Genomic DNA, 144,179 nt, shown 5'->3' on the forward strand with positions numbered 1-144,179 from the left:
GACTTTGCTGTACCCTTCTTTACCAGAGAGTTTCCCAAGGGTCCTGCAAAACAAGACCATACATTAATATCCACATATGAGAAGATCTGAAATAGATCCAAAACATCACATCCAGAGCACATCCCCCTAGTAGCCAGAATGATGCCAAGACCCCTGCTGAAGAAGACATGTACAGTCATTTAATTTATATTTAATTAGTAGCTTTAAGAGGACCATCTCCGACTTTCGGTGCTTTACTTTGCAAGCACGACATACTTTCACTGAACTGCCTTTGCACAAAGGTTTTGAGTAGGTTAAAAAAAGAAAGCTGGAATTCAGAATTGACATCATATGACACCATAATGCCACTCTCCCCAACAAGGCTTGTGCCTTTACATTCACTGATATCACTGTCACAGGAGTCACAGGTTTCTACAACTGTGTTCGAGAAAAGTACAGTTCCAGGGTGTATTATTTTCCTCCAACTCTTCCAGCATCTCTTCACCTCCACAACCTTGTCCTTACCTACTCATGGTCAAGTCCAGCTCCTCAACATAATCTTGTTTGGCTTCTCTAGTCTCCTAGTTTCAGTCCTCTTCCAGAAATCTATGTCTCTGCTTAAAATACTGGCCAGCCCTAATTGCCCCATCTCTGAACCCAAACATTTACAGTTAACTTCGTTTTACCTTCTACAGTTAAGTCAGGAACCTTCTTCATTCATGTTGGAAAGACTACTGCAAATAAAGGCAAAACTCCTTCTTCTACGTTCTGATGTCCAACCCCAACCAGCCGAAGGACACAAGTAAAAACACTGGGTTCCCTGTGTATGAATGGGCAATTATTGCATGCTCACCTGTTCTACAGGAATGGTGTGGATGTAGCCCAGTCTCATGCAACAGAAGATCACAGCTGAATACAGGCAGAGAAGACACATTCTTCAGAGATTTCAGCTGCTCAACACATACACATGGCTTTTCTAAGAGTTTATGAAGCAGTTGAATTTCATCAGTTTTTCCTGAAAGCAGCAAAAAAAGTTATCCATCACCTCTACACTTCCCTATGTCAAATTTCAAATGCGTAAATACAGGGGTGATTAGAACCTCTCAACAAAATGGCTGTGCTTTTTATTTTTATTTTTTTTTCATTATATATATACTTTTCCCCAGCTTTGCTTTTGAAAATGGCAAAGTAATTTTGGGTTAAACTTTCTAAAATATCCATCCTGAGGGAGACTTTTACATGAAAAATTTCTGATGAAATGGTTACAGTTTTGGCAAGATAGAGGAGGTCTATTAAAATATCAAGTCCAATCTCCAGAGACCAAGTCATGTTACTTACTAAAATGTTTAGAAATCCAAAGTATGACACATAAATGGTTGTACAAAGCTTAGTGTTCAATGGACCACAAAAATATAAAATATGTCAAACAAAGGACAAAGTAGGAGACATTTCAAAGAGGGTGTTTAAAGAAATTGTTTATTAATTCAATATACTTTAAATCAGTATAGTGAACCCACATAAGCAAAGCTGTTTCATTGAAAAACTGTTCTATACAGGAAATTAGCACAAAATGAGATGGTAAGGCACAGGATTTCTAATGTCTATTACAGAGGAAAAAATACACGCTGTAAAGACATCAGATCGGAATTTTGCTTTTCTTATTGCTAATAAAGTACGCTGTAAATTAAAATAGTCACAGAAGTAAATTTCCAATTCAGTATCTACTTTTCTCAAGTAGGTATATTCCACCTCTTAGGCAGTATCTTAAACTTTTTCATTAGATTTTGACACTGCACTCAAAACCTGAGAAAAGTGTACATAGCTACCTGCTCCAAGTAATTGGTCTCACTACTCATTTTCAAAGCAATAGCTACAACGCTTATCAGATATTTTAGAAGACAAACCTATGGATTGTTAAGGTTTCTTAGCCACTCTCAAGAGAAATGTACACAGTTAAAAAAGTAAGAAAAGTTTGTTTGGAACTGAAAAATTAACAAACTGTGAAATCCAGCAGCATACAGCTGAATGCTTTTCCAAAGCAGGGCTGTCTTGGCCGCTTAACACAGTGCTTGCCATTGCACGCATTCTGAGCATGCTGCCTCCCCACACAGCAACACTTTGCTTAATTCATCTAGTCCTGTTAAAGCAGTGACAGGAGAAAGGAATCCATAGAGGACACACAAGGCTACACCTATGGGCCAGTCAAGAAACACCAGCACAATGAGTCAAAATATTCCTCGCAGTTGCAGTCTGCCATCTGAAACCCAAAGACATGGAAAAGAAGGGTTAACTTTGACTGCAAGTGTGACTCGAACTATATGGATAAAACTCTCTTCTGTTTGTAAATCTCATTTTAGGGGGAGGAAGACATTTTCAGCAAAGAAAAATCTGTTTCCTATGTTTAACAAATGTCTAATGTAACAATTATCAAGTCACATATGCCTCCTGGGAAACTTTCTATGGAGGGAAGGAAAATATCAGATTTGCTTTAATGAGCAGTTTTCTAGAGACAAATTACTAGGATGCAAAGTTTTAACAGAGCTTTACAGAGATAAGTTGCAATGTTCCTTCAACACTTGAGAAAATATGGCTATAGATGAAGAACACAATTTTAATGTTTGGAATATAATATGTTTGGAATGCAATGTGTTAAGAAAACCCCAAGTTGCAGACTATGTCTGGACCACAAAGCTGCAGAACTACTTGGGTTGTCAACAGGCAACCTAAGAAGGAGACCTTCCATTGTGCATTCTCTGGCTTAATGAGAAACAGGTTGCACGCAACTAGTACCAGGTTAATTGAGTTTACATATCTGCTGGTCTTCTCATTATCACATACCCTCTGTGCTGAGCTTTGAGACCAAGAGCTTTATTTAACAGATCCATCAAGCCTATTATCCACCAAGACTATTAACAGTTACCTCCCCAATGACTGAGATGTGTTGTGGGCTGTCAGAGCATTTTATTTCTGCCTTGTTCATTCTTTCAGCAGTCTGGAAAACTGCAGATATGATTATATGTATGAAAATGCTACATAATCCAAACCACAATCTGGCATTTTCTACTAGTCATATAAAATATCCAGCAGCTAAATAAACCAAAAAATAAACTGATCATACCCAAAGCACTTGAACATTTCCCAGTGTTTCCTTTTTAATAATTCATAACTGAGATTTCATGGTAAAATTACTAACTGCTCAGGAAATTATTTTAAAATTTAAAAGTAAACATTTACTATGTGCGGTATTACTCAGCCTAATGAGCAATCACTGTGGGTGGCATGCTATTATTGAATTAAACAGATTTCTTTAATTCAGATGCTAATAAAATAGATGAACAACATGGTAGCTGGCACTTATTTGAATTTAGGAAAGGGTAAACAACATAACAAAAAATAACAGGAACTTTGGATCTGTGGGCAGCCTAAACAGTCCCATTTCTTTAGCCAATCTCATTTAAAATATGACACTAATATATGTGCACATCATGTTTTGATTAGTGAAAACTTTTGGAGGAGAGACCTGGCATATCGATATTGAGTCTCCCCCTTCCTTCCATGACAGGGACAGAGAAATAAGTAAGGCTAAAAAAGTTTTGCAGTGATCTTACAGAAAACTCCACTGTGCCCTGTGGAAAAGAGTCCGTTTTGGAACAGAAGTACAATAGAAAGAGCAAAGAACCAAAGGGGGAAGAAAACAAGTCCCAAAATCCCTATGGGAAGGTTTCTGTTTGTATCAGTTACCACTTCAGATATTCCTCAGGTCCTCCGATTCCCTTCATTTTGTCTTTTCCATTTTTGTTAGATATCAAGAACACTCTAATATTTCCAAGGAATTTTCAGTGTGTATTTCTGTTACCATGTTTGCTATTTTTTTAAAGAAAGTTTACAATTGCTGTTGTATAGGCAGCTTTTTATAATTAAACTACATTTATGCTTCAGAAAACTCTGGTAAAATCCACTTAGACTGTATTTAATCACATCAGAATGAAATGCTGTAAGATATTCTAAGTAACTTCCTTGTTACCTAGATATCTCAAAGAAAGTCTTAGCCACAAAATAATTTGACCGTTTAGTTTAACAAAACATAGCCAGTGTAAATACATGGTGATCTGAATTATGCCAAAATTAAGTCTGAATTTGTCTGTGTTTTTTTTCACAGTGTATATGAAAAGGTGTAGGGGTTTTTTTCATACATTTTTTTCAGCACTGAAGTTGCTAAACAAATATTATGGTTGAAAATTTAAGTATATGGATGCCATGATATTCACAGTCATAACGCTGCTGGCAAGCCTGACAGCTTGACAGATGAAATTTTCAACACCCAGTCAACTTAAACAGAAGAACTAATTTAAATAAAGAAACCACATAGGACTAGCAAAACATTTGTACCATATCTTTAGTCTCGTCTTTGCTGTGCAAGCTCTTGAAATTCAGTTGCAGATGGTTATTTTTTTCTTCCATTAGAAAATAAACAGGCTAATCTTCACTCTGAATATGTACTCACTGAAATAATACTGCAAATTAGTGCTCAATTTCTGATTGCCTTTCATAAACAAACTAGTTAAATAGCTAATTAAAACTGTCTTCAAACACCTCAGTTGCCAATATATTCAAGAAGTCCTAAATCTGGCTTCAAGCTAAAACAAGACAAGAAAGTATAGTCTTTGTTGTTCTACTGAATGACTTCCCTGTTTCAAAAGGATTTTACTAGGGTATCTGAAATGTTGGTGGCCCACAAAATTTAACGGAAGCACTATAAATACATTCAAGTATTTTCTCAGAGTTGCCAAAAAGATTGTTCTGGATAATTGTTCCTTATTTCCTAGATTGCTGATTTGAAAAGGATGCAGCAAGACTCACTGTTTTGTTGTGTGGGTTTTTTTTTTTTTGTGTGTGTGTGTGTGTGGTTTTGTTGTTTGGTTTTTGTTGGTTTTGGTTTCTTTTTTTCCCATCTGTTGATATCTATACAGCCTACAGCTATATCTGGAAAAGAAACAAACAACAACAAAAACCCAACCAAAAAACCACCAAACACACACAAACCACAACCTCTGTGACTACAACAGTATGTAAACATCAAAATCTGAAAATCTGCACATAACTCCTGCCAAAGGGTTGCGTGGCTCATGAGAGACCTTGACGTATGTGGCCTAAATTCTGAGTCAGGCAGCAGCAAATTAGGTTACTGGCAGTTTTACAATTTAGGCCAATTACCCTAATACAAATTTTGAGTTATGAGGACATTAATTTTTTTCATGTTACATCCTTCACAGGCATACTATATCCAGTCCAAAATGTAAGCAAATTCCCCTCAACTGTGTAAGCAGTGCGACCATGTCCAAATTGCAAAAGGCTGCAGCAGAAAGCAGCAAAACTCAGACAGCTAACAGTTACCAAGTCAGGGGAAAAGGGTCCTGCTACCAGCAAACTGAGACAGTGAACCCATGTCAGAAGGCGGAGGGTAGGGGAAGGTTCCCACCCAGGCTTTTCTGCTTGACGTGAGGAAGAACATTTATTCTGCAGGCATGAGAAGAATAATGAACACCAGACAGTCCCCTGCCTTTTCAAAGGAGACAGGCAGCCTAAGGTGGAGACAGGTGCCAACTGGGAAAATATTTGATCAAAGCAGATTAAATAAAGGCTAAGGACATCCATGACAAGTGAATCCAACAGCAACCAGTGATTCCAAGATTCTTGTCATGGTTTTTAGCTTTGGGTCCCTTCAACACTCTCACAGACTCACTGTTATCTGCTAAGTCTTTTCAAATGCTGCTACTCTGAAGTCAGCATTTGAGAAATTCCAAGCCCAGATATCACTTACAAATGCTCTAAGTGGGCTGTTGGTTACCTAAACTTTCTTGCTTGAATTATTTGGGATAACGTGAAAGAAAGTGTGGAGAGCAAGCTCAGTGAGGCAAATAGTGACTTCATTCTCAGATGGGTAATTTCCAGCCTCCAGAACAGAAATCCTGACACACAGCAATCATCTTTATATCTGCTAATGGCCAATCTGCCTGCACACAGATACTGCTTTATTACTAGTTTGTCTCCTTACCACGTGTTCCATTGGAAGGTTTTAATTCTCTTCCCAAAGATATGAACTCCCACAGTGAACAGTTATTCCAAGAAGCAGGAGTTTCTTGACAGGTTACAGTCAAAGTCAGTGTCCTGAAGTTACTGTGAAGGTTCTCTCTTCAAAAAGTGGAGCGCTTCAGGGAAACAAAGTAGAATTTTAGTGTAAGAAGCACCACACAAAAGACCAAGATCCATTAGACACGTGGTGAAAGCGTGACGCAAAAATATGCTAGTGCCTTTTTTCTCTTTTTGCAATTCTATTAAAGATCAAATAAGATAAAGAGTGGAGTCCACGAAAAAAATGAGTTACTCAGAAACATTTCTCAGCTTTGAGTAAAACTAGCAGGTGCCCAAAACATGGTCAGTCTGAACAAAGAAAGCTTTTCCCACATCTTGTACCAGGACAGGAAAGCAGGGCACTGAGGACAATTTTAATAGCTTGTACTACATGAAGGTCATAGTGAATCATTCATTTCTGTTTCTAGGTCAGTCAGTTTTCAAAACTGGAACTCAAGTGGTACCGCAGGAAGGTTTCAACATCCAAACATATTAGAGTTTCAAGTTCTCATTTTGTGTGAAATTCCAAATTTTAAAACTTCCTTTCAGTGCTAATTGGACCAAATAATCAGATTTTGTAAACACTGAAATGTTGTTGTGTTTTTCTGGAATTTTGAATACTGTCTTTTACTTTCTATCACTTGTTTTGACTTTCTGACAATACACAGTTCATGTAAGGGAAAAGTGCACTATTAAAGCCAAGTGCTTGAATTGCTTTTGTTTGGTACATATTTAAAAACAAAGGAAGTGCAGCATTTAGCTAAACTAATGTTGTGGGAAAAGTATTGATTTGGAAAATTTATTATCAACTGCAAATAAAGACTTCAGCTTCCGTAAAGATTTTTATCAGTCAAAGGATACCCTTCTGATAAGCAAAACTCTCATCTCTTGAATAGCTGTTTAAAAAAATGAACAAAATTGAGGCATTATTTATAGCTAGATGTTATACATACACACACACACAAGTATTAATATATGTGTATATAAACAACAACTGATACAAACATAAGACTAAGATGAAACTTGGGCACAACAATGTGTAAAACATAAGTAAGGGAATGCAGACTTGAAGTTTCTTGAAGAATATTTCCAACAGGCAAAATGAACAAGACACAGCAGTTTGGTAATAATAAAAGTTATGCATATTCAACTTTAGCCATTATTAGGTTTTAATTTAGAGCCATACAGAGGCAACATTTAGATATACATGAGTTCTATTCAAGCTTAGGTCATATTTACATACATTGGAACACGGCAATTATTTGTTTAATTCTGCTCAAGTTTCCAGAGGTGGTCAGTGACAGACAGCAAGAGAATTCTTCTGCAATTGGGCTGCCTTTTTTCATTTCCTGTTAGTCTTGCTTCAGTGCTCCTGCGTGTGTCCCCAGCACAAGAGGATTACTGGTATGGCGCTTCCTCCCCTCTCTGACTCAGCATGCAAAAACATGTGGTCTGTCCTATTTTAGAAAACATGGTATTGCCCGACAGGACATGACTGCTACTGCCAAAAATCACTCTAAAAAAATAGAGCAAGTCTGTACTGCTGTGGATTAAGGTCAGAAACAGAATCTTCATGCCACTGTACTGAGCTTCTCCCTATCCACTTCTCCCTGTTCCCCTGAATGACTTCCTTTACAGTAGTTGAGATATGTTATGTCCCTAATGACTGTCCCACCTAAAAATAAGTGCTCTTAACACACAAGAGATGTCAGGGTAGCACAGCAGGATGCTGAAGCGTCTCTAGATGCATAGCAGGGCTTCTCTTATGCTGGGGTGCAGCAATTTAGGAATTCACACTTGATAAATGGAATAAAGGCGGCTTCTTTTTATCTCTTGCAAATGGTGCCGGAATTGATATATTCCTGACCCTTATTTGGGTCTGTAGTTTATTCTTTTATGCTGTTCTCTGGAATCATAAAATGCTAATGTTTCATTGAATGAACACGTGTAGTTGTATATGCTTTTTCACTGACATTTATAGATGAGCTATGTAATTTACAGCAGCTGGCTCAGCTATTTGCTTGGGTCTACATTTTCTTAAAAGCCTCATACAGAAACACACTCTGTTTACTCTGATACTGTTTCTCAAGCAGAAAGATAATGCCTGTAAAGTTTCTTACCTATAGCAGGAATAACTTTTCTTCACCTTTATATTGTTTTCCAGATATAACAGTACAGCAAAAGGTTTCTCTGCACTACACTTAAGGGATGCTAGTACTTGATTCAAAAATCCAGGTCCTTGCTTTTTTTTTCAAGGTGAGTGATAGAAGCCAAATGAAACATACTGTTTTTCTTAATAGAAACATATGACATTATCACTGATATGGGCTAGATTAAGCTGACTAAAGCCATGCCAGAGCAAGGCCCAGAGAAATAATCTATCCTTGCTACCTACCACAAGAGTGGGGAAAGATCACTTTCTCATTACAGTACTTGCATTTATTTAGTCTGCTGAAATATTACTATCTACAAACTGAGAGGGAGCGGTATTGCAGGTATTGTTTCTCCCTCTTTTCTTGCATCCTCTTCACTGCAGTAATTTTGGAGATGCCTGTGTTGGCAAGGGGGGATTTTATTTTGGAAGTTTGAATACTATCCTAGGAATCTCCCAAAAGTTAGGAAAATACATGGACTTACTGAGGATGCTTAGCTGTGTCTTTTAAGAAAGGTCTTTTCCAATTTGCGATGGAAATAGCATTCTTTTAAAATGTGTTTATCAGTGCTATAGTGCATAAACATTACATAGTTATTGGGCTTTTTTCGACAAGTAGCCAAGCAACCAATCCTCTGAGAAAAGGAGCTGTAAGAGAACTACACTTGAGAAACCACTGAGCAAAGGAAGCACTAAAGGGCATAAAAACAGGCTCCAAAACTGCCCACAAAACATTCATTTTCTATTGATTGTTTCTACTGCGAGGATGACCATGTTTGGCAAAGGAAAGGACACTGCCATATGTCTTAATGGCACTCACAGCTTCTTGACTGCTGTGGTTGTGATTCATTTGTTGGCCAGGATGTTTGCTTTTGTCTGCTTGTTCTACAAGTTTTCAAGTGTTACCTAATTCTCGTTTCAATGCAATTGTATGTCATGTTTATCCAGTATGTCATCAACATCGCCTCTAGGTCTTCTTTTAAAAAAGAGTTCTGTGATTTCAGAGAATAAAACTGGTCTCTTTTGTCCTGTCAGCAAGGCCATTCTGTCAGGAAAACTTCTCGTCATAAGAATACTTTTCTTCAGGATTCATATCCTTTTCTGTCCCAGAAAACTGCAGAGTTCCATGGCAAGAGGGAGGAGAAAGGGCCAGACGTTTGTTTCCCTTTTGAAGGAAGTTAGAATCCATCTTATCCAACACGTAGAGCAGCATCTGGTACCCACTGTTACAGCAAACGCAAGGCAGACTAGGAAAAAGGAACAGTTCTATCTTTAGGAGCTTATGGACATATTCATTATTGTAAGCCATTTATTGAGACCTCCAGCTTGTCTCTTCCCCTTAGCAAACATTGTCCTGAACTTTTTAGACCTAACATATCCAGAGTCTTGGCCACATTGTCAAGCCATTCCAAAGTCCCATACATACCAAAGCAAAAGCAAGCCATGCTCTGAGAGCATCACTAGGGCGTTTTCTCTGATCAGACCTAAACCTGCACTTACTGCATTATTTCAGTCACAGATGGAAAGGGGTCTGTATTTATATAGTTCTAACTCAGCTATGTATGGATGACAGAACCCTAAGTAAATTGCTCTTTCCCTGTGTTTTTCTGGCTACTACAGAAATGAACAGTACATTGAGTTACAGTATCAATTTTACATGAGCACAATATTAGAGTCCAAGGGTGGAGCTGCTTCTAAACTAGTCTCTATTTAAATAAATGCAGAAAGTAGTGTCCAAGATGTTTTACAGGCTTGGTGTAACAGAGCAAAATTAAGCAATTCATGGAAGCATTGCCTTAATAAATATGAAGAAAACCCACTAATAGTTCTTTAGTTTCACTCAAAAAGTCCTTAGTAATTGTGGGGTTTTTTTCTTGTTATTGGTGGAGGGGGGGTGTGTTTGGTTGCATTTTTATATAATACAGCTTTGGAACAATAAAGTGATATGTATATGTCTCTTTTTAAAAATTTCAGTACATTTAGTTTAACAACTGGATCTTGCTGTTCACTAGAATAAAGGGGATGCTAAATCCCAAGTAAATATCGTCATTGGAAAACAAACAATGTAGATCAAAATGACAGTTTTAAGACTGCTTCATTTTTCCTACTTACTCTTGCTTGTAAGAAATTGTAAGTAGAACATAAAACCTACATTAGTGTAAGAGATAAAGTTCATTCTTCACCAAAAATAAAAAACAGAACTGAAAAGCTTTTGGGGAAAAAAAAAGCTTCAAACCCCTAACTTTGCACTCCAAATCAAAGCCTCAAAAACTTTCTCACCACTGCTACAAGAAAAACATGATTTTCCAGACTTCTGAAAATACATTCTCCTAACACTATCATGTCCCTGAAAACAATAGAGTTCAAGTTTCTGCACCTTTGCCAGAAACAACCCTCACTACAACTCCACTCACCATTTTAGGGCAATACCGAAGTCTCAGACAACTCTGCACTTGGCTGTTGTTCCACAAGGACTGAGCCACAAGTGACCACACGCACCTGGGGCCCACAAACAACCCAGCATCACATGGGCAGGTGTGGTCACACACCAACAGCAAGACTTAATCTCAAACTGTGCACAACTCCTAAAGGTCTTCACAGCCCCTTTCAGCTTTGGGTGCTTGCTGATAGGCATTCTGTCCTAATTATTGATAGAATTTCTGCCAGTTAAATTATCTGTTTTGGAATAAAAGCTCCAGAATCCTTTTCCAATTCCTAAAGTACCATAAATGATTGTCAGACTCAAATATTTATAGAAGACAGGCTGGAAAACAAAGATTACAACCCTGAGCTAGCTGCTTGTGGCCTGAAGACCCTGTATTATTTGACCCTGCATGAACATGTGAACGCTGCTGCATGAAGCTTATCACCCAAACATTCAACACTGTGATATATGTTCTCCCAAGGCAGACAATTTAGTAATAAGTATACTCCCTTGTAATCAAAACAAGCAATGAGAGAACACACACTTTGCTCAAATTATTGGTTTTCTTGTTTTAGAAAACTTCACTTCAGCAAATGAAAAATGTAAGAGAACACTGTGTACCCATAGCAAGTATTAGGATTTGTTACTCCTGAGCTCCCCTCCAACTGATGGGGGGCTGGGGAGAATGATTTCAGGGGGAGGGGTAGATGAGATCTCAGCACAGACTCTCGAGTATGCAATAGATATGTTTCATGGAGCTTGGCTTATTTTACACCATTTTTTTTCTCGTACTACAAAAATATTACAAAAAATAAAGAACTTCAATGCTATTAATAAAAGCTTTAAAGTTAATTATTCTCTAGTCAAATTAGTGAGGAAATCCTTTTGGCAGCTTCACAACTGCAACGCTTGAAAACCAAGTATTTTCCCTTTGACAGCAATAAAAGGTGTTCCTATGGTTATGGCTTTGTTTAAGAATCTACTTGGAAATACTTAAGCCTCATTGAGAACCATGAATAATTTGCCAAGTTGGCAGGTACTCTTAAAGAACCAGGGAAAAACCTTTCTCTGATCACTTTATGAAAGATGCACACTTGGAAGTTACCCTAGAAAACTACTCAGACATTACATCTTTAATATCAATATTGTATGTTTTGCAAATCCTGCATTCAAGGAATTAGTTTCATTTTTCTTCCTCATGTGTCTTTGTCCCGGGCAATTACTGTGTCTTTTTAAAGGAAAAGAAATTTACTTCAAAGACTAATTTAAAAAACAGTGCTGCTGAAAAGCTGCATCTCCTTCTGTAAATAACCATCAACTAAAAACAGGAGCAGAAGTCAACAAGAAATTGCTACAAGTACCTGGACCTTGTGAAAATCTGCAAACCTGCTAATAGCTCAGTTCAATAAAGCTTTAAAACATTTCCACGTCCCATGGTAATCCACATCTCTCAGACATACAATTAAATATCTTACTGAACTTGAGCCTATGTCTAAAATACCATCTCAGTGTATAAGAGCACAGCTCTGCTTAAGGAATTCTCCATTGCAAAATGGAACTATGAAGGGTGTCTGACCAATATTGAATGTAGTTATTCAGTGACGTTTAATGGATAACTCTGTGCCGGAATTAAAGGTCAAATATTCAAAAGTGGTATAAAAAGCATCTTTACTCAACAACTTATGAAAAGGAAATTATGTATCATTTGAAGCCATTAAACAAATTACGTTACTGATACTGACAAGAACTCAGTAAAATGTTTGCCAAACATTTTGCTTGTCCACAAAGCATCCAGTGAAAAATACATGAAACAGGTCACATTACACAAGCAACCATTTTCAAAAGTCAATGTAAAAATAGCAATTATATTTCTAATTGCTTTCTTCCCTATTTTCCAAAGCATGTAGATGTAAAACATCATATGGGTCACTTCTCAGTCTCATTCTCAGGTTCACTGTCTCCACTATCACTGTCTCTTCCAGGGTGTTCTGGCATCGTTCGATGTTCATCTGCGTCGCCCACTTTCAATTCTCCTTCCTTTACAATTTCTTCCCCTGCCTTATTTTCTTCTTCTTGTTCTGCATCTTCCTGCATGCCTTGCACTTCACCTTCTACTTCAGTCTCTTGAGTTTGAGTAGTTTCTGGTTCTTCAATCATGGCAGGTGGGGGCAGTAAACGCTAGATGATTAAAAAAGAAAGGATTTTCAGTTTTCACAATGAATATATCTATTTGGGCATCTATTCCTATTTTAGCTTCGATTGTTTTATTTAGGATTTTGCAAAAGATAACGAGTTAACAAAGACTTAAAATTTAGAAGACCTAATAATATCTAGGGACATAACTACTATATAAAAAATTAGGGATGATCTTGGCTCAGATGATGGTCTTATTAAACACATTTTTTTGCCTGGAGAGGGTGTGAAAAACTTCCAATCCAAGGAGTTCAAACACATTTCATTATCCCAAACAGAGAGACAAGTAATAGGGCTATGGTAGATCCCTACTTGGAGCAACCAGCACATTCCTACTGAAATCTCAACTATTACCATTTCAAACCTCTAGATATGTTTAAGCTGCTTTTTGAGGCCTTTAACGGGCATGTCTTTAGCAATTAATTCCAGTAATTTCTCCTTGAAACGTCTTATAAAATACTGTGTGAATGTTATCTATACAAGTTTTACCCATGGCTGCAAATATAGAACAACGCAAGTTCCAGTAACAGTTAAAGCAATGCTCAGCTATTTTTCACATAAGGCTTCTGGAAAGGTAATTTAGTATATTAAAAATGTTCTGCTCACAACCAAAAAGGTAGTTTGCAGAACATTATAAGCATCAGCAGTAGCCATATTACAGACTTTGGAAAAAAATACCAAGAATACAGTGAGCTGAAGAGTATGGATGAATGCTACATAACTCCAGGCTGTGCAGAAACACTCACACTACTTGCAGCCTGACATTATTTAATGACATGATGGGTATTTCCTTGGATTATTGTGAAATGAAAGCTCGATAAACCTTCCATGGATGACTGTTTAGTTTTGTTTTGCTTAAAGGCAACTTGCTTCACATGATAAATTAAGTATTTAATTGTAGTGAAGTCTTATCTTCAATTAGATGACACTAATATCACGAATTTCTGACAAGCATAGGCAAATCTATGAAGCAATTATGATTACCAGAAGAGATATGAAAAGCATTTCTAATAGACTTCGAAGTTATCCTACTGCGTTCTATAAACCATCTGTTCACAGAAAAAGCGTATTTCAAAACCAGAGATCCTTTAATTATAAAAATATATTCTTGATGCATGAGACATTCAGACATCTGTGATTTAGTTAGATGCATGTTGCGCTTTGTGACTACTACTGTTTAGACTAGTGTAAAAGAAAAGGCAAACTACCATGTTGTACTACATAGGGTAAAAGAAATTTAATGTCTACTTTTTCATTTGCAGTTCACTTTTCGGCTTTTCCTGCAAGGACAATGTGATTCTCTGCCATAGTAGGAAAACAGCAGTTTTGTAACTAATGGATAAGATTAGGATCCTAAAAAGAATACCTGGTATTAGCAGAAGGATCAGGACCATATTTGATTAAGGTGTGAAGCAAACCCATCTTTCGGTAAAATTTAGATGCTATCACTGGCTTTTCAGGACATGTATTAATTTCTCAGTTTCCACATGGCTATTCACTTCCATCTGAATGTTACTAACCGCACAGCCCACTGAGACTTCATCACATACAATCTGCATCATTGAGATCTCTTACTAAATTAGATAAACTGGCTCCAAAACATGACTTGTTGTGTGCTTGTAGGAATGGCTTTCTAACAAAACAGGAGATTTTAGTAGTGTCACTCCTCCTTCCCTATCCCCTTTTCTCTACAGTAGAAAGATAATTAGAACACTTCCTCCAAAACAGTGAGAAAGTATCCTGTCCTCCTGGCAAAGACTTTTTATGGGTGGCAACATGTGTCAAATTTGGTTGAAATGATGCCCCTCAGAAAAAGAAAAAAAAAATTTCCAAGATTCACTGGATAAGAATTGCTGAGAAAAATTTTCTATCTGAAAGTCTGACATTCAGTTAAAGGAGAAGTTTTGGGTTCTGATCTCTACTGATTACACTGTTCCATATTAGATGAAACAGTTAGTGACAGAAGGAAGGAAGAGGAGGTGACAGAGAAACATCCTTGCATTAAAAAACAAAACCTGTATCTCACAGACAAGTACCTTGGACTAATCTGTCTAAGGATACAAAGCTATGCTCACACACTCTTCCCACAGCTAATACAGAGTGAGTAGCATCCTTTTACATAATTTTTTCCCACTTGTGGAAATGCTTCAGAAGAGCAAAAACCAGCAGGGAAACTGAGTAAAGGCAGCTTTCTGCTCAGTATACTACCTAAACTACCTTAAAGCTCTGGCTCACATACATAAGAAGTCAAGATGTTTCTGTTGGGTTCTGAATTCTGCTTAAGGAATTAAACCCTGACAAAATTAGGTACAGAAGTGAGAAAGCATCTACAACTGCTTCCATCCCCATGTTATTCTGCTTGGTGCTGAACTAGTGCTGAAGAAAATTGCTCCAGAATAAAAATGCTACAGCTGCTAACCAGCCTGGATAACGCAGTGAGCTAACATGGTTAAAATGGTTCCAGGACATGATCTGTTCTTTCTACATACTGCAGGCTTGCCATGAAAACCTCTGTTACAAAACATACAAAACATTAGACCACCATGCAGTGGTGCTATAATACCACTTGCTGCACTGCACCTGAAGCATAACACACAAGTTTACTTCAATACTGCACAGACTAGTTCTTTAGTATTAATGATGAATTCTAGGGTCCAGGCAGAGCCATGTCTAGAACTCAGCACCAATTACTGCTGGTTTTGGGGCCTTAAATTGGGGCTCAAATTACTAAAAGATCAGCTCTTGCTACTGCAAGATTTTAAAGACCTCAATATTCTCACTTCCGGTCATAAAAACTTCCTGAATTTTACACATGACAGCAACAGTCTCAAAACTCAACAGCATCACGTGTCGCTTATTAAAAGTTTCATTTTAAACGTACACCTTCCAAAAATCAGAAGGTCCTTACCTGTTGATAGTGGCGTGTGCTCTGTATCATGTGCATATACATATTATACACAAAGTTAGCCATTTGAGGCATGTTCTTAATAACATGTATTTGGTGAGATGGTCTTTCTCCATTCTAAGAGAGGGGAAAAAAAGCAGACATGCAGCAAACAAAGCAAAGCAACCATTACTTAACTATATTAGAAAACAAAAACACCAAGAAATTAAGTAATGCTTTTTAAAGAAAAAAAAAAAACAGCTGAATTATTTAGCAAGATAGAAAGTGTAGGTCTTACACTTTGGGGAACTGGATTTATCACGATATGGCAACCCAATGATGACATTTCAAATGGAAAGGCTGGGTTCTGATGCTTATTCCATAAAGTATGTTTTGGGCTTGAGTCATTTAACATACTCAAGTCACAAATAGTTTACAGTCAGATTAGGACTTAGCCTGCTTGTCCACCGAAGTCCAGCTTCTTCTTGCTCTCACCCACTGACCACACACTTTGCATTCTTTGTTGCACAGTGGACTTGACAGTTTCAACTGAAGGGCTCCCTTCCAAACTTGTCAACAGCACTTAAGGCCAGGGAAAGATATGTAACTGAATTTTGGGTTCACATAGGCACCCCTTCTCAAAGCTCCAGGAAGCAAAGATGATATGCTCCTCCATTTTTTAATTTAGCATCCTGCTGTGCGTATCCTGTGCTTAGATGCTTAATACAAATCTTTCCCTAAAGATCTAGTGCAGGATTACAAATTACGTGTTTGTACATATGAATCTAGCTCAGCAAGAAAACTTTTTTGTGATTCTGGATCCCTCCTCCGCCTCCCCCCTTTTTTTTTTATTTAATTAGTTATCTTGAATTACTCAGTCAAGTGCAATTTTACCTCTTTTAATGAGAAGCTATTAGCTTTGTGTGGCTTTTTTTGGAAAAAATAACATTATTTTGTTTCATTACAGGACGAATATGTAACATACTAAAAACTTACCTATTTAACACAAAAGAAAAATACTGAATCACTTACACTGGTAGAAATTAGGAAAAAGCAGGCACGACACAGTTACACTGATAACCAAGTTTTGTGGGAAAGTCAGTTAAAAACAGCTACGTGCACATAATGATAAAATGCAACTCTAGGGACATGATTATCCAAGAGTCACTGGTTTAGCAGAGAAGACAGTCCCAGCTCTTACAGCCCACCCAAAAAAAGTGGGCGAACACACACTCCCCCTTACAGGTAACAAAATTCAGAGCAGCTGTTCCTACCTGTCTTGTTGTTGGGAAACATTCTGTGGGAACGATCTGGAGGTGAAGTGGTCGAGCTGTGAGCTGGCTGAAAGCTGGAGTTAGCTCAAAACAGTTCTGAAACAGCGATACCCGTGCAAAGATATAAAGCCCGAGCCTGGCTCTTGACATTGCAACAACTAATCGTCGGACATCCCTTTAGAAAAAAAAATAAAACCAATCATGTTCTCTTTCACAGATGACACAGTTACAATAAAAATAACTAGAAGTACACAGAAGTCTGAATTATAGGAAATATAAAATCACCTGTTAAAATACTATTTTGTCTTTAGTTCTTTTTCCCCTTATACACTGTTTCAATAACTACCAAAACCACTATATATAAGAGGGTTCACTGTACCAATAACAATATGAAAAATTACCCTTTACTATTTTCCTAGTCTTAACAGGTAAAGATTTACATTGAGAACAAGTCACAATAGCACTTATATATCCCTGAATGAGTAAACACGAGTTTGATAACTCTTCTAATTACTGTTGATTAGACAAAGCTTCCTCCACCTCACCACAAAACTGAAATGCAAACATTTTAATCTACACATCATAATGCAATTTATGTAGCAATTAAACACTTCTGATACAAAACAAACTAAAAACTGACTTATAGGAAAGAATCTATGAGAAAATTTAAGCCACATTTGTTCAACAAGCATTATATTCCTGTCATTCTACTAGGGTGAAAACAAGTTCAACCTATCTGCAGTAATATAAACTAATTATAGCATAAGACCCATTATTAAAGGATAAAGTGGTTGTGAAGAAGGTACCAGACAGTCATAAAAGGAGTTGTTTGAACTTCATTCAATATATAGCATCACACTTCATTTCTACTACATATTGAAATAATTGAACACTTTTGTATGAAGTACTATAAATATCTTTCAGATACAGAAAACATGTAGTTTAATGACATTACAAGAGAATCTTCTTACATACCTAAGGTGGCCAACAGCTTTGGTACGCACTAGTGAAAGGAGAATATAATCATTTTGTTGACCTTGGAATCTGTCCACAGTTGTTACCTATAGAATCAAAGACCAAGAAAAAACCTCCATAGGTTAATCTTTGTCATTTCAATTAAACCGGGACACCAAAACTTTAACATCATTTTCATATTGAAATCACGGTAAACGTGAAGAGTAAGGAGAATGCTTTAACTCTGTTATAGTTAGTCTCTAACCAAAAAATCATCAGCCTGTTCTTTTTGGGACATGTTGGGAGGAGCTTTTATCTGACTGCTGTTTCTTTCACATTTTCATTCAATTCAGACAGCTAACAGTGGGGTGCTAAGACCAAAAGACTGTAGAAAGATACCAGTTTTATAATACGAGCTTTAACCATGTTTTTCATGTTTCATCACATTCACCATCATACATTTTATCAAATAATTTCTACTCTGGGTGGATCTTCCTAAAGGTGTGGGCTTTTGGTGGTGGTGGTTTTGTTTGTTTGTTGTATTTTTTTTTTAAATTTGTTTGGGTTTTTTGGTGTTTTGCTTTGGAGGACAAAATAAATGACAAAGAGTTATTCTGTCCCTTGTAGTCTGTAAGCCATTCCAACTTCACAAACTTCACTCCGTATGTCAAATTACAAGCAGGCAGGAATGAGGGTACTACTCTATGAAATTCTATAGAATGTAGGCTAATATATGCGCAGTTAACCAGGGAGTACTTGCACAGAAAGTGGTGAATTTATTGGGCCACCAAGATGATCAGAGAGCTGGAACACCTCTCCTGCGAGCACAGGCTGAGAGAGTTGGGGTTGTTCAGCCTAGAGAGAGAAGGTTCCAGGGAGACCTTATTGCAGCATTTCAGTACTTAAAAAGAGCCCATGAGAAGGATGCAGACAGACTTTTTAGAAGGGTGTGTTACAATAGGACAAGCGGTAATGGCTTTAAACTAAAGGAGGAGAGATTCAGGTTAGACATGAGGAAGAAATTTTTTTACAATGAGGGTGGTAAACACTGGCACAGGTTGCTCAGAGAGGTGGTTGATGACGCATTCCTGGAAACATTCAAGGCCAGGCTGGATGGGGCTCTGAGCAACTTGATCTGGTTGAAGATGTCCCTGCTCATTGCAGGGGGGATGGACTAGATGACCCTTGAAGGTCCCTTCCAACCCCAACTGTTCTATGATTGTAAATCAGTGTGTTCTATAATATGTCAATTTAAAAATAAACAAACCAGAACCACTCCAATGACTGATATATCTTCAAAGTCACCTTATTTGGCCGCCCAATGAGTGGATTATTTCCACACCGCTGATTAATGACATCGCGGATCAGGTGTTTCTGTCCGTTGTACGTTGTCAGGATACTTATCTTGTCTGCGGGATAACCAAGCAGGCACATGTACATGAAGAGTGCCACAACATACTCAGCTTCACCAAGATTCTTAAGTTTAAACAGGGAGAAGAAAAAAAAAAAAAAAAAAGGGGGGGGGTTACTCAACTTGTAAGGTTGGAAAGAATAAAACCTCTGACATTATCATGTCTTTAGACAAAAATCTCAGCACTGAGAGAAATGTCTCTAGATCTGATGTTTCTCTGCTCATTTGATAAAAGCCTTTTTGAAAGAATACAAGAACCACAAGCAGGTTTCATAACTTTGTTCTGATTCCTCTTCAGAGAACTGCTGAAAATATCTACAGCAAAATTGCTGTTAGTCATCAGCTGACACTTTCCAATATTTCTTCAGAAGCTCCCAGTTTTATCCCAACAAGTTTAAATTCTAAATATTTAATAGTCCTTTGATACAATAATTAAACGTTAAAACACTTAAATTATATTTATGGACTACTAAATATTCACGTATTTGCATCTCAATGCATTTATATGCTTATAGCTGTCTGCCTTAAAGTAACTGCCACTGTAACTGCATTATTACAGAACACAACCAATACAATATTTCATTTTTTTTCCTTCTTAAATGTCAGATGCTGAAAAAATCTGTTACGTAAAACTGTGGAATTATTATATGTTAAAAAGTATTAGAAGTTTATAATCTACAGATAGTCGTATTCTAATACAAGGGTTTAAAAAACACTTAGTGTCAATATAACATGGCTTCAAATAAGCATGCAAAAGAAGTTGCAATGATGCACTGTCCAGTAAGCTGAAAGTAAGAACCAGTTCAACTACAATAACTAAACTCCTTTCAGCTAATTTGGAGACAGACATCTGGATTACCAGATCCAGTTATTTCTGCAGACCATACCTATTCAATTTCAAATGACCAGCTGTAATTTTGTAACTTTTTTTTCCTGTCTGTCCCAAAGCATCACTCTTTTGGCTATAGGAAGTTTTGTCCTATTTCCAGACTGAAGTTATTTGTAGCCTATTTAAATCCCTTTCCTGTCAACAAAAATTATCTTTCAGGTTAAAAAGTTGCTCTCAATTGCTGACATTAATTCCTGTTTTAATTATACTGGGAATCTTATCCCCGCTTGGCACATGTTTGACTAGGCTGGACATACCAGCCTCATTTATTTTTTTCATTAAGTGGGGTCTGCATTACTTGGAAAATGCAGTTGCCAGGCATATCAAACACTAGTGGGTGTAAAGCTATTCTACAAATTTTAATCCCCTTTAAGTCTGCAAAGAAATGCCCAAATTCACAAAGAGAAATAATACATGGTGGCAATGCCATCAACATACTCCATTAATATCTCTCAATACTCAAGATCGTGAAAAAAGACCCAACCATATTAAGTATTAGAAGAATTTGTTCATGAAAGCATTGTTGTAATGGTAAAGGTGTTCTGTGACTTTGTGTGAGTGTTCGCGCTCTTCTGTGGCCCAGGAGTGGTCTGAAGCAGTGCTTAGATTCTCAATTACTAGAATCCCATTTTTAAGGCACTAATTTCAGCTGTTCCTGTTCCATAGGACAACTTTTTAGTACTTGTACACTACAGTGTTACAGTTTAAGAAACAAAAGAAACCCTCCCCTCCAAACAACTCTGTCCTCAATTTAGAGATGAGATAAATTGGATTATGATTCACCATTACTTTCTTCACAGCACACTAGTTTGTATTAAAAAAAAAGGCAAGAGGAACCCAAGCAAAACCTATGAATATGTTTCATACCTTTAAAAAAACAGATTAACATAGCTCTCAAGGATATTCACATGAGAAAAAGGGCCATGAATACTATAATCTTAAAGTATATTATTTGCTTCCCTTAATATTATAGCTGCTTCCCCAATCCCCTGGCTCCTGCCCCCGAACAGGGAGGAGAACTGCAAGGAAAAGGAGAAACTTGTAGATTAACACAGTCCAATAAAATAACACTAATATGCTGCTACTACTAATAAAACGTATAACACGGAAATGGAATACACAATAAAAGATACTCAACGCAATTTCTCATGAACTCTGTCCACACCAAGCGGTGAGTCCCAGGAAGCAGCACCTGGTCCCCAACAGCCGATCCAGAGAGAGAAGGGAGGAAAAGCCAGAGAGGCACAGAGGCCTCTGCAAACAGCAGGATGGCAAAAGGTCAAACCAAAGAAACTCCCAAACAGAACTTCACTGAAATGGAGCAGAACCAGAACAGGTCACCATCCGCGTCCATCCCAGCTCTGTCCCTAGCCGGAAGATCCCAACTCTCCTTAAATATACATGATGCTAATGGCATGGAGTACTCTTATTGATCAATTCCAATGTCAATCAAGCTCTGCCCCATCTATGCCCCCCTTCCTGGCTGCCTCATCCCCGTGAGCAGAGCGCTCAGAACATTCTTGCCTCCCAGACAACAGCAATTAAAAGCTTTAACTCTGTACCAGGGTGCTACCTTCCTCTTCTCAAACTAAATCCAAACAATGACTGTGCTAGCTATGAAAAAGAAAGGTTTCTCACTGCACGAAGAAAAATCAACTCATTTTCAGTCAAATCAGCACAAGTCATTAACTTGCACACAGCTCCAGCTTATAAATTTTCTGAAACCCAAGCTGGTGATTTAGGCACCAGAGTTTATCACTGTTCTTAAAACAAGAAAAATAAAAGGACTGAAAATATAAGCATCTCACTACAATTGCAAAAGGTTTTCCTATACTTAAGAGAAATAGATGGTGGCTGTTGCTGATAGTCGAGAAATTTCAAGGCCAAGGGTTTTTTGGCATTTTAATTCAGCCTTAAGGTCTCTCTGCCTCATCTCTATTTCTTGCAGTACTGTTTCAGTCTTTTATGAATGGGCTTTTTAGTGTTCTTACATATGGATCAAATCAATACAGCGACTCTTCAAACTCAAATAAGTGCCACAGAGCAAAATTTGATCCTTCATGTACAAGGAAAATGCTACTGTCTTCTTGACTATCATAGTTGTACAGCTGAATTACAATGAACTTAAATTTGCCATAGGCCAAAACAACATTTCATAATCAATTACATGCCAAATCTCACCCCTCCCATAGTATTGTGAAAGCACAAATATAAAGCAAAGACATTCACTTTAAGCAAAAGCACCATATGATCTGTTACCACTTCCAACATTTAAAACTCATTAAAAGGAAAAAAAAAACATGCATACACAACTCGATTATACAAGAACAAGCATTAAACGTGTTTACTGCATTTTAATAGTCTGTCCTCACTGCAGATTTAATAAGCCATCTCCAGATTAAATAAAGTATACACGTAAAATTTTTCTTACCTGGTAGAAATAAGGATTGGGCTCAGACTCTCCCACACCATTGAAGTCTTCCACATTTATAAGCTGGAAGTCATACAAAAACCCAGCATTGGCTGTTCTGAACTCTGGCAGAAGCTGCACGTGAGGTAGGTTACCCAGATTCTTGTACCGCCAGTTGTAGAGGTTACATAAACTGTCCAAAACCACACAAACCCAAAATGGTTAAAGTGGATTCTTGAACTCAAAGTAGTTCAGATGCACATAACCCCTCACTTTCAAGATTAATACTTCTGTAGGTTTTCAATGAAAAAAAGTTGGCTGCATAGTCTGTACATATATGAACAAACATACTTGTACAAGCTATCCAGCAATATGCAGCATCATCCAGCAATACAATTCAGTTGTTTTTTCTGTGGTTCTCTTCCACAGAATTCTTCAGATTTCACTACAGTGCAGCACACACAGCCCTAAGCCTGTTCTACTTCATCAGCTTTACACTGAAGGATACAAATTTTGCAAAGAAATCTAGTACAAACTTTTATGGATAATAAAACATAAGGAATATTGATGCTTCTTTACAAAAAGGAGTAGGGGAAAATGGATATTCGGCATTATCCATTGCGAAGCTTCTCGGCGCAAAAATAAATTTATTTTCTTATTTTGTGTATTGCCACGTATTCACGTGGGACTTGAAGGGAAGCAATTAAAATCTACCCAATTCTGAACCATCAATGGTATATATTGGGATAGACATATAATCCACATGAATGCACAACAATATCCAGACCAGATAAAATAGCAGATAGTTCAAGGGGAAACTACCCATGATCAGAAAAGACAAAGTGTAGGAAGGCATGGAAAAAATCTTTTATCAAGAAATTGCTCACAAAATGAAGGAATTCTTCTGCTCTCTTATTTCTAAGAATTTTGCTGAGAAGGCAAAATAAACTTCATTTATCATCATACTCAGATATAATTTGCATTTTTAAAATCATACTCTTGTTCATATGACTAGAAAAAAAAATATTCTACCATCCCAAACATTTCCTACATTAAAAAAAATAATGTTCTACTTCATATTGTTCACTCCATTTTATGCCTAAAAAAATTAGGATTTAAAACTAAAGGGTAGGAAGATTTTATATGGAGTAAATCTCTCTTGTTTTTATTTTTCCTTCTTAGTGTGATACCACAAATAAGCACTTTACACAATAAATGAATTTAACATCTTAGTTAGCACAGCAAAATAACATACATGGATTAAAAAAAAGTTATCTTTCAATATAAAAAAAGGCTTTATGCTCTTGTGTGAACAACCTGCTAGTCTCCAATCAAAGCTGAAGCTCTGATGAAATACTACAAGAAAAACACCCTTTGCAGAGTCTAGTATATTCAACACTATGTAAATCAAATATTTATTTAGTCTTGAATATAAGAAATACATTAGTTTAGAAAAGGAAGTTTCTGCAAAAACGTCTTGGCTGCAAAAAACCCAAACACTTAATATTTACAGGAATTTGAACAGTCTTATTTTTCATTAAATTTCTCATGCAATAGCAAAGAACTACTAAAAAAAAAAAAAAAAAAAAAAAGAAAAATATATCTGATTGCATTTCAGCAAAATAAAATCTGCCCTCCTAGTCTAAGCCGAAACAAACAGAACAAAGCAGCTAAATTACAGTTTTGCAAACTCCGGTTCTAACAATATAAACAAAGTTTCCAAAATTATATGTGCACTTTTCCCATTTTTAACCTGGTATTTTCTTACAAGCTAGACATGCCGTTTTCTCTGTCTCACCTTGCTCTTGCTCTTCCTTGTGCATCCAAATCAACGGTTGGCACTCCAATACGAACAAACCGTGTAAAAAGAGACTGTTCCATGTTGGAGTACTTTTGAAAAGCCATGTTCTTAATAACTGGTGGCAACTGATGATGGTCACCAATCATAATCCACCGTTTCAATCGACTGAATCCATCCTGTGGGTTCTAGAATTAAATAATTACAACTCTTACAATATAATCAAGGCACTCAATTACAACACATCATTAGTCAAATTGACTGTCTTAGTCTAAGTCCTGAATTTCAGCTTTTGTTCTTAACTACCCTGCACTGCAGTCATTTTAAAGACTAACAGCTTCTTTCCAATCTATCAGCAGAAAAAAGGAGTGGTATTTTAAATAAAGTATTGTTTATTGTAAAGCCACAAGTACGTTTGTTTTTTAAAATCAGTAGGGAAACATCAGGATAAATATCATATCACGTTGTTATAAAGGCCAGAAGTAACATATTAGTGGAGGACAAAAGGAAGTACCACAATTATAGAGGTTGTAGTAGTAAAAAGCCTGGTTTCTACACAGTACCATTACACTAGAACAGTCTTTTAAACCTTATCTTTTGGATTCTGAGACAGTGAATATGAACTGCCTGAAGCATCTGAAACAGTTTTAGTGCACACATGCTTGAGGCACAAACCAAACCTGCCTTTCAAGTGTCTCTGTAGTTCGTGCGTATGTCTCTGGAATTCCCGCATGGCCTCTTCCATGACCAGGATGTGCCTCTAATTAATCCTCACCCTGGCCCTTGGACTGAATCCTCTTCAGTATGTTTGGTTTATCTCTTTCCAGTTCCTCACCATCCTTTGTGAGCCTCTGTTACACACTGACAGAGCTCATGAAGGAATATTGTAACACAGGGACAAAAAAGAACAGATATGCAGGTAACATCATTCAGGAATTAGAATCCTGAAGACTTCCACCTGCCAGCTTTGCAATTCAGACTCTCATTTCTGACACACTCCTGTGATATTTCCTTTTCCCCATAGGAGCATTATTCAAGACAGAGATAAAGTAATTTTTTTTGATACTTGAAGGAGAAGAGCTTTGAAGCCCTTCTCTGATCAAGAGAGCAGGGAAGGAAAACTGAACTATGGACTGTCCAGCTCATCAAGCCTGAAGATGTCTTAGTAATAAAGTAAGACTACAGAAACTATTTTCAATGGCATGGAAAAAGATGTTATTTTTTTTTCCCCTTCCCAAAAGGCTACGGCTTTGGAGGAGATCAAGCATTCTATATAATCATTTTGGTCTTATCAGCAATTTCAGTCTTGGACAAAGAGCCCTCCAAAGAACTCTTTTTAAAAAAAATCTTAATCAGAACTGCAAATGCAAGAAATTAAGTACTACTACTCTATAAGCCTAGTTCTTTAGGTTTCACTAAAAAAACCTCTCAATTTTCAACGATTATTTGGATGGTTCTTGTAAATAAGGTCATGGAATATCCCCAGAATATGGCTGTACGGTGAAATGGTCTGCTCTAACTGCACAACTATTCAGCTTCTGCATTGCTCACATACACTTACTTCCCCTTACCAGCCTGGTGCATCTGGTTATTCAATGCTTATTCAAACATTTGGAAAATGCTGTAAGATGCTTATTTCACTATAATAACTTCATAAACAATGAAAACCATGGTAAAAGCCAGGCAGGATTTCTTCATAACACAGCACTGCAGTACAATGTTGTGTTATGATTTGTGAGAAGCCTCACCATAGAAGTTTGCTCTTCAGACACCCCAAACAAGATGGAGAAAGATGCGCTCCTATGTTCAGAGTTCAGGCAGTATTTGAGGTTTAGAGGGTGAATTAGTTGCTTACCTGCTCAGAATTATCAAAAGGCCTCAGTCTTTAACGCATCTAGAAGGTGTTAAAGAACTTTTGAGGAAAGGCTGAGGGAGCTGGGTCTCTTTAGTTTGGAGAAGAGGAGACTGAGGGGTGACCTTATTAATGTTTACAAATATATAAAGGGTGAGTGTCACAAGGATGGAGCCAGGCTCTTCTCGGTGACAACCAACGGTAGGACAAGGGGCAATGGGTTCAAACTGGAACACAAGAGGTTCCACTTAAGTATGAGAAGAAACTTCTTCACAGTGAGGGTGCCAGAACACTGGAACAGGCTGCCCAGAGGGGTTGTGGAGTCTCCTACTCTGGAGACATTCAAAACCTGCCTGGACACATTCCTGTGTATCCTCATCTAAGTGTTCCTGCTCTGACAGCAGGATTGGACTAGATGATCTTTTGAGGTCCCTTCCAATTCCTAACATTCTGTGACTCTGTGAACTACTTTAATGTCCCTAAAGCTTAATCTACAGAGTTAAACAGCACTTGAGAGCAGGACTTGGGATTTAATATAAATATGGTTAACTTGGACATGCACATTCTTTTGTGCACTAGGCCCATACTGAATCACTTTCCTGTAATTGTATTCTAATCTTCCTTTTTAAAGAGCAAAGTGAAAAATTATGAGCTGCAATTACAAACACATCAAATGTTTCACAGAGTTTCTATCACGCCTTTTTCAATTGAGGCTAATTTTCTTTTAGAAGAAAAATGCAAAAGCTTGGATGTGGTTTTCTAGAAGACTTATTGTTTTTCAATGAAAATATCTGATCTAGGCAACTTTCTGAAAGGAAATTTAATTTTAGAATGTTAGCAAATGCAGACTGTATTTTTCAGAAAGCCACTAGAGTAAGAATCAAATCAACAGTACAGACTGTCTTTAGTTTTACTGACTTCCCACACATCAGCTTCTGATTTGCAACTGAAGAGTTCATACAGAGCTCCTGAAGGAGCCCATACTTCACTTCCAGAGGTGCGGTTTTATCTCTTGATAATCTGAGACTACAGAGATAACAGTGACAGACATGCCAGAAGCACTTTTTACTTATATCTGAAATCCTCTAGCTCTTAAAAGAATAAAGTGATGCCTCTCAAGCTCAGGTGGCTAAAAGCAACCACAGATAATCTTCACTGGAAGCACAAAAAAAAATTCAAGACAGTCTGAACATGTTATTGCATAATATTAAAAAAAAAACAAAAACAAAACCAAAAAACAACCAACTAATGTAGAACAATGTCAAAGTTCTTAGTGTCCACATAAATGGCAAGTATCAGTTCTAGGTTACTTTCTACACAAAGTATTTTCCTTTCAATATTCTATAACATTCAAGAACACAGATTTTCATTTATCGCTTTTTATAATACGTTTTATAATTTAGGTCTAACCTGCAACAGGAGAGGTATAAAGGTTTCTATCTCCAGAATCTGAGCAGACTCTTCCATTAAGATGTTGTCATACTGAGAAAGAAAAAGTAAAGAGATGTTCATCAACCAAGGAATACAAATTAATGCTGTTACTCAGCCTACCAAAAGAGAGCATCACTCATTCCATTTTTGATGGGCAGGACACTTACAAGAAGATTTTACCTTATAGGCAAAATATCAGTATTATTGAAAATCAATGTCAGGGGGGTGAAATCCTGCTACATCAATGGCAGACCTATCTGTGCCAAGCGGGGCTTACATCTAGAAGGAATCCATAACTACATGATGTGCTTCCCTTATGCCATAAGCCATCTGCAACAGAAAAGCTTTCTGCAGTGTAGCAAACTAATTTGGTACCTTTGAAGTGAAGCAGAAAAGGAGCACTTTTGTGATAAAAACCAGTGCATTATCAGAGAAAAATAATACTGAAAGAATCATTGGTGGTGGGCTTTTGTTTTGTTTTGGTCTGATAAAATCTGTACCAAATTAATACTTATGGCTAACACTGCAGAATGAAAACAGAATTGCATCACAGTTCTCTTTCCTCATATTGTTCATTTTTTAGGAAACAAAGTTATAAAGGCCATTTTATTTTCCCCAATTCTGCCTTTACTTTATTACTCAATCATATCACTGCAGTTTATCTGATACTGCAAAACTAACTTTTCTTTTATAGATATGCACTATTAAGCATTTTTGTATATATTAAAAAGTGATCTCATCTTTTACTTACAGAAGTTAAATTTTTCTTTAATAAAATTACAAATTGAAACATACTGTTCAAAAAAAAAGTCAGCTCCATCTATTCGCCTAGATTTAGGACAGATAAAAAGGTTTATACAAGGAGAGGCGGACAAACCCAAAAAACAATTAGTGTAGTAACAGTCGTATAATTATTACTTTGAAACCTAATTCAACCAGGTCATGTCGTTTCAAAGCAGCATGAGTACAAGTCATGGCAATGATTTTTGCTTCTTTCACCAACAAGTATTTGGACCTATCCAGGCCACTGCGGAGAAGTTCAAATGCTCTGAATTCCTACGGAGAAGAAAATCACATATTGAAATTCAGAATACAAAAAAAAAAAATATAATGCTTATAAAATATAACTCAAACTATCTGGCCAACTTCTTAGTATTATTAGGCAAGAAAGTTGAGGTATCTACTGTTAACAATCCCATCTGAATTTTTTTTTTTTTTTTTTTTTACGCTAAACCTTGAAACAACGTTATTTCAAAAAACAATTATAAACACATCAAATAATTCTGCAACCTGTGTTCACTGTGTTCATATATAAATTTGCAGACAATTATTCAATTGATTCTGAGGAACCCTCTCAGAATCCTCCCAAATTTTGTTTTAGTATATTTTCTTGTTTCCTACTTTAATGTATCATAACCTCACATTGAATTCAGTATCAGGAAGACCAACACAGTTAATATGACCAAGTGATACACAGATCACATTTACCCTAACTTTTAAAAGCCTCTCAAGCAATTCTAGGAAAAATACAAGATAATCTGTTTAAGTTACTTCTAGGTTATCTGATTAAACACAAATCACTGTAAATAAAAAGATCCTGTGAGGATCAGAGGAGCAGTGACAGGCACACCAACCCCAGTGACCTAATCAGTGAAAATGGAACATGCAGAATGACTCCTCACTAAGATCAAAATAAAACAGATTAGACCCTTGTCCCTGTTGTGAAACGTGCCTCTGTTACTCTAAGGTAGAAATTCTCACCCAAATGCCTTGCAAGCTGATGAAGCTGCCTCAAAGTGTATATACTGCTTTTAGGATGTAGGGCAAAAGAGAATTTTGGAACTGTGAAGACAAATCCACTTACCTTTAATAGTTACATGTCTTACCTCAAGCTGAGTAAATATTTTCTTAATATGTCTGAAACACCCTTCAGCAATTTCCATATCTTCTTCATAGGATTTGCCTTTAAAAACTGGTTGAGGAGCATTTGCAAAATATTGGTGAAAAGGAAAGAAACTGGAGACATCTGTAACATCTGGCAATTTTCCACCTTTAACCTTCACTTTGCTGATATACTCCTCCCAACGAGACATTACCTATGGTAAACACAAGTGTCATACTTAATGTGTTTATATCAAAGTCCTTGGCAAGGTGTAGTCTTGCATGTACAGTATTTAAAAAAAGATTCTAAATTATCACAAAAGCAAGGTATAACAAATTAGCATTTGACTTTGTATCAGGATGACATTTTTGAAGCTGTGGTGGGTTGACCTTGGCTGGCCACCAGACTCCTACCCAGCATCTCTCACTTTCTTCCTCAACAGGACAGGGGGAGAAAAAAAGATGGAAAAGCTTCTGGTCTGAGATCACTTAGCAAGTACCATCACAGAAAAAACAGAACTGACTTGGCAAAAATTGAATTCATTTACTGCAGATTAAAAATAGAGTACAATGGTGAGAAACAAAGGGAAAAAAAACAAAACACCACCTTCCTTCTCAAACTCCTCCCTACTTCCTAGGTTCAATTTCACTCCTACATTCCCAACTCTTCTACCTCCTCCCCAACCTGCGCAGTGCAGAAGGAACAGGACTTGTCATCCGCATTCATCCCACCACATCTCTGCCACCCCTTCCTCCTCACACTTCTCCCCTGCTCCAGTATGGGCTTTCCACAGGCTGCAGCTTCCTTCAGGGCCACATCCACCTGCTCTGGCATGGGGTCCTCGATGGACTGCAGTGTGGACATCTGGTCTAACATGGTTCTCAGTGGTCTGCAGGGGATAACCTGCTTCACCATGGTCATCTCCACGAGCTATGGCTGAATCTCTGCTTCGGTGCCTGGCACACCTCCTGACCCTCCTCCTTCTGACCTTGGTTGTTTCCTACATTCCCCTCTCTGCCCCCAGATGCTGCACAGTGTTTTCTCAAAGATGTTTTCACAGATGTGCCACCAGTGTCACTGATGGGCTCAGCTTTGGTCAGTGCTGGGTCTGCTGGAGCTCGCTGTGTCCAGCACGGGGCAGCCCCTGGCCTCCTCTCAGAGGTCACCCCTGCAGCCCCCTGCTACCTAAAGCTCGCCACATAAACCCAATACAGAAGCAAATCACTTTATCATTTCCACTTATAGTACTTTGGTTTAAATTCAAAGTGGGATTCCTTTAGGACGAAACTGATCCAGAAGATGAGCTCTAGCAGTGCTCCTAGCACTCCCCAACACCTGTTTTCCATTTAATGTTTAGGCTTACACTACAGCCAGCCTGGAGTTAACTTCTGTAAAAACATACATAATATGCATGTTTGGTCCTAAGTACCACTCCACAAGTCTGCTTAAGCCACACTAATCACCGATGTAGACCACGTCACTGATAAATACATGGAAGGGAAATGAGGGATACAGAATATACAGAAAATCACTGTTTTGTATACTATACATCCAATTTCACAGTCATTTAACACCATAAAAGCTTTCTAGCAGGACCATCAAGTAGTTGCTCTAATGCTTGTCCAAAATGTAAAATAGCCCCCAGATCTTCCTATCTGAAGGATAGAATCTTTGCCAGCAGTCATGAAGGGCAGAAATGCTAGTCTTTCAATTGGCAAGTCATCAGGCAGGACTTAAAACAATAGCAGCACAAGTAATGTTACAAATATAGCTTTAGTGGTTATTGTATTTTGAACCACCAGAGAAAATATGGGGTTTTTAGACTCTATTCTGAAAAATTCACTCCAATTTTCACAAAGTGTTTCATAACATATTGAGGTCATACAGTCTCTGTAGTAGTATTTCAGTCCTTACTTGGTACAAGAAGAAGTGGCCAGCTGTTTCACAAGTGTAAGAAACATCGCCTGGGACTCCAAGGCTCTCCTGTAGTCGCCCAACTTCTCGTAGAAGTTCAAGTCTTCGAGCCAGCACATAATTAACTCTTCCATATCTACAAAATGGATTAAATATAACATAATTTGTATTTAATTCGAAACTGTTTTACCTAAGTATCACAATGAGACGTCACAAAAAAACCCCAATACTCCTCCTAAAAACAATCCACAACTACCACCTGGTTCCAAACCCCAAGAATTTGCTACTTGCCAACTACTTCTATCAGGTGAACCCTAATAATTTTGAAAGCCATGCAAGAGCCACTACTGCAGAAAAAGATCCTTTTATCCTGTCACTTCAACAAGATCTTGATAAGTGTTAGTAAAACATTCCCATGATATACCTGTAAAGCAGAAAAGTACTACTTCCGATGGACTGTTTAGAAATCACGGTACACTGCATGTTACACAATCAGAAGCAAGTTATACGAGCCTATGGATCATCATAAATAGAATCTATATCCAAAGTTTCAGTATGATAAGGCTGACTTCCTTCAGCAATGTACAAAATGTCTTGAAATAAAGCTTAGCCCACCGTAACAGACAGGTCTGCATCCAAACACAGAAGGTCCTGTACTCACAGCTGCATGTTGAATAACTTTTATGACTAGTTTGTAACCTACTCCTTCCATTCTTCCTCCTCTTATACAATTCAAGCCCATTTTTTTCCTTTATGAATGCATTTCCTTATTCCATGCACTCTCCCCCCTCCCAGAAGCAGCACAAGAACAACAACAAAAATCAATGAATCACATTTTCTAAAAAAAGAAAACTAACTAAAGGTGGTATAAATGGGGGGAATTAAACAAGTGAGAGGAATGGGTCACCTTTGTTTAAAAGTGCATATGCAGTTAAAAGCTCAAATGTGAATAAAGGCTAACTTTTAAGTTCTTATTAAACTACTGTTCATAAAATATCCTTTCTGCACAGAAAAAAACCTGTCACAATCCCTGGTAATCACAATGGGTTCTATTGTTTTATTTAGAAGTGTGAGAGTAGTTAAAGCTGGAGATCTAAATTTACTAAGACACAACTGAATACGATATTGTTCACAACTGGAAAAAAACAAGATCCTCAGGAACTATAAAAATTAAGATCCTAGGAATACTAAATGTTTTTTTTTTCTTCTCCAACAAAACTAATCCATCATAAGTGACTGCAACCAGTGGTTTGTTTTTCTTCACACTTCCAATGTCCTCTTATTTCTCACAATTCAAATAAAGTGTCCTCTTTTATGTATTCATTCACTGCTACAAAGATTTTCTTAAGCTGTGATTTCCTTTGTGTTTAAGTGACAGTCCAAGTTAAATCTGCTCCTCTCCACCTTGTTCTTATATCTTATATTTGCAGAGGGAGCAAAAAAGGAATACTAATCTTGCAGTGTTGTGTCCTCTAAAGCAGACTGACATGGAAAAACCACACACTCAGAAGCAATCTAAAAAACAAACAAAAGGTATATGGGAGATAAACTTCTCATAGTGCAGCCCACCTTCAAATATATTCCTCAACCCTTATTCCCCATCCCAAACTGCCAAAACCCATAGAGTTGCAATAATGTCCCATAGGTCTAGACTTATCCTGGAAAAGAATAAAATAGAAAATGTAAAGTGTCTCAAATAAAACTCCTTTTAATGATGAGCACTACTGTTCAAGGAATATACTAAACCACTGATAATACTAAATAGACATCTGTCATGGTATCATTTCACTATAATTTTGGCAATCAAATTATTATAGAAATAATTTTTAAAAACCCACGAAGTATTACTTTTTCTAAATGAAGCTCAACTAGCATATGTGGGTAGCTTCTAGTGACTATATGTAATTTTTAACTACATCTTTTAAAGTCAAAGTATTGCTATAATAGTCCCGGACAGTTCAGTTATTTCCAGTGCATGACCCTTATGCCCCCGCTTATATTTACAAATGTGTATAATCCTACTGACGTCAATTGGACTAACACATAACAAACGTACCAATATTTACAAGAACATGTTCTTAAGTCTTTGTACTGATACAGAGTTGATAGCTTTCCTTACGCATGTATTCCTCATAATGTGTTATTTACCAATGAAATATGTAACTTTGTAGTTAAGCAATATTTTGAAGAATGAAAAGCAGTCAGTAGAAGTGGTATCACATTTGCACAAAAAATTTGTAACTGTAAAAACCTGCCTTTATGATTCCACTTTCTCTCATAAACCAGATCAATTCTATAACATGTATACGGGCTGAGACTATAATGAAATACTTTTATTCAAGCACTTGAGTTTCTGAACAAGCTATGATGTTTATGCAAGTGAGTTTATCATTAGCACCTCCCTTCTCACCTGCTGAAATCTTTCTCTGTCTCTAATTCCTCTTCTCCATGACCCAGACGCAGGAGGTGGCGCTCATCAATGTCTAGAGCCATGATTTTTTCAAACAGCTGGTTCAAGGCCTAAAGATTGACAAGAACAGAAGAAAAAGTAGTTTTTAGAAGTTCAGAGGCTCTTGCAGGCAAAACCTGAAGAATTACTGGTAGGCCAGCTAGGAAATTATGCTTGTTTCGGTATAAATGGAAGCCAAAGCAAACATTAAGTTCATACTGAAACTAGAGCTCTTAATCTTGACAATAGGTAAATTAGCCTACTAAAACTCTTGTATTTGCATACTTCATACAATAATTAAATCTGATTTTAAAATTTAAAAATTTGATTCTATCACTTAATTCAGTTGATAAAGCTGTCAGTTTATAAAACTGTCTCAAGAAGAACACTTTGCAAACACTGACTTTGTTAAATGACTTTAAACCATGGAACTTTTACTGTACATTAAAAGAATATGATCTGGTACTGACCAGCAGGTGCTCTGACTCTGTTCCCTAAGGATAAATACATTTTGCTGAACTAAACTTCAAGGTGAGCTAGATCTCTTGTCTTAAACTTTTCATTTCTCTAATAGCTTCATATCAACTGTTCTATTCAGCATATTTCAAAGGAGCAAGTTTGTAAGCACTGGACCATCAAGTTATGAAACGAAGAATAAACATGAGCAAGCTCCACTTGTACTTCAGGTCAGCTGGAAGACATGTAAACATGTTGAACTATAGTGTCAAGGCTTAGGGAACAATCCTTGCTGAGATATACTTTAGTTCTTGAAGTACAATTTCAAGTTCATGTTCTCATATAAGTCCTGTCTGGTAAGAAGAGTCTCCTACCTGCCTCAAATTATTTCCTTTCTTTACTCTGCAATGGAGATGCTCTCAGCCCTTTCTCTCAACCTCACTATCTGTTACTCTCCCACAACCCACCGTAGACTGGCCTATATTATTCCAGGTCATAACTCCTCACCAAAATGAAGCACCATCCATCATTTTTTGATCAACAGCGTAAGTGCCTGACCTTGCTTTGATGGAAAAAGATGAATGTTTTCAAAGTAGTATGTTCAGTAAAAATAGCTCGTAACTTAGATAGGGCAGACTAATTAGGGAGATCAGGAAACAGACAACGCTGGTTTTGAAATACATCCTTCCAAACCAGATGAAGATTTAGAGTAAGAATCTTTAAGACTTTTATCATTATTACTCTTATTTTATATATGCTTGAGAATTAGCAGATAGGCTCTATTTCTTATGAATGAGAAGCAATCATTCAGCTGAAGAGGCCCTCCCTTGGAAGCACAAAGCAATTAGTGTCAGTTAAAGCTAATTAGCAAAAATCTGATACACATGCAGTGAGCGTGCAACTGTAAGAACTGTGCAAATACTTTTTCAAAATACTTCCTAATTTCTACCCGCAACCAGTTAAACAGATTGAAAACTTCTGATAAATAGCTCAGAACTACAAACCTGAAATTCAAAAACTTAATTTCAGACTATGAAACTGGCAAAACTGCACACAAGCCACTCAAATTTTCAGTGTTAAGAGACAACTGCAGTCCCAAACCTGCTAACCACGAGACCTGCTGTTCTTTATTTTAATTACAGGAAAATTTCATACAGGACTGACACTTTACCTGATTAGAGTGGGTAACTATAAGAGTTCGTTGTTCTGGGAAATTATGATAAAGATTGGATATTATCTGGACTGCTACATCAGTTTTTCCAGTACCAGGTGGACCTACTACCTAAAAACAAACAAACAAACAAATTTAAAACAAACAAAAATCAACAAACAATTCGTCAGAATATTGCACAATACAGAAATATAGCCTCAGGACAAGCTAAACATAGGTGAAATGGTAAAAAAAAAATCAAAACACACAACTGAAAAATAATATAAAATAAGTAATAAAAACCAAAAAGATCCATTATTTTTATTTACTCAAAAATCTACAACTGATGCTATAGAAGTAACACTGACATTGTTTTTATAGGCTAAATTATACCAACAACATTCAAAAAATGAGACCTGAGACATTTTAAAGGTATCCAAGTATTATAAAGCACCTCAAAGTAATTTGTTCAGCATTAAGAAGCAAAGAATAGCAGGTTCCTTATGTATCTCCACAGAAAATTGCTACGAAATCACTTAAAGAATCTCATTGATCACTGCATTCAAAAGCAATTAAGATTGTATTGCTTAAAAATATTAGACAGAATTACATGACATGACAGGAAATAAAACACAGGCCTATATCATGCAATTGTTTTCTCAGTCTACCTTCTCTCCCTGCAAAAAGTGGGTGATGTAGTTAAAAAAAAAAAAAAAAAATCAGAAATACATGCTCAGAAACAAAAACACACTTGCAACTGAAGTTCATTAACAGTTCAACATTCATTAAACACATATATCGACATTTTAATTTCACAATCTTCTTACCCATTGACAACACCACTGATACAAAACAATACTCCTGTACACTGCTGTGGGTATTTGTAGGCAAACACTCTGATTGTGTAAAACCCAGCAGTTTAAGTCATTCCAAAAAAACCCTTCCAACATTGTTTAATAGTCAAATTCAAAGCATCTATCACTGTGGCATTTTCACAACATTCAAAAAAAGAACTTTAATTTCTAAATATATCTTAAAGTTGATATTCTATCAAAATGAAGAAAGTTCTGCTGCAGCCTACTACAAAATATACCATACTCAAAAACACTGCCAAGAACTCAGGTAACTTTTATGTACATTTACAATACTACTAATTTAAGCACACTTAGGCAGGGACAAAAGGCATCCAATTCTACTGAAATTTATTTTTTCCTTTGCCTTGCATCTTCTGTGTGCCAGCTAGAGAGTGTATAATGACTGGTAAAACACAAGGAGGAAGGAGAGGAGAAAGAGTACAGTACAAAACAGTACCAGTACAAAAACCTAAAAATTAATATTGTTGCCTATATAAACCAAGAAGAACTTAAAATTATCAGAAAAAAGTCAAATATTCCACTTAGTCATGCCCAGTACAGACTGTACTTCATTGAGAGACACGTAGTTGAAGTGTGAGAGCAGCAAACCTTGAAGAACTTTGCAGAAATTCACTGAGCAAAATTTATTTTCATAACAAATCTACAGCTTTGTATTGGTTTGTAACTTCTTAGTTCTGAAAGTTAGTAGGATATAAAGGGTTGCACATTACATTTCACAAGACAGCAGAAAAAAAGCTCCCTGAAGACAATTCAATGACTTCCTTTAATGGAGTTAGATCAAACTAAAAATGATGCAAGTAATTTAAAACAGTCAACAGTGACAGGCACGTCAACAGCTTTACAGTTTAAAATGAGCTATTCAGCCACTGAAAAAGTACATTCAGTTGTTGTGGAAAGTCTTCAGCCACTGAAACAAGACAGTTTCACAGAGATCAAACGTGTTTCTGTAGGATTTTTTGAAGATGGAAGGACGTTGAACTTTTGTATGTTAGTTTTTCATACTTAACTATTAATAGAAGTGACCTCAACAAGGCTACAGAAATGGGCATTACTGGTATTTCACTGAATAAATCCAGAATCAAATAAATAAGAGTATAAAATCCTTAAAAATATTCTTACCATAGTTAGTCCAGGTTGCATTCCTGCACGTATGGCTTCAATCTGAGTATGGGTAAACGGAACAGTATTGCTGTAACAAAGCAAAACAAGATCAGAGAATTGATAGATTTTGCCAACAGTTTTGATAAAAGCAATTGTTTTCACAAGTTTGCTTTAAATTAATTGGCTACATGTTTCTCCAGAACTACATGCCTGCAAACTTTTATATAAACTAAATCAACATTAAAACCGTCATCTTTATAGACATGACAATCTTGCAATTTCTAAACAAGACAGTATATCATGTTCACATGACAACAAAATCATCCCATCTAAAAGACTGTTTGTATTTAGTTATTCTTTTCTGAGAACGCTGTAAAATTATTCAGGTATGATCCTCCTAATATTCAAAGTCTTGACACAATACTAAAAGTATTTTTCATTGTTCTTCAAGGGAATTTTTTAATAGAAAGGGGATAATAAAATAGTTTGATTTAACTGTAAAACAAAACAGTCTCATACTCAATCCTCTTTTGGTAATGAAAGCAAAATGATATTTTGTTTATAATCAATGATACTATTTTTAAGTGTTTCTGAAAATGAACTGCTATGCATTTGTTACCATTTTAAATAAATTCTCAGCCATTTATTACCGTTTTGGCTGATTATATGGATATGGTCCCCTGTTCGGAATGACATGAGGCTCTACAATCAGAGTTTTAGCTTCTTCAGGTTTTTCTCCATTCTCATCCTCTTCTTTTCTTTTCTTTCCTTTACCTCCTTTTATTGGGAAAGTTATCCTGTAACACATAATTTAAGACTATACTTCAACACATTCACTATGGCACCAGACTGTCTTAAAAGTTTATACAGAAGGTTTTTTTTGTTACCATAAAGAGAAACTTCCACACAATATAGAAACAAGAATTGCAAGCAATGAAGTATTAATGACAATAAGGAAAAGGAGCAACAAATAAATTGACAAAGTTGATTTTAAGAAAGCATGTTTGACAAAAAGTATGTCGAAAGCGCTCTTTACATAGCTTGAAAAGCCAGAAGCAGTCCTGAAAGCCAGCTGGAAAAACACTGAAGGCAAAAAGCTCATAAATGAAAATGGAAGGGACAGGAGGAAAGTTATAATAAGAAAGCCACCGGCATTGTCTGTTCAGCAGCAATAACTTCATTTTATTCTAGAACTGATGCACTTTTTTTCTTCTACACAAGATATATCAACGTTCTGAACTGCTCCAACACATGAAGCCTTTTATCTTCCCATTTCAATTTTTGTATAGCCCTTTGTGTCATATGTTAGCATGCTTCTCTACTTCAATTCAGAAAGAAACCATGGTGAAGGAATTCCAATGGCTATTCAATTATCTTGAGACAACAATACAGACATCTTTAACAGCAATAATCTCTTAGCCTCTTTACATGGCAAATGCAGAAGTAGGAAGAGCAATAGATCTTCATAAAGAGGAATATCTGTATTTTAATCTATGAACTGAAAATGAACACTGGTTTATCAAGGGACTCTGTGCGTGGGATCTGGTCTTGATACCTTTGGACTATTTTTTTTATCATTATACAGTGTTAGTGCCTTCTCCACACATATTCTGCATTCAGTGTTTCAAAAAAAAAAAAAGAGCATGGCAGATTACTTCCCTGCTCTTCAAGATTCAATTTAGTCAGGCTCAGAGCTGACTGGTACAGAGGGTAAGTCTCCTCCTTTCCCAGTCAAACATATTCCCCTTCAAAAGGAAACATTTCAATTCTCATTAACTTGTAAGCGGAAAGAAACATCGTTTCTTCAGTACATCTAAATGAACTATTCTCCAGCACTATGCACCCTGAAACTCAGATGCCGAAGTCCAAGGAGGTTCATCAGGAGGGACAGAACTGTCAATTCTAAAAATGCTAGACAACAGCACCACTGAAAAAACACGTGTAAATCTCATTTAGTGGTCACAAAGGTAGGCATACTATTTCAGAAACAAGTTTCTAAAATAAAATAAGCAATATGGGATTTTAGACTTAATTCTTTATTTTGATTGCATGGTGCATTCAAAAGCTCAAATTTTAACTGATGTTGAAATTGCTGTTCTTAGCTTAATAAGACATATAAGGAAACTATGTAATTATTAATAAAAACCTTCAAACTGAACTTGAGGAGGCTAGATATTATAATACAGAAGTTAATACTACGTGTCTTGATTCTAACTCATACTGTTGCTTTCCCCTCTATTCAACAGGTTGATCTACAAGCAATGCTCTGATGCATTTTTGTACAGAATAGAACAGAAGCTGCTCCTGAGCCTAACTGTAGTACAGTCAAGTCCGTTGTATAACTACCTAAATCTTAATATGAACATATTAACATCTTTTCTTAAAAGAAAGAGCACATGCCTTCAACTACTGAACCCAACTCCACCTGACAACACAGATAAGCAAGAATACCAGACCAGGAATACTTGAAATTTTGAGGTCACCTGAAGGGGGGTATTTGCAGAAGTGGATTGTCAACAGTCACTTTAATATGGTATCCAGGAAAGCTAGCTTTTAAGTGATCAATGGACAGGAAAGTGTCATTAAAATCCAGAGTTGCAATCTGATTTGGCATTTTTGAATAATGTGCACTACTTGGGTCTCCATATCCAAGAATGATGTCATGCAGCCAGTCAGGAACCACACAATCTGTGTTCATCAAGTTCCTAATAGTCTCCAGAACAGCCTGCAAAATAAGAAAAAAAGGAAAAATATGATTGGAGAGATTGACTTTTTACCAAGAAAATGTGACATGCTCAAGACTAATCGAGACTCTTCTAAGATGTCAGTCCTTGTACAGGAAGGTCTGGAAAGGCAAATATCTTGTTGTGGGAAGAAGTGAACCTGCGTGAGATAATACAGCTGGCATTATCGAATATCACTGTGACACAAAGCATACTCTTAGCTCAGCTTCATTTTATAATAAAGAGGATGGCTCAAAGAAACTTACCTGACGCCTACAAACGACTCCAGAAACCTCCTCTCCCAATGCATGTAGTAAATTTCTTCTTGCTCTTGGTCTTATGAAGATTTTAGTATGTGACCTGTGGGACCACATAGGTCCAGCACTTAACTTCTAAAGCCTGAAGGTCCTGCAACTACTTCAGAGGCCCAAGATACACTGACGGACTAATCCCACATTAACTAATAATATTTATATTTATGTTGCAAATATAAAACAAGAGTTTCTGGCTTAAATGTATATTAAGCATAGCATAAGACATTTGTGCTAAAAAAAAGCACAAATAAATCTGAAAACATGACTTCTTCAGGTAGTGTTCCTAAATCAAGACGACAAATTTCTCAGAGGAAAGTTTAAGAAACATGTCCCTAACAACAAATGTGCTGTGTTTACATCACAAAAACTTTGCTTCAGCTTTTCAAAAGTAACATCTATATATGTAAATATAGAAAGATTTATTTCTTGTAAGAACTAACACTGCTGACTGATGTAGTGGTGCCACCTCCAGCAAATGTGCTGTATTTGCAATTTCACATCTGCTTAATTTACTAAGACTGAACAAGTGTTCTCTCCTACAAGCTCAGCTTAAAACTTCAAGCTGCCTTCTATCTGCTCAATACACTATCAACACTAACCACAGAAATAGCTTGTTTTCTTCTATCCAGCTCAAGTTTGAAAGGCTTACAGATGACATGTAATGTTTGTGTCTAAACTGGTAGTGATGTGATAAATCTGGAAATATCTTAGTTTGTATTGACAAAGGAATGTATGAGACTCAAGAAAAACCCAACATAGAATGGTTTTAATTTTGATTTGCCAGTAAATTAGCTGCCAAGTACACAATACAAATTTGAAAGCTACACACATCTAACAGCAATTCTGAGCAAACTTAAATATTCATGGCAGCAGTTTCCTTCTGACTACATGAAAGTGCATGCATATGCAAATAAAAAAAAAAAACCCTCGATAGTGTCAGTACATGGATGGGCTTTGGCAGAGAGAACTTGTGCTTATAATGTAAAATGAACCTGCCACAGACACACAACATTACCTATCAGTTCTGTTGGGGTTTTTTAACATAAAGTTATAAAGATCTCTCTGTGAAGTACCTCCAGTATACCAATCCACAGCTGGATTGCACCAGAATGGTCTGTGCAGACCACAAGCTACTGTTCCACACCAGAGGCATCATTCCAGATACAGAAAATAAAAAGTCAAAGTCTTCCTGCTGCACATTTTATCCATCAGTACAGAACTTGCTGCAGAATCCTTTAGAATGATATTCACTTCAATTATGCAACGCATGATTTTAAGGCACCAAAAGGCAGGCAGTTTTTGTTCATGTTGCATTTTCATAATGGGAAATCCAAGGAATATTAAAGATTCAAAGGTCTAAATGATCTAATGCAAAGAAACTGAGCATACATATAAGAAATATTTTCAGGCATACAAAATTACGCACCCTTATAGGAAAAAAGCCAACAGTATCTTGTGCTGCATTAGGAAGCTGCCAGAAGGTCAAAGGAGGTGCTCCTTCCTCTCTGCTCAGCACTGTTGAGGCTAAATCATAGAATCACAGAGTGGTTTCGGTTGGAATGGACCTTAAAGGTCATCTAGTCGTAACCCTCTGCAATGACCAGGAACATTTTCAACTAGATCAGGTTGCTCAGACTCCTGTCCAGCCTAGCCCTGAGTATTTACGTTGATGCAGCATCCACAACTTCCCTGGGCAAAGTCTTCCAGTGTTTCACCGCCCTCATAATAAAAAATTTCTTCCTTATATCTAGCCTCAATCTCCCCTCCTTTAGTTTAAAACCATTACCTCTTGTCCTAACCCTACAAGCCCTGCTAAAACATCTGTTCCCATTTTCCTTATGAGCCCCTTTAAGTACTGAGAGGCCACAATAAGTTCTCCCTGTAGCCTTCTCTTCTGCAGGCTGAACAACCCCAACTCAGCCTGTGAGCCTGCCCTCACAGAAGGGGTGTTCCAGCCTTCTGACCATTTTTGTGGCCTCCTCTGGACTCTCTCCAACAGATCCAGGTCTTTCCTGTACTGATGGCTGCAGAGCTGGATGGAGTACTGTGGGGCCTCACCAGAGCAGAGGGGCAGAATCTCCTCCCTCGACCTGCTGGCCATGCTGCTTTATATGCAGCCCAGGGTACAGTTGGCCTTCTGGGCTGCAAGAGCACACGGTAGGCTCATATCTAGCTTTTCATCTACCAGTACCCCCAAGTTCTTCTCTGCAGGGCTGTTCTCAATCCCTTCATCCCTCACCCTGTGTTGATACTGGGTGTTGCCCCTACCCAGGTGTAGGACCTTGTGCTTGGCCTTGTTGAACCTCCTGAGGTTCACATGGGCTCACTTCTCAATCTTGTCCAGATTTACTACTGGCAACACGGACCACTTGCTCAAAGTTAAGTTTATGTCAATTCACAATTCTAGAAACTCAAATATACTTTCAATTTTGCCTGAAAAACATTCCTCCTCTTGCTTTAACAGAGGGTAATGAAAGCTAAGTTATTGATAAGCCTCCTGAAAAACAACATTTGCTGGATTCATATGTAAAACTGAATTGAAATAGCGTGCATAATTTTAACCTTACTTATAGGCAACAAACAGTATTGTAATGCATTAGCAACAGGTTTATTTTGAACTCTAACCAAATTTCATGAAGGCTCACAGTGAATACCAAAGGAAGCAAAATGCCAAAGAATCATGCACTACAACTGTGTAAAAACTGTTAGGGCAGGAAAAAAACCAAAGCACCATTCAATCTACAGAGCTCCAGTTAGTGTACAATCTCTGTGAGAGCTACCAAAATCTCACCTGACACCCTCCAAAGCCTAATAAGACACTGATCCAGTGATGCTCCCAAAAACTAACAGGTTTCTCTGATTTTCACCTTTTGACTAGTGACTCCTCCTTATCCTACAGTCCACTATTACATCAACTAACAAAAATGTCCCACATACTCCCTTGACTCAAAAGGCCAAATACAAATAATCTGCAGGCTACCTGTTAAGAGACTGAAATTACAAAGTAATGTTTTATTATACACTCAAGTGAAGTAGGAGTGCTGTGATTTTCAGTTACTTCAACACTTATCTGCAGGGGGAAGTTACCATCAGCTGACAGGCTCAAAATTCCTGAAGTGATCCAATGCCACCTAAAAAGTCTAACTACACGCATCTAAAATGAACATCTCAGTACAGCTGACATATTCAGACAAACTCTTATTCTAAGAGTCAATGAGCAGTACCTTACCTTGAAATTGTTTTCTTTTGGTTTTCTTCTCATTATTATATTAAATGTCTCATAAACATCTTCTGCTCCATTTTGGATTGTATTGGTCATGTCTTGTTGATACTGGTTTGGGTCCAGAAATACTCTGTATGTTCTGCAGTCCCCTTTAAGTCGTGGTTTGGGTTCAGGTCCTGCCCACAATGAAACAATAATATTAGAATTTGAAGCAGGGCTAAAAGCAGATATTGTAAGTCAAGTAAGTGATCCATGTATGTTTCGGAAATGAAATTTAGACAAATTATTAAACTAATTTCTGCATGGCATTACAAACATTCTTATTTCATGTTTTCATCCAATTTCTAATAGAGATTTTCAATACAAGCTATTCTATTCCTAAAACCAAAATATACTGTATTTATGTAATTAAGGGAATTACATCAGATTTTACCAGAGGAAACTGGTTAACCTATCTTTGGACTACTTATGAAATTGGTTTCTTTTTTCAAGTAGATAATGAATTCAATGAGCATTACTTAAAAGAGAAGCAAGTCAATGACTAGGCTGTTAATTAAAAAAAAAAAAAGAAAAGAGGGGAAAAAAAGAAAAAAAAGAAAATAAGAAGTCTTTCAAACCTTCTTCAATAACACGTCCTTTCTCATCCAACATGCCCTGGATTTCACAGCCTCTGACATACACCAGACCAGTCTGCTCCACAAAAGGTCGTCGTCGGTCGAACTTGGTGCCGTAAGGTTGCGTGGGACGTACAGTAATCAAAAAGCAGACATCGTGTTTACGCAGACCTGATTCCAAAAAAGATCATTCAGTGATTTTATTGAATGCCATTTTCCTTTTCCACTACACAATATTGGAATACAATGGAACACATAAAAATTTCCTTTAAACAAAGCCCCACCTGTTTAGAGAATAATGTGTTCTGTTTCAAAATATGCCTTTAACTTAGAGGTTACAGAACCAAGGATATTGTCGTATTTGCCACTAATCTTGCACACCAATATCTGCTAGAACTTTAGACATGAAAAGGAGAAATTTTACTGCTTTTTTCATGACAAAGTTATATATTTCAAAACTATTATTCTCCCGATAATCTTACTCAGGTTACACAACCTAGATATTTCCAGTGTTATTTCAGAAGCATGTCATTCTCACTGCCTTCTTCTGGACCAACATTCAATTTTTAATTTTTTTTTTAACCACAATTTAAGTACAGTGCCTAGAACTGGGCATGAAATCCTAAACAAAGTTATTACTTCCAACCCATTAAAAAGTCGCTTAACTGAGTTACTTGTTTTCCGTGCTACATTCCAGTTTATAAATCCCAGTATGGCTTAGCTGAGTGTTTTTCCCTCAGCAGTAACATATTGTTGTAGAGTCACATTTGCTTTTGCGCGATGGTGACCTCAAAGTCTTTTCATTCTGCAGAGTTCCTGCCTAACAAGATATTTCCCTAACAGATGTGTGCAGTGACTTGTTCTTGCTTAAGTTTAGTATCCTAATATTCATCCCTATTTAATTACACCCTACTTTTAAAATACAATTTCTCCAACTCACTAGCATAATTTTGAACACTAATCCTTTTTCTCCAATATACCTACAGATTCTCAGGATCTAAGACACCTTCAAAATTTAGTAAACACATGCTGTAATTTTCATAGGAGAAAAATGATTTCTTATTACTCACCAGATATTACCCAACCTAAAGCTGTTTAATCAAGCCCTGTTATGCCAGGCAATATTCTTCACCTCAGTTTTACGTTAAAGCCTTACTGCTTTTGAAATCACAGAGGTTGTTCTAGAATTTAAAAAGCTAGGTGCACCACTATATAGCTACCTTCAGTATAGTGAAGTCTGCTGCCATCCTCCTAGCTTTTCTACTTCAATGGAAATCAACATTCCCAAACTTGTATCTGCTTATTTATCACGCAATCCAGCTTTAGCATTTGTGCTATGTGACCTGTAATCACACTATACAGCTCCAGCACATTTAACAGGTTTCTCTAACAAAAGAGAAGAGAGTGATATTTACTGATAATACAAGTACATGTACATGCTTCTATGCCACTTGCCAACATGGTCAACTAAAGTTCAGTTCCCCAAGCAAAGGTGTCACCTGTGGATACTTTTAAAAAACAGTATATAGTACAGTCAGCACTTCCTAACAACATTCAAATATACCGAAAACTACTAAAATGCACTGCTTTGAATTATATCAAAATGTGTTCTCTCCACTTGTATATGAGAGAGATAACACATTCCTCATTACTTTCCCAACGTGACATTATTAGCATGCATATTAATTTAAAATGCTAAGTTACTTTTCCACATTCCCAGGGAAAGGCAAAATTTTACAGTTACAAACTGAATGACATCAGTCTGAAATAGCAAACATTCTGTTCCCAAAGGATGTGTAAATACTTTAATAGTTTTCATCTTCATTTTAGGAAAGTATAAACTACCTAGACCTGAAATGTGAGTAACTGACTTTTAAACAGTGTATTAAGACTGGCAAATCTGCATCTTGGATTAAAAAAACCACACTCTTTCTTACAAATAAGATCACAGCAAAGTGTATTTTGATTAGCACCTATTTTGAGCACCTTATTTCAAAGAACACAAGTACCTTCCCATTCATCTTTGATGCTATCTCGGACATTCAAATTAACCGTAACATCTGCTCGTACTCGCATGGGCCAGTTTTCACCAATATTGGGCTTTGCCACCTCCACCACTGTGAAAGAGACAATGGGTTGTGCCATCCTTGCCCATCCACCAAAGACCACACCTCCATATTCCGATAACCTAAAAAAAACAACACAATCATCAAAAACCCCCAAACACCAAAGTTTTGTTAGTCATTATCTGATCAAAGATTCAGGTTTTTTTAAACTGTGAAACAATTTACCTCACAGCTAGCTCTAAGACAAAAGCAGAAGTCTAAATCTTAAATGCTACTGAACTAGATTCACATAATCTTGCATTTTAGAACTGAAGCATAACACAAATTGATTTATATTTCAAGAAACGAAGGCAGCTTACACTAGCATTGTTTTAAAAAATCCCCAAAAACTCATAGAGGAAAAAGGAAGATAACAAAAAGCAGCTACTGAGTATAAGAGATATCACACCAAATGATCCCCTGAAATCTAAAGAACATTAAAATGTGGTAGGTGGCAGGCTCAAGACTACTCAGTAACACCTCTCATAAATCAGAAGAGTGGGTGGTAAGTTTCCAGATTTTGTAATGTCAGCCAAGGCTCACTACTTTCAGAAATCTAACTCATCTGTCTTAACACCACAAAGGTTAGTTGGCAGCATCCAACATACTGTTTTAACACGTCTACAGGGATACATATCAAGACACCCTTAACTCATCCCACAGGATGGCAACTCCTTGTGGAAGAAGTCAGTACAAAACATAGTATCTATGCAAGAATTTAAAATACACTTGCTACTGTTTAAGTAGTATATACACAATATCAGTTATTCATTCTCAAATGCACTTTGATTGCAACGAAAGTTGAACTGACTGGTTTGCACCAGTTAATAAATATTACCATGGTTTCATCCTACTGACACTATCTTCAATGTCTTGTCTGATTTCATAGGTGGATTCTAAGCGGAAGAGGTTGAAGTTCCTCAGCAGGTAGTCATGAAGAGTCAGAAACTGTAGATTCAATTTGGGAAGTGCTAGACAGCCTAAGGGGGAAAAGTGGAAAGGAAGAGGTATTTGATGGATAAACAAAAAGAAGATTAATTAATATACTGGTTCTACAAATTCAAATACATACACGTTATTCTATAACTGCCACAGTTGTTATCCTGGGAGATTCTAAGAACTACTCCTTTTATAAATATATGCTATTAAAAAGCAGACTTTTTCAGTTTTTCTGTGAATGAGCCTCTACAAGATTAACGGAATTTTCACCCTTCCGGCAGTAACACAGTGAACTATTTAAAGACTGAATCCTTCCCTGTATTCAGACTACAACAAAACTCATTTTATAAAAATCAAATGCAGGGCAAAGTAATGGTACTTTGGGAATGCAACAATTAAGCTAGCATAACGTAATTATGAAAAAGGCTCATTAACTAATAAAAACCACTCATCCAACAATTCTCCAATTCCAATCCTTTATGTTTATTAGAACCCACCAAAACCATCAATGTAGAAAAAAGTTTTAAGCCAAGAAATCAAATTTTAATACATGACTTTCCTCAAAAGTTTTTTACTGATTATAGATTTTTTTTTTTAATTAGAACAAAAACATGGTAAGATTAGATATACTAAACAAGGGGTATTAAAACTCTTGGATGGGTCCTAAAGCTTGCATGGCTTTAGGATAGTCTGAGATGCAAATTTTCTAGAATAAACATTCTCTCATTTAACATTATCAGACTAATGTTCCAGTTTGAAACCCATGCTTAAGACCCTGGAAAGAATCAGGCTCTTGTAACTTGCAATATTATCCTTGAAACCATTTACTGGTATATGTACTACATACTGGCTTTCATATGCACCGAGATACAATGGCAGTGAAGAAAGGTGATAGAACACAGTAATTTCTATTCTGGAAAGCCTCATGGTGATAAAATACTTTAACACATTTCCCAACACCAAGTGACAAATTCTGTCTGTAAAGCTGGTTATATGCACAAAGGGCAGGGCCCGAAGCAACAGCTCTTTAAGGCTGTACAGCATGAGACAGATATTCTTCCTGCCTCATTTTTTAAATAAAATGGAAACAATTAGCCCAAGAAAGATGGGAGTAATTACTTTTTATTAAGTTTCATCAAAAAACAATTTAATTACTTTTAAGAACACAAAAAAACCCCCCACAAAAACGAAACTGTCTTGTTTGAAATCAGTGCTGGAGAATACCTGCAGATTAAAAGGAGAAAATGTAAACTGAAACCAAGAGAAGTAAAATAGAAAAATACTTCTTAACAGTCTGACAGCAACAGAAATGCTTCACAACAGTGCTATCAATACACGGATAATAATAGCAAAAGAGTTCGCCACAGAAGAAGGAAATGTTTCCACTAGCAACCACTGTTGCCACACCAACTTTCAGTAATTACATGTACACTTCTACCTTGAAATAAAAAAGATAATTAGTGTTAATTTTCTCCCATCACCACCTTTTTTTTTTTCATTTTTGAAAAGGCTTTCTTAAATATACTTCAGAGCAAAGCAGACAACAGCTTTTCTGCTGCATGTTTACAACCTGTTTCACCTCACAGTAACTACCTGTTCCACAGCTGATGGTACAGCACATCTGTTACCCAGATTATAAGCAAATAAATGTCTTTATGTAAACAAAGGCTTTTGGATTTTTCTTTAAATCCACTATAAATTTGCTAACAATTTCATCTCAGAGTTCCCGATTCACAACTTAAAAATACAAAGCTGACCTTATTCTAACATACTGTAATATGCCAAAGTACTGCATATAAGTTTCAAGGACAGAATGAACACAGACATCAAAGCTGCTTTTTTTGCAGCATTTACTGTCCTGCTCAGCATTTACTGAACTACTAATCATACCTTCTCCAGAATAATACTCAGTTGGTACAATATTTTCATCCCAAATAATTTTCTCTGTTGGATAAAGAGGCATCTGGTTGAGTTGCTGAATTTGAGATATTCGTCGCTCATGACGGGAAACCTAAACAAAAGACGCATTTTAAATTTCCGTAAGTCTAAAAGGAATAATAAAGCTATTTTTGAAATATACACATTAATCCATGTGACTTCCAGTGGTCACTCGCCATTTGCTCTGTTTTAGTACGTTTTGGGTTTGTTCTGTGTTTTTTAATTAAATACAACTAAATGCACACAGTGACAGCAGAAGATGAACAAATACATAGTTCAACTATTGGTTATAGAACTAAAGTCAAACAATCATTCAGCCACTCAGTAGGCCAAAAATAGCACAATAGAACTGAAAATATTTAGTCAAGGCTTAGCAGAGAACCAACTTCAAATAAAAGTTATTTTGCTTTCCATTAAACATATGGTCAATAGCCAACTAACCCTGCTCATTCAGCACCAGCCAATTTCCTCACTGGGAGGGGAGAAAAAAAAAATAAAAATATATATATATATATCAATCCAATACTGTGATATCTCATCAGAACAGGTATCTCCCCACCTCCCCAGGGCATCCATAAGCATTATATTATTACCATCTAAACCTTAGGAAATTATGTGACCTTTTTGTAACACAAAATACACCTATGAAAAAGACTTCAAAAATCAGCTATGCCATTCTAATATCAGATTAGAAGCCCACAGTACTACTGCTAAACCCTCAATATCCAAAAAACTACTATGTGCATCAAATGGTATTTCAGATGGGCTTGAGGAACTAAACAGGTATTGAATGTCTACACGTACTTTGGCAGACTTTTTGTTCTTAAAGGGGAAAACAAGTTACTACATAAAGAATATCAACTTTTCCAGAAGAACTCAAAACTACTTCTGAGACTCTGCTTATTGACCTTTACAATTACACAAAATACACACAGGGAAACTACATTTATAAATAAACATTTTCAAATACTTAATTTATATGGTTTTAAACCCCATCTTTGTATCCCGTTTCACCTATAACAATGCTGCGGTTCACAGGTGGTTCAGCAGAAGGTCTTAAATGGCTGCTTTACTACAGTGTAGTTGCTAGATTTAGCTGTATTTTGAGTTAGAAAAAATAAAATATTCATTCTGGTTTTACCAGCAGCTCCAGCAGAAAGTCCTTGTCGTAGGTGGAGTCCTCCCCAGCGGGCAGGGGCGGCAGCAGGCAGAGGTGCGATGCGACCTGGTGGAGGGTGTTTGAGCTGCATGGCAGGAGGTAAAATGGACACTTGAGTCACTTAACACTGAAACTTGAGAAAGCACCTACCATAGCTTTTTTTCTTTTCATTAGAGAAAAGGAAAATAAAGATATTTTTCTTTCACTGGAATTCTAGTACTTCACTATAAACTCTCCCTGTCTTCCTGTGTCAGCAGATGAAAATGCACCATGACAAGTCAGAAAGACCTGAGAGGGTGCATGACAAGTCAGAAAGAAAAAGTCTAGAAATTTGTTAAATTAAAACATACTAAGACAGAGAATTTCAATTTAATGTGAAATTTCATTCTGATAACTTACTTTAGGGGTCCAAATAACTTCACCAAGGAATCACGAGTATCTACTGCAGCTACATTTGAGAGTGCAAAGTCATATAACTCCGGAAAATGCGCAAATGCTGTTCTCTACAAAAGACCCAGGCCAGAAACTGAATTTAAGCATATTAATGAAACAATTTAATAACAATCTAAGTATTTATATAGAATCATAGCTTCACCTGATTCATTAAACATATCACCCCATGGACACTACCAGGATACAAATAAATAACAAGCAAAATCTCAGTTTTTCTTAGATGGCACTACCTATTTGTTAATTCTATGCTTCCAACACAGTATCTTTTTTATACACCCTCTTATCAGCATGTGTTCTGTCACTAAACTAAAACAGAGCAGATATGCAGCTTTGCAGACAACTAAGAAAAGCATGGAACAAGTTTAATTTAACCATGCTTCCTTGAATTTTGTTGTTAAAACTGATGGCAAAAATTCTGAAAAGTGTAACTATATGACAAATAATGTGAATTTTTATTTTGTCTCTTATGTGCATAAGATCACTATTGCTACTGTGTGTGTACTGATCTTGAAGAAATGATGCCACCTACTGCACAATCATGAGTTTCAACAGCACTTAATTTTTCCTTCTGAATAGATTTAATGGGAGCAGTTCATTTCAACTTGACAATATCAAATCAAAAGTGGTGGTGTTTTGCTAGAGCATATTATTTAGTTATAGTCACATACATAACACTGAAGTGTTAATGTCTTCAACATGGTATAGAAAGCCAAGTTAAAACTCCTACTGTAACTCAACAGGAAAATAAGGCGTTTTCTTTAACTTATGATGTGTCACAGTTTTTGGATCCTCCAAGCTCCCAGGTACACACCACAATGGTTATGCAAATCCACACCATTAGCAGAAGGCAGCAGAGAATGAAATCAAACATCGTGCCAAGTTATCAATTGTCTTCTGCCCCAACTCATACCTGCAGTGCAAGTTCCTGCTCCAGCAGGGGGATTGGACTAGATGATGTTTTGAGGTCCCTTGCAATCCCTAACATTCTGTGATTCTTTGGGAAATAACACTTATTCTAGATGCAAATTAGACTAAACCAGCAAAACCAAATCTTTTCTCTCCCATAAGCACTTCATCATCTGCATACCTGTAAAGAAGTAATTCTGTCATAGTGAATCGTTGTCATCTCATTCTCTGTCAAAGCATTTCCAGTCTGATCATTGATTTCAAAGCCAGTGTAGAATTTAAGCATATCTAAAAGCTGAGACATCATGCATACAAATTAGGGACATCTTACCACAAACAAAAACGTAATTTAAGAGAACAAGTCTGGACTATGTGCAAAAACAAGAGCTCCTCAAAATTCTTGAAGAAATGGACTAAGGAGTGATATCTAAATTTTATTCTTGGTTGATGCACAAAATAATTTTGTTTAGGTACCTCAAAGCCATAGAAATTACACCACCGCCCACAACCAATGTGGTTTCCTTTACCTACTAGGACTTGAAACTGAAACTAATTGCACTAAGGTGACCTAGCCAGAAGTTCACCAAGATACTAAACCCAACTTATGGCTTGCTCCTGCCCTCTCTGATACCAGCTCTGGAATTCATCCTACCTTTCAATGAGATTATTTAACTCAAAAGAAGAAAATTATTCAGATGTGCTTCTGCGTTTGTGTTTCATCAATACTGACCCTCACAGAAACTGAACAAATGCCTGAGATGGTGGACAGCAAGCAGCAGAAAAAGCAGCTGAGAGGCAGGAAAGGGGAGAGATATTCAGATCCTGCCATAAAAACCAACATACTGTCTATGAGTAAACTGAAGGACAGTAGTGAAAAACAGCTGTAGAACAGTCTGAGGTCAAAACAAAGCAAAGAAGAATGCACTGGCAAAAACTTCTGCTATACATGGGGTATGGCATGCCAGAAGCTGCACTGTTTTCCAGGTTGTACTTTTAAGAACTGTTAATAAACAGAGCCAGAAATGCAAGAGCAGTCACAGACAGAGGTCCAGGCAAGAAAGAACTACTGTCTGAAGGAATTAAATAAACATCAGAAACACTGATAAAAAACTTGTCTTAATAAACAAATATAAGACAAAACAATTGCAGTATTCAGAACTGCATCAGAATGAAAAAGTTATTTTCAATAAATTTGTATCTCACCTGGCAGAAGAGGTGACCCTCCTTCTCTCTTTTAGCAAGGCTGGACAGGTAACAGTGAACAACAAGATGGGAGTCATCCAACACTGTATTAAACCAGCGTCGGGTGGGAAGCAACGCCTGCAGTAAACAACCTCAGGTTAGCACAAGCAGTTCTTCAAAATGTAAGAAATCCCATTTTCTCCTAATTTTCCATTTCAAGATAGATTGCTGCACACTTATTTACATATCTAATATCTTAACAGAGGTTCTTATATTAAAGCAGCATGTATGTACGCCAAGACGCTGGGTTTATACAGGTAGGCTGCTGTGAACACAGCCTTTTACAGGACTGGGAGCACCATACAAACTTGCCATTAGTGAGACAGCATCCTGCCAGTAATAAAAGTAAATTAAATGAAGCATCTTTTCTGCTACTATGCATCTGTATAATGACTGTGTGATACAAAAGATATGTCAAGCTGCCACAACATTGTTTTAAATATTTGTTTTCTATACTCATTTCATTATTTTTAAATTTGTCTTAACACCGCAAACTTTGTTTCTTCTAAATATGGTATGGTACCTTCTATTCTTTGTAAGATACTAAAATTAGGTCTAGGAATTTTTAAGATCTTAATTAAAAACCCATAAAAGCTTTTCATAAACAAGACAGATCAATTCTTCTCAATATAAATGTCTTAAACTGCTACAGGTAGCAACTGTTCAACACCATACAGTAGTACACCTTAACAATTCAAGAGAAAAAGGAGTTACTCTCAATGGAATCTAGAGACTGAATTTAGAAAGCCATAAAGTATCAACATGGAGTCTAGAACTAAGACAAAAAAAAAAATCTGTAGTAGAAAATACTAATTGTCCTGCATAACAATTAGAAAAAACAAACTCAGAAAACTGTAAGAAATTTCCACATAGTGATTAGTTTCAAATTAACAAATCACCAAGTTTTGATTGCAGTCCATATACTGTAACATGAAACAAATATTCTGAAAAGGGCCATGACATAGGTAAAAAGAGCCCATTAACACAGTACATGCTACCAAAACTAAGAGAGTTGGATTTACAGCTTTCTCATTCACTTGTTTCAGTCATTTAAACAGGCTTCATAAACTGTCTGAATTCTAACCCTCCTGTAATACCTACCAAGAACCAGCATTAAATGTACTGCCTCTAATAACAGCCAGACTTAAGTTTAACTTCAAATACATATTTTCTCTTAAGAGAGTATATTATACCATAAAACAACAAGCTCTAATTTAAATAATTCATTGTATTGCAACTAAAAGTACAGGCTAATTAAGTGATTTAGCAGAGGACAGTTAGTCTGGACAAGTTCAAGGCAAAACCATTTTTTAACTTCTCTGTGCTTATTGTTTCAGAAAACTCTGTCTTCTTTCAGAATGTCTTCTAAATCTGAAGTTATTTAAATAAATTGTTACTCGTGAGAAATTGTAAAATAATGTCTTTTATTTATAATTCTGCTATTGTGAAAGTTAAGATAGTCTCATTTTCTCAACACCTGCTGAAAAATTTCACAAAATCTTGCTTGCCCTCCTATTATTTTGTAACAAAGCTACATCACCAGAACTGTTACTTCTAAATAATGAATTCTAGTCAAATAGAAATAGCATCCATTTCAGAACTACTGATGCTTTCTGGGATTATACCCTACAACAAAAAGGTACTTTAAGTGACTTGCACTGGGAAGAATACTTCTGGGTTATTCCCAGTAGACTAGAGCACCAAACATTTTCATTAATTGCCAGAATTATTACGACCACTCCAATTAACAAAGTCTTCTACACTAAGCAATTTAGGATCCTAGCTTTCTCTAACAGTTCATCTGGTTTATAAATATTACTAGTCATTTCCCAATGTGGCTGCACTGCTACAAACTCCTATTTACAGATGGAAAACCACTATCAAGCAACCATATGCGCAGTTGTGACATAACCACTTTATAATTGGAATAGACTGTAATAATGACTTCATGCATTTAAAACATAGAAAAGTAAACCTGGAAACAAGTTGAAACAATAACTTACCTCAAGATCTAGCATGAGTTCAATGAATCGCTCACAATAATGAACTTTATCCATAGAAATAGGACCTAGTTAGAAAAAAAAAATTGCAACTGATTCACACCACAACAGATTTGTACTTGAACTACTTTTTAAAAGTGTAATAAATGCTACTAATACACGAGTATTAGCTTTTAACAAGATGTGAAAGTTAACTAGCACGTTCTTCTATTTCTCTGAAACAATTCCATCCTTCATTGCAAAACAGAAATTTTTTTGATATAAGAAAGTGGTGGAACCAGAGTTTCAGGAGTGATTTTATCCACTCTGAAAGAAACATACAAAAATGCATGCTTCCACAAGACACCAATGGCCTGATAGGCTTCATAAAATCTTTCAACTCCAGGTACTCAAAAATACCTTTTTAAAAGCTACAATCCAGATGTGTGCAAAAGGCCTTGACAATATTCAAAGATAGTCAGCAGTGACTACCACAGAGCCTTTAGAATCATGACAGAACACAACACTACATCTGCTTTAATGAATATCTACTTCCTAAAGCCTCCAAAGAACTGTTAATGTATGTCTTCCTAAAACAGGTCTTGCATAATCAGGAAAACAGAGGAGATGGGTATTCTTTTTCAGAAGTCACAACATACAGATTTTCCCTTACAGTTCAGTTAAGAGGTGAAGTTTGCTAAGAGTTTAAGAGCAAAAGCAGAACTCTGGGAAGTGATTTCACCCAAATCATACTGCAGTTGAGAGCATAATAAGCCTTTTTTGTCAAACCATTCACCTTCTTGTACAAACACTTTTCCCTTCTAATTCAGGCAGGCATATAATTTTGCTTGTCACAATGATTTATAAATCAAGAGCAGTCAAATCTTGCAGAATTTCACTTCACTTAGGTTTCTGTTCTTACCATAAATCAATAGTACTGACAGAACAGAGCCTTATGATATGCATTTATACCACCTGTTTAACAAGGCGTCTAAGTACATACAAAACGCTTCAATGCTGCAAGAAGGCTGTAAGCACAATACCACTACTCAGAAGTACTTTTTTAAGTCAGTCCATACTGAATAGAAGAAGAGGTTTAAAGTGGCTTTCTGCTATTTCGTTTTTGAAGCATAAACAGATACAAATACTAATTTTGATATTAAACCCATTCAGACAGGCATGGATTTTACTAAAACCCCATCCAGATAAGGTCTCCAACCTCAGGTTGGCATCCTACAGAGTAGTTGTTTCAGCATCAGAAAATTGGAGGCAAATTAGCACATAACAAAGTAACATAAGAACCACAGTTACCTGAGGCAGGTATTGATTTTAGCACAGAAATGAATTTCTGAATGAGCTGTGAAAGAAATCTTCTCTCCTGATATGCTCTAAAATCAGACATATGACAAAAGCATTAATATTCCATACATGTAGACTAGAAGTAAATCGTATCTTTCACTAATACAAAGTTAGCTGCTTTAAAGTTTATATAATGGTAGCAGGTCACTTTGAAACACACCGGAAGTGTTTAGATGATAACTTTTCTCTCTGCACTCAGGCAGACAGATTAGCAGAGTCTACATTTTTAGGCACAGAACAGATTAGCAACCCATGCTTCTACTGGGTCAAAAAGGAGGAGTATGTCACCACCTACACCTTACCACACTGCAACACAAAAGTATTGGAACTTTTAACATCGGTGAAATACACAAATGTATTCAAATACTTGCATAAGCTCTTTGGTTAAGAACTAAACATTTGCTAAAGGTCATGAAAAGATATGAGTAATTACATGAATATTCTCTTATGGCTTTCATGCTATAGCTCTAAGACTTAGTGTCATAAATTCACCAATCAAATAAAATATTAATAGTTATATAACAGTGTTTCGCATAAAGACTACTGGAAAACAAAATATTTTCCAGGAGACCACGTACGAGCAATCCCTATTTGCCATCTTTACAGTTAAAAAACAAAACAAAACCAAAAAAACTCCACCATTTTTTAACGGAAACAATTTATTTTAGCTGAAACACAATGAATGCATTAAGGGCTTTGGACTTAGCAGGAAGAAAGGTTTCTGTAACTTACCGCATTCTTTTCTCCTCATCCATTTTCTCATCGTTCTTCTTAATTAGATTCCAGAATTTTCTTAGTTTTGGTGTCTTTTTCAGTTCTTGTTCCAGCCGTTTCTGAAATGTTAAAATGCTATTCAGTCACCAAGAATCCTTGTTTTCATGAGAAGTAGAAATACGATCCAGACTTACTAAAAAAAAAAAATATCTAACTGAAAAAAAATATAGCTGTCTCAGACTTATCTCAAGAAGTAACTCTGTAAATCAAGAATGTAACACTGCTAGAGAAAGACTGGCCATGGCCAGATGTCAGCTCCATTCCCCAGTCCCTGTGATCTCATGGCCTTATCTACAAATTTTAGATTGAAGAAGCTATAAGCAAAAACTAGTTTTATGAAAAATTACATCATTAATTAATATCTACAACTACATGGAAATTTGCAACAAACAATAAAGAAGATTTTATCAAGCACACAAAAACATAATTGCATAGCAATGCAAGCAGCTTTAAACGTTAGACTTCCGTAACAGTATTCCACAATAATTCACTTTACAGGACTTGCGTAATGCCTAGAAGCTTGCTTTGCCAGCTCCCAGCGTTATGCTTACAGGTTGTAGAGCCATCCACATTGGTAAGGAAATGAGCTGCTGCACCTGACCTCTGATCAGATCCACTTCCTGTTGGAAAGTTACAGACAGAAAATGTTTTTTTAGAACTCTTGTTTTTTGAAGTGCCAGTCTTACCAAATACATCAATGTACATCACCATCTGACAAAAAAATATATGTTGTTGTATTAAATTCACAGTTTTCCAACAGAAAACTGCACAATAGCCCTACCCAATAACACTTAAAACCATTGATGACTTTCACATTTTAGGTTGTTTTCATGGATTCTGTCAATTCTTAACACTTCAGCAATGGCCCCATCCATGTAAGTATTTTTAGCACAGAAGTTGATGAGAACTGATGGTCCTTCTTCAGTTATTTCTCATTCCTGAACCAAACTGTCTTACTGTGCTTTCTCTACTTGTTTTTACTCTGTTCTTTCTCTCCTGAAAGCCTTCGTTTATAAAGTTTCTCCCACTTCATCTACACTCTTTCCATTATCTGAAAGAACTAATTTTCTCTATAATTCAGTGTAACTCCAACTGTTGTTTCAAGTGTTCTCTCTCCAACTCTGCCTGCGACCTGGATCCACAAAGTCTTCTTTCTTTCCTAAACACTGAAAATCTTCCATTAAACTCTTAAATATGTCTTCATAAACAAACACTATTTTCAGCATGCTGAAAATTCATTCCTTACTTAAAACACTACTGTGATTACGCTATTCTACATTACACAAAGAAATGTGGCTTTGCTTTTACGAGCACTTTTTTACTGGCTTCCATATCACGTTATAAGAGAAATGCTCTGGCAAGCAGGATTCCATACAGTCACTATCATACTCTCCTACAAAATGAAGATCTGCTGTACCATGGCCACTACAGAAAAATACTAGTAATACCTCAACTGACTATACGCATAACGTTCATGATAATTACTGGCTCCCATAACCACTCCTAATTCCAAAATCAAAACATACACTTTATCAGTTGTTTTGCCTGTGAGACACGATTTTGTCCTTTACTTGTGCAGATCTTGACTGATACATCCTGTATGCAATATAAGTAAAGAAAAAGCCCAGTAGTAAGAGAGGTAAGAGTACTGTTTCACATAACAGAGAACTGTCAACTACTCTCCACACTTCCTAATTAGAATATGTAACTGTGTTTTTACTATAGACTGAGAATACAACTCCAATGCATTTTTAAAACTACCTCAAGAAGTGCAGATATTATCTAGACCTTGTTTCAAAAGTGAAAAAATTAGTGTCTTTCTCAATAGTTCATGGAAATAATTTTGCACAATTTCCCAGCCCAGCTAAAAAAAAAAGAGTACAGTGGTAAGCAATCTGCTCTTAAGTGGTAAAGCACTGTTTCAAGTATAAGTACATATCTAAGCACCATTTTAAATATAAGCCCAAACAGACGCCTTAAAATTGAGTAAGTGCCAATCCTCCAATTTCGAATCTCTTTTATTATCTTGTGTCAGAGAAAAGCAAACGTGATGAGACAGAAAAAGCAAGAGTCAAAGAAAGGGGTAAAAGCCCGCTGGTACCATCTGCTTCCTTAACTGGGAATTTTGCTTCATCTGTCTTGTAAGAAAGAAGAAATTGATCACATTAAACTTCTATTAACACAGAACAGCGTAAACAAACTGGAAGTATTACAGTTACTTTTAACATACCAAACTATTGAAGCAGTGATCGAGGAAAAGCAGCAGGACTGTCTGTTCATGCAGAGAGTATTCATTGTCATTTTCAACCAGTGATGCTTCCAGTATACATTTGAAAAAGAAGGGAAAGTGTTCTGGCTTTTTTTTGAATGTCTAGGAATAGAAGAGGAAGCTGATTTTGAATTAGGTTGATACAAATAATTTCAATCTTCATTCACATAACATAGTTTAAATTCTTTAAATCAATTTAAATCTATAAAAGGAAGGATTCATTTTTCTCTTTTTTATTTATTCTGACCAGGCAGCACCAAAAAACTACAGACTAATAATACCCTCCTGACCAGGGATCCTCATGTTATTGGAACGCTCATAGTGGGACTACTGCCTTCTACGTAGTCCAACACAGGTGATGCACAGGACAAACTGAACAATAAGCACAAGCACAGTCGATTGTGTTGCTGGAATGTTCAACTGCTGATTGCACAGAATTACTGTAAAATGACACAGGTTAGAAGAGAATTTGTAGATTTTGGCCAAAACTATGGCGGCTATTTAGTGATCTCCAAAAGTGAGCAGGTAAAATCCACCACAGATTAATTATAGTTGTGGAACTCCCATTGAGCTAAAACAGAGAAAGATAAATCAAATAACTGTGGAAATAAAACAGTTTCTTTACAAGGGCAGCCATGTACCACATAAGTTTAACTAAGCTGTTTGGAAAGTAACATGCACCTGTCATTTTACATCTGGTACATACACTAGAGCAAAGAAAGGCAGAAACATCATATTAGCAAACTATTAATCCTTTGTGCTTTGCACTACTATCAGAGTAAGTGTGCTTATGAAATAATTCTTGCATAGAATTTGTAACTAGGCTCATGTTGTTGAGATGGCTCCAAGAAGTGGACTGTTTGTAGAAACACTGAATAATGTCTAAATCTATTATTACAAAAAACAGTACACACAGAAGCAGAAATTATCTTAGTATAGAATTTCATGCAAGAAAGCTACAAAACCGTATTTAGGCTTGAAGCAACACACTACTAGATAATGTTAGATTTTGAGTGGTGCCTTCATATATTCAGAGATATAAAAATCCTTTTTTTTCTTTCAATACCAGAACTTCTCCACAAATGGCTGACTTTTGTCAAATGCCAAAAAAGCAAATGCTGGTGACGATGTAAAGGCATCACACAGCAAAACAAAAGGCACACAACCCAGAAGGAATCAGGTGATTTTTCATCCATCTATTGCTTTCTGCAACAAGAAGACACACTTTTTAAAACACCAAATGAGACATTCTGGCTGAGGTACCATTTACTTTTAACACTACAAGCTTTGCTACTTTCTGCCAGTATAAGAGAGTACAAAAAAAAAAGCTGCAAAGTCAATTCTAGCTGTAATTGAAATTGGTTACCTCCCACGCAGGGACATTCTCTCTGAACTTCTCATTCACCATACAGCAGATTGACATTAAATATGCCTTACTGGACACCTCTGGGGAATAATTAATCCATAGGTAATTTTCAAGGTACTGGCTGTGAAGAGACAAAGAATATTTCATTAGTTGCTGTCACCCACGTTATCTGTCACTCATTTGAAAGAGTAGTTATCCACAGGGTTTTTTTCCTCCTTCTCCTTAAAGCCATCTTTACAGTTTTTGAGTAGTTCCTTAAGTTACCTCTCATCTAGGTCACTGCAGCAAAACTTGTTAGACTCTAACTGCTACGAGAGACAGACAAGTTTCTTATCAGGAAGAAACATTCACTAGATGGCTTTCAAATACAACAAGTAGCCACAGCTCAATACAAAGTCAAAACATGAACTCATGTTAATTTTTCAAAATGAGAAAACGAAAAAAACCTTTACTTGTCTAAAGATTAAGAATGTCACATGCAGCATTTCCTAGCATAAGCAGCAAAGGACAACCACTGTTTAACAGTATTTGTATTAACACATACCCTTTCTTGTAAAAATTCAGCAATCATCCAGACATTTTATGCTTCTAGTCATATAAAGGCACTAAAAATATCATAGGGTGTTTCAAAAAGATGGACCAAATTTGAAATCACTATAGCTCTGCAACCATGAACAACCCATGAATGAAACTCTTAACCACTTGAAAGGGTGGGACATAGAGTTTCAAATGATTATTGCTAAATGCCTTATTAAACTGTTGGTAATTTTTTGTGTAATTGTCCCATGTTGCCATCATGAAATATACTGCTTTGAAATTGGGTCCATCTTTTAGAAGCACCCTGTACATTACAGTGCAACTAAAATAAAGCATTGAGTGATTAAATGTTTTCAAGAAGGTGAAAAAAAATTAAAAGACACTGGAAAATAGCAGCTTCTCAGCCATGAGCGTTTCTTCCTTATTAATATACCACATTTCTCAAAGAAGCAGCTCTTAAAATTAGAGATGAGAGGCTATTTGGACAAACAACTGTCTCCGTCCTTTAACTTCCTCTTGAAGCTATTCAGGATAGTCATTTCTGAGGAGGTAATCCCTAAATCCTTCATATTCAACAGCGCACTCGCACTTTGTGCTACTTTAACAACCGCCACCAGAAAGTCAAAACTCTTGTTTCTTCCTAAACAAGCTGTTCATCCATTCCTTCCTCTCAATGCCTGCTCTAACATTCCTTTGGCCCCCCATGACCCAGCCCAGTTTTACCTATTTAGTTTTTTCCACAGCTTATTTTTCTGATGTCTTACAGTAAGGTACATCAGTAGTTTCAGATAAGGCAAGTACCAGCAATGGTGGTGAAAAAAGGCAGTAAGAACTTATATGCAAGCAGGAGCAGGAGGCTCAGTAATGGTCAGACAGGGACTTCCACTTTCTGGGACCTCAGCCAGAATGAGTAGCTTCAGATGGAGCTGAGACAACTTCATAGGCATAAAAGAGATTAAATACATACTGCTTCCCAAAAGCTTGGATCTGCCAATGGGTGGGGGAAAAACTCCACAAAATTCACAGAACTCCATATTTCCATTTCACCCAGGAATTCAAATAAACTTCAACACGTTTTAGTAAAAATACTACTATGGCCCCAAGTGAGAACAAACATGGGAGTAAGAATGAAGGACAGGAAAATCTCACAAGCATGAAAACAGGAGAGTGTGACAGAGAAAATTTCTTACAGGACAAACGGCAGTAGATGGGGCTATAGACCAGAAAGTGACATTACAGGCCAGTAACATTAAGAATATTCACAGAAAAGATAAAAACCACTAACTCCATGGTCCTGTTAGCATAGAAATTCCAGAAGTCATGCTACCAGCATGTCATTTGTTAGTGTCAAACCCCAAGCCATAGTTTACATTTTCTCTTCTGCCTTCTCCAATAAAAAAGCAGGAAACAAAGGGAAGTTGGTCCTACTTTTCTACTTAGTGGTACTACATACATATTTCAGTCCTTTCAAACAAATAACGTCTCTCAATAAAAAAAATCTCATTCTATCTGCTCATAAGTTTTGAGAGATAAAACAGAACCAAACAGAACACTACATATTATGCTTCTGAATATGTAAATACTGCAAATATTTATTTTACATCATTTTAGACATGCTTCGTAAGTTCTTCCAGGAAAGTCTGACATAGCTGTATGAATCTTCTAAACAGATTTCCACTTCAAGTGAAGAAAACGTTAGTGATGCCTCTGCAGCACAATTCATTCTACCCTCACAGTAAGAGACTTAATTAAAAAATTTTCTCTGACTTCTGAGAGTTCTGATATAAAGCTTGACAACACATTCCAAATTACAGACCCAAGTGTTTCACCTGTTTCATTCATACTCTCCAGTGCTTCACTTACACAGGAAATTCAGGATCATAAAACAAAATACTCTGATACATTACTTAATGGTTTTGAAATGATTTCCTACAAAAATTACACATCTCCTCAATTTTCCTATGTAGCTAATTCAAGGCATTATTAAGTAGGAATAAATAATACTGTTAAATTCATTTACTGCCCTGCACTTTTTTTCTCACCTTTACAGGTTCCTACAACAAAATAACTTAAAATTTCACTCCAATTAGCTTACCTGAATTCAAGAAGCATTATTTTTCTAATAGCAAACCTAAAAATAAACAAATAAAAGAAATAATCAGTTAACACAGGAAAGAAAGCCACTCATGCACATTCTAGCTGTATGGAAAATTGCTGGTTCCTCCTTATTTTGTTACATAAAAAAAACTGTAGAAACATCTAGGAATTATCTATGCCCCTGCCCCGCCCCACCTCCATTTCCATGCACAAGCAACCACTTGAATGCAGAAGCAACTGCTGTTAACACGGTGGAAGCTAAAGTTCATGCAGGTTCAGTAAGCAATCAAACTCATATTAAAAATAAAATCCATCTAGACCTTTTAAATATGAACAGCTTCCAACAGCCTTGAAGACATAAACTGCTAGAAGCTGAGTGTCTTCTGGAAAACTATCACTATATGTTTAAGCAGTTCATAATGATATTACTTCTTAGTCAATGGAAATAAAAGCTTGCTCTGATCCCATCTGGCAATTCTTAAATTTCTTTCATAAAGGAATCATAATCAGATTTCTTTCCATAGATCAGACCTCCTCTGTGGAGCTTCAAATAGCTACAGTTACAACTCTTTTCTGTACAGACAGCTGTAGAACCCAGTTTATCTTAAACTGTCTCACCCTTCTAACATTACAATTCACTGAAGTGAGACTCACCCTTTATTTTCTTATAAACCTGGTAACACTAATAGGGAAAGAGCAAAAAGCCAGAGGCAGCATCCTCCTCAATTAATAATTTTTCTTTACATACCTTGGTGACAAAGGATGGGACCAGCCTTCTACAACCATTGCAACATAAACAACACAAAACACAACAGAATAGCAGATGACAAAACTAAACAATACTTATATCCAACTGTCACATTTAAGGATCATGAGCTCACTAACATTCTTTTTGCCACATTCAGACTTTGAAATAATATAACAACTAAATGACTCCTATACGCTTGAGTCATTTTCATCTGCTCTCAACATGTTAATGCATTTTAAAATATTCTATGAAACATGTGAAACCACTTCAATACAGATAATGCTGGAATGCTATAAGTGAAAGTAACTAGTGTACTTACTTTGACTTGACAATTTCTTTTGTATATACATCTTCAATAACCTATGGGAAAGAATATTTAAAAAAAAAATTGGTTAAGAATTTTATTTAATTCACAATATAATTAAAAATGCATTAAGATATCTTAGGCACTCAAAGTTACTCTGATTTAGTTATTCTCTCCTTACTGCAATTTGATCAAAAATGTTGTAACAATTATGTTTCAGCTCTGAAGAGCCCAAAAGCTTTACAGGCACATTCTCACAAAGAATGTTAATCAACTTAGGAGAAAGCACACAATGATAGAGAATTAATAGGACCTTCATTCAAGTTATTCTGAAGGAATAACCTGCACCTCACTGAGATATTTATATTAAAGTCAAACAGCTATGCAAACCTTTTTGTTGTTAAACCTGGGTTACTGTCGAATTTAAAGAACAGTCTTCAAGAGTCAAGTCTGCATCAACTCATCTGTTGCTACCGTTTCTTTTAACTGATATTTAACCAAATCCAGACACTTCTACCTAGATTTTCCCAACAGGTGTGAAAGTATCTGCACTATCTCCTGCAGCAGGCACACTTTGACATCACATGACACAGAGATGCAATTCAGCTGCTTATGTACATCCTAGTTATAACAATCACAGACAATTACTATCACAAATACTCCAAAGACAGTGAATAAACTGAGACTGGAAAGGAAGATTTTGCCAAATACCCACAAGGGAAAGAAACATAACATTTAAGAACCCCACACTACAGAAAACTGATACAAAACCAAACACATCAGGTCAAATTTTAAACATTCAAAACAGACACATCCATCAGAACAGCAGCAAAGATCTCTGCTCAAAAACATCTGAAGAAGCTCACAGGTCAGTAAAACCTGCATCTTTCACCCTTCGATTTCTAAAAGTAGCCCCTTCTCAAATATCTCTTAACATCAAAGAAGGTGCTCAAAAATCTTTACTCTCATAAGTTCATGGCCAAAGCAAACTAAACAAATAGCACACAAAAGAACTACAGTGCCACAGCACACCTGCATAACAGTGCCTACATTTATAACCTACAAATACATGACAATCAATTTACAATTGCGTTGTGTTAAGCAACTGTTGACCTTCCAAGAAGACTCCTATGCTCATATAAAGTAAGCAACACTGGAGGCTAATACATCAGGAAAGGGTTAATCCTCATCATTCTATACTTTAACACAGTTCCAGTAGAAGTATTTACCTTCGAATCAAAAGGCAATTTTTTCTTCACATGTGGAGCCCAGTATTTATTTGCTAACTGTATGGAGAGAAAACAAAACAAAAATTTTAAAAGTTAAATACATTTTCAGTTCTAGTGATAAAATAACTCTATAACACACCCCATCTCCAATCTGTATTTCACTAGTATCTTAATTTCAGTTTACGGTAACTACAAGTAACAAAATTATGTTTTCCAACAATGTTTTTCAACCATCTAAGGTTTTACGTCTAATCCTTTTCAAACAGAAATGCAATTCCCTGTAAAAATTTCAGACAGACTGACCACTACCTAATTAACTATTTTTTTTTTCTTAAGTTACTTCTCAAAAATATACCATGATATTTCAGGGACTGCAAACCCCAGACTGCAAATTATTATCTTCCCATTGAGGAATTTCACAAAGAACTAGAAGCTAGATGTAAAAGTCTAATATATTAAGGCTATTCACTGTAGCCATCCCTCCACCAAAACTCCTAAACTACGGTGGCAAGAACTTCCCAACAATCCGTATTCAACTAATTTCTAGCACAAAAAAACCAAACGCGTGTATAAAACCATTTAAAACGTTCTGCTACAAGAAACTGCCGTCAACTTGTGTATTACAACAAACCTGATTTATTTTGTAGCGCTGCTCATGTAAATCTCTCTACTATAGAACCACTGGGAACACAAACTCCTCCATGCAACACAGGCGTTACATCTCTCACGACAAAGCAAGACCTTTTCCCCAACACCCACGGACGGCAAAAACTACTTAAACACCGCGGGCCCATCGCGCCCGGCTCCAGCCGCGGGACAGGCCGCTCCGCCGCCAGCCTTACCTGGGTCACGTACTCCGCGTTGATCTGCGACACGGTGGGCGCCACCACCTTCTTCGGCGGGGCCGAGGACGCCGGCGCCGCCATGATGCCACCGTCACGAGCCGCCTGTCCCCGCCGGGCAGCGCCGCCGCTCCCCGCCCGGGCCGGGCCCAGCGCTCGGCGCTCGCAGCGGAGGCCGAGCGGAAGGAAGCTCCGTGCGGGGAGCAGCAGAGGGTAGAGCGCTTCCGGGGCGAGGCGCGACGGGGAGGCGGCTGCGCCACCTGGCGGCGGCGTCGCTGCCGCTCAGCCCGCCGGTGGGTCCGGGTGCCTTGGGGCGGGGTGAGCCGCGGCCGGCCGCTCCGCCCGGCCCCAGCAAGGGGCGCCTCGGAGGGGTGTCGAGGCGTATGTAAACCAACGTAGTGTGATAACGGAGGCAGGCAGGTAACACATCAGGCTGCTTTTACGCTCGCCCTTCCAATGGTCTGTATAATAAGAATAATAAATTGAAAATTAATACAACGTAAATAATAAAACGGAAGGAGTCAGCCCAAGTGCCGGCGCTGTCTGCCCGAGGCCGCCCCGTCGCCCGGCGGTGTGCGGGCAAACAGCCCCGGCCACCCGAGTCAGCGCTTCGGGAGCGGTTCAGAACGGTTCGTAATTAACTTATTCCATCTAGTAAACAGATTAATTAAGGAAGAAATTAACGGGCTCCCCCGAGAAGCTGCGGCGCTCTTTTCTGCGCTCATGACCCAGTACCTGCCACTTGAACACCCTCTGCGCTTCCAGGCAGGTACCGCTGAAGTCTGTTTGAATGTGACCTCCTTTGTTTTGATATCAAGGTGATCTCCGTTTCATTTCTTCAAGCAGAGGTTAAACTTAATATTCTTTTTGAAGTTGAATTAGAATGTACAATGGGAACTGAAAAAGCAATGACAGTACCTTGAGTAGGATCAGACGATGGCTGCATTCAAATAAATACGCCTACTGCATGGCTTTGCTTTAAAAAATCCAGAGAGGTTAAATTTTCTGGATGAAAACTAGTAAAATCAAAAAGTTACAGAAGTACAAGGAACAAATTCTGTAAATAACAAGGAATGAGCATTGTCTTGTCTAATAATGGAAACCTTCAGATAGATCTGTATTTGATTTGAAATATGCAAATGCAAAGCAGTTAAAATACACTTAAACCAATGTACCCCGTCTGACACTGTGATTAAAAATCAGCAAATTAAGATGCATCAATTTAAATTAATCAACCTAGAGTTTGCAGCTTCATGATTGACTCAGGCTATCGGAATCTATGCCAATATAACTACCCCTTTGGTGTCTGCCTTTTCTCCATCACTTGGTACAACTGCGGCCATTAATAGGTGTAGAAAATGCAGGTAAAATTTGCCTAAGTTCAGAGCTGGCTGTCTGAGCCATATTAGTATGTTGCTGCGCCTTAGCTGACAATACTGCTGACAGTGTCCTCCCCAACTTACCTTCTACAATTAGGTTGTTTCATATTTAACTACCTCAGAAATCAACATACATAGCTTACTTTTGTATGTATCAGAAAAAGTAGAAATGTAACAGCTCGTCAGTTTGGAAAAAAAAAAAAAGAAGAGGGTACTATCTGTAAGTAGACTGTGGGGATAAATGGCAGGAAGGGAAGGAACTATTGAAGCTACAAGTCAGTGATTAAAAAGGACAAAGCAATTTAAGTTCATTACCTGTAAATGCAGGCTGTAAATAGAAAAGTTTATAAAATTGTCTTTCAGATGGGAGTCAAAAGTTTGACATGTGTTTAAGATGAACCGCAGAACACTTAAGAGAAGCTATGATGATTTATTGGGATCAGAGGTGACAGTAACTGATGACCTTAGACTTCTAATCACATGCTCAAGTGTGATTAGAAGTGACATTTTTTTTTAATTATTATCATGCCAAAAAGCAGGCAGGCAAAAAGATTTTTGACTTAGTAAATTTTCTAGAACAGCCTTGCAAGGCTAACTTAAACATTCTGACCTCTGCTTTTGATAGATCGTTAGGTATGTGTCAAAACCCACAAAATTTCCATATGGTGTCAAAGCTATGAAAGCTCAAGGAGGTATACAGCTTTACCTAACTTTCAGCATTTGAGTGTCCCAATGAGGAGGTTAGTTGTCTTAAACCTCCCTACAGTCAATGTAGCAACAGAGGCCCTTCCAGAGGGCAAATTTGGACTAATTAAACTGCTCTGACTCATTTTCTGAAGGAGCTTTTGATATCAGAAACTAATATTAGATGCCTAAAGTTAGGCAATATGATTATATTCCTCAGTGGCAATGTCAAATAAAGTGATAATGATCTCCCTATAAATACTGCATTAAATATTTCTCTATAAGGGGTATTGTTTAGTTACGGAGTGCTATGACAGTAGGACTACAAATAAATAGCAAAAGTATAAATTAGGGCTTTGGCAAAACACAAAGCTTTCAAGCCTCAAGAGCAGCTGAACCTTTAAAGAGGAGTTGTGATGCGACCAGGCCAGATGACACCCAATGTTGTACCTATGTCCCCATCTATGAGTGTCACTCCAGCTCACAACTGTCTCTTAAGCATGGTCTTTTGAACACTATGCTCAGTTTCCCTGGAGTGGTGGCATGTCTGTCCCTTTGCACCCCAAACTGCTTTGTAGTCAGGGAAAAATAAAACCCTGCACCCTGTCATCCCCACAGCCTTCTGTGAAGTTCTCCATCTTTCTCTATTAATTGACTTAACACATCAAGAAAATAAAATATTCTTTCTCTTCAAAAATCTGTTAATTCATTCATGAAGACATGCATTATTTAGAAAGTCACACATTTGAGTAGGTGTGGTTTTCAAGACTATTATTCATTTCTAGGCTGCATACAGTCCTGGTCAATTTATATTCAATGCTGCTTTCTTGCTTAATTAGCTCTTCTCATTTTGGATGCTTGGCTTTCTATATTATTGTAGCCAGGAAAAATATGCTTTTCCCCTCTTCTTTGTAAACTACACAAGCCAAAGTCATCAATAAGCAGGCCATTGCTTTTATCTCAATGATACTCTCCCAAATACAATATTGGAGAGCCAGGAAGTACCTAGTGATAATCAGCAGGGGGTGATTTTATGTTCTGTCCTCTTTACCTTTTAGCTTATTTTAGGTTCTACCTAGAGTCACAGAATTGATTAATTTCTAGCAATGGAAACTCCAAATAATTAATGTATAAGGATTTATAATATTAATAATAAGGTTTGTTATTGTTTTAGGTTCTTCAGTGAGACATGACCAGCGCAACTAGATTCAGCAGCTACATATTCCTAACATAGAAGTTGTTTCACTTTTTATTGTTTCTCTTTCACACAAATAGAGAGATTTATGCTTTGAATCTTTTATCTTTCAGATTCTTAGACATAAATAAACCCTGCACTAAGAGGTGCAGACTCAGTATGGATACCATATTGTGTCTATGTAAACTCTGGTGGGACATCTTTATTCCAAAGCAGGTAACCAATACCAGCACTGTGCTCAGGCTCCAAATACCCATGCGGGTCATCAGGGTCCTTCAAAATTATGAACAGACATCAATCAGCTGACTCCTTCTCGTCCCAGCAAGCATTGTGTTAGGGACACATGATTCTGCACATGCCTCAGTGTCATCACCGTAGAGAAGCAGCAGCAACTTCTCCCGGATCTTTGATCTAGGACAACAGGATAGCCACTATCACAACTCTACTATCATCTGAACTCCTGGTCACTAGGGGAGCAGAGGTGGTTGAGGTTCCCCTAACATAAGACAAAGTTGAAGATATCAAAGCCTTCTTGCTAGGGTGGGGACTCTTCCCTCATAGCTGCAGGCAGGCACACTAACACAGCTCTGATGGAACAGAAGAGCAGCTCACTGATGGTATTGTCGAACTGCTCCACATTGTCCCACCCATGGGTTGTTTACCTGCTGGTCCACCAGTACAAGCTCAAGCCAGGCTTTAGCTCCAGTGCATGATCAAGGCTATTGAGTCTTTGGCCTGCATTACTCCTTGATAAGAAATGCAGAGGCCTCCTCTTCCTTCCATAATCATTGAATGTGGCTGTACTTTTGCCTACAATGGTAGTTTTCAACTCTTTCCTATGTATGTTGAATACCCTTAGTGTTTCTTGGACCTTGTGGTACGTAACTCAGAGGCCAAGGGAAGTCTGTGTAACTTTTTTCAAAAGCAAGCTGTGATTGTTCTGACAGTAATGTTCTTGTAGGCAAAAAGTCAAAAACACCCAAGTGTCCTAGAGGGAGGTTGCTGAATTGTGCTTTCCCCGTGTACAGCTTAAAAATATTGAGGTGGTCCAGGTGATTTTTAATACCACTATGCTTCTCAGGATGGAGTTCTAGATCTCTGGGGTGCATCTCACTGCTATATGGAAATTTGTTATCTGGTCTAACATAATTGCATTATACTAAATGCATAAGCTTAGCTTTGGGGAAATACCTAACTGCACACTGGATACCCTAATTTAGGGCAGATGAATCTCAGCCGCAGTGACATTAAGCCATATGTTGGGCAGGCTTTCTGTGAAGCAAGGCTGTAAAGCTTAGGAGACTGCTTCTCATTAAAATCAGATTTTATCTCTATCTAACACAAGGTTTTTTTCAGAGGCATACCTCTGAAAAGCTCTGAAACAGAAAGCTCCAAACATGAACTTGCACACAGAGCTTTTCTTCTAACCAAAGAAGGGAAGTGACTATGAATATACAGCATTTTGAAATATTACTTGCAAATTTATATGAAATAAGTTTTTTTGAAGGGGATGAATGGCATAGAAATGGAAAATATGTACATTATTCAAAGAAGACCAGAAACCTCCTGTGTCTGCTGCCAGTTGAAACAATAGAAGAAACATATTGATTTAACCTGTTTTCAGGTAAATAAAATTTGGAAAAGCTTCTCAAAAAAGATCATAGGAATCTTTCAGCATGTAAAAAGATTAGGCACAACAAAAGGGGTTATTCATTTGGTTATAGTTTATCCTTCACAGCCGTTATTGCTTACATAAACTAAACGTTCAGCCTGTTCATTGTAGTTTTAATTCAATCACAACACGTTGCTTTTACAGTTTTATTTATGTGCATTCTTTTAGTCTAAGAGTTTGTCAGTGTGTTCATCTCATTAAATATGGGTACTCAGTAAATATGTGCACTTCCACTCAGTAAATATGGGTACTTTCAAAAATGATGCCTCAGTTTAGTAACAGATGCTTCTTAAAATATTTAGAATTTTAAAGTGTAAAGAAGCCGTCAGTAGCATTCTGATTTGTGTATAAATATTTATTTAGCACACGTTCTGGCCAATGTACTGCCCTTGATTTTTGTGCAAATCTTACAGTAACTTCAATGGAAATTCTGAGCTCATGACTAGAGAAAAATATGGTTTATTCAGCAACACAGCTGCTTTTATATCCCAGAATAGCAAGCAGTGCCTCTAGTGAAGGAGGTGGGGAAATACGGGAGTTTATGTCATTCCTAGCTTTCCATTGCTGGGCACACATTTGGGTAACAGTTAAGAGTTCGAGCAGACTCTGGGCTGTTCTAATTCTCTTCGGAGGCTTTTAGCCAGGTTCCTACCAACTGGAGCAGAACTGTGGTATCAACATAAGAGACCAATAGCCAGTAAAGCTCTAGAAATATTTGCTAGAAATTCCATGAGAGACTGTTATGTGATAAAATTTCTATGGGGCAAAAAAAATTAATGTGAGATAAATCTGTGTGAAGGAGGAATATGAGGCCTTTGTCACTGAAATGAGATTCTAAGGCAAATAATTTCCTTTGTGGTAGTGCTAGTATTTTTTTTTTTTTTTTTTTATTTACAGAATCATTGTAAAAGCAAATTCTTGATCACATAACCTTTCTGACAATATACAAAAAAATCCAGACTGCAGACAAAACTGAAGCACACCTACTATGCAGCATAAATCTTCACCAGGAGCAAACAATTCTAAGATGCTGAGAGCTAGCTCCAGTCTCCTAAAGCTTTCATCCTGCCTTTCTTCATATTCTCTAAGCTTTTGGTAGACATTTCCATTAGCATGTCAGGATTTTACAAGAGGATAAAATAGCAATAAAACAAAATACTTATTGAAAACAGCAAAAATCACACTAGTGTAGTACCAAGAAAAATATTTATTAACTTTTAATAATTTCTTTTACTGAAAAAACCCTTTCTACTGTAATATTAACTAAAATATTATACAACAAATCATTTTAGCTTATTGGCAAATGGACATTTTTCCTGTGCTAATTGCACTAGCATCAGACACGCTATTGGATGCCTGAGGGAATTCTTAGGAAGCTATTCTCACTACCCAAGTACATGCTATTATTAAGACCCAGGGTATAAAATACAAGATAAAGTGCACTACAGGAAACAAGGTTGCCAAGGTTGCTCTCAAGGTAATGAAAAAATTGAAACACGTTTCAATTTTTAAAATTATCCTCAAATTGATTGAGACACTTGAGGTGTCTAGATGTCTTAGCAGATTCCTACTCAGTTTAGTAGGACTGCGTTGTCACCAACAGGAATCTTTCTACTCAGCTCTATTTTCAGGATCCTCTTAGAATTAAAACAAAGTAGAAATTGAGGAAATCATTTGACTTTCTGTCCCTCAGCAAGCTACGTTTGCAAGCATAGACTAACCATTAAAATTTATACTCTTTAAAAAATGCACAAAATAATGCAAATTTGCACCCCAGGAAGATAGTGTTTTGCTTGATGTCAATAGAAATTCAGCGTAAGGCATTAGCAGTACAAATGGGAGACAGCACATGTAGTTGGTTTCTTTATCTTAGGAATAGAATTCTACTTTTTTTAATATAGCAGTGGCCACATAATTCTCTGTATTCCCTTCCTTCACTGTGTCTGCAAGGCACACTCCAGTGAAACAGCCATAGGTGAAGCTGGATATCCACCATTTCCATATGCTCTTACTACCCTACATACCCAGACCACTTTCAGTGGAGAATGACAGGCCACAGTCTACATCATAGCTGGTCACCATCTCACATGCTCCTGCATTTGCATCTTCAGGCACTGTTTTGCAGGTCATGGCTGCACATGTGTAACAACCGACTCCATGGCTCTCCATAAGTGACATATGGGCTTTCATAGATCCATACAAATTGGGATCAGGGACACTAGAAAGATTCCAGTGAAGAGGAAATATTTCAGCCGTATGTCCCAGCTATGACAGGTGTATAGCAGAATCCAGCCACACGTCAGCATGGCTGGGGAGCTGATGGGAACTGGAATGGCAAAGCACACTAGTAAAACAGCATTCAGAGACTTGTGATAAGTTGGGGCAGACATGACACTTCCACGTTAGAATGGCAGTTTCTGAAGAAGAAAATTATCAGTTCTACTTGTGACTTTCTTGGTGATTTCTCCTTCACTTGCATGGACTTTGAAGATTCACGTTTTAACAGACACTAAAAAGATGCTGTTTAAAAGCTGCATGAGAGAACTTGTCATTATTTGAAGAAGCACAATTAATTTGCCCAACCTGGAGAAAATAAGGTGTATATGAGAGCATAGAAAAGTCACTTCTGTAATTTCAGTTTTCCTTATGATAACTGCCTCTCAGACACATCTCGTCCATAGCCATCAGACCATAAAACTAGGCTATTAAGTTAAAACTTGCACTTTAAAAATCCACAAAACCTTGTGCTAGGAATATGAACCGTGACCCCTTTAGTTACTTAGGAGATCTAGGCATTTTCAACATTATTACAAGGGGCCATTAGAAGGACTGAATCCATAGCCTTTATTGATTTAAGAGTCATCCATCCATACTTACCTAAGTGTTACTCGAGTGAGCTACTGTTGCGAGATTATGACTTATAGAGTTTTACAGCCAGGAAAACTGAACATTAGATCCAGCATCTCAGTTTGAAACCTAAGGTCTCACTAACTTCAATTAAGCTTTTGTGTCTGTCTCCCATTTACCTCACTAACTTTTCTTGTTGGCTCAGGGTGTAATAGTATGAGCATATCGGAGAGGTGAGAAACCAAACAAACACTCAGTAAGAGTCATAGAATCATTCTGGTTGGAAAAGAACCTCAGGATCATCGAGTCCAGCCATAACTTAACTCTGGCACTAAACTATATCCCCAAGAACCTCATCTATACACCTTTTAAACACCTCCAGGGATAGTGACTCCACCACTGTCCTGGGTAGCCTGTTCCTATGCCTGACAACCCTTTTCTGTGAAAAAAGTTTTCTTAATATCCAATCTGAACCTCACCTGGCACAACTTGAGACCATTTCCTCTCATCCTATCGCTTGTTACTTGGGAGAAGAGACCAACACTCTCCATGCTACAACCTCCTTTCAGGTAGTTGTAGAGAGCAGTAAGGTCTCCCCTCAGCCTCCTTTTCTCCCACCTCTCTGGGCAACCTGTGCCAGTATTTTACCAACCTCATTGTAAACAATCTCTTCCTCATGTCTAGCCTGAATCTCCCCTCTTTTAGTTTAAAACTATTACCTCTTGTCCTGTTATACGCTTCTAAAAAGTCTGTCTTGGTACAAGCCAGGAGGCTGTTGGCCTTTTTGGCCACCTGGGCACACTGCTGGCTCATGTTCAGGCGGCTCTCAATCAACACGCCCAGATCCCTCTCTGCCAGGCAGCTTTCCAGCCACTCTTCCCCAAGCCTTGTAACGCTGCCTGGGGTTGTTGTGACCCAAGTGCAGGACCTGGAAGCAGCTAATAATACAAAAGTGATAAAACAGTTTTTATGTGGTTTATCATGGCTTCTTTCCCTTTAGATTTTTTCCCTAGACATATATAGGAATACATATATTAATATGTATATTTTGCAAGTTTTGACTTTCTGCAAACATTGCAAGGATAGCACAGCAATAAACATTTTGAAGTTATCCATAGCTCCATTTCCTATATAGAAAATGGACAGTATAATTAGTTAGTACTGCAGTTCTAGTGAATTTTTTATTGCATATTTCCCTCTCTCTCTCTCAAAAAAAAAAAATCCCTTTTACCTTTTTCTGCTTGTTTTAAAATATTTGACCCTTCTTTTATTCCACACAGAACTACCTCAAAGCTGAATCCACAGTTTGATAATTTCCCCTTGGCGGAGCTCAATATTAACACAGGAGGACCCACTGTTTTCTTGTTCACAATATGCTTTGGTTCTGCATATAGTATTAAAAAATGTGCTACTTCAGTACTATGAAACTATTACTATTAGCCATCCACTCATTCTAACAAAACCACAGGCAATGTTTCTGCCACCAAAGATACTTTAAAGATCAATGGCTTGAACTTGCCTTGAAGCGTTACGGAAAATCACTAATATACTAATGAACAACACAACGTGTTATTGTTAACACTTGGAAAACCATTCTGGCTCAAATTCTCAAAGGTACTTGGAGAATTTTACTGTTAGCTTCAAAAGAGACAGGATTTCAACCTCACATTTTCCCCCCCCCGATTCTTAGATGCTGCTTTACCCCTTTCCCAACTAGTTTATGCTATAATCCCCCTAAAATCATGAATTTATACTGGCACAAAACTTTTCTTAAAGGGGGCAGAGAGCCAGATAAACAAAGTGGCCCTTACTGCCCTTCTGAAGTCCCGTGGAGCCCAGAGATTACATTAGTTTCCAAATTCCAAATATGTCTGTCCATCTCTGAAAAACAGCTTTCTCTATTACCTTCCTCTCATTTTACTCAAATTGATATTTTCAAAACATACCAAGTTTTGTGTTCTCTAAACATTACTCTCAAACATAGCATTTTTTAAAATGACTGTGACTCATTAAGAAAGATCTTATCTTTAACCATATTTCTATTTTATTGCTACAACAAAAAATATCCAAAACAAACCCTATTGTTCTAACATGAAAAGTTAGTTATTTTGATATGTAGAATTAAACTTTTCTGCACATTGAATGTTGTGTAGTTTCAAAACTGGCTTGCACATGAAGTATACAACAGAAGTACCATATAAATAAAATAGTTTATTACAAATATTTCAAAAGGGATCTACAATACACTTTCCATACATTTTATAAAATATTCTGTCTTTCAAAATGAAACAATTCACATAGGGAGAAAAAAAATCTCAATATATAACTATAGTCATTATTAACATATTGAATTATTCTGTCATACAAAGGTCATAATAACTATGGACTGTTTCTGAATATCTTTCCTAGTTTTATTCTCTCTGAAAATGGGAAAGAATAATGTGTGAAAATAGAAACTCCCTTCATTTACACCAAATACTGCAAAGCTCATGCCACAGCAAAACCTAGATAAACCACATAAAAAAAAAAAATCAAAACCATTTTACTTTAATAAATACATATCTATTTAAATAGTGAAAAGAACATGTGATATCTTACACATATGTTAATTCAGAAATATGATTTAAAACTTCAGGTTTCAAATATTCAAATGTTGCATAACAAAGGAAAATATCCTAAAGAGTAGTTTTTTTCAGAGGAAAAAAAACCCTGAAACTTAATTGTTGTTCATAATGAATAAAGCTCCACTGCACTTACACTTTTTGCCAGCCTCACAGGCACAAGGGTCAAAGCTCTCTACTTAGCAGAAAGTATAACTACAGATTCTATTAATACAAAATCAGAATTACTTAATTTGAGCTAAAAGTCATTTTCAGTGTCTTATATTTAATGAAGCAGGAGCATGACTTTCTAAAACTGCTCATCTGAGTTATTACCACATCTTAGAGAACGTTTCTTTTACTGGTGCAATATGTACACTAGAAAGAAAGGAGACCTGGAACAGATAGTAAGCACATTTGTAACGGTAATGATGATTTCTTGTTCTCTTTTCTTGTAGAAAAATAGTTCAGTATTCTATGAATTGGCCAAAAAAACCTCGAAAAGGCAAGGGATATAAAAAGAAGTGAAGATAATAAAGTGGCGAAATGGATTGATTATAAACCCTATTTTAGCATTTTCTACTTACATTAATATTTTATCATAAAAAGGAAAAAGACCTAATTCCTTATCCATAGATCTCCAAGAACATTTCAAAGCAGTTCAATTTTTTCTATTATCTGTTCTATAATGCCACATCAACATTTTTTCCTCAAACTTTTTCCCCTTTTTCTACTTCTTTTTTGTATCTTTTATCTAAAAATAACACTGATTTTTCTAGAAAAGTATGAAAAGGAGCAAGTGGCCTTTGTGTGCAACATATAGGGAACCAGAAGAAAGTAAAAGGACTGTTTTCTCTATATGCTGGAAATTACCTTTTTCTCTCTGCTTTTCTGATAATTATCATTAGACAGCCTAACGTAATAAAATACTATCTGGGAAAAGGTGTAACTTAAAATATCTGATTCCTGGAGTGCTGCAGATTGCTGCAACACTTTTAATACAATAAGAATGTGTATTTATAAATTAATTTAGGAAAAGAAATGGCAAGTAGCTTTTTTGCATTTTTTTTGTTTTAAATATCTCACATTTGTCACAAATTATATCAAGTAGATAGTTCTGAAGACAGTAATTAACTTTTCACCAGGTTATGCCATTAAAATAAAAATATAATCCCCTTCAGTCAATTGTTCAGTCTAACATATACCTTTTAATAATAATAATAATGCAGAAGTCTGAACATATAATTTCATACGTCATTATCTAGTTTTGATAAAAGCAAGAAATTCTCTGGTTGTTCCTCAGCGGAACTCAGCTTTAAGCTCTCTTTAAAGTGAATAAGGTGATGTCTTTTCAAATGTGGGGCCTGTCTGAATTTTTTACCACAAACTAAACATTCAAATGGCTTCTGTCCAGCATGCATTAAGTAATGTCTTTCAAGTTTAGAAGGTGATTTGAAAGTTTTAAAGCAGATACTACATTGATACAATTTGTTAACAACTTCACTTTTTTCACTACCTTCAGAAAAATCATGCCAATAGCTGTAACAGTTTTGCTCTGTTTCCAACAATTTACTACACAAATACGGCTGCGTGTTTCTACTGCTGGTGTCAGGAACGAAGTCCCCTGACTCAATTTCAACTTTGATTTCAGCTGCTTGGTTTGACTGAATCAGCTCAAATTCCTGAAAGCCAGATGCCTGTGAAGGTGTTTGAGAATAACCCACAGGCTGAGAAGACTTAAATTCAATGTGATCTCCCAGATGATTGAAAAGTTTGTTCAGGTTTTCAAATTCTACCTGGCAAACGGGGCTTTTATACAGTCTCTTTTCAGTATGGGTGAGCTGATGTCTTTTTAAGTGAGCTGACTGTCTAAATGTCTTCCCACAAACATTACAGCCAAAGGGCTTTTGTCCCGTGTGTATAAGATAATGTCTTTGAAGTTTGGATGAAGAGGGAAAGATTTTTTCACATCTGTCACATTTACACACTTTGTGTCTGTTATGTATATTTTTAGCAGAAGCTGAAAAAGCACAGTGAAGTACTTCTGGATTATCAAAGGAACCATCATCTGGTGAACCATAAAAAGCGTCATCTTTAGTATGCAGTGAATCACCGACATTTAACATGCTTTCACCAGTGAGCATACCTTTTAAATTAATTCCAAAGTCAAGAGGTTGTGGGTGCTCTTGCCAAGGTAATGGCACAGCAAACGTCCTTTTCATCCGATTACCAAGTGCCTTGTGCATGTCAAGCTTGCCATGGCAATCCTTGAAAGGTTTAGTGGAAGCATGCTGATCAGAACGCTGATCTCTAGCTGCAAGCAGGTCAGGGCTTTTAAAGTGACCTGATTTTATTTTTTTCCTGTCAGTCAGAGAAAAATCTGTTGCCTTTCTTCCGGTACGCTTCAGCCTCATCAGGATCTTATTTTTCATGCTGACTGTGCAGCTGCATGCTGTTGTACCATTACTTGAACTTTTGCCATCTCTTGGATAACATTTGTGCAAATTTAGGACCTGTTCTGTTTCAAAACACTGCTCACATGCTGGGCACTGAAAGGGTACAATATAAATTGAATGAACATCATGTGGGTCATTCTCCTGCAACTCAAAAGTGTCAGCATTCTCAAAATCATCCCTCCCTCCTTCCAACAGGTTCTGTGGTCTGGGATATTTAAGAGTCTTTGCTTTGTATAAAATATTGGGGAAAGCCTTATTTCTGGCATGGAGCTGTTTGTGCTTCATGAGTTTGCTCTGTATTTTAAACCCTTTCTGACAAAAGCAACACTGAAAAGGCCTTTCTTCTGTGTGTGTGAGCTGATGGATTTTCAAGTGTGTTGACTGTCTGAAAGATTTACCGCATGAAGAACACTTAAAAGGTTTCTGGCCGGTGTGAATCAGGAAGTGTCTTTCTAGCTTAGATCTTGATGGAAATGTCTTGTTACACGATTCACAAGCATGAGTTTTCTTTATCCTTCTGGCACCACGTAGATGATCTGCCTTCAGGCACCGATGCAACATCCACATCTCTTCAGTTGTAAAAGATTTCCAGCACATAGGACACCGAAATATGCCATAAGTGACCCTGTCTTGCTGAAAATTCATAGTGTTTTCTGCTTGCTTGGTATCACTCTGGTGATTTTCATTATGAAGCTGCTGATGCTTTAGCAAAGTTACTAAGTTTTTGAAGTTTCTGTGACAAACAATACACTTAAAAGGCAGATTATGTGTTAACTGATGCCTCTCCAGGTGGACTAGCTGCCTAAATGTTTTATGGCATACATGACATTCAAATGGCTTTTGACCAGTATGTATCAGATAATGCCTAGCTAATTTTGACGGAGTTTCAAACTGTTTATTGCAAATGTCACAAATATATGGCTTTTTCTTGGGTATCCTGTCAGCTTTTACACACTGCTGAACTTTTAACATTTTTAAAAAGTAATTACACCTCGCCTCCTGTTAGTTTCTTCAAATAGGAATTTCAAGTGAAATCATCAATTGCATTCTAATGTGGAAGGCTGTAGAGAAGCAGCAAATTTTCTTAGAAGATATATTCTTAAATCCCACAGGTCCCTAAAATAAGAAAGAGAGCATTATTTGGCTGATGGTAATACATATTTGCCCAAGTTTATCTCGTTTTCAACATGAGACCAAAATCATCTAGATTAGTATACTTCCAATTTAACTTAGCTTAAAATGCTTTCCTCATAACAATCACCCGTTATGTTACATGATATGGAAAAAAAAAACAGAATACTTTCCAGAAGAAACAAACAAGTTTAAGTCATCTGTGTTGTAATGCAGATATTGCTTAGTCTTGCATGTTACTGCCAAATAATATACAGTTCAGCTACATTATATTTAGGCTATATACAAATAAAGCATATTCTTAAAAAAAAAAAATCCACAAAAACTTACTCTAACACATTTCTCCCCTACAGCAGTAATTCTAATTCTCAGTTATAATGTGTATGAAGATGAGAGAAAGAGAGAAGAACTAGGGATTCTTTGACATCAGGAATAAAAATTAAAGGAACACAGTGTTAGTGAGAAGTAAAAATTCACAATACATTGAAACTAAGTATCGAGTTACTATTCACATTTCTGCATCTTATCAACTATATCCAGAAGAAACAGTAATATAATCATTTTTGATTTATCTCAAAATAGCAAACACCAGAACCAGTCACCAAGAGCAACATGTTAAACATAAACTACAACCAGAATGAGGACAACCCCCAAAACAAGGATGGACACAGGCTAAGTCCACTGTCTAACCACAGAGTTAGAATATCAGAGTTGTGATACCTACCCATGTGTATACTCTGAAGTCATCATAAATATAGAGGTTGTTATCTTAATTAATGTTAATGAATATTTTACTCTAAATCAAAGCCATGACATTGGTTTAATTTTCCTTAAATTTTCAAAAGAAAAAACACACTTGGGCAAGCAACTGTGTCACAGCTAAGGCATAATGACTTGCTAACAAAAAATGGTAACTTTGCAAACACCCAGGTGCATGAAAAGTTATTAAAATATTCACAGGAACAGCAAGAAAGGACCTCAAGCAACCACTTAGTCCAAGCCTTTCACTGTGAAGCCAACTCACATCTAGACAGCCTCTGAAGTGGTCTTAACAACTTCTGCTGAAGGAGGTTCCTTAACCTCAGCAGGGTTCCCACTCCAGTGCATCACCCTCTCATAAAGCTTCTCCTTGCACTCAACCAAGCCTTTCTTTACTACAAAGTTATTTTGACTGTCTTTTCCCCATAAACCTGGAAAATAACTGAAAAGTGTTCTCTGTCACAACTGTATGGACTCAAAGACTCATTTCTCTCCTTTTTTTTTTTTTTTAAACTAGGAAAATTCTGGGGTTTTTTTAAGTATTGCTTTTAGGCCCACTTTAAAACAAACAAACACACCAAACACAAAACCAACTGATTGGTCACTTTATTTGTCTCTGGACTAATTTAAATTAGTCACAGCCTTCCTAAAATGTAGCATCTAAAATAGATTAATTATTCATCCACAAGAGTAGTAAGAATAACAGAATAAGTCTACATGATTACCTATTTACCCTTACAAAAAAGGGATGGAGGGAGCAAACTTTAAAGCAACAGCATAACAGTTAGGACTTGTAATAACTCTGAGATAAACAATACATTTCTATTAACTATAATTTGTGGTATTGTGATACTATAACTCACAAGTTGTATATTCTTTCTACATACCAGCAAAATAAAAATTAACTTATTCAGTGTCTCTTCAAAGCCCTGTCTCTTCACAAACAGCTAATGTCCCTAATTTTTGAAAAATTCAGAAACATCTGAAAAGTCCATTCAAAGTCATTGCAAAGAATAAAAGCCTACCACAATTTAAAGCACAGTACAAAGAGATTGAAGACATATGCACAGAAGACTGAAAATATCTGGTGAATCAAGTTTTTTCTTAAGCCTAATGGTAAAAAGCCTGGTCATCTGGTAGGCTTGTTCCACTTCTAATAGATAAGTTTCTATACAATTATAGGACTTACTAAGTAACATTTGGATGTACACCTTAGACGCAGTTGTTAATATACTGATGAGTTACCTGATCTCACTGAAATAATTCAGGATAGGTCTTATCAACACCATGAAGCAGTTGAAAAAGTCCATTTTTCCTTTCCTATTCTCTTTTCCTGTAGAATTTTAACAGCTACACAGTTTCAGTCTCTTTTGAAGATGCAAGAAAACACAACACTCTTAGGAGATCCCATTTTCCTCCTAATTGTTGTCACATCATGTGAAGGCAGGGAGTTTAGAGAGATTAAGTGTGTGACACCAAATGCTTTCTAGTTTGTGCTACCATGAAGCTAGAGACAGGTGGGCTGAGAAAAGGAGAAAAGCTTCTCTGCTATGCTGGAAGTTTCTGTACAGCTCAAGGCAGCCTCCATTAGCAGGGAATGAAAACCTCCTGAGAAAGAACTGTGAAGACTGATGAATTCTAGTTAACATACTGTCATACAGATCTCATTTACACATCAGGAAAGTGCTCAAACAGTACAGTGACATGCAAAGAAAAAAAAATCCAAAGTAAGAGACAGCTGTGGCATATTACACAAGGGATTTTGTTTTTAGCTTATACATCTTTTAAAGATTTTGCCTGGTGAATGAGTAAAATGCTCTGTAATACAAGGTGCCAAAAGCACAGCAGAGCTTCTTGCTGTGGTCTTCTTGCCCTGTGAAAGACTAAAGGCTCAGATGAGGTAAACTTCGGGGACACAGGGCAACAAGAAAGGAGCCAAGATGGGCATTACCATGTGGCCCAAATATATTTTCAAATCCTATTTACTAAGGACAGGCTTCTCCACATCTATTTCAGGGTGCTCTGTGCCTTGTACATCTAAGGAATAAACATGCTGCTGCTAAAGATCAAAGAACAAAAGACAAGCTTGGAATATTGTCTCCTGCCAGCCTTGGAAGTACACAGGCTTGTCCTAATTTGAGTCAGAAAACGTACTTCCCTATGTGATAAGGATTTAGCTTGTGGCATATGTCCAATTTAATATAAAACTGACACTATCTTCATCTTGGCTGCAAGGTCATGCAGAAAAAGAGAGTCAAGAAGTAACACAGGCCATTGAAGATCACAGAGGACCCTCCTAGGTCTAGTATTATTTAATGACTAAGTAAATATTCTATTTATTAATATTACAGATGGAAGCAAGCTACAAGTGACAGTACAGAGTTCTGAATTCTAATCCAGTGTTTACTAATCAGAGGGGTTTAAAAAAAACCAAACACAAACAAAAAAGACAAACAAATTGAAAACACAAAACAGGAAGAGAACTTTAATAAGAAGAAATGCAAGATTTTTCTATTTAGGCAGGAATAATCAGCTGGAAGGGGAACAACTTACTAGGTTATAGTTATGCAGAGAAGACCCGGACTCTAAGTTGGATCAGAAGCTGAATATGCCAACAGCGAGCATGTCATCCATACCAGGATGCATAAACAGAAGTAAAGCTTTGATAGCACATAAACCTTCCATACTACTCACCACTGTCTAGAATTCAGCTGCAATACTCTTACCCAGTCTTGAATACTGCCCTTCAAATTGAGTCAAGTATATGAGCTAATTGGAATGAGTCCAGAGAAAAGGATCAAGAATGATCTGTGCTTAAATGCATAATATCCAGGAAAAGATTAAAGTAACTGGAAATGTTTAAGATAAAAGAGCAGAGACCTGATTAAAAAAAACAAAACAAACAAACAAAAAACCCAATAAACAAACAAACAAACAAAAAACAAAACAGAAGAAACACACCAAACCAAACCAAAGACGAGCTTTAAAGAAAACAAAAACAAGCTGTTCCCTAAGTCATTTATAGTTGTGACTAGAAATGGATTCAAATTATAGCAGAGAGGATTCAAGTACATTATTGTCCTTATAGTTGCAAAGTTTTTCTTAATCAGCATACAAATAAGTTGTGTGAGGAGATTGCTCTGCCTTCAACATTGGTCCAAGAAAGGCTGGACAAACATCTCTCAAGTTCCCACACCCATACAACTGCCCCCATACAAGATGAATATTCTGGCTTGTTTTCCTATGACTCATTAATATACTTCAAAACAAACTACTTAAGAATTGAAAATTCCATAAATCTCCAAATTTGCCTTAGGATTCCTTCGCGTTGTTGTTAGTATATGCTCAGAACCGTGAGATAAGCTAATGCTTAAAAAGTAATTATAATAAATGCGTGAAAAAATACAGCGTGCCTCTTGTAACATTAACTGCAACACAGACAAGTGAAAATGTAGCTGCTGATTTATGAAGCGCGCAGCCTGCAGCAGAGACGGGGCTCGGATCACTGTGCACGCCGGATTCACCAGCTCTCCCCTGGGAAGAGTTCACGTTGCCCCGATGCGGGGGACAAACGGCACCAGATATGTAACCTCCACCTGCAGTTACACAGAAATTAACGTCAAGCGTTATGGCTCCTCAAGGATAACACATCTAATTCTCCCTTATTTTCCACGTATTTTTCAGAAGATTTTTGAAGCAAAACCAAAAGCCACATAACGGCGAAGCGGAGCTGGTTTAAGAACCGAAGTTCTGCTGAAGGGGCCCAAGACCCTCAGGACTGACACACCTTCCCCCCAGCAGGACACACTTAAATCCCGGTAAAAACTTAATGACTGAGGCGGCTCTCAGAGAAGGCAGAGAACGGACAGGCACGCAGCTGAGGCCGCCGCTCGCGCAGCGGGACGCGGGCTCCCTGCTGCGGCCGCGCCGCCCCGGCCCGTGCCCGACCCCGCCGCGGCTCCCTCGGCGCGCAGCGTCCACTCGCCGGCCGGCGGGGCGAGCAGGGCACAGCCCGGCACCAGCACCAGCACTGCTCCCCGCGACAGCCACGGGCTCTGCCCCGACGCGCTGCTCTGGCGGCCTCAGCGCCGCGCCGGGCCCGTAACCGGCTCGAGGCCCCGGCGGAGCCCGCAGCGGTGCCGGCCGCGGAGAAGAGCGGCAAGCGGAGACCGGGGACGAAGAAAGCAGAGACCTGGAAAAACAGCGACCGCACCTCCACCTTCCTCATCCCTCCTGAGGTTGCTGCCGCTTAAACTCTTCCCTCCGGATGGCACCGGGACGCCGGGAAACCCGGGCCCAGAGCTTTCCGTTCCCCCCGCAATCCGGCCCCGCCTCCCGCCGCTCTGAGGGCAGCGCCGGGCTGCGGCCAGGCCGGCGTCGGGACTGAACCATCCGCGTTTGTTTCTGTCCGGCAGAAAATGTCCCCTGACTCTGATGACTTATTAGTCGCTGGTGACACGTTATTCTCTACAAATAAGACGCGTTTTCTGCTTCAGCGTCCTAAAAGCAAATAACCGATTCCCGTCGTTTGCGGGGTTTGCAACTGAAGCATGCTGGCGCAATCACCCGGCTGTGTGATAAATGCACCCAAAAGCCAAATGCAGCTGCCCAAAAGGCTGGGACATGTTGCCCGGAAGGACAGGGGGAAATAGACATTTCCCTGGCAAGTCTAAAAAGACCTTCGGTAAGGTGCTCACAAAAGCAACAGTTTCACAGTTTTGCCTCCTCTGCAGGAGAGAGGGATCAAACAATTGTGGGGGCTCATGGGCGTCCCTGCAGTCACCAGAGCCCCCTCAGTGAGCACGGTTTGGCTGAGGTTACCTCAGAGGAACAGCTGTCAAAGAGCTGAAAACATCCCCCAAAAGACAGAAACTGTTTACAGTTGAGTCCTGTGTACAGTTCTGGGGTCCCCAGAACAAGAAAGAGGTGGACCTGTGAGAGAAAGTCCAAAGGAGGCCATGAAGTGGTCAGAGGGCTGGAACGCTTCTCCTGTGAGGAAAGGCTGAGAGAGGTGGGGTTGTTCAGCCTGGAGAAGAGAAGGCCCCGGGGACACCTTAGTGTGGTCTTTCAATGCTTAAAAGGGGCTTATAAGAAAGACAGGGAGAGACACTTTACCAAGACCTACAGTGAGGTTCAACAAGGGGCAACAGTTTTAAACTGAAAGAGGGTGGACTTAGACTGGACATTAGGAAGAAATATTAATATTTTACGATGAGGTGGCAAAACACGAGAACAGATTGCCCAGAGAAGTTGTGGATGCCCCATCACTGGAAGTGTTCAAGGTCAGATTGGACTGGGCTTTGAGCAACCTGATGTAATGAAAGATTGAAAAGCCCCACAGCAGGGGCTTGGACTAGATGATCTTCAAAGCCCTCTGCCAGCCCAAACCACTCTATGATTCTCACTCATAAAAGAACACAGATGGCAAAGTGTAAGAGAATTGTAAGAGATTCACCATAAAAGCCTGTTCATAAAACACAAGGACATGGATGATGCTTGTTAGGTTAATAGCCCCATTGGGACAGAAAATCTTCAGTCACCAGAGTTTTGACTCAGCCACCTGCATGTACAGCTCAATATGGACTCTATAAGTCAAATCTTAAGCTCTTTATCAAAATTTTCACATAAAGACTGGCTGTAGTTTTGTTTAGTTTTAAGAAATCTGCCCTAGCCCAGGAATTACAGATGGCCAGTAGATGTTTTTTATGCTTTCCTCTCAAAAAAAAAAAAAAAAAAAAAAAAAAAGAAAAGAAAAAGAAAAAAGACAACAACCCACCAAAACTCATAAAAACCCATCTTTAAAAAGTCAGATAATTGATTAGGCCATCTTTGTGAGTGAATTTGCAACAGTGAAGACAAAAAAAGTCATTCTATTGTATTAAAGGTTTATTTTTTTAATACAGATGCATTTTCCTAAGATGTTTGCTTATTTTCTTTTGTTTGTTTATGCAGACTGGAATTAAACAAAAATAATTATTTGCATGTGGAGCATTGATTTGTTAGAAAAACAGGAGTACCAGCTCACTCATACTTTTCCTTCAGCTGTCTTTTTTCTAAGATTCCACTTCTGTGTGATGACTGAGGTTAAGATCTGACTCCTAGCAGGAGGAATAGAAGAGAGCAGAACAGAACAGGCAACAAATCAAAGATTTAAATCAGTGGAAGGCTGGACCCCTTGGTATAACAGGGAGAAATACCATAGAAACTGTCCTAGAGAGCAGCTGCATTGGAAAAGAACAGCTCATGTGTCTCCACTGGATTTCTCTGGTGTCCAACAGAAGAGGTGGCTGCAGTAATTTTTATTGTCTTTCTGCTTGGTGTGTTGAGCCTCCTCTCTCAGCCCTACTGGGATTTCAAGATGCAATCAGGTATGCTGAGTAAACTCCCAACAGCATGGCAGTTTCAAAACTGTTTGGGTAAGCTTGCTGGAAGTCAAGGAAGTAAGAAAGCTGACAACCAGGTGGCAGTGAGGAACTCAAGTAGCTTAGAAGGAGAAATTTCATCTTTCTTTTCCAACACATGCATGATCTAAATCCATCCTGCTCACAAAGTAGCGACAAAAGATCTGCCCATGATTTGTCTTGTGTCAATGACTGTAATGCAGAGATAAGCTTTCACCCAGGTTTCCTGTCTGGGATATGTTATTTGGTTTTGACCTTTTAAGTTAGCTGCAGATTGCTAACAGGCCCAGTAAGGATGTAGGTACCCAGTTGTCAGTTAGATTGTGCTGCAGACATCATCCTTGCCCAGTCTTATGCTCATCACTCATGGGGCAGAATTCTTAGCTGCAATGAAACATTGAGAAAGACAGAATCAGACTAATAACTCATGTGTCTCTTTTTGAAAAGGTTGAATTAACCTAGGAATCAGTAATCTTTCATTGATTTGCAGCTTACGGTCCCCACTGATTAAACAATAATAAAGCATAGAATTTAATAATCATAATTCTGTCTTTGGACAGAAGATATATGCAATCACCTCTCCCCCACTGTTGATGAATACAGATAGATACCCTGTTGCTATATTAAAAATAAAAACTTGTTTACTCACAGATTTTGCATACATTAATTTAACAGAAGTCAGCAGCATTTACAGGTCTAAGCCCCAGTATCTCTACAATACTATCTTTTAGATGCATTTTTTGACATTTAGAAGCAACTGCCTGTAGAACAATCTCTACCTCTTAGTTTAGCAGTGTTAGAAATCAAATCATCCCCAGTGATTCTAAATATCTGACCTAGTTTGCAACACACAAGCCAAACATTAACACTACGGAACAAAATTTATTTGCAGTTAAGCTTAAATGCTCAATGAAACAAATAGTGTTGATCATTACTTTAATAGCATACTACCATTTATTAACCTCATTGAAAGATAGCCAAGCCTTATTGCTAAGATGTGGACTAGGACAGTGTATAGCTGAAAGCTTGGAAACACTACAGGACCACTTGGCCTTCTAGATGTGAATTTCCCAGCTGTAAAAAGTGCATAATATTTGTGAAATACATCTCATAACACTATTTAGAAAATTAATTAAATGTTTAATAATTGCAGATCACCTGATTATGTATCTTTTTAAAGCACTTCTTTCATTTTGAAGTATATAAAATCTTAGCAGTCTATTATTCATGAAACCTCTGGTCTGAAGCAGAAATGCAAGCAGCTGAGTTCTGCTTGTGCCTAATAACAAATTAATGTAGCAGATCCACAGCTGGTGTAGATTGTTGTAGCTCTTTTGATTTTGATGGAGTTGTAGCATTGTATACCAGCTGAGGATCTGCTTGTTTAGTTCTTGGAGGTAGCAGAGAGCGCAATCCAGAAATGCTGAATTCTATCTTGCAGCAAAATTAAAACAGGTTAATTAATTCAATATGTCTTTTTGTAGAAAACCCTGTGAACACCAGGAATTGATTATTTGCTTTTATGATGCTAAAGTATGCAGGGTTTGTAGGAAGTAATGTTGCAACCTTGTAGCCACAATGCAAGGCCTCCTAGGAGTTGAAAAAGGTTTGTTTTCAATCTAAACTGATTTCAGTCATTCAATTGTACTTTCTTCCTACATCTTGGTTTTGGATATGCCTTTTTGTAAACTGACCATGATTATTTTTGCTATCCAGTACCACTTTGGCAAACTGTTTGGATTTACTCACTGCCATTTGCCTCCTCATCTAGGTACACTGCTAAGCTGTAGGTAGATACGTGCTAGGATCTTGACGACCTGCTAATCCAGGTGCTATGGATAAATGCCACTCTTGTAACTGTTCTCCAGTGTTTCTTTTTCTTTCTGATACTTCCACAGCCAAATATTCCTATTTATTCTCCATGCATATGAATCTTAACATTTCTGTAACAATTCTATACATCCTGAGAATATGCAGAATGTGTGTGTTTCAGTATACCTTTTATCCCTATTTTGTTTTTCTAGATTAGGTTATATTTAATAGATAAATAAAACAGGAGCATACTGAAACAAACTGCATTATTGTAATCTGACTGGGCACTTGAAAAGTTAAACAGATCTGGCTCTAGTGATAGCTCTATTATAAGATTTTCTATTTTTTTTTTTTTTCAAATAGAAGAAAGCAGAAGAAATAAGCAATTAAATAATTCCTAAATTTTCCTTTGAGAAAAACTGGACAATATTATGGTTTCACTGATTACTACTGAATTTCAAGATTCTGAAATGCTGAATTCTCCCTTCATTTGTGAAAGAAAACTTTATTTCCCACTGACTACAACAACATAAGCTATGTAACTCTTTTACCCTACTCTTCTAAATGCATATTACTCCACTCCTTACAGAAGATACAATGTTTAGAGTAGGTATTAGCATCTTAGTTTTAATGTCAATAAAAAATGAGTGATTACTCTTTTTATGGGTCTTCACTATAGTATATTGATATAGGAAACCAGATTTGTTCAAATAAATTTCAATTCTCTTTAATTTTTGTAATTACAATATTTTGCCTTAAAATAATGTAAGGATGTCTCTGCAAACTAACAGTTGGCAATTAAATTAAATTAGTTGTAGAAGCAGTCTGCCAGTTAACTGCAACATGTTATCATTAATGTTGTGTCTGCTTTTGTAAGGTGTTCCATACTTTAAACATGTGCTGTATCTGCAATGTGTTACAGTGATTTCCCTGGTGTTATTTTTATTGAATTCTAGGCTAAATAGGCACATAACATGGTACATAACTTGCTAGTGTGTCAATTAATGCCACCTAAGGGCTGAAGTAAATTGCAAAGAATTTTAAAACTGTGAATACGCATTTCATGTTAGTTTTAGGTTTCTCTCTTTTTCTCTTGTCCTATTTTCTGCCTTTTTTCCCCTAAATAGTCCATCTTAAAGACCTCTGGTGCATAATAATGAATTGCCTTGAGGGGAAATAATTGTTTTATGAGTCTCAGAAATATGTATTCTATACATGCAAGTGTCATATTTTATTTGATTAAGCCCTGTGTGGCAAAAGCTCCATAATTCTCTCTGTACGCTCAAAACAAAAAGCAAACTTTCAAGAAAAGTAAACTTTTTTCAACCAGACTTATAAAAAGCTAGACTATCATATGAAAAAGGAGCAATTTTTAAAAAATATGTAATTTTATAGGCAACACATTTAGTTGTGAAATACAAGAATAATTCTCTTTCAGTATTTTTAAGATATAGTTGTACCTAACTACAATCACTTCCATTAAGTTTTTGGGTTTGTCTAGCAATATATTTTGCTTTGTCTCACAGTATATTTTGAGATAAATTTCATATGTGGTATAGTGTATTTAAAACCAATATACAAAATAGTTTATATAGATGTACATTTGTTGAGTAAAAAACCTACAAATTGCTGGCTCACAGCCCTTAATCTCTAGAATCCCTTAAGAATCCCTGCTTTGAAATTAGTTGCAGGCTCTATCAATTGTATCTGTTTAAATGGACAAATTTAATTACTACACAAGAGCAATTGATTTTTAAATTACCACTGATTGCACAGTGGATATCTCAGTGGGAAGACAGGTACATGCAGGCTCTCAAATGGAATCAATGTATTAATTAATCTACAGATTGACATATTCCACAGAAAGTTCTTGTTCTCTTCACCTCCTTCCTGTAGATTCATTTGTTTAAATTCAAAAGGAAATTCTGATGATCTAGAAGTGAAAAATTCAAATGGAATATAAAACTGCACATGCTGTGCATACTATATAAGATTTTGTTTCTGATTTTGCACATTCGGTGCCATTTGCTGGCCCAGGTGGCCTCTGAGTGAGAAGCATTCCTTACAACATTGAAACATTAAACTATGTATGCAGGAGTGGAGGTGAAAATGACTCTAAGTAAAATAGAAATTAATTCCTTTCATGGAACCAGTAAAATTGACATAAAAACAGAGTTGAACAAAGCAAACATCCTCAGTACTGCATCCAGTGCTGGGCTCCTCTTCTCTGCAAGAGAAGAGATGGACATACTGGAATGAGTCCAGCAAAGAGCCATTAAGGTGATTAAGGAGTATCTGTTATATGTGGAAAGGCTCTTCCTCTGTTTAGCCTCAGGAAGAGAAGACTTAGAAATGATCTTATCAATGTGTATACACACATAATGAGAGGGAATAACGATGTTTGAGACAGATTTGCCTCAGTAGTGGCCCCTGAAAAGACAAGAGGCACAGATTGAAATGTAGGAAATTTCACCTAAACATGAGAAAAAAGCCTTTTTTGCTTTGACAATGGTGAAACCCTGGAAGAGGTTGCCCAGAGAAGTTGTGGAGTCCCCATACTTTGAGATGTTCAGGACGTGGCTGAACCCATCCCTGAGCCATCTGTTCCAGCTGACCCTGCTCTGGTGAAGGCTTGAACTAGATAATCTCTAGAGATGCCTTCCAGCCTCAGTCATTCTGTGATTCTATGGATATTGTTAACATAAACATCTACCTACCTACTAATATTGCACTTTTAGAGTAAGACGCTGAATCCCACTATATTGTGTTATAAATTATTAAGCATGTGATTTCACTGAGAATCTTGATCTAAGTCTATAAATTGTTTGAATTTTCCTGCATTGGCAGCAACTAACTTTTATATTTTTTTCAGGGCAAAGCTTTTTATTTGTCATTTATTTTTGTGGAATGGTTATGTTAAAAATTTAAAGACCACTTGGAACTAGTACATGGGAGAAGTAAAGAATCCATGGCTGGAGCAGTTGGAGGCTTGAAAGACTGAAGGAGCTAGCAATTAAACTGCCTTACAGTTCTATAGGACCACAGAAGCATTGAGTTAAGGAGCAGTAAATGAGCTGGGAATGTAATAGTCAAAATTACTGATAGAAAGACCAGTTTCTGTGCCACTCCCTGGGAAACAAGTGTCAGTAACAATATTTGGAACCAGTTACTCCTGGTTGTGGTAGACAATGCTGAATGATTACTGTATCAGTTACAGTTATTTTAATCAGTTATTTTAGAATTTATTTACATTTGATTTTGGCAAGCAGTAACTGCACTAAACAACAGTTGGTCATAAAAACAACCTTTTAAGTGATCACATATATATTACATTTAGATAAACTGGAGGACTAATTGAAGTTGGTCTTCAGGTTTCTTGATTTCAAAAGAAAGAATGAACTTCAAGAAATTAGGAGAATTAATTAAATCAAAAAGTGATCAGCTAGGAAAGCTAAACCTCAGTGGTGGGAAGTGTAGTGGTGAAATAAGAATTGCCAAAAATCAAATGTTATTAGTCTTAAAAATATGTATAGCAAAAGGTTCTTCATGTATGTCAATTTAAGAGACCAGTGAGATCCCTCTGCACTAAAGCTGAAGGAGCAGCAGAGGATAAATTAGGCATGGTTCAAAATGCATTTGAATGTTTTGCCTCAGTTTTCAATATGGATCACAAGAGAGGTGAATGGAAAGGGGGACTGAAAATCTGATGTAGCAGCAAAACTTGTAAAGCTTGATGTGCATCCAGAAGTATAATGGAAGTATTATATGAAACACATGACCACCTGTGACAGCAGGAAATTGAATTTGATGAGCCAAGAAATCCTTTCTGTTCTTAAACTCCAGTGCTCCTGTATTGACTTGCACAAAAACTGCTGTGTGTCAATATAATTAGTTTTTTCTACACTACAGAGAATTTTGACAAATGAAATTATCCTGATCCGTAATGTAAATGTTTTCATTTAGACTTGATCTTGTAATTTAGAAAGTATGGACACATCATTGCATGTAAATGCAGTGGGATTCAGATGGTATAATTATCTATCCAGAGTAACTAACAATTAAGTGTTTTAAATTTAAAGATCGGGAGCTGAGTAACAATCTAGACTCATTCTTGCAAGCGCCTGGCCACAGCCAGATGCCTGCACACATGTAGAGTCCTCTAAAACTCAGTAGACTTCTCTGCAGGTGCGAGAATCTCCACCATAAAGCTACTCTGAAAATTACGAACTGAGTCACACATAGTTACAAGTAGCCTAAGTATTTCTGAAAAATCAATATGATGAAATTTGGTAGATATGCTTAATGTCAGTTAAAGTCATATTGCAGGGAGCATAAATTTATTAACTTGGAGATAAACAGATATTTAGCTTCTAGGGATAGATTTTTACTTGCATACAATCTGTAGGACTAGATACTAAGATAAAAGGTATTTTTCATCTCACAGGGATTCACCCTGCTGATTTCAGCTTTAACTTTCACTTAATATATGTAACAAAAATAAAATATTTTTTTTTTAAAAAGTACAAATTTTACACACCCTCTAAGTCTTCCAGTTACTATTAGTATTCATATATTATGAGTACTCATGCCTACATATTGACTTGTGTGTCCTCTACCAACTAGCACGACACCTTTTCACTTAAATGCCGGCCTGCAGCTGTCTACTGCTCTTTGCATTTGAGAGCTAGAAAATGCCGATTCTTCAGGGTCTCATCCCTCTGTTCCACAGATTGTCTACCTTTTACCATGTTATTGAAGTTATCAGCTTCCTATTTGTACTTTAAATATTCTTGGAGCCCTGTGAGCAAGGGATATAGCTTAGATGTCTGGTCAATCCTAAGAGCTCCAGGGATCCAGGATCCTCTTAAATTCTGGAAGCAGTCATATTTCCTTTGGCAACCTGAATTTCTTCTGTTCACAAACACTTTCTGTCATTGCACTAGTAGGCATATTTTGGCTTTTCTAGGACAAAGTCCAAACTACCTTGTTTGCTTGATATCAGTCATCTGACATCACTGCACAGATTGATGGCATAAGCAAGCTGCCACTCTTAGGCATGAAGTTCCAGGACCCGTCTTCACATAAGGTACATCCTTGAGTCAGCTCTAAGCAGCAGCTTTCCTGCTAGTAGTACTGAGTGGTTTGCCCAGAGCCAACCCTGAAAGCTTTCCAGTAGTCAAACAGTATGGATAAGTGATGCTTGCCTTCAAAACTGACATGGAAGCTGCTTCTGCCCAGCAGTGTGGTCACTAATGTATAGGTGTGTATGGGTTTTAAATAGAAAATCTGAAAACTCTGCTGCATTCTTAGTTTGTAACTTCTGCTTTATGTCCTAGTCAAAAAGCAAGTAATGTTATGAACAACTTCCTGGGCTCTGTGGTCTAAGTTTGGTGACTTTCCATTCACAGGAAAAGGCAAGGCACTCAGTAGTTGCAAACATCTTAATTCAAGATGAATGAATGATTAACTGAGAACACATTGCCATAGTTCCCTGCAAATCAGCAATAGGCAGAGTTGGCCAATTCATAACAGTTTTACTGCTCTTCATGATGGTCCTGCACCATCCTGTGTTTTTGTCTGAGCAAACTGCAGGATTCCTCTGAGTCTCATTCAATGTTTGCTGACCCATGTCTTCATTCGTATCTTCATAATCTTTGTATTAATGTCACAGCACAGCTTTGCAAGCACAGCTTTGCATGTTTTGTTGTTGTTTTTGTTTGTTTGTTTTTTGTTTTGTTTGTTTGTTTTCAGGAACCTATCTATATTAATCACTGTAAAGAATAACAGGTCTTCAGTGTTTTCTCCATGCCACCTACCAATATCTTTAAAATGTCACTGTTTAAGTTAAAAAAAAGAAGAGTTAAATGATTAAAAGAAACGAGAAGTTGTAGGAACTATTTAGTTTAGCTTCTGGTCTGAAATTGTACTGCTTTCTGATAGGGATCCAACAGTGCATGATGTGATAAATCCTGCAATCCATGCAGTACAGAGCAGAGCAGCACAATATATGACTGTGATGTTCAGCACCTTTTTAAAAACACTGTAGTGTGGTGTAATTGCAGCAATGCAAAGGAAAGATGTTTAGACATGTGGGTCTGGACACAGCAGGGTGGGAGCTGGTGTTGCAAAATATCAAACCCTCAAAAAAAATTGGCAAATTTCAGATGTGGAGGTAACCCTAGAACAGCCTGAAACTAGAAACTTAGGATACTATCTTGATGCATGCAAGTGGAGCAGAAGACACATTTCCAAACTGCCTCACAAAATGAAGTGTTGTACTGTTCAGTCTGTTACAGCTTCTCATTAGGTTCACTTCAAGAGGGATATGCAAAGAAATTATATACTGCAGTACAGCTCACTTGACTACTTCACCATCATAGCAGACAGCATTTATAAAGAAATACAACCCTGAAAACTGTGCAATGTATTTTAATCTTAAAACTTACCAAATCGTTATGACAAGCAACATCATCCTGATTTGTTTTGCCTGCATTTTGTTGTCATCTACTTTCCTGTCGTACAGCTGGCTTGTGACAATATACCTTGTGGATGAGATACAATTATTTTTAAATTTGATTATACCCTTTGCACTTGAAGTGCTAAGGTTGTGTTAGCAGGTTGTGTTAGCACTTTCATTATAAGCTCCTATTTGCCAGGGTTTATGTCACAACCATAAAAATATGCTTCTGGCCTAGTCTGACCATGTAAGATTGCTGTCTAAGGAATAATTAAATTATGCATAATTAAAATATAGTTTTCTGTCCATTTTCATACATTGGAACACAGTTAATAAAGATTCTTAGTACATCGATCAAAGGCTGCTGAGTGCTCCTTATTTTACAGCCGCGTCTCTTTTTTTTTTCTCTGCATCTCCTTCTCTGCTTGGCTGATAGAACTTCTCAGGTATCGTTATCTCCAAGGAGAGTCCAGTTATGTACTGAAAAGAAAAATTAGACCAAAAGAAAGTTTTTTTGGAGCCATCTATCAGTTTTAAGACATCATTTTTGGTGAAATTATCTCATGCCAAGTATGTGGTTTCCTGATTGAAACTTGGAAGTGAGACCACCCCCCTTTCTGAACAAACAAACAAAAAGATAAGGAATTCGTGGGGGATCTGCCAAATGCCAGTTCAGAGCTCTGTTCTGAATTTGGCGAAACTGGAATGTAAATCCATGTATGTGAGTGTGACTGAGGCATGAGACTGAGTGTCACTGTTTTACTAGTTAAAAACCAGCTCAGAGTTAACCTACTTTACAACAGAATCAGAGATCTCCTGAAATCTGCTCGGCTCTAGATATCTATAGCAGCTATTGTCAGTATAAATTGAAACATTGTGGTCCCATAAAATATTGTGTCATGTTTACACAGGTACAAATTATCACACGCAATATGAAGGAGCAGAATGGCTGCCTCTGGAAGTGGTCGAACTTGCTTCAGATGTGGACTGCATATAGTCAGATCTAAGAAACCAGAGACCTGATTTAATGTCATTGAGATGATATATTAACATTTAAATAATAACTAAAATTGCAAGTGTATGCAAATGGTTCCAAATATATATCAACAATCTGATAGTGTCTGAATATGTGCTCAACATACAGACTGCAATCAAAAATCAGTTGTCAGGGAACTCATTGACAATACTGGCTTGAAACTTCTGTATCTAAAATATATTAATGTTATTCCTCATCTAAAAATAGAAAGCTCGTAAGCCAAAATTTGTCAGTGGGCCATGTCTTGTGCTGTGCCCAGACATAGTGTGATTTTGTTTACAAAGTGTATGATGAATGTGCTTTTTGTCTTAGTGATGAATCTGCTGCCTTCTGCTTTTTGAGGAAGGTTCAGGTAAAGCATTTGGAATTTCTATCTGTAAGGTGAACTTATCTATAGAGAGCAATCAGAGTGAAGACATGTTTCAGGATGAAATGTTTGGTTTCTAGGGCAGCTTGTTATGTGTAAACAGAGTGCAATGAGGAAGATCAAAACATAAGACCTTAATTTTATTTATTCTCTTTATTTGCCCTTTTTGTCCCAGCATTCTAGAGAAGGATTTATTTTCTAGGGGAGCCATCCACAAAACTTATTTTTCTGACTTTTGGGATCATATTTCCATAGGATAATTTATCCAACCCACCTCTTCCATGGAAAAATGAATAAGAGGAAATGTTAGTTGATTTCAGTTTATTTATCAATTTTGATCAGAAATTCAAGTGGGAGAAAAGTGAGGAAGATCAAACTGTGTGTTTTCATTGTATATTTGAACTTTAGGCAGATCCTTTAGTAAAGTCAAACTTCCCCTGTACCTAAAATGTAGTCTCACGATTAGATTTCAGTTAGTTTAAAGCAGCATAAACATATCAAGTCTTTATACAAACTCACTTTCCACATATGGCTAGTAAAGGGTATGATGAAAACAGTGACCTGAGAATTTTGAAAACCTCTGGCCTCAGTACTTCAGTTACAAATGAAGACATAGTGAGAAGTATGGGGAATTTAGGAAACCACTTGGGGTTAATATTCCAATAGAGAACGTGAAGGATTAGTCTGAAATTAAAGGCACTTTTCATATCTCTAGTATAATTGAAGCAAGGAAAACAGTTGGTGAACATGTCACTCACATTTTAGACATGTCACAGCTGTCCACGTGCTTGCCACATCACCCTGTTCAATTTTTAGAGTTTTTAATATGAATATCAATCCTTCTTTTCATAATCGTAACCTATAAATGCCAGGAATCCCTCAGGAGTTTTCTCAGACTTTATTTAATGCCCCACAAGAAAGGATGTAAAAGAGACCTTTCTTTTGCAAAGTGATCCTATAATTCTCTTCAATATCCATCATTTTCAAGGCCAAGTAATCATATTTAATGGATCCTAAATTACTTTCTGTCAGGCAAGGATTCCCTCGATAATATTAACCAGTACAGAGGACTGACACTTGGAGGGCTGAAACTAAGAGGGTTTTTTTATTGCAAGCAGCTTACACGTACTTAGACAGGAGTGATGCTCACCAGCCCAGCAATAGGTAAGGGTCAGTGTTTCTGTTTTGACCTGTGCTTTCAATGGGATTCAGCTTGGCTATAAATACACAAATTGGTTTCTGCCAAAAAGCAATACCTAAGGTGACCTTTTATCCTTTGCCATGTTTGTCTTCTATTTTTTCTCTCATTTTTTTGAGGGAGTGTGTGTGTTAGGCCTGGATTCTTATGGCATATAAAGATGTCAGGGAGCAGCAAGAGCAGGATGGTCTCTGCGGGAAGGTGAACCAGAAGCCAGGGGTGACCCAAGACAGGTGTAGGACTGGGATTGCAGTGACAAAGTTCCAGTTTCACAGTACCCAAAGAAGAACAGAGCAAGTCTGATGATGGTGATTAGGGCCAGCCAACAGTCCAGGGGCTGCCAGACAAATCCGTAGTGGTGAGACAGGTGCAAGCCCAAGCTGGGAAGTCAAATCAATGGGTCAGGGTCAGGTCTGGATCAATGGGGTACATGGCCAGGCATCAGCAGGGAATCTTGGCAGAGACCAAGGTCAAGGCCAGGGGTTTGAAAGCAGCTTCCAAGCAAGGAGGGTGGACAACCATGCCCCTTCTTACAGTTCTTTCTCACGCAGCTCTTTTATCAACAGCCTGAATGCACATTACACAGTTGCATGGTGTCTGTGTTGACTTGAGGACAGCCAAATCCCTCAGAGCAGGGGCATGGGGCTGCACTCAGGGTATAGTAAATGTCTGCAACTTTTCCCTACCTCAGTTTTCATTGATTTTTTTCATATTGGTAAGCTTTTTCCACTGGAATGTTTAGGAGTCCAGATAAGCAGTGTCATGTCTAGTCTTTCATTTTGTGTTAAGGTTTGTGCAGAGGGGAGGTTGCTGGAGGTGCAGGAGGTGGCTGGGAAGGAATCTGCTCTAAAAAGCACTTAGAATTTTATGTAGAAATCTTTCACTAATTCAGAAGTTATGGCACTGATATTTTAACAATGGCACTGATTTCCCAAGTACACAGTAGGCATTTAAGCTCAACAAATATTTAACAAAAGCTTCTTAAACTTGCCGGTCAAACATAATCAAAACACTTTCCATCTCAATTTTTTTTCAGTAGAGAATGATGCTGGAGATTTCAGGCTATGAAAACATGGGTTTTTATGACTCAGACTGGGTTTGATAATAAGCAGATGATTTTCTGTGGTGTCAAATGTAAAACAGTGCATTTTGTATATCTGTTGTGTATTTTACTCCGTCAGTAATGAGGAAGGGATATGCTCTGTCTTATTGGAATTAAGGAGGAATATTGGGATACACTGAAAACTTAGTGCTGCCAATCTGTTTCTTAAAATGATGTACTCTAAGGATCTGGGTAGCATTTCTAGGTTTGTTTGCTGAAGACTTATTTTCACTACAGATGAGTCATTTAAAGGCTGATCTTGCTCCCATATGTAATTGGTTACAAGACTGGGGTAAACATTATTCAGTATGATGGAAAATGTCATTAATCTTCCATATATAAATGGTGTCATGGTCTAGTACAGAGGAAAATATGACTTTTAGACTTCCTCTGTGCTTCAGTTTATTTCTGTAAAATGGAGAGAGCAAATCTTTTCTTGAACCAAATACACTGTAAAAAAATCAAAACTGTTATTACTTGTGAAGTGCTGAAGCACCATGATATTTAGTGTCACATAATTCCTATGAACAAACAGTCATGCTACCTGGAGAAAGTATTAGTAACTTCTTTTAAAGGATCTTTATTAGGATATAGGAGTGGGAGAAGATAGTTGGATCAGTTGTGAAAGCAGCTGAAGGAGGCATTATGATTTTGGATGGTCATAGGAGAGAAAAAGGGGCATAAAATGAAGTTGAGCCACACTAACATATCCCACAAGCAGCCTAGGTTTTCTTAGCTAGAGTCAGGACAAACAAGGCAATGGGCCAGCATTGACACAAGAGAAATGGCTCAAAAAATTTATGAGAAATTAATTTTCTTAACATGTGTTCTTTCCTTCGAGATGTACCTGAAGTTATCTGGTGGTGATGATTTAGTGTACAGGCCTTGGGTGGGAAAGGCACTCAAATCTGGGTTTTTTTCTGATTTGGAGTGGCCAGGAAATAACGCTCTGTCCTGAATGGAAAAGGCAAAAAGTATAAACCTGAGTACTTTAGTCCAGTATCCTAACCAGCAGGAAATGGGGTTCTACATGGGAATTTCAGCACCATTAAGCTTTTCAAAAGTATTTTACTCATTCCAAATGGAAAGGAGAGCAAATGAAAAAAATTGCTACAGAAGGAGGAATGATCATTCTCTATTTAGCTATACCTTCTTCAGCCCCGTGTTTACCACTTTTGGCACTTTAAAGCACAATCCATTTTATACACATTTTCTGGGAAAAAAAATCAATATGAAACTCTAATCTGACCTATGAGTAGTTGCTACATGGAGCAAAAAACTTTGCTACACTGAGCTTCTCAACCAAATAAATAATTTAGGTAAGTGCGTTGATGGTACTGAAAAGTAAGTCTTCATTAATGGACATCACTGAGAGAGCAAAGAAAGCAAAATGAATCATCAGTCCATTGCCTTTAATAATATGATTAAAGAAAGAAGGTACTGAATTATTAAGAACAGTGGGGCTGGAAAAGAAAAAGAGCAAAAACCATAAAGGGAACAAGTTTGCAGAATGATGATGAACTGGGTACTCTTGCTATTCTGAAGGGGTTTGTTTTTCTTTTAATTTTTTAACTCTGAGAGCCAACAATTATTTAGGCCTTGATTCTCCACCTAGCAAAACCACAGTCCTCTCCTTCCCCTCAGTTTCACTTAAATAAATTATTTATGTGATTTACATATAAAAGTAAATTAGTGACTGAATCTGGAGAAGGCCCCTGAAGTAGTATTAAAATCAAGTCCTGTTCCTTCTGAGGTTAATAGCAAAACTCACACAGACCCTAATGAGGACAGAAACAACCTCCAGGATTTTGAAGCTAGGACAGGAGAGTAACTTGCATAGATTTTATTTTTTACAGAGAAATAAAGAATGAATACAGAAAATGTAATTCCATGAAAGAAGAGTATTTTAGGGTGGTAGTAGTATGCTTTGAATCCACCTTCCAAACAATTACACAAAGCTAATTCCTTCAGATACTTTTCATTGCTTCAAGAAAAGGCTATTATAGCTTTACTGCCCCTTCTTATTCCACTATGCAGCTCTGTTTTGTTCTTTCTATACAAGCTTATAATGTACACTTGAATGGGATGTTCAGTTCAAAGATTTCATGTATGCTGGCTGGCTTTTCTCTCTCAAATGATCTGATTCAGCTCTCTGGATATGGAATCCCTAAGTAATTTTACATTTGGATTTAGTTTTAGATTTGCAGCTCTTCAAAAGAATATTGTAAAAAGCTGAGGTAAGTCCTTGTCCACGACATCTGTGTATAAAGATTTGCTCAGCTTCACTTGGTTATCTATGTGCTTTTTACATGCCATTAAAGCATGATGAAAGTATGCTGGGGATTCTGTATTTTAATTTGATTTGATCAGTTGTTAACTTTTATTTCTCCTGAATTGGACATTCTAATAGCAATGATAACCTCATTTGGAGTATTACAGAGACCTCTGTTTTTATTATTACAGAGTTCCATGCTATAAAAGAGATAGATTTATTTTATTTTATTCTCATAAATTTAGTTTGCTAAATTTACATTTACACGCTAGCCTTTGCATTCTCCAATTGATTCCTTTTTCCTAAAGTATGAGATGTACAAAAAACCCCAAAGTATAACTGAATGGCAGATGTCCAAGATCCACACAGAAGATCTAGGGCTCTTATGTTGTCTTTTTGCCAGAATTGGTAGAAATCTGCTAAATAAATTTTTATCGCTCACTGTGGCATTTCTGGATTGTTTCCATATTGGCAAACTGTCTTCATTGCCTGGCTCAGAGAAGAAGCTTTCCCTAATGTTTATGTTCTATCTGAAATACTTAACCCATTGCATGGTAAATTTCAGAGAGTGGCCAGACCCTGGATTCGTTTCTATCAAATTCACTTCAGTATAGTTCACTGGACTTAGCTGCACCCACTAAGAAGGCTTTAGGGATACATGTTTTCTAATTTTGCTGTCTTAATTCTTTCCCATGTTTCCTCACACCCTGTATTTTATGTGGTTGCACCACTGCAGCTGGTTACCATGAATTCCAGCATCTTACTGATTGTACAAAATCAGTGTGTTGGCCACTAAGCCCCAGGTTTTAAAGTACAAACTGAATACAACTTCTTATACCTGGACTTTCACTTTGTGAAACTTTGGTGAAATAATAATAAATAATTATCTCTGTCTACTTCAAAGACATAGTAAGGATTCAGTGACAATAGTAGTTGTCAGCCTACTCCCTTTTTGCACCTATTAAAGAGAACAGTATCTTGACAGACAGTGGTATGATTACACTTAGCAGTAAACATGAAAGCTAAAAGAACAGCTAACTAAGACTGGCATAAAACCCCCAATAATATGTCCTATTCAGAACTGTCCAAATCAGTCAAATCCACAAGTGACAAGTGTTGTTTTACCTAGCTCAGGTGAGGAAGAGTAAAAAATGGATAATCAGAGGACTATGATAAACAGGATCATCAGGTCGTCAATCATTTTTGTTATGTCATCTCTGTCCTTCTCTTTTAAAAGAACTTTTGACAAATGGACTTTACAAACAATATGTAGTTGGACATAACATAATCTTCTAATTAAATATATTACAATGAAAGACAATTTTTGCACTTTGGGGACATTTTATTGCATCTAATAAAAAACATGACCTCAGTGGTAATGTTACAGACATTTTCTGTTTTGCCTTTGGCAGATTGCTCAGTTCTAGGAGTAATCGTTTGTCTGCAAGTGTGGCTCTTAACTGAAATACATCAAGACTTCTGCTTGTGTGTTTAACAGTCACTGAATCAATGTTTGAGGAGAAGTAATAAAGCCCTTGTAGTGATTCTGTAGTGATTTGAACTTGCCCTAATATTTCATTGTGGGCTCCAGAGAATGATGATGACCAGTCAGTAGTTATTTAGGCAGTGGAGGCTGCTGCTGACCACCATCCAAAACTGGAGGTAGTAAAGTTACCAAAAGTTGTCAATATCTTCAGGATATGAAAAATCACCTTGGCCTCTGTAGTCAGGTGACATATTTTCTAAAGTACAGAAAAGTGCCTAAGGGCAGCTGTGTGTCTGGTGCTAAAAGTCTTGCAGAGCTGAATCTCTGACCTTCTTTCGAAATCTTTAGATATCCTGTGGGCTTGAACACCAAGAGAAAGTTATTTGAATCTATGAATAAACAGCAGACCCAGTTTTTGGAATTAGTATCTCTTAGAAGTAATCTCATTTGTACACATCAGACACTGCATTATAAGAGAGGTAATTCAGAAGAAGGGGAGATGTTAGAGATGCTACAGCAATCTCAGTTTCTGTAACTTCCACAACCTCAGAGCCAGCTCTTCCAAAATAAAAACTGTCTGGTTGTCAACTTTGTCATTCCACCCAAAGGAAAGCTGACAGCTTCTAGATAATCTGCTTTCTAAATTCTCCTTTAGAGAGCATTCTCCCCTTGGAGCCTGATGCATGTTTTTGGCAATTGCAGGTGAATCGAAACTTGTACACACAGCAATCTCCATTAGCTCTTCTTACTGAGTATTTAAGTTCCAACAGCCTGAGTTTCCCATAGCTGATGCTCAATGGTAACATTTCTTCTACAATGTTTGGTTTAAAAAGGCAACCATCTTTGCATAACCTAACTGGGATTACCTGATCTAGTTGTCTCTCTGTAGTAGTGTTTTTCACCTTCAGTCTGTCTACAGTGAAAAAAAAACAGTCTCTGTGTCATACAGATTCAGCTTTTTTCATTTTAATCAGATGCCTGTCAAATGCAGGCAACGCATAACAAATATTCATGACAAAAAGGCAATAATCTAAGACTTTGAATTACTTCAGGAATTCCAAATGCTCTCTGGAAAACAGGGCTGGAACTGGAATCATAACCGAGACCTGATTCATCACACCTGTATTACTGACAGGGAAAAATATTCTAGAAAATAGCTTCCAAGGATTTGAGTGTGAACGTGTACCTCTGTGTGTGTGTCTATCGAGGATGGGGAAGTATTAATCTGTTGTAAAAAGGCTTCTTTAAGAGAAGCTGGCAAACTACATGCAAACCTAGACAAAAAAGACAAAAATTAGACTATTATTGGACAAATTCCTATAATGCTGTTAGTCTTACAATGCGGGATGTAATTTCCACCCTATATTTTCCTAAATCAAGATTTTCAATATTTCAAGTATTTTGTGTTGTGAACAAACTTTTACTAAGGAAGACAAAGGCTACCAAGTGCAAGACTAGTGACTGTGCCACCTGTGACCCTTTCTGTCTTTCTTATTGCAGACTAGATGTACTTTAAATATGTGAGACTGGTTAAATGACATTGAACCCTCCTCAGGGGAATGTTAAACAAACAGAGAACCTGTTAACATAACATTTATCAGCACACACACTGGCAGAAATGGTCTCAGGGATTTTGAATAAATCACAAAGCTGTTTCCATCTCCTCATTTTTATTTTTTTCAGGAGACAACATATATGGACAGATGACTGTCTTAAGTGATTGGTGGTAAAAATTTTATAAATGTCAGATTAATAAAAGGACTTACAGGTTCCAGTAAAGCTCTACAATGTGACCAATTAGCCACTCATTATTTATAAATATTTTATAGTATTTATAATTAGTCTCTATGTAAGACAATAGTAACTAAGCTGTGTCTATTCCAGACAAAGCTGAAAGAATTTGGAGCTATTCCATCATCCAATATTATAGTAATTTCCATCTCTTGAATCTGTCTCAAAAGGAATAAAACTGTCCAGTCAGGCTGTGCAACAATATTTTCTCAAATGTGTATCAACTGTTTTGGAGACCTGTTAATTTATATTCTACATATTAAAGTCCTTTTCCAGAGGGAGGAAGTTGGAGAAAGATAGAGGGGAAGGAAAAGAATCTTGTCCAAATATTTCACAATGCAGTCAAAATCTAGTCAAGTGTTGAGTCCCTGTCAGCTTTTGTGACTATATTTCAGCCCTTGTTTCAAAACATCTGCTGTTCCAATCCCTGCAGAAGTCTCTACTGGTTGGTACCCTTTACTCCACCTTTGATCAAGTCACACGCGGTCACTCCAAGCTGTCAGTCAGCCTTCATTTCTTCTCAGAAACCTGCCGATCAGGCCTAGTGGAGCTGCTGCAATATAGAAATCACAAGTTTGGGGCTGAGGCTTTTTTTGCACAATATGGTATACTAATTTAAATCACTTCCCCAACATAGCTTTGTTTTTTGGAAAACAGCCACATTTAAGTCTCCATTTCTGCTTCTGGGAATAAAGGCTATATAATTTCTAAAAAAATACTGTTAAGGCTTGATGTAAGAAAAAAACAATACATAACCAACCAAAAGTACTTTTTGAACCTCCTTTAAAACTTGATAGCAAGGCAGTCGAAAACCTCTTAATGTTTACGTGTTGCTCAAAACTAAAAGGAAGTCAAATGTCCTGGCAATCTACAATGGTGTTCTAGAACTGTGTGAACCTCTAAGGAAGCAGTAGCTATTTCGTGGTGCCTTCTGAGCCTATTTTCCAACCCTACCTAGAGTTCAGGGTAGCATGGAAACACTTCTACATTCTTCCTACTTCTACCTACCTACAGCAGGCAGCTGTATATCAAACACTGTACATACATCAGGGCTTTGCAGGGAATTGCTGGTAGGTCACTGCTATGCAAAGCTAAACTTTAATTGTCTTCAAATATTTCAGGATCATTTAAATTGCAATTCTACAGGGAAATGAAGATGGAAGTGTGAAATAAAGAGTCTATGGGTCTGATTCATGAAAAAGTTACAGACCATTTACATAGGAAAGGAACACATGAAAATCCTTTACAGTGTGCCTATGTGATATATTAAATTCCTTTTCCTTGTGTAATTGGTTAACTGCACTTGAAAGGTGTGGAATCCAGAGAAGAGAGAAAGAGGCTGAAGAAAATGAGGCAGAGCATTGTAGCTTGCTCAAGATTTGTGCCCAGCAGACAGACAAAAAGGTAACTGGTGAACACAGAAAATATTTTTGAGGTTCAGCAGCCTGTCTTCAAAGTGCTCATTAGCGATGAGCTCATGAGTGCTCCAAGTTCTCCTGTGCTGGGAGCAGGAAGCACTGCTATGCTGGAACATGAAAAATGATGCTGGTAGGGCTTTTTGTCCTGTTGTTGGTGTTTTTAAAGTAACCTCAATATATTAAAAACCTCGGAGTAGTAAAATTGTAATGTTGAACTCCATAGTCAAAGGAAGATCCATCAAGGCTAATCATTCAGTATAACTGAAAATATTTTCTCCTGCTTACTGTTTTTTCTTCAGCACCTTTTCTTTGTCTGCTGTTAAAGCACTTATGTCAGACACAGTTTCACCAAGGCGTGATTTCCCCTCATGCTGCCCTATTAGCAATGGCCTGTGGAGGCCATTCAGGTTCAGACACCACCAGTGGCCAGGAAGCGATAGTTTAGTTTTTGATGTGGAGGGAACTTCCTACCAATAGCTTCTAAGTGTAGCTTACAATAAATGAAAACATACAATGAGAATATTGAAGAGTGGAACCAGGAATATGTTCTGAATATGCAAAGTGGGATCCTGCAGTTAGTTACGATTCATTAACATTTTAAGTGGGAATTTCCTTACATTACAGACGATATTGTTTAACATCACATTAGATAGAACATTCTATCACAAGGCGGGTTCTGAGCAGAGAAGCTATTGAAAAGCAGAGATGGAGAGGTGATACCAGACTTTATCAAAAGGTGAGATTAAAACTTCTTTTAATTAAATTAAAACTGGGATGGCTAAGGAAAATGTAAGAGAGAAGGGAAAAGGGAAGAATCAGAAATACAAAAAAAAATTATTTGAGAAATAGATAACAAAGAGAAGGGAGTCTGGAGTGTTTCTTTATTTGAAAAGAAAGGAAATCAGGAAGTTTTTATAGGAAAACTCATTGGAGAAGGAGAGAGAAGAATGCAAAAATCTCCCATCATCTCTTAGGTCTACAGTCATTGCTGAACTTTATGAGATGGCAAAGCCAATATGGAGAAGAACAGAGGGCCTGGATCAATCTACATTACTGTGAGTTGTGCTGGAGTTGAAATGAAGAGGACAAGCTGAATGAACGATATGTGGCCTGAAGGGTATATAGGACATGCAGGACAATCAAATCTGTACATGTCCTGGGATATGCTGGAGAGATTGAAAAAGTATGTATAGAAAACATGAGCGAATGAACTGAGGTATGTGGGTTGAGTTGGCATGAAGTTAGAATGAATCTCTGCACACATCAAAGAAATTGTTTGGTTGTATTTTTGGTTTAGAAGATGAAAAAGGAGCTTTTTTTGCCATTGTTTTGCTTAGCAACAGCAACAAAAAAGAGTACTCAGCTGGGACTGTCAGTTGCTCAGCTCATTAAAATATTAAGAGAGAACACATCTTAGCAGAGCTCTGAGCCTTCAGAGCTGCCAAAAACAGCTTCCCAATGCCCAGAGAAGGAGTGCTGAGAGCTATCCTTTTTCTTTTCTTTTTTACCACTTATTGTCATCAGTCTTGAAGCAGATTGCTTCCTACTGTTAGTTTTCATTAGCTGCTTTTCCTGTGTGTCAGGCAAAGAGGCGTGGGGCACCATGTTCCAAGGCTTCTTCAGCAAATAATGCAGATTCATGTCTGTCCCAGAAGACTAAACTGTTGTAACAGGTTTCTTTTCCTGAGGTTCTCATGTAGGTAAAGCAATGCAAAGGTTCCCCAGCCTTCCATGGCAGCCAGATTCATCCAAGAGGAATAATAGGACCAAAACTGAGTAGATAACTGAAGATTCTGAAGATATTGTAGCTTTTTCAATTTTTATGGATGCCAGAATATATTGCTTAAAGTAGCAATTTGAGTAATTTCAAGACATTTTGACTGACTTTATGAAATTCTGTTAAATGTTGCTATGGTGGGTTGACCCAGGCCAGCAGCCAAACACCCACACAGCTGCTCACTCACTCCCCTTCTCTCCCCAGTGGGATGAGAGAGAGAATAGAGAGAAAAGAAGTGAGAAAACTCGTGGGTCGAGATAAAAACAGTTTAATAGGTGAAAAGAAATGTGATGCCAAGTGATGCTAAGGCAATCACTCACCACCTCCCACAAGTGGACTGATGCCCAGCCAGTCTCCAAGCAATAGCCACCTTGGAAGACAAACTCCCCTTCTTTGCCTTCTACCTTGAGTTTTATTGCTGAGCACACCACCATATGGTATGGAACATCCCTTTGGCCACTCCAGGTGAGTTGTCACGGCTGTGTCCTCTCCCACCTTCTTGCCCACCCTCAGCCTACTCGCTGGGGCCACAGAATGGGAAAAAGAGAAGGCCGTGAAACTGTGCAAGCACTGTTTAGCAATAGCCAAAACACTGTTTTAGCCACAAATCAGAAAAAGCAGCACCATATGGACTGCTATAAAGAAAGTTAACTCCCAGTTAATCCCAGCCAGACTCAGTACAGTTGCTATGATAGACCTATTTGCACATAAATTCTGAATATAACTGGAAAAGAGAACAAAATGAAAGAGTGAAAATACTGATTTTTAAAATGTGGCTGTTTTCATTTCACAGCATAGTGCATTCTCTCATATATAATTCTCATTGCCTGCTCTCTATGTATAAGGTAAGGAAGAGTAGTGGTTGTGACAGGGTAAAAAATAGTTTTCTGCATTTATTTCTTTTGTTATTGCCTTTTAATTTATTTACCATGGCTGCCTCTCTTCTTCCTCCTGTATTCTCATTTTTCTATTTCTTCCTGGTATGTTCCCATTCTTCATTCTTATTCATTCTGTTCCTTTTCTTTCCCACTCTTCCTCTTTTCTCCACCTCCTGTCCAGTCTCATTTTGTAGCTCTTACGTGGCTGTATTTGCCCACTGACTCATGTGGGCAAACCACACAATTTAAAGTTACCCAGCTCCAGTAAGCCAGGAGGTTTCACCAGGGCTTTCCTCCAGCTTTGGAGCCAATGCCTTCCCCTCTGCCCATGTCATGTGCAGAGGCCTCACCTAGAGGCTGAATGCTCTGTTGCTTTGGAGAACTGGGATTTCTCAAAAACCACCTGCTCAGCTCCTAGCCCCAGAAATACAAGCTTTCACTATCCTAAAAACAGTATCCTAAAATACTTTCCAGTATCCTAAAAGCAACACAAGGCGTAGCCTCTTAGAAAATGTTGCTGATGTCTCAGATCCTTCATTTTCTGTGCTGGTGCAGACTGTGCTGCTTACTGGTGTTCACTTTGGCCCCAGTTTGTCAAAGTGTATAAGCACAAAGGGTAAATACGCGCAGCCTTCCTAATAGCAGGAAAGCATTTGCTAAGTGTCCTGCTGAACGGGCAGTTTCAATGTACTTCAGGAATAAATTCTTACTGTTAAATCAGTTTTAAAGCAGGTTAGCCCAATGTCAGTGCAATAGCTCTCAATAAAAAGGAAGATTTCCCAAGGAAAGAGGAATATCATTGACAGTTTGATACAAAATAGGTGAGAAACATGCACAAGTGTTTTTTGTTTTTGTATTGAGGAGATTGTACCTGAAATAGCAAAGTTGAGAGAACAAGCACAGAGAGAGAGATATCATTTGTTTTGGTTTTTCCTCATATAATTAGCCGCTTTTCCATTCCTGGAGGGAACACAAATATTCAAATACATTTAAAAAACAACAACAACAAAAAGCATTTCAGTAGCATACATGGTTTCAAGTTTGGGGATTTTCTATGAACACATCTTTTTCTGGTCCTCTGCAATCATTGTCAATTGTTGACCAACACGACATGCTCCTACCAATGTGACCTGCATTATCTTGCTGTATGCTCACCAAAGTAATTGATAAGCTTTGTCGGAATGCTCTTCTTCCCACCTGAGTTCCTTCATGTCACAGTTTTAGTGGAGCGTATGTCTTTGTTCTTCTTAGAGTGAGGGATTAGAAATAGTCTATTTCTCCTATTAAGCCTAGTTGTCACCAGTTTTTTTCTGTTGTTCTTCTCAAAGGCTTCTGGGAGAGCCGCTTGATATCAGCAACATGGAGAATTAGGATGGCAGCTCTGTAAACAAACTTTTAAAAGCAGTTAGGTAAGCACATCTGAGGCACAAAATTCCTCTCATGAACTTGATAGTGACAATAGGAAGATTCTGATGTTTAAGGTAGACAACAGAATTATGTATTTCTTTGGATTCTAGTCCTCACATTGCACTGACTTGTGGCCTTAGTGTTGAAAGAGATACATCAGCATGAGCCACTTTTAGGACATTTTAGCTTGCAGACCCTAGAACAATATCACAGATTTTCCCTGAGCCCTGGTACATAGACCAGGTTTATGAATGTTCCTTAGCACCTCTGCAGAGGAACAGAAGTGAGTAATTTTTGGGAAGAGCATAAAGACTCTTTATAGCTCCAGTAGGCTGTGGCTTTAGCTGTTTTTATCAGCGGCACAGTGCTGAGTTGAGCTATGCTAAGACGGAGGTGAAATATCTCTCTCATGCCCCACCCTGTGTCACTGGCTGCTGCTCCACCTCCCTAGGCAGGGAAGTTTGTACCCATTAATAGCAGTGACACTGGGCCTCTGTCTAAGAACCCAAGACTGGATGGACTGATTAAAGATTACAGCAAGAGCCAGAAACTCAATAGGTCAGCGATTGATAGTTACAGTATTCCAACAGCTAATGCTGATTCAAAACCCTTCTCCAAATTTTGCAGGAATTGCATTTTATTATGGTTGTTCCATATCCCAGTGAACTGTATTGTGCAATGAGACGAGAGGTCTGTCTCTTTGGGTTGGGTTTTGTGCAAGGTCCAACCTGGCTTAGGTGTTTGATCAAGGAGAGGATTTGTGACTATGACTTCTGAATGGACCCTGAGCTTAGATCCAGGGATCTGAGTCCTTCCTTCAGTCCTTCCTGCCAGCTGGCTTGGTATGTACCTACTCAGAATCCTGGGAAACTCACATAGCTGATATAAGAAATGCATTCTTGGGATCCCCGTCTCACTACATGTTTTATAAATAAACCAGGTGATTAATCCAGGTCTTTGGATTCTGCTAGATGACAAAGCACACCTATGAGTTAGTTACTGTTCTTTTATCTGCTTTCCACCTGGACAGTGCAGCATCCTTGCTCCCACAGCTGTGACCAACATGATCTGGGAGAACAGTTCCTGCCACAGGTGTTATGACAGCTGTGTTGTAAGGCTTAGACAGAAGGAGTGGTACAGCAGAGAGACATACTCATATTGAGGTCACAACTTGAGGTCGTTGTCTTGTTTACAACTCTCTTGATCTTCAAGGTGAGATGCAATGGCCTGTGGCTGAAAAGCTGCAGGAATGGATGCCAGCACAGGATTCACAGAGGGATAATCTGTTGCAGACTTTCTAGGGCCTTCCTTCCTACTGTTTGGTTTTGTGCTGGGAAATTTCAGCTGGGAGTTCAGTCTGAACTTGGGAGCTAGCGCAGAAGATAACACAGGTAGGGTAAATGTCAGCCGCAGTCACTGGTGCCTGCACTTCTTGGAGCTGTACTTCTCTGGGAGGACGGAGGCCTCGAAAGAAATACCTGTGATGAGATTCTGCGGTGCTCTGCCTGTCAGTGCTGCTTTAAATACTCTATTTATCATGCCTGGAGAGTCAACTGCTGCCGATTCTGGAAATTCAGTGGCCAGTAGGACAATCTGCTGCTGCTTGCTGATCTTTTACATCCTTCCTTCTGGGAAGTGTCTTGTTCAAAGCAGAGTGGTCCTAAGTGCATGGGTACGTGTCTAGACCTTGTGTGCAATGTCACAGTGTGCCAGTATAAAAGCGTCTCCAGCAGCCTTTTTCTTTCAAATGCTTCACAAGTGCCAAGTCAGAAAACGTTAGGGTTTTTTTTTGGAAAGCAAACAGCTGTTTCTTTTATTTAATTTGAATGATGGTGTAGATTTTAATTCAGCAAAGACATAGAGTATGTTGGTAAATTGTGAGTGTGTGTAGGTGGGTGTGTTAGTGGGTGTAGGGAGCATATGGAAGAAGCTGCAGCATGAGAAAGCAACCAACAGAAGGGCTTAAGGAAGTACAAGACAAAGCAGACTTCTTCTCTTACTATGTTTTAACTCCTCTTTTGGCAATGGCTCATGCTATAACCTTTTTCTCATGCCCTTGTACTTGATAAATTATACTTACCTCTCTATACTCCCTTTGAATGTCATTCTTTTATTTATAGTTCTAGGACTAAAAAGGCAATACAAAAAAATAAAAAAAAATGTTATCAGTAGCACAAAATTAACAAAAAACTTCATTTGCAATACAGAAAAGTGTACGGTAACATTTTGTGTGTGTGTTTGCTGTACGTTTCATGCATTAGTCAAGAATCATAAGAATCTCATGAGTCACTAATTGTAATTATTGTGCACCGCTTTTTGCACAAAATTTGAGGGACTTCAGGCACCCACCCCCCCACAAAGGGCCGCTGAGGCCACCCGGGGCATTTCCCAGACGTGCGGAACTCGTGCTGGGTGGGAGTAATAGCGGCTTCGGGGTTGGTGTTTGCAGCTCCGACATCGCCGCGCTCCCCGTCCTCGTCCCCGTCCCCGCCGTGCGCGGGCGCGGAGGGCTCGGGGCCGCGCGGGGCCGCGTGCAGTTGCGCGGCGGGAGCGAGCGGGGGCAGCATTGCCCGCGGAATGGCGGCCGCTCCCGAGCGGGCACACGGGAAAGGAGTGAGGAAGGGGGAGGAACGAAATAAAAATCCCTTTTCTGTGCCTGCTTGGGCTCTGCTGAGGCTTTCTCGGCGGTACACTCGGAAGCAGCTTTATCGTGTTTCTCTTTCGGGTGAGATTGTGACAGTTAAAAACAGATTAAAAAATCAGGTCAGCGCCAGCAGCTGGTGTTCGATATAGCGTCAGTGACAGCCCTGCTTGGGAATAGTTAAAAAGGCTTTCAGCAGGTTTTTTAACTTTTAATGTGCTTAACCTGTAGCAGCTTGCAGAAAACTTGGGCCTTACATTGATCAACAGCTCCAGAGTATTGGCTGCTCTGTACTCAAAACTGGGTCAAATAAGAATAAGAATAGAATAGAATAGAATAGAATAGAATAGAATAGAATAGAATAGAATAGAATAGAATAGAATAGAAATATTTTAGTTGGAAGGGACCGACAATGATCATAGAATCATACAATCATTTTGGTTGGAAGAGACCCTCAGGATCATCGAGTCCAACCATAACCTAACCTAACTGTAGCACTAAACCATGTCCCTAAGAACTTATCCTAATGCCTTTTAAACACCTCCAGGGACGGTGACTTCACCACTTCCCTGGGCAGCCTGTTCCAATGCCTGTTCTTTCTGTGAAGAATTTTCTCCTAATTTCCAATCTAAACCTCCCCTGGCGCAACTTGAGGCCATTTCCTCTTGTTCTATCACTTGCTGCTTGGGAGAAGAGACATCATCTATTCCAACTGCCTGAGCACTTCAGGGCTGACCAAAAGTTAAAGCATATTATTAAGCGCATTGTCCAAATGCCTCTGAAATACTGATAGGCTTGGGGTGTAGACCACCTCTCTAGGAAGCCTGTTCCAGTGTTTGCCTACTGAATAAATTCATTCCTCTCTGAGCAGCTATGCAAAAGCTTAGATTTTTTTGACAGGTTTTGCTCTGCAACATTCAGCCTAAGCAAGGTGGCAACCTTTGTGCAGCTCCTTTAAAACTGAACATCTCATGTACAAAAGAGACAAGGAATAATGAGTATTTTTTAACATCTTTTGAGGCAGATTGACTTTACAGTATATTTATAAAGTCTGCTTTGGTAAACTTTGGAAATTTTGGTTCAAGATCATAAAACATTACCTTCCCAAGAAACATTTTGTCAAAGGCACTTAAATGACTTGGGAGCATAAATTCTCCTCAAAAACAAAATGAGAATTATGTTCCCAGTCACTTCAGTGCTTTTGAAAAATGTACGTGGAGTGCTTGGGCTTGGTAAAGGCAACAGATGATATTTCACTACGGAGTCTCATTGTTGAGATGGAAATAACACCAGAGTAAAAACGTGGAAGGCTTGCTCACCTTTCCTCAGATCTATGAAATTTCACAGTTTGTATTTCTAGATCTACCTGATGCCAAGAGGGCCAGCTGCGACGCTTATTTACTTAGTGTACGTGTGTGCTGGCTCACTCAAGCTTATGGTCCTCATCCTAACTTGGGTTTTTAAGGTCCTTAGATGTGACTACAAAAGAAAAGTTAATTATGTGAGGCTTCTATCTGTTGAACATATACTGGCCAGCAGAAGTCACTATCAGGGAGAGAGGGGAGAAAAGAAAATAAAAAAGAATGAAGAGGAACACATAGAGGGGGAAAATTAAGGGGAGAAGAGAGGAACATGGTGAGAAAGAATCTTACTCCCCCCCTGTGGCAGATGCACACCCCCCTCTCTCCTCCTCCAGCCTTCGATATGGAAGGTGCAGACACATCTTCCCCCCCCTCCCGTAATGGGGTTAACAGCTTCTTTTTGTTTTAACCCCCGAACCCATTGATCAGGGTCATTAAGAGAGAAAAGGGGTGGGGGCATAGAGGCGCCAAAGAACTGCTGGGCACCCACAGCCAGAGTGGGGGTGCTTAGAAGCTTCAGGACACCCCACAGCCAGAGTGCGGGTGCAGAGAAGCTTCTGGAATGCCTACAGTCAGATCTGACAAGGCTATTTAAACAGGACCCCCGATGAGGCCAGCTGCCGGTTGTGCGGACCTCTTGGAGTGTGGGCCAAAGTCTGCGGCTGAGAGCCCTCCCCCTTAGGCAGGATGGCTGCCTAAGGTAATCTCCTGGGACTGGGATTCCCCCACCAAGGCACATGGGTGAGTGATAAAATTTTCTTTAATAATTCCTCACAGGATTGCGGGTGCTTATTCCGTGCTTAAATATAAGCACGTGTATTCTCTTTAATAATTCCTTGCCAGATTCAGGCAAGTGTATACTTTTCCCAGAGTCAGGGATGGCTCTGGCATTGTTTTTGGTGACCCACGTGTATGCACCTTATTTGCTGCACCTTTAATAATTGCCTTGACTGATACTCGAACCTGTATTTATGTCACTATTGGAGAGCTAAAACCCTACCTTCCACTGGTTAATCTGCTGCACTTTCCTTACCGAATAAAAGTTTGATTTGGATGCTGTTGTCCATCTAAACTAACTTTGGGGTGCCTCCATGACACCCCCCAACTTCTGTAGAGAAGTATTAAAAAAAATATCTCTGTAATATTAGAAACACTGTTTTCTAGTTTTGAGGATACAGATAAAACCATGAAAATGTAAGAAAAGACCCCAAAGTCAAAGTATGCCTATGGCACTTAGTGCAGAGACAAATCCAGGCAGAGTCTGGACAGTCATGCTGAAGCTGGACAGGAAACACAAGCCTGGCCTGTGCTTCAGGCTCCTGGGCTAATCTGTACCTGCAATAGCATCCCCACACCATCCTGAAGTCTGCTAGGTAGACAGGAAAGCAAGTGAAAAACTCTCACAGTGCTGTATTTTAAAAAGTCTCTGTAATTCACAGCTGGCTCAGGACTCAAAAAACATCTGCCTAAGCTAACGGCAAAAAGAACATTGGGTGTGTTCTCCTTTCGATGATGTTTACCACCTACGGAATACTCACCGTAGACCTATCACTGCCTACAAGAGTATCTTCACCACAATCTAATCTAGCCCATTTCTATTGTCCTCATTTTCAGAAGGGAAGAGGTCACAAATATATAACTTACAAATATTGCGATGTTCAATGTTAACATCAGAATTCAGGAGTTCTTGTCTCTGAGGACTGTGCTCACACCTTTGAACTCTATTTACACCAGAGAGAGAAGATTCTTTTTTTTACTTGAAATAAGGTGTCTCAAAGGATCATAGGAAAAAAAAAAAATTAAATAGGATTTGGCATTCTAGCCAAACATTTTAAGAGATATAATTTGCAACAAATTCTGTAACGGAATTGCTTCCACGGTCCAACACTTTCTGGTAATTCCAGAAAAAAAAAGAATCTGAATAGAAAATCTGACCTTTTCTATAAGAAAATACCACTTTGACCCAATTCCTTTTTGGGAAAAATAAGTACAATCACAATAAAAAAAAAAAAATCTCCATTTAAAGTCTTTTATTTTCATTCAAATAGGAAATAAATATAAATCTGAAACCTTGATAGTTGCTGTAAAGTGGAATTGAAGGCCTTTGGCCAGCTCTTTTTATCCTTGAAATCACTTTGTGACACATATCAAAAAGTCTGGCCACCTCTGATATATGTACGTATTAGAGTGTGCACTCAGTGTTTGAAATACAGTGTATGAAATTGCTCACAGCACATTAAGAATGCTCAGCAATGTGCAGTTTTAGGGTTGCGCTTTATGCTGTAGGACACATTGTGCTGTTAGCAATCTTTTTTCTCTCACTAAGCACACATTATTTGAGTTTTCTAGTTGAGCATACACCTAAAAGAATTTTTACTTTTTTTTTAAAGAAGGTCATAAATTATCATCAAAGACTCGGGTCTCAAATCAGTTGTTATTTGAACACTATCTGCTTCTTCTATCATCCTTACATCAATATCCTTTATAGCAAAGCATGAATTCAGAGGATATAAAACCTACAAGCCAAATTAAAGAGGTGTTATATACAAATTGCAGATTGAGGGTAACGTGGCTTTTGTCAACAAAATTCTGTCCTCTTGTAGGTTTTGTGACCTTTCTTCATCTCTTCAGTTTATTTTTCAAAGACTTTCAAAGATGACTGATTTTCATTCGTTTTTCCTAATAAAAAACCGTGGTAGCCGCCTCCACTGTATTACACCCCCTCTTTCACTTCCTCTACAGGGGGTTGATCGACCCATCTTTTAAAAGGGGGAAAAACAGCTTTGGGGAGCACCTGTCAAATAAGAAAGTTGCACAGTGATGTGGCTCTATGTGTGTGTGTGTGTGTGTGAGAGAGAGAGACAGAGAGACAGAGAAATAAAATAAAATCTGGAGCTGAAAAAATAATTCACTGTATGTAGCGTAGAAGAAAAATCATGATGAAGTCCTGAGCTAACTCACATAATGCTTTCAGGAATCAGAAAAATGACACTGTCAAAACACAACATTAGTTTTCAGAAGCCTCCAGGCAAAATTTTATTTATTTAAAGTTAGCTCCTATTTTAATAACAAAAAAGTGGCAGCATATTCTACATCAAAGAAAAAACTTTTCCTAATGTTTCCATTCCTCTTGTGAAGTACCAGAGCTGAAGTAGTGGAGCTGTCTTTCTGTAAATAATTACGTGAGTGGCAGGATCTCAACCTGAGAAAGCTTTTTGTCTGCACCAGGGTCTGTAGCATAAAGAGAACCATATTTGGCTTGCCTAATCTGAGCAGTGAGATGAGATATGCTGACTTTTAGTATTTAAATAGTTAGTTTTAAACAAGGTCCATAACAATGAAAGGCAAGTCCTGGATCAACATCTTTGTACACTATGGTGCATGACGAATGAGGAGTACAAATGAGAAGAACATTCATAGGCTGTATCTCTCCAGTCAAGACCAATTAGTCACGTTCCTTGTGGCAGTGCTCAGGAGAAATGTCCCCTGACAGCAGGGTGGCACACAGCTGGTGGCTCCTCTTGCATATTACCCTCATTTCAGGCATCCTTAACTTCAGATGCCAGACCAAGGCACACTGTTAGGAACAGTCAAAGCATTTACCATTTTATGCCTTGTCGAAAGGATGAGATGTGTTTTAAAGTTCACTTCTGGATCTCTTTCCTGGAAACTATTTATTCCTCTTTGTTCTTCATATGTTAATCTTTTATTGTTACAACTAGCAATAGCGAGAAGGTGGTCCAGAGTCCATTCCTTCAAAGACATCCTATAAACAAAGAATAACCCCTTAGGTCCCCAGACCTGTTGTTTGCCTTTTTAGCTTGGCTTCTCCACCGGTTCCTACTAATAACATTCCTTTGGCACTGACTTCTTGTCTGTGTTTCCTTTCTATTATTTCATATCATTTAACACCTCCTGCTTTGAACCTTAACAGATCCAGCTTCGGAGCTGTGGAAATTTGGTTCAGTTACAAAAGGCTCCACATTTGCATGTATCTGGGTCTTGCTGCACAACGGTTGGGGCTGTGTGGGAGTAGGACTGAACTTCGTTGCAATGAGAGAACTCTTAAACCAGAGAAATGTATTTCTTCCTTCTGGATCCCTGTTCTTCTATAAGCAACAAAGTAAGCTACTGTTAAGGCAGCTACCAACAAAATCATGGGAATCAGAGAAGGTGAAGTGATGCTTGCATGAGCTTTCATCCCCTATGCACTGTCACGACTTCTATCTAAGACAAATTATGTCTTCCTGATAAAGTGGTGGTATGGCAATAATATGATGTACCGAGAATGTTATGGCTATAGAGTGCTGCCAACAGCTGTCAGCAGCAGGAGCTGCAGAAGGAGAATACAGATTGCTGCCTGATGAATCCCAGAAGAGGGATTTTTTTCCCTCTGCCACAGCAAAATCTAAAGTTGAACAAGCCTTCTTAAGAGTAATAGAAAGTAGTAACACTAGCTGCCTGGTGATGGGGCTCTGAGGTTGAAGTCTCTCCATCGTAACTGTGCTTCTGCCAAAGCAAATACCCCTACTCGGGGGTCTGCGAAGAGCCGAGGAGCTCTTCTCCCAGCAGCAGCCCCACAGAGACCTGCCTGTGTTCAGAGGCCTCCAGCGCCTGTGTGACTGCTCCAGCGACGGCCCTGGCACATTTTATGTAATGGACTTGTAAAGCACTTCAGGATCGTCAGGGATGAATCATGCTGTAAAATGTATCATTAATGCTACTAGATGTATTATAGACTTCTCCTGTGATCTGAGACTGCTGCAGGCAGCGTGCTGGGAGAGCAGCTCTCCAGATTGCGCTCATGCAAATCGCGATCTGTGATCACATTCATTCTGGTTCCCACCACAACATTACGTTCACACTCTTGTGTGCTGCTCGCTCAGTCTAAACTTTTTGTTATTGCAGGTTGTACGACTACAACATAGCATCTCTTTGCCAACACCTTTACAAGGGTGAGAAAACATACAAATATGGAAATAGAGGCACAAGAAAACTAATGTATATGCTTAAACTTGCCCGGAAAAAGGGTGGTGTGATCCTAACCTCTGCCTCCTGACTCTGGTGTCCCCCAGGAGGTTACTAGATCGGGGCAGCTGTCAATTTGTTCAGGATGTTTAGGTCGGCTTATCTTTTTGTTCTGAAACATTATTTTCTTCTGAACTGGAGTCTGCATAATTTAGAGAAGAGCAGGAATTTCTGAAAGCTGGGAAAAGCTAAAGTGAAATCTGACCTATTTTGAGCACGTCCTCTTTTTACTGTGGACAGCAAGTCTTGTCAACTGGGTTAAATTATGTAAACAGTATTTAAAAAAGATTTCATGTTAAATGACAGGATCACAAAATAGCAATATAATAGGAAATGGAGGATGACCAGACATATCCAAGAAATGGTTTTCAAACATTGCAAATGAAATGGAGACTCAAGGCAATGACAAGGAGAGTGCTGCCAGTGACATATCCTGTGGGAAGATCCTTGTAACAACCTGACTATTTGGGAATATAGGGAAAAAGCAGACAGTGCTCTAAAATATGAGAAAAGTAGGAAACCGTAGGCAAAACCTAGCCATGCATTAATCCAACAAAAGTCAAAGCCAAGAAATTGTGAGCAGTAAGTCATCAGTAAAAGGGCGCTTGCATGTAACATAAGGGTTCAGTTCACAGGTACCCAGGCTGTTTTTTAAAATTAAAATTTTAAATATGTCAAAAATATTCAGTGTTCAGATAAAAGTTGAAAAAAAAAAAGCTTTTGAGATCTCAAGTCTGTATTTTGAAAGTTTGGCTAATACATTGACACAGGCTGGCTTGCCAAAAATATTAAAATACAACTAAAGAGATCATAAATTAGTAAATTGTCAAGTATTCTTAATATGTATTCCCAATGCCAGACATTTATAATAGTAAAAGCAGGTTATAGATGATGAGTGCCAGTTAGTACTGAGAAAGCTCAGGAGTTTAACAGACAGAAGAAACTGTTTGCTTCAGCAAACCCATCCTGAAAGAAGTAACAAAGATTTAACTTGGACACATGAAAAGTTTCTGTATTTTAGGATTTCAGTGTTCATTTAGAGAACTATTATACCATGCAGTACAAAGCTTCTATTAAATCAATGCATTCATCTATTTGAAATAAAAGTTTTATTCAATCACTGTATTTTGATAGACTAGACTACTGCACATAGACAGGAGATAATGGATTGAACAGGATGTCCTTGAAGGAGAAGAGCTGCTTCAGATCACCTCTGTAATACTCCAGGGACATCCCACTTCCAGTGCCCATCAGACTTCTGAAGGTTAAGAGAAAAGATGCACCAATGGCATCTGGTGTAACAAATCAGCCCCTGAATCACCTAACTATAAAACTCACAGGGAAAAAAATTAAATAATCTCTGCTTAAAATATCTCAATGTCATTTTTAAATCTGGTTAGGAAGATCAGCTCTGGTGCCTTTATAGCAGCTTAGCCACGTGCATTGTAAAGGCTCACTGGTGCTGTAGCATCACTGGGTTTCGAAATGAGTAAAACACAAAGTTATTAAATCAGTTTTGGTCTTGCAGTCCCATTTGATCAGTTCACTTTAGCATGCTTTCAAGCAATTAAATAAATTGATATACAGAGATTTCTAAAAGAAGCAGGAGATAAAATTTCACTGACATAGAGATCTGTAACAAGACATAGATTTCTTTCTGAAAAAGAAAAAGATGTGTAAGCCATATTCTAACACATTACAGCAGAGAAAAGAAAAATTAAAATGTCAGATTATATTTTTAAATATGTTTTCCCACCTATTACATAGCCCTTCTGTGTTCTGAGTGCTGGAACCTAGATCAGCCAACTTTTTGTGTTATAATATGCACACAAAACATTTTCCTGCAGGCTTAGTTGAAATCAGAGAAAGAGAAGAATTTGTGTACATAAAGTACTCAAAACCAGTATCTTAGCACAGTACATGCATTTATGGTCGCAATATTAAAATCTGCTGTGGTAAACACTCCGCAAAGCTAGCCATCACAAAAAAACCAAACCAAACCAAAACAGCAAACCCTGTATCTATAGATTTTGAGTATTAGGTGTCTTTACCTTTTTTCACTAAATCAAATGTACATGTGTGCGCACCTGTCTCCCCACCTCCCGTCTTCAGCTAGCGCTTTTGGTACAAAGAAAGTGAAGAAGAGCTTTGTGAAACAACTTATTCACAGTCGGACCCAGTAATTATGATGAAAGTACAGCAGCATAAGGCAGACAAAATGGCATTATTTCTTTCTATTGTAAGTCTTAGGTCTCTATATGGAGCAGCACTTTACTCACCTACCTTGCATATTGATGCTGAACAAATTGCCTTGTTTATACTTTCAACACTGCAGATCCAGCTTACAGTTTTAGTTACACCACTTAGAAGCTATACGAAGCCTCTCAAGGAGAAAAAGTCAGCAAACTATTCTTTTTTAGCTGTTCACAAAGTATATCATTTGAAGTTCTAGTTGTCTCAAAAAATGAAAAGGTTTGCTTTCTGTTCAGAAAAGAAATATGATCACACCATTTTTCAATGCACCTCTACTGAGGCCAGCAAGGATAGTTTGAATCAGGAATCTTGCAGGAAAACTTGCAGGAAAAGCTTTAGGAGCAAATATCCTGCCACCTTAAAATATGCAGAAAGCCAAGATCATAATGTTTGGGTATCTTTTTTAAACTATGAAAAAACTGACTGCTACAAGAGACACAGTCAAACTTATCTATGAAAAATGAAGCTTTATCCTCATGTCTCTGAAAGTACTGTCCCCTTCTTCTGTTTCAGTCCAGCTTATATCTCTGGTCTGTGGGCACTTCACACTGAGAGAAATAAAATACTGGTATTTCCAGGGAGAAGAAAATGATTTAGCCTTCTAAAATAGAAGAAATCAAACAAAACAGGCACATTCAGGTATTAATAAGTTATTTTCTGATCGTGGGAAAGGAAAAGGATCAAATATGTTTAAGTCTAACCTAAAAATGATACTAAATGCTAATTAATGAATGTATTGTTAACAGATCCTTCCCTTTTTTCTTAAGAAATTTAATATAGCCATGTATTTATATGCTGGTATATAAAAAGCTCTTTGCCTTCCCTCTTCCAAAAATATTTGAAGAACTGTGAAAAAAAGTAATTCTTACTAAAGAGGATGGCAGCTTTGCTATTATTACTTGAAGTAATACTAAGGAACAATAACATTAAACAATCTCTATGATCAGGATAGGATGCTGGACATGCAAAGCATCTAACAGTGGAAGATCCTCTTTAGTCACTGGTTTTGTATCAGCCGCTGCCAAGAGCATCTCTGACAGTGGGTAAGAAAATGAAGCTGGAGTGCTAAGTCCACCTCTTGGTCACCCCAGTGTAAACTTACTGCTGTGCACTTGAGTTCTGTGGAATCGTCTCAGATGTGCTGGTGTAAGAGGACAACTGGAGTGCTGGTCATGCAGCTCCAGTATTCACACACTGAAAGATAAGCAATGAGAATACGTAGCTGTAGAACACAGGCAAGGCAAATGTTTTATACTCTTTCTTGAAGGTTTGATTTTATAGCCTTTGTCTGAAAATAAGATTTCTCTGCAGTGGCTTACTGCCTCAAGCAAAGTCCAAAAGGCTTTTTCTCCTATACTGATCTTATATGATGTTAAAGTAAAATATCAGTTGCAATGAAATCGATAGGAGCTTCACCTGCGTGTCTGAAGCTGTTTTAATGAAAGCAGTGGTAAAACTCCTCTTGATTTTCTGGAGAAGACTGAAGCCCTGGGGAACACTGGTAGCCCTTTAATAAGAGCTGTCTGCCAGATGTAAAGCACAAGGATACCCACTATTGCCTTGGAAAGCAGGGTGGCAAATCCTGCAGTCTGGCCATCATCTCCGTTATGTGCTTTGGTAAAATGTGCATCCTGAATACCCTTCTGAGTAATTCTTCCCTGGTGCAAGAGAAGATTTAATATCTGGCCACAAAAGGTCTTTCCGAGTTGGCCAGAAGTAAGTAAATTCAACATAGAATTGAAAGGAATCAAATCTTTAAAACTGTATTGGAGCTAATGTTCTGGTTATAATCAGTTTGTTGTAAATAGGCCTAAATATATCAAACAAAAGAACTGATGTGATCAGAGCAACTGACATCTCCCAAGAGCCACCTGCTATTACCAGAACATATCTAGAAATAAGTGAGAAAAAACCCACGATATTTTGAAAAGAAATCTTTATTATTCATACAAAGCTGATTCTGTCACATATCATGAGGCATCATTAACATGACTTTGCTTAAATCAAACAATATTGCTTAATGAAATATCCAACACAGTTATGATCAATTATTTTCCTTTTTTTTTTTTTTTTTCTCCTGGATGGAATGTGTGTTTTGATATCAACTCATCTCTTTTAAACTGCTAGCTTAGCCAGCACGTTACATGAATAAGCTCCTTGCCAGGTAAATCCACCACAGGTACTAAAATCAGAGCTGGGGTCTTCTTGCCCAAATATTTTTCAAGGTATACTTGCAGTCCTGAAATAGAAACAAACAATTAATGAATCCTCTCTGTCTCATTTTCTATTGTCTCGTATCTCTTAAAAATGATTTCTAAATAAATTTTTGAAAATTATTGTGAAGTAACAATTAACAAAAGGAAATTAAATTCAACTTTAACTTTTCCCTTTATATAGAAGGAAGAATCATCATCTCCTGCCTCCTCATCAACTAATTTGAGATTAACTTTACATACTGCCTAAGGCCACAATTCAGCAAATCAGTTAAAAAAACATGTTTCTAACCTTGAGTGAGTGGTCTGTTGATTACAGATACAGCAAGCTGAAAATAAGTGCAAGTAGTAAAAATAACTGAAGGCCAGTTGAAATTAAGTTCTTTGTCATTTTTGATATTTGGATGATCAGCATGTAGTACTTTGTAAACAAAATTCTACTCTCAAGTCCCACTGTGGTGCATCAATGTACTGGAAGTTAAAGTAGGCCATTTTAATGTGGCTGTCAGGAGCTCTAAATGGACAGGTATGTGTGGCAGAAGTTTGTAAATTTGAAGTCCATTATAGGAACAGAATTAATAATGGAGAAGATTTAATTAGGAGAATATGGAAGAAAAAGAATGGAAAATTTAAACTCAGCATCAAGATGCTACTGGACATGTTACAGCCTCACTGGACATGTGAGAAATCCAGCCACACAGAACCCTCAGAGATGGCTGCTGAAAACCTTCCAAATGCCCCTCCAAAAGACAGCTTCCTGATGGTAAGGTATGGCCTGTATGGGTTTTGGTTGCAATAAGCTATTTCTGTCTGCAGCTTCTGTGATTATGGCAATTCTTTATAACACTAAGCAATCTTGGCTAGCGAGGGTGTAAAGAGGGCAGAACTTGAAGACTGTCAGAGCTTTATTTTTTGGCATCACTGCCTGTGAAACTGTGAATAGGCAGTTCAAAGCGTTACTTCATCCACGATAAAAGAGGGATTTTGCAATTGTATTCACTGAAGCCAAAACTCTTCTCCCTTGTTACCTGGCAGCAGTAGTATAAATTAATGTAATCATGGCAATGCTGCCAACAAAATATTGCAGATAGTACCAGTCTTTTGAAATCTTGCTGACTTCCTTCAGTATTAATGTCATTGATATTAGAGGTAAAACCAGACAAAGGTGAGCAAAAGATCAACAGTCACCTCAAAGGTCAAAGGACTTCTTCACGTTGTTTGTAAAATGGGACTCAGTCTTTGGATCGCAGATACTCAGCAGTGACCTGATAATTAAGCATCAGCTAAAAATTTCATTCTAAACTTTGATGTCAGAAAACTTTATAGTTATGCTGGCTCAGAAGGCATTAAGTGGAAATGGAAGGCAAATGACCTCAAAAATCACCAACTCTACCCTATTAAAATTACATTTCCTTTTTTTCCTCATTTAAAATTGTGAAAATATAATTTTAGTCTTTAACTATTTTCACAGGCTTAAAAGCTGTGAAACAGCATTAAAATACCAAAACAGACTGAGGTATTACTTTCAAAGGGAGAATTTGAAAGTGAGCCTATCTGGAAATGTAACTCCATTCTTTGGGTTTTTTTTAAAGTGGTCAAAATAGCCATAAATATTTACATTTGAACATGCCCAAGTGGACTTGGCTGACAGCCAGGAAGAGCCACCTTTCCCAAAGACGACCACATTTTCTATTGCGAACTGTTGCAGCAAAGCCTACACATACAATTGAAATGTGGATGAAAATCTGGGACATATGCCTCTAAATGTTTATTATACTTATAAATCAAATAGTTTGATATGAAAACATTCTACCTTAGATGTGCATCAGCAGCCCTTCCATATAAGATGACACAACCTAACACAATAAGCTATTGTTTTTAAAGGGGCTTTTCACACTAAGTAGATAAAACAATGTCCTCAGAGCCCCTAAAGGGTCATTTCAAATGATTAGGAAGATGATTTTTATATCTGTGCTGTCATTGGCTTCAGCAGGATTTAGGCCGTATGAGGTGAGGCCACAGACTCCACTTACGTTTCCAAAATCAGATCCCCATTACTGCTGACATACTCTTGCTTCACTGGATATTTATAGGGGAGGAGTAATCTAATAGCTCGTATTAAACAGGAAAACAGTAACAAAGAGGAAGATCGCATTTAGCCCAGTACATAAAAAAAAAATCACTTTCATATTACTACCATCCTTCCTTCACTTTTTAACCAAAAGGTATTGTTACATTGCTTAGAGCAGGTTTTTAAATCCCTGAGCTAATAAAGCTCCATTGTTTCAGCTGTGGAGATCTGACATGCAGCATGTTCTTTGAAAAGAAGCGTCATAGGGGATCAGGTTCCTTACAGTTGACTAAGAGTTCCAGTCCCAAAAGATGTGCCCCTGGTACGCAGAACACTTAACCCTTCGACCAGTATCAACATGACTATTCACAAATTATTGATGTCCCTAAATCCCTGGCAGATTGGAGACAGTTCTTGTCTCCCTTGAAGCCAAAGCATATGGTCACTAATGAGATGGATTAAAAAATACATATACACATTTGAGGCTTTGCCACGTGTATGTAAAGCCACAGAAATGGTAGAGGATGATTGAACTGGACTGAACACTGCTAAACACATGATTAGTCTCTTGTTACGGATCATTTCCATTGATCTATATACAGTTTTGCAGTGTAGTTTAATTAAAGCTGTCTGCAACAAGCCTCTGCCCTAAATGATCAGGCAGAGCAATGAAAAGGTGAAACATGAGGAACTGGAGACCTCCCCTTCCTTTATTAAACATCCATCTGTCTGTCTCTGTGGTTTACAACCATAGCAAGGAAAGAAAATGTGCTTTTTTAAAAAAAAAATCTTTTGCTGCTGTTTATGAGGCTTATGTGCCAGAGAAATCAGTGCAGGATTTTTCCTGCACTTTTACTTAAGATAATATAAAATGATATAGCAGAATGTAAGATTTTAAAACAAAACCTGTACAATTGCCTTGCTTCATTTTCTTTTATACCTTTCTGACCGAAATAAGCCCAGTAAACAAAAACATACTGTTGGAATATAGAGGCGAGTCACTTAGCAAAATATGATTTTGTGCTGAATTTTGTTGCAGCTGTAAAGATTTTAAATGACAATAATGTGGACATTTTGCATAGTCCAATATTTGGCTTTTCATATGGTACCTCATGGTTTCCTTTACTATTCTTGATATCACTTCATGCTGGTCATATTGGTCATTTCTCTTTTAAGGGACTGTGTTTTCAAAATCCTCTGCTCACAACAAAACTGGAGGCAACATCCTCTGAATAATTGTATTTCCATTTTGAAAACATATCAGCTGGATCTCCAAAAATACTAAGAGCCCAGGAGCTCCAGGGAAAACTGGCCAAAGATATGTTACTCAATGCTTTTATAAATTTCTTCCAAAATTATAAAATTTGAAGTCAGTCTTGTTCGGTTTTGTTTGTTTGTTTTCCACATGGGAAACATTCGTATGAACAAAAAGAGAAAAATCAACAATAAAATTAGGAGGATGGAAATAGAACTTGCTTTGGAAGACAAACACTCCTGATTATTTATCCTGTTATTACACTAATTTCCCTTGGTCCTTCTGGTTTTGAGCAAGTTACAGTCTGTCTTTGCCTACTTACAATATCAGGATAGCGATGCTCTACATACTTCTAATGATTGGCGTGTAATTGAATTTTGTTAAGGACTAGTAACAGGGGGAGTTCTGTGGCACCTTTTGGCAAACCAGACTAGGCACAACTTCTGAGATGATATAAACTCCTTCATGCAATACCAATGATGCACTTCAATCACTCTGGCCTGGGATATTCAGCTGAATACAAGTTAAGCAGCTGCTTTGAATTACAGGGCAAGTCTTGTCATGATATATGAGACAAATGACAAATACAAATTTGGATAAGGCTGTGAAGCTGCTTTAAACCTGTGATTACCTAAGCCAGTCTTTGAAACTATGACAGTCGAAGAATCTGTGTTCTTTGCTACATAACTTTCAAAACCTAATCTGTACTGTTAAGATTTGTTAAGCTGTGTCTAGATTTCTTTCCTTTCTTCCAAATTCAACAGTTGATGAATGAACTTTCCTGTTGCATGGTAAATACATAATAACATTTGTTTAAAAAATTAAAAACTAACTGGCATAATTAAAAAACAAACAAACAAACAAATTTACTTTTTCCGGCCTATTTGTAAACTATACATACCTCAAAATTAAAAAACCAACCAAACAAAAAAGAAATTACAGAGGGAGTTGCAGTTGCATTTGGAACACAGGTCTCTACAAACACATGCCTGGTCAGATGCCAAAACAGCCACTCAGATCTGCACAAGTCTGATTTGCGAACAATTCTTTCATAAAATTGTATCCTCAATGATTTGTCTGATTTCATTGAAGTTTGCCTTGCATTTATGGGCCCATCTATACTGATAGTCTTCTTGCTTCTCACACCAAACTAGGTTTAGTTCCAACAGTGAAAATGTCTTTTTCAAGTAATTACATAACAGGTAAAAATACAGCCTGGACTGGAAGCACTAAAGCCGAAGTCAGCTATCCTCTTTTGGCTTTTCCCTAATACCAAAGAACCATTTCACATGACTGCAACATTTTATGTGAAGGATATGTTCATTAGGATCCAGACTGATAGGACTCTGTTGTTTTGGTCATAAAATACTGTGGGATGTAGGCACAGATATATACAAAACAGGGTAACAGGATAACAGGGTAACACTTCATCCAGCAGACCATTCACCAAATGAATTCATAGAATTATTGACTAGTTTGGGTTGGAAGGGACCTTCAAATGTTATCTATAATAGTCCACCACTCCTGCAATGAGCAGGGACATCTTCAACTAGATCAGATTGCTCAGAGCCCTGTCCAGCCTGGCCTTGAATGTCTACAGGTATGGGGCATCTACCACCTCTCTGGGCAACCTGTGCCAGTGTTTCACCACCCTCATTGTAAAAAATTATTCTTCCTTATATCCAGTCTCAATCTCCCCTCCTTCAGAGTAAAACCCTGTCCTGTCGCTACAGGTCCTACTAAGAAGTTTGTCCGCATCTTTCTTATAATCCCCTTTAGGTACTGAAAGGCTACAGTGAGGTCTCCCCAGATCCTCCTCCAGGCTGAACAACCTCAACTCTCTCAGCCTGTCCTCATAGAAAAGGTGTTCCATCCCTCTGATCATCTTGGTGGCCCTTCTCCAACAGGTCCATGTCTTTCTTGTACTGAGACAATCTGCAATGAAGAGTTTTATTATATTTTACTGCTAGTCCTGTTTGTGCAGTGAACTTCTTGTCCCTTTGGAATCCATCCTGAACCTGAAAAAACAGTTCTAGCAATGATTTTACACAGGCTACAGTGAAAACATAATGAAAGTTGCTGTAGGCTTGGATGGGTACACACAGGAGTTGGAGCAACTCTTTCTACAGCAGAGCAGAGGAAGAAGAAAATGAGCTGTGTTTCCCTGCATGCCTTACTGATAACTCCTGCTCTAAGCATCAGTGAGGAGAAGCTGGGAGTGTGCAAGGTAGCAGTCATGGACCTTACTGTTTATGGGAGATACAAGAAAGATGAGTGATTGGTTTATTTTAATCCAAAGTATTTAGCCCCTGAGGATGCCTGTGCTCTGCACCACCAGCAGCAAGAGGAGGGGGACCGCTGGCCTCAAATGACCTGCTCTGAAGGAATCCAGAAGTTGCCTCTTCTCCTCCCAGCCTCACCAACCTCTCAGCTCTTCTTCTGCTTTGATGAGAGGGTGTGGAAAGAAAAGAGGGCCCGCTGACAATCAGGATGGGCATTAACATTTGCAGGAACCTCACTTTTCTAGAGCTGAGTCACTTGGCTGAGTAACTGTGGAAGTTTTTTTAGACTGTAGCTAATGTATTTTTTAGCATCTGAAAGAAAATTAGCAGACAAAACAGTTATTTTTAGTGCTGGTTTGATTGTGGGCCTGTCAGCCTTGGCAATGCATCTCTTTCATCAAGCTGCCACGATACCTTGTTTTGTTTTCAGAGCAAAGTTTGATTAAAGACCAATTTCAGAAAAGTTACTCACTGTGGGCGTTAATTAGAGCTTTCTGGACTCTGCAGGGTTTAGCTTGTGATCCATTTCACTTACTAAACCCTGTAATTCAAGTTACATGAAGATGGGAATGAACCAACCCCTTTCTATTCTTCTTAAAGCTTCTGTTTAACTGAGTCATGAAAGAAACTCTCTTTTTTCCTTCCCTAATATGGAATACTAATTTCTGACCATTTCTAAACAAAATTAAAAATAATACTTCACATCTATAAAGAGTCTTCAAACTAATGAACTGAGACACATCCAGGGAGCTTCAGAACACCGTAGGTAAACACTAGGAAGCCTTTGCCTCTAAATAATGTTTTCAGTGGTGCCCAAGTATACTGTATATCTTTGGAAAAACGGGTAAACATCTATTTCCCTTCCTCTGCATTTTTCTGGGAGACGTATACAAATATTGTCACTTTGTAAGAGAAGGTCCCTGGCATTTCCCTCCTCTCCTCTTATTAGCAGACAAGAAAAGCCTTTTGCCTTTCTGTAAGCAAAAGGCCAGCTACTAGCTCAAAAATCTTAGAAAGCTGGTTGATGAAAAAAGACTTAGCACTACTTGTGGGTAATAAAGAGCAGATTGAAGCTGAATGTATAACATGCTAATAAATTAGGAACTGTGTAATAAAATGCAAACACCAGCAGACAGAAAAAAACAGCCCAAACCAAAACCTAACCCAGCTACATTGGACATTTGGAACTAAGCTAGACAAAACATGAAACCACGTACGAAAGATAACAGACCTGTGAAGGATAAGATGACCTAAAATGGTCCATCTATTTTTTTTCTCCAGCAGAGTGCTTGCACATGAGAACTGAGGGTAGATGAGGCAAGGTATTTAAGGAGAATTCATGTATACTATCATCTTAAAATATCCTCTCCCAAGTATATATTCTCTCCTGAACTTCCTCCCAAGTTTTGAAATCTAAAGTTTGAAAGCTGGTATGGACTCTTCCTAGGGCTGCACAGGGTGACAAATGCTGAGAAGGTAAGCAAATCAGGCAATCATAATTATCAAATGAGGTTTTATACTGAAATTTATAACTATTCCAATTTCAATACCAAATGCCATCCCTAATGCAATTATACACCACCTAACTTTTTCTGGATATACAGAAGTTACCTTCCAAAGTACACACAGTACCAGTCAATTTAGGTGTGTTATCATGCACATCAACAGCAAGTTGCAGAAAGAAATGTGACTTTTTTAAAGATAAACATTTGTTTTTCTGAGCTTCTCTGCACATTAGTTATGTCTGTTTCTCAGTAGAAAGAATTAATTAAGATTTAGCTTCCATAATAATTCTTTCAAGCTGCTGGCTATGGTTTAGAAAATAGTAGGGCATGAAAACTCATTGTTTTGTGTTTTCCAGTGTTCTGTTTTTAGCCATGTCCTACATACAGGTTGAGAATCAGCCTATACAAGGTTATAAATGTGGACTTATGTTTGAAATGTCATTAACCTTGTGCACTAAATAAAGAAACACTTAAGCATGCCCTTCCAGTACTCACAGTGAGGTCTAAATATAATTTCAAAGAGAATGGAGGGCTGAATCTTCTGAGTACAATCACTCAGGGAAGAACTTGTGCTTTTTCTAAAACCATGACAGAGTGCAAAGATCACGAGCCTGTTTTCCCTGTGTGCTGTCAACCCTGTAACGACCCAGTCTCTTCTAGGGGTGGATGTTTATTGAACTTGTGTGCCAGCTGTGTTCAGAATCTCTGGGGAGGATGGGCTGTAATGACACCAAACAGGGATGAGTTATGAATGGAGACAGATTATTATAAACATACGAAGCAGTAAGGACCAAATTTTTTTTAAAGACGCATCTGAGAATGCACATCACAGTACTTGCAGGCACATTTTTGCTCGTATAGTCACCTGAACGTGCTTATGCAAACAGATAAAACTGCAGGATTCACTAAAGGTTCACACACAGGTTTTTTGTTGGATGCAAAATCAGATAAATGTGCACTTCCTTGATTTTTATTTTCAGATTAATTGAAAACTCAGTGTGAAAATGATCAACTGCAACAGCACCTGTGCAGTACTTATGAAACTTGCCTTTTCACCCTTAGGTCACATTACAGCTACTGACTCTTGGCCCATAGTCCAAGAGCATGAGATGGCACAGATTTGCAAGATGATGGACAGTTGGTGGCTGTGCCTTCCAGGTAGGGTTGGGGACACTGGTGGGGCAATGTGTGTGGGAAGCTCAGCTGTGCCTGCTGGTAATTCAAGAACTTTTATCTCCAGGGCCTGTCAATCTGGCACCTTTCACAAGTGTTAAATTCACTTAAGTATATTTTTTAAGAAGCTGTCATGAGACATACTGAAGCAAATATGTCCTTCAGTGGTTACACATGGACTTGGTTGTAACAATGTTTGTTAAGTGCTTTGACATCCCCAAATTATATCTTTGGTACAGCTTCCACATTTGTTGGTTTATTCAAGTCTGCTAAAACTCATGGGTTGAAGAACTATCTGATTGGACACACTGCATTCAAAAGGCCTGATCATGAAGAGATGTTTGTATAACCAGTAAACACAACATACATCTGCTGATGGGATAATTTAGTCTACAAATAATATAAAAGGTTTCTAAAGTACTTCATGGCAAGCATCTTTAGATAGGCTACAAAGAAGATCATATAATCCTTGCTTTATGTCAAGTTAAGCTGTGATAATTTAAAATAATATTGATGGAATAATTGTTTTCAGTTTCTAGACCAGATTCTCAGCTTCTGTAAATTGTAGCTATGCTAGTTTACACCTGCTGAGGAGCATGCACAGTAGATTACATAGAATCATAGAATGTCCTGAGTTGGAAGGGACCCACAAGGACCATTGCGTCCAGCTCCTGTCCCTGCATATGACAACCCCACAGTTCACACCATGTGTCTGAGGGCATTGTCCAGTCTCTTCTTGAACACTGTCGGGGTTGGGGCTGTGACACCTCCCTGGGGAGCCTGTTCCAGTGCTCCAGCACCCTCTGGGGGAAGAACCTTTTCCTGATGCCCAACCTAAACCTCCCCTGGCACATCTTCTTGCCTCAGGTTCTGTCATTGGTTGCCAGAGAGAAGAGACCAGCACCTGCCCCTCCTCCTCCCCTTGTGAGGAAACCATAGACCATGATGAGGTCTCCCCTCAGTCTCCTCCAGGTTGAACAAACCAAGTGACTGTAGCCGCCCCTCATATGGCTTCCCCTCCAAACCTTCACCAACTTTGTAGCCCTTTTCTTGACACTCTCCGATAAGCTTATATCTTTTTTATTCTGTGTTGCCCAGAACTGCACACAGTGCTCCAGGTGAGGCCACACCAGTGCAGAGCAGAGCAGGACAATCACCTCCCTCTCCCGGCTGGCAATGCTGTGCTTGATACACCCAGGAGATGGTTGGCCCTCTTGGCTGCCAGGGCACACTGTTTGCTCATGTTCACCTTGCTGTTGACTAGAATCCCCAGATCCTTCTCTGCAGAGCTGCTCTCCAGCATCTCACCCGCCAGTCTGTATGTACAGCCAGGGTTGCCATGTCCCAGGTGCAAAACCCGGCCCTTGCCCTTGTTAAACTTCATGTGGTTGGTGATTGCCCAGTTCTCCAGTTTGTCCAGATTTCTCTGCAGGGCCTCTCTGCCCTCAAGAGTGTCAACAGCTCCTCCCAGTTCTGTGTCATCAGCGAACTTACTTAGTATTCCCTCAAGTCCTGTGTCTGAGTCATTTATGAAGACATTGAAGAGTGCTGGCCCTAAGATGGATCTCTGTGGAACGCATCTAGTGACTGGTTGCCAGCCTGACATCTGACAACTTCTGCAAAATTAGCTGGAACAAGCTAAAAATTAGGGTAGACCTGTATTTAGAGATGGAATAAACCCCAGCTTCTGTTCTAATGGGCAAATTGTGCTGCTGGAGGCTCTTGATTAGTCTTTGGGCTCTCAGTAGCCACACAACTACCTTTCCTTGATCTGGCAGATTTACATTAATTGGATTTTTATCCTGTATTGCAGAGACCAAAGGTATCAGTACCTTCTTATTCCCTACAATCAAGGAAGAAAAGGAGCGAGATGGAAATTTTTTGTTCCTCTTCATGGCCTCCAAGGATGACAAATAAATCTTGGTGCTAATTGCTTCCTGTGTAATGATGTGAGCTCATACTTTGTTATAGGTTTGGGAACAGGAGACTGGGAGAGTCATTCAACTGTGTCAACCAACAGCAAAATGAAAGAAAAAGCGTCTGAAACTTGGCTACATAGTGATGTGAGCTGCAAGTAATTTTTTCTCTAACTTGAATTTATTAACAGCAGAATTTATAAAAGCCTTCAGCAAGACTTATGTGCTATTTTATCAGGCACTGAATAAACACTAAATAACAGAAAAGATCTACCACAAAGAGTTTACCATCAACACAAAAAAATAGTGAGCTGAAAAAGGAAAGTAGCACAGGTAAGAAACTAAGTCAGAAAACTACCAAAATTACATGATTGGCTAACGTAATTTATGGAAAAGCCAACAACTGACCTCAAATTACGACCCACCTCTTCTTCCTCTCATTAACACACCACAGTAGGCACATGTACAAACAACACAGTGGTCAAGAGTGGAATCATCCTTTTGCTCACACTGCGTTTGGATCTCTGGAAGCTAACATCTCTGTCCCAGAAAAGCATTGCTGCACGTGTTGTCAAACCACTTGAGGCCTCTGCTGTTCTTCCACCAACATCAACTGCTGGGGTGGTTTACAGGTTACTTGAAAATTACCTGTAGGCTTTAGGCTCTTTCAACAGGAATTTCTGCTTCTGGAGCCTTAAGCCACATCTCCACCAAAATCTATGTTATGTCAAAGAGATACTGGATTAATGAAACTGAAAATGCTCAGAAAGCAAAGGGATGTGATGCTTTAACCACTTGTAAGAAACATGAAGTGCAAGTGATGGAAGGGTGACCTTTATCTTTCCCACAAACAGAAGGCCAACCTATAAGGCACAGCAAAACATCCTTTTGATTTATCCTCGTGCCTCCTTCTGTTTTAAAGATGTGATCTGAGGTATGAGATCTGGTTTTAACAATGCTGTAGCACTGCTAGAGGGAAATAAATTGTTCAAGAAGAGATGTCAGTTTTAAAGGAAAGCAAAGATGCCCACACAGCCCTCTCTTTGGTCAACACTGATACTTTATGCCATGGGCCTTAACTTGTCAGGGAATATCATACCCGCTGCATTGCAGAAGACAGCTGTGAGAAGGACAGACAGGCTGTAGGAAGCCATCAGCATCTGTTTGCAGAGAGACACTTCTCTCCTGGAACCACTGGAGTGGTCTTACTAGTATTTTCTACACTACATTAGCTGAATGAGTAGGCTTCTCTTTCAAGTTACATTTTCAATTACACCACTGCTAAGAAGAATCAGGCCATCACCTCTTCTTTGCTTTTGCAGAAAGCACATGTTGGTAGAAAGGAAGGCAATAAATTATGCTCAGCCTAGCTGAATTTTTGCCAAATCACTTTGCAGGGCAAAGGAAACTCATTGACAACCTGCCACAAGAACATTCAGAGTCATTAAAGCCCTAAAAAATCTGGTAAGTCAAAAAGGTGAAATATGGAGATGCTAAAGGTCTACTATTATTAGTATTAATAATAATAATAATGTTGCATTTTTTACTTACCAAGAGCAAAGAGGCACGAGAAAGGAAAACTAACTGGATCTTATAATGTATATTCAGAACTTCATGCTAAGTATATTTTGTGTCCTCCTGCAAATGTTTCAGTTTGCAATTTTAGTAACTGATCTAGGTAAATCTAGCACTTTGAAATGCTACAAACATCAATACTGCCAGATTCAAAGTTATTGGCACATTTCGTTTTAATGAAGCATAGCGCAAAAGAATAAAATAATAATCTACTTGCTTAAAATATAGAAGTTGGTTATTTATTCCAACAGAATTCTAGCTTTCTCTCAGGAGGAATGTGGAAGCTTAAAATTAATTGATCCTTCACTTGGCTGTTATTTTCCTCTCACCTTTTAGACATTTTTTGTTTGCTGTCACATTTTTGCTGATTTGTTTTTAAATGATAAATCTAATTTTAACTTCATTTTTCTTAAGCCTCTTGCCACAATCCTTTAGAACAATCTACTTGCACTTCCACTCTTAAGGCCAACTGAAGATTTACAATATGCTAAACTGGGCAAAAATTCTGTAGTAATCAGCACAATATATTTTATACTTCATCATAACATTTTTTTCTAGCTCCATGTAGATATAACTTTTTCTGCTTTTTACAACAGTTTACAACTTAAATAATTTAATACAACAGTTGTTATATTTTTATTGCAGGCTTATAAAACTTGTACCATAAGTCTCTGCCATGCAATATATTAAACAAAGAAGTGACAAAGAAGGGGAGCTGATGATTACTAAAACTGTAATTCAGTCTCCAAGTTCTGAACATGTCATAAAGTGCTTCCGGCTCACTTGAGTCCAGCATGTCTTGTCAGCGTTCCTCAAATGAGCCACCTCTTCATGTTCAGTTCTCCTTGCATGTTATTTTAATGTTGATATAGGAAAAACAATGACGATTTCACTTTTCAGGCAACGCATTGATGAAGTGGTGGTGAAGAGGAAAGGACCTGGCATAAGGAACCAAGAGGCAGGAATGCCTTTGCCAGCTCTGCCACTGAGTTGTTGGAGGTCCCTGGGCAACTTCTTTCGGCTTCAACAACACGTACAGAGCTACAGTTCATTTAATTTTGCAAGGGCTTTCAATGATGTCAAGACAGGTATCTCCTTAAGTCTCAGGGAGGACCTTTGTGTCTGATTTTTGTGTTTATGAGCAACTACAGTTCCTGATGCTTTGTAAAAATCCATCTCTGAATGTCATCCTTCCATTTTTTAGAACAGAAAAAATACTTTGTTGCCTTTGTGAAATGCTTTGAGATTGCCTGATGAATAACTGTTACTGCCTTAGTATATCTCAGAGCTTATGTAAAAGATGCTGCTTCAATGCTTCCTTCAATAAGACTATTTTAAACTATGTTTTTACATTGCAGACCCACTTTACATACTTTTACAGACACAATTCTGTCTACATCTATGAAGTAGGTCACTGTATATACACAAGAACATACAAGTCTGCTACTTCCAAAACTCCTTTGCAGATAATATATGCAAAAATAACACTTATTGATGTAAATTTGTCAGAAGTAAATTTTACTGGCTTGGAAATGCCACATTTTTTTTCTATTTCTGGCGTAATTATTCATATTTTTGAAACTTAGGATAAAAACTTCGACTAGATGTGGTACAGATACTTCACGTAGCACAGTAAACCATTTCTGCACAAAATGCATCATAGAAACCTTTTTCCTCTATGCTGAGCCTTTTAATAAAAAAGAAGGCATAACATATACATTACAGAAGTAAAATATTTCAGTTTCTAAGGCCAGGCCTGATAAAAATGTCCAGAATATATTTTTGATGGCTTAGTCAAAAGAAATGCATAATTAATTCCTGCAAATCACTTAACTGTGTAGTCTTAATGCTGCTAATACAAAGGCTCCTTGCCTAGATGATTAAGATTTCTTAGTAGAAATCAGTCTATGACTCCTAAGACATCAACATAGTCAGATGTGAAATAAATGGACAAACATTTCTCTGTCCAAAAATATTATAAGAGTGCAAATATATGCAGTTTAGTTTCTGAATTGTGTTGCTATGATTTCAGCCCTTGTCTGCATGGATCACTCACTCTGTAAGGTGAAGGACCACAGATGCCTGCATACTCTCTGAGATATTTTTTTTTAATCCGATACTTGAATCATGCAATGCCAAAATAAATAATAGAAATAAAACCAGCATTGGACTTCCAGATTAAGAAGCAATATTTCCCCTCCCCCGCACTGCCCTGCCCTGCCCCAAAATATAAGGCAAAATCCTTGGAAGACAGGTATGTTTACGGACTTGAGAAACTTTAAGAAAAGTACATAAAAAGATAGCAACTCAATTTATTGTGACAGCTACATTTCTCCTCCTTGTTAAACGTCTTAGGTATGATGTTTGCCTTTGTATGTTTGTAACTACTAAGATAATTAGATCTAGCCATCTGTATTAGATGATCGATTTTAAGAAATATATTAAGCTCTCCCAGTCCAGAGATGGTTGCATGCTCTATCAGTTGAATAATCCTCAATAACTGGTCAAAAATGTGCTGCATGTATTGTTCTAATTTTGGTTACTGCCTATCAAACCTGAAATCTATGGCCAGAATATTGTTTCCAATAGAACGAGACAAAGTGTGGATTTGCTTCTGTAATCCTTTACAAAGGATTCAATAAGGGCAGGCATATTAGGAAGAAATCATTTGGAAAGCAGGAAAAATTTCTAGGTAATAAACAAGAAAGCATCCTTGTAATTTTAATCACTAACTCGTTAATGCCAGCCTAAACAGATAAATCAAGATCACAAACATCTAAAGAATGAGCTAGTTTCCATATTGAAATGTCTAGAAGTCATCCATTACTATGGCTGCTTTTCCATATAGCAGACACTGAAATCAATATGCTGCACTGGTTCAGTAAATTTGTCTCTTAACAAGTTAATAAAACAGTGATCCCCACACAGTCTTTCCATCAAACTTTCATAGAAAAAAATGAGAATATTAAATGCACTAAGATAGGGAAGATCTGCTCCATTTGCTCTGCAATGATAATCTTTTACAAAAGAGGATTTTTATTATTAATTCTTCACCTTCTGGGGATATTATAATTTCCTAGAATGTAAAAACGCCTTAAGCACAGCAATTTGCTGAGCTAGACTGAATTTCAGGATGTTTCAAATGAGCTGATAAACAACTGCATAATTAGCAATTATTAGATCAAGACTGTACATTACAGATACATGAATGAACCAACCAACCAACAGACAAGCAAGTTGCAGATATTGTTTTTAAAACTATGAGTCAGTTTTATGCTTTGACATGCATCACAACTTTTCTTTTAAAGAATTAAATGCCCTTCTGCTTATTTTTCCTTTAGAAATGCAGATTATTCCATCAACCAAATCCTTGGAGTCTTAATCATTGGACACATCCCTCTGTGTATGAATAATAAGGAGTTTACAAGCTGAATATAACCCATGCGCTAAAAGTGATTAGACTTCTTTTTTTAATTAAATAGTTACAAATCACTTGTATAGGCATGTTAAACTCATGACCTAGCGTATTTCTCAAGCCTTGCATTCTGCAGAACTCATGACCTAGCGTATTTCTCAAGCCTTGCATTCTGCAGCTCCCTAATGAAATATATTATTTTACCTTATAAAATAAGGATTGCAATCTACTACAAAAAAAGTTAAGTGTAAAATTAATTTATACTACCATCATGCTTTCAGGACATGGGTGTTTGTTACTTATATATAATTCTGTAAAGGAGTCAGAGAGTGGCTGGGAAATGTGGCAGCTACATGAAAGAGACAACACTAAAGCTGCTTGAGATGCAGAATAAAGTTACTAGCTGAGTTTTTCTCTAAAAGAATTAGACATGGAACAGTTAGTAGGGCTGATATCTATAGTGACAGTTTCAGGTTTCAGCACAGGTCTACCAAAACAACATAACCATCAAAATGAATGGCACAATTCACACTATTCAAAATTACTGTTTTAATTCTGACTTGATTTCATCTAGGACAACTACTCTACAAGAATTTACAGGGATTAATAATTTTAGTCATGAGTGATATAGATATAATTTTTAAAACATGAAAATTCAAATTTGAAACCATTGCTTTGCACGAAAAGAAGATTTTGTTTTCAATTTGGGATGGAATTATTACAATGTAATTTAATGGTTTAAAAGGTAGACTTATAATAAAAACAGCCCCGTTCCAAATGATTATTAATCTCATTGTAAAATACAGTAGAGGATGAAGGGTCCCTTAGAGGTGTCTGCTGCCCAACACAAAGAACCTAATCTGTTACATTAAACAAAAAAGTTGACTTCTTTTAGGCAGTTAGACAAAATTGATCTTATCCTAGCTGTCCAGGCACCTGTGAATTGTGTCACTTGTTTATAACAGTAACACAGAATTTAAATGGACCCCTGGTTAATTCAGTTATTACTGCAGACAACTTCATTGCACAGTCCCTTACATTAAACAATCAGCTAATCCTTCCTATTCCAAATTCTTCTGGAATGCTTTTCCAGTCTCAAAACATGAACCTCAAGTAGAAATTTAATCAGCGTTCATAAAAGACAGTAAAGCTAAAATGCAACACTTACAAGAGCAGAACGATTTAGACATGCTTTATTTAAAGATATATTACAATCTGTTTGCCTAGTAAACTTTTCCTTGTCACTCTCATTGCTCAAAACAGTTTATTTAATTTTTAAAAAGTGCAGAATAGAGAAGTTTGCCATTCAGTGATTCTAGCTTGGAAGAAATTTCAAAGGAAAAAGATTAGCTGCTTAAGAAGCAGCTATAATCAGAAAAGCAACAACATAAACTGGAAGCTTCTTACTCAGATCTGCTAATTTGTAGTCTGCATTTCCTCTTATCTCTTCAATTATGAGAGCATTTCAAAACCCTTAGAAAAGTGATTGGTCTTCACATTTACCATGGCTCCAGGGCTAAATTCAGACTTTAGGCCAAGCTTAATTTTAAGTGTTGAAAACAAACAAGCTGTCTCTGACAGGTTAATTAAAATAAAGGCAGCTATTTAAATCTGCCCAAGGATATGCATGTCAGTGGTAGTCTCAGTGGTGACATTTGGCGGGCAGTGTGTAGATGAGGTGGTCAAATGGACACATTATTAAAAGTAATACTTTATGAAGCAATCAAATAATATACATACTGTTAGGCAAGCTATATGCATATTCTTTTAGCCCTAAAGACCCAAATTAGCTAAGACTAATACATTGGTTCTGCTCTAACCAATGTAATTATTAACTAAGGGTCACCAAGTAAACATCTACTTTTGTGAAAGGAAGAATTGCTACCTCAGTGATGTACTTCCCCACATTTATAGGATTAATGGCACAGAATCCTTATAAAGCATTGTGGAACTGGGAGGTGAGAAAAGGATTTTGGTGGAACAGTGCGCCACTTCTTGTATTCTGGGGTTCAAGTACAGAGTTTTAAACAGTTGCCTGCGGTAGCAGCATGACTGCAGAAGGTCATGCTTGTAGCTGACAGGGATGTCACAGAAGAATGTTAAAGAAAAGACATTCAATAGAGCAAACTATTGAATCTCTGTACTGGGGACACTTGGAGGTGGATCACTATGATCTGCATGATTTAGAGAGCTCTCTTCTATCACACACACTGTACTCTACGGATATGGGATTCACGTGGTGCTGATTTCAATACTGAATTTGTTAATTTGTTTTAGGCAAACATTAATCAATACAATAAATGCAAAAAATATTTTAGATTTGGAACCGGATCAAAGAAAATAATTCTGATTCCATTCTAAGTCAATAGTAAAACTAGTAATTTCAATAAAGTTCATCATGACCCCAAGACAACATGATAAGGCAGGGGTGTCAAACTCATTTTCACTGGCTGTACATCAGCCTCGCAGTTGCCTTCAAAGGGCCAAATGTAATTTTAGGACTGTATAAATGTAGGAGTAGCTACATTTAGGAGTTACATGTAGGAGTAGTTACATTTATACAGTCCCAAAATTACATTAGGCCCTTTGAAGGCAACCATGAGGCTGATGTGCCACCAGTGAAAATGAGTTTGACACCCCTGTGATAAGGTTTCAACAAGCACTGAAGAAAGCAAAAACACTTGATACAAATGGCCTAAGTGACCTGCTAGTTTTCCCAGCACAAAACTCTCCTGAAAATTGCACAAAGTGCTGCAGAGAGATGAATTGCACAGGACAGTTCAGAGAATGCTGAAACTTGGAATGTTTTCTGGCACTATACCATCCTAGACATATCTGTAATTACCTACACAAAGAGACTATTGGCTCATGGGACATAAAAAAAAAAAATAACCTTACTTAGCCACCTATGTTAGGAGATCAAAAAAGGACCACTCAGTTGGGAGCCTTTGTTTTTTCTTCTGGTTTTGGGTCAAGATCAATTAACTATCAATTAGAAACGTGTCTTTCAATTCTGATAGTTCTCTATCACCTTTTGAATTAATGAAAATATCTTGTAGATAAAGTCAGTCAGCCAGAGCACAGCAAGGCAAAGCTATTCTGCCTCAAGATAACTCCAGAAACTGAATCACTACTGTTATAGGAAATCCAACTTTGCAGGGAGGCCTGATATCAACTCTTCATTTGTTATGAACATCAAAAAAGAAATTATCGCTTGCTTATATACATATAGAATAGTGGCAGACACAAAAAAATGCCCAAATACTGAGAATTATGTGCCTTCTCAATACTTTGGACTCACTACATGGTAAGAGTTAAAAGTTTTTAGCAAGCACCATAGCAAGATTGAGTAGCTTGTCAATTTTTATCATAGATTCACAGAATAGTTTGGGTTGGAAGGGACCTTCAAAGGTCATCTAGTCCAACCCCCTGCAATGAGCAGGAACATCTTCAACTGAATCAGGTTGCTCAGAGCCCTGTCCAGCCTGGCCTTGAATGTCTACAGGGATGGGGCATCTACCACCTCTCTGGGCAACCTGTGCCAGTGTTCTACCATCCTCATTGTAAAAATAATTTTCTTCAAGTAATTGTAAAATCTATATGTTATCCTCACCTAATGGCAATGATTGGGACACTTTTCACATTGCTAGTTTTAGCCTATTATGTTGAGAAAAAAAAATCTGAGAATGTACTCTATGACAGAGAAAGATCCAGTTTGGCATATGTCCATACTATACTACGTTTGACACATCTGTACTAGGAAGGATAATAGAAGTATGACTTTAATATTAATTCTGACAATAAGAAATAAGACTTAAGTGTGTGCAATACAATCATAACACTGACTCTTGATAATCCTCCACCGGTTACACTACTGTTATTATGAATTCTTAGAGCACAGCCTATACAATTCTATCTTACCAGTACTATTTCAAGAGTTTGACTACAGGTCATGTGCATACATTGCTGGTGCCTTACTTTCAAAATGAGGCTTATTTATACAATGTTTGAAAAGTCTGGCCTAAAGCCACAGTATTCACAAAAATGTTTAATTTTTCATCTTTGGTCTTTGTCACAGGCACTAAAACTGTTTTAATAAGCAAGGCTTAATCCTCTCATAGTAAGAGTAGACTATATATCTTTGTTTATATATAGATTCATTTACTTACATGACATTGAGGTTCCAGTTACCACGTGACAGGTCAGTATCTACCACTTTGAGCACAACTTTACACGTATTGTGCAAGCCAAGACCTTTTATTTCTTGACAGTATGTCAATTCAGTAGAATGAAATATTTTCTATAGCAAACACATTGTTAGAGAACAAACCAAACTACTCAATCCAAGCTGTCAAAAGAAAATTAAATACATGGCCTATGTGGTCTATGGCACCACACATAAAACCAGTAATAATTTAACTTTTGCAGGACAAGTTAATGTGTTTAATTTCTGTATCGGTTGCTTTTTCATTTACTGTTCTAACATTACAGCAGTATATTTTCAGAGGTGATATGTTGGAAAGGATGCTGCAATATGGTGCAGGCACAGTTCACTAATACTTCTGATTTCTTAAGTTTCAAAAAATAAGGCAGCTTCTCAGGAAACTATATGATGGCTATTATGCATCAGATTTG

At 37.7% G+C, this 144,179-nt stretch overlaps 3 protein-coding genes and 1 long non-coding RNA gene across 8 annotated transcripts in view; 1 reads left to right on the plus strand and 3 right to left on the minus strand.

The window, feature by feature from the left end:
- Positions 1-989, plus strand: part of LOC309442581 — a 12,446-nt gene extending 11,457 nt beyond the window's left edge. Inside the window, exon 3 of the long non-coding RNA XR_014184636.1 lies at positions 675-989. This is a non-coding gene — a long non-coding RNA (uncharacterized lncRNA). The remainder of the gene's footprint in view (positions 1-674) is intronic.
- An 11,350-nt stretch (positions 990-12,339) lies between these two features.
- AQR (aquarius intron-binding spliceosomal factor) lies at positions 12,340-66,925 on the minus strand. Its single transcript, XM_082057776.1, has 35 exons — positions 66,732-66,925; positions 65,890-65,946; positions 64,676-64,716; positions 63,607-63,642; positions 60,975-61,095; positions 59,570-59,710; positions 57,891-57,959; positions 57,298-57,398; positions 56,518-56,594; positions 55,231-55,295; positions 53,189-53,305; positions 52,167-52,280; positions 51,026-51,129; positions 50,609-50,711; positions 49,420-49,540; positions 47,429-47,570; positions 46,495-46,673; positions 44,489-44,656; positions 43,878-44,047; positions 40,095-40,336; positions 38,262-38,408; positions 37,630-37,699; positions 35,657-35,767; positions 33,991-34,100; positions 31,581-31,716; positions 29,671-29,880; positions 28,703-28,840; positions 27,764-27,835; positions 24,502-24,689; positions 22,725-22,896; positions 19,299-19,469; positions 18,015-18,100; positions 17,040-17,214; positions 15,790-15,903; positions 12,340-12,866 (listed from the first exon to the last, which is right to left on the minus strand). The coding sequence occupies exons 1-35, from the start codon at positions 66,813-66,815 to the stop codon at positions 12,615-12,617; spliced, it is 4,404 nt and encodes a 1,467-aa protein (XP_081913902.1). The 5' UTR covers positions 66,816-66,925; the 3' UTR covers positions 12,340-12,614.
- A 7,267-nt stretch (positions 66,926-74,192) lies between these two features.
- Positions 74,193-85,781, minus strand: ZNF770 (zinc finger protein 770). Of its 3 annotated transcripts, XM_082058749.1 has the most exons (3): positions 85,647-85,781; positions 79,255-80,680; positions 74,193-74,244 (listed from the first exon to the last, which is right to left on the minus strand). In XM_082058749.1, exons 2-3 carry the CDS (start codon positions 80,534-80,536, stop codon positions 74,231-74,233), a joined length of 1,296 nt encoding a protein of 431 aa, XP_081914875.1. In that variant the 5' UTR covers positions 80,537-80,680; positions 85,647-85,781; the 3' UTR covers positions 74,193-74,230. The 3 variants fall into 3 exon arrangements, with proteins under 3 accessions (XP_081914875.1, XP_081914873.1, XP_081914874.1); XM_082058747.1 differs by lacking the exon at positions 74,193-74,244 and having other exon boundaries at positions 76,700-80,680; XM_082058748.1 differs by lacking the exon at positions 74,193-74,244 and having other exon boundaries at positions 76,700-80,680; positions 85,668-85,693.
- Positions 85,782-124,064: 38,283 nt separating this feature from the next.
- Positions 124,065-144,179, minus strand: part of DPH6 (diphthamine biosynthesis 6) — a 200,734-nt gene continuing 180,619 nt past the window's right edge. For all 3 annotated transcript variants that reach the window (XM_082057967.1, XM_082057966.1, XM_082057968.1), the window contains exon 15: positions 124,065-124,378. In XM_082057967.1, the coding sequence (XP_081914093.1) occupies positions 124,263-124,378 (116 nt within the window). In that variant the 3' untranslated portion in view covers positions 124,065-124,262. The remainder of the gene's footprint in view (positions 124,379-144,179) is intronic.

Source organism: Streptopelia decaocto (genome assembly GCF_964273445.1).
Source record: "Streptopelia decaocto genome assembly, chromosome: 7".
NCBI lineage: Eukaryota > Metazoa > Chordata > Aves > Columbiformes > Columbidae > Streptopelia > Streptopelia decaocto.

Excerpts from the sequence above, each read along its gene's own strand:
- AQR (XM_082057776.1), bottom strand. The coding sequence starts at position 66,815 with ATGGCGGCGCCGGCGTCCTCGGCCCCGCCGAAGAAGGTGGTGGCGCCC. Across the intron at positions 38,409-40,094 it reads CTGCAAATACCCCCCTTCAG|GATAACTTTCCCAATAAAAG; the intron begins GTGACCTCAAAA and ends TATGTGTTACAG. Across the intron at positions 34,101-35,656 it reads TAGTTACCCACTCTAATCAG|GCCTTGAACCAGCTGTTTGA; the intron begins GTAAAGTGTCAG and ends GTCAATCTTTAG.
- ZNF770 (XM_082058747.1), bottom strand. The coding sequence starts at position 80,536 with ATGTTAAAAGTTCAGCAGTGTGTAAAAGCTGACAGGATACCCAAGAAA.